At 43.8% G+C, this 144,179-nt stretch overlaps 1 protein-coding gene, 1 long non-coding RNA gene and 2 pseudogenes across 2 annotated transcripts in view; 3 read left to right on the top strand and 1 right to left on the bottom strand.

Annotated features, from left to right (window-relative positions):
- The first annotated feature begins 53,263 nt into the window (after nucleotides 1–53,263).
- Nucleotides 53,264–61,654, top strand: LOC135272020 (fibrous sheath-interacting protein 2-like; annotated as a pseudogene).
- On the bottom strand, nucleotides 53,776–90,475 carry LOC135272032 (electrogenic sodium bicarbonate cotransporter 4-like). Its single transcript, XM_064370162.1, has 5 exons — nucleotides 89,671–90,475; nucleotides 86,034–86,194; nucleotides 85,044–85,196; nucleotides 74,302–74,391; nucleotides 53,776–59,588 (listed from the first exon to the last, which is right to left on the bottom strand). Exons 1-4 carry the CDS (start codon nucleotides 89,676–89,678, stop codon nucleotides 74,384–74,386), a joined length of 330 nt encoding a protein of 109 aa, XP_064226232.1. The 5' UTR covers nucleotides 89,679–90,475; the 3' UTR covers nucleotides 53,776–59,588; nucleotides 74,302–74,383.
- A 43,885-nt stretch (nucleotides 90,476–134,360) lies between these two features.
- Nucleotides 134,361–139,943, top strand: LOC135272031 (uncharacterized protein C8orf90-like; annotated as a pseudogene).
- Nucleotides 139,944–140,031: 88 nt separating this feature from the next.
- The window catches only part of LOC135272001 (uncharacterized), a 9,652-nt gene continuing 5,504 nt past the window's right edge, over nucleotides 140,032–144,179 (top strand). The window contains exons 1-2 of the long non-coding RNA XR_010340123.1: nucleotides 140,032–140,111; nucleotides 141,908–144,179. The exon at nucleotides 141,908–144,179 is cut by the window's right edge and continues 5,504 nt beyond it. This is a non-coding gene — a long non-coding RNA (uncharacterized LOC135272001). The remainder of the gene's footprint in view (nucleotides 140,112–141,907) is intronic.

The raw sequence follows: 144,179 nt of genomic DNA, 5'->3' as shown, positions 1-144,179 counted from the left end.
TTAAAAAAAAAAAAAATTAGTCTGGTGTGGTGGCACATGCCTGTGGTTCTAGCTACTCAGGAGGCTGAGGCATGAGAATCGCTTGAACCTAGGAGGCTGGGGCTGCTGTGAGCCATGATCGTGCCATTGCATTCCAGCCTGGGCAACAGAGTGGGACTGACTCAAAAGAAAAAACACTCAAAAAAATTAGAAGAAGGAAGTCATGTCAGTACTAAGTGAAATTGTAGCACAACCAGGTAAAATCCAAAAGGTATTTTTTTGATTTTTCTGCTTTTTAGGTTGTTTTTTTTTTTTTCTCACACCATTCTCCATAACAATAATCCTAAAAGTGTGACTCCTAAAGGACCATTTCCTTTAGCTTGATGAAGGAAACTCCATTCTGCCTCAAGACATTCAACATAATTATAATTTATCTCTTTATTTCTCTGATCCCAGGAGAGTTAGATGACAGACCATTACAGTATGCAACCTATTAATGCGGTCATAAAATCAATTTAGGGGTCACAGCTGGTATTAGTTTTTAAAATGAATTAAGAAAGACAAAAACAAATATACCAGGATGTATTGCATGTGCTTTGCAAGAGTAAAGTATTATTTCATAAAACTTTAATGAACTTCTCTGAGTTTTCCATATATGTATACCAGGGTATAGTACAATATAATTTTCTTGCAGTGGGTCCTGGTACAGAAAATAAAAATATAAAAATATTTTTTTCTGTTGGTAAAAATATCTGAATCCCAGAGTTTCTGAATCTAGATCAGATTTCAGCACCAGAAAAACTGAAAATCGGAATCCATTTTTCTGGGCTGGTTAGAAGCCAGTCTTGTGTTATGACTTTAGATGCTTTTCTAGTAGAAATATCATAAAGTATGATGAATTGTCTTGCCTGGTGTGGTGGCTCACATCTGTAATACCAATCACTTTGGGAGGTTGAGGTGGGAGGATCATTTAAGGCCATGAGTTCGAGATCAGCCTGGGCAACATAGGGATACCCTCTCTCTCTCTCTCTCTCTCTCTTTTTTTTTGAGATGGAGTTTTGCCCAGGCTGGAGTGCAATGGCTTGATCTTGGCTCCCTGTAACCTCTGCCTCCTAGGTTCAAGCGATTTTCCTGCCTCAGCCTCCCAAATAGCTTGCATTACAGGCATGTGCCACTACGCCCGTCTAATTTTTTGTATTTAGTAGAGATGGGGTTTCACCATGTCAATCAGGCTGGTCACAAACTCCTGACCCCAGGTGATCCACCCACCTCCACCTCCTAAAGTGTTGGGATTACAGGCCTATGCCAATGTGTCCAGCCTGAGACCTTGTCTTTTTTTTTTTTTTAAAGCCAGGTGTGGTGGTTTGCCAGTTGTCCTAGCTACTCAGAAGTCTGAGGTGGAAGTATTGCTTGAGCTGGGAGTTCGAGGCTGAAGATAAGCTATGATGGCACCACTGTACTGCAGGCTGGGCAACAGAGTGAGACTCTATCTCAAAAAAGAAGAGGAAAAGAAAATATGTTAATATTTCTCTTAAGAGAACTTCATGAATACTAGATAAAGCATTTGTATGGTGATAGCTCTTGGAAAAGTTGGTTAAACTGAGGTGTATGCAGAAAAGCAGTACTCTGCCCTGAAATCCCAGAGACAGCTAGGATGCATTCTTTTTTTTTTTTTTTTTTTTTTTTTTGAGACAGAGTTTCACTTTTGTTACCCAGGCTGGAGTGCAATGGCATGATCTCAGCTCACCGCAATCTCCCCCTCCTGGGTTCAATTGATTCTCCTGCCTCAGCCTCCTGAGTAACTGGGACTATAGGCACACATCACCAATGCCAAGCTAATTTTTTGTATTTTTAGTAGAGATGGGGTTTCACCATGTTGTCCAGGCTGGTCTTGAACTCTTGACCTCAAGTGATTTGCATGCTTTGGCCTCCCAAAATGCTGGAATTACAGTTATGAGCCACCAAAGACTGGTCAAATCTGATGAATTTCTATCTGGAATTTAGAAAAAAAGGATGAAGTAAGCAAGAGAAACTCCTACAAAATGCTTTATGTATATTTTACTTTTTTTACAATTATCTGTAACAATGACATGCTGTACAAAAATGTATGTTCTCATCAGATGTACACCTGATACTTATTAATATAATCTGAAGTTGAAAAAAGAAGTCAGGCCGGGCATGGTGGCCCATGTCTGTAATCCCAGCACTTTGGGAGGCCAAGGTGATCGGATTACCTGAGGTCAGGAGTTCAAGATCAGCCTGACCAACATGGTAAAACCCCATCTCTACTAAAAATACAAAAACTAATTGGGCACAGTGGTGCACACCTGTACTCCCAGCTACTCAGGAGGGGCAGGAGAATTGCTTGAACCCAGGAGGCAGAGGTTGCAGTGAGCCGAGATCATGCCACCACCGTACTCCAGCCTGGGTGACAAGGCGAGAGTCAGCCTCAAAAAACAAGTTAAAGGAAACTATGTGAATTTGCTGACCCCTAGTGGATAGAATGGATTATGAATATAAACTATTTACATTGAAGGGTAATAGCCGATGGAATGTTTGCTTAATATTTATTTATTCTTTTATTATTCTATTTTATTTTATTCTATTTTATTTCATTTTATTTTTGAGACGGGGTTTCACTCTTGTTGCCCAAGCTGGAGTGCAATGGTGCAATCTTAGCTCACTGCAACCTCTGCCTCCCAGGTTCAAGTGATTCTCCTGTCTCAGCCTCCTGAGTAGCTGGGATTACAGGTGCATACCACCACACCTGGCTAATTTTTGTATTTTTAGTAGAGACAGGGTTTCACCATGTTGATCAGACTGGTCTTGAACTCCTGATCTCAGATAATCTGCCCACCTGGGCCTCCCAGAGTGCTAGAATTACAGGCACGAGCCACTGCACTGGGCCTGTTTGCTAAATATTTAAATATTATTTGCTAAGAGAGTAGATTTCAGGTGCTCTTTTTTTTTTTTTTTTTTGAGAAGGAGTTTCGCTCTTGTTACCCAGACTGGAGTGCAATGGCACGATCTCGGCTCACCGCAACCTCCACCTCCTGGGTTCAGGCAGTTCTCCTGCCTCAGCCTCCTGAGTAGCTGGGATTACATGCATGCGCCACCATGTCCAGCTAATTATTTGTATTTTTAGTAGAGACAGGGTTTCACCATGTTGACCAGGATGGTCTCTATCTCTTGACCTCATGATCCACCAGCCTTGGCCTCCCAAAGTGCTGCGATTACAGGCATGAGCCACCGCGCCCAGCCCAGGTGCTCTTATTATACACATACAAAAAAGAAGACTGGTGAGGATATGGATATGTTAATTTGCTTGACTGCAGTAACCATTTCACTTTATACACGTCTATCAAAATGTCATAGTGGATACCTTAATATAATTTATACATAAATTAAAAAATACAAGTAAATGTTAATGCTTTTTTGTTATTTTGCTTTTTAAAGTAGACACCATTGGTTTTAGGAAGTGCTGTTATTTGCAGTTTCAGAAATAGTTTTCTCAGTTTATCCTAATATAATAGATTCCACCTTATGACCTGGACCATTTTTATTTCTTTTCCTCCTGCCTTTACTTTCCAATGATCAAATGCAAACCATTCTCTACTTACACTGGCATTTTCCCTCTCCATTTTCACCTCACTTCTCAAAGAGCATCAGAAAACCATCAACATGGCCGGGCACGGTGACTCACGCCTGTAATCCCAGCACTTTGGGAAACCAAGGTGGCTGGATCACTTGAGGTCAGGAGTTTAAGACCAGCCTGGTCAACATGGTGAAACCCTGTATCTACTAAAAATACAAAAATTAGCCAGGTGTGGTAGCGTGCACCTGTAATCCCAGCTACTCGGGAAGCTGAGTCACAAGAATTGCTTGAACCTGCATGGAGGTTGCAGTGAGCCAGACTGGCCACTGTACTTCAGCCTGGGTGACAGAGTGAGGCTCTTAAAAAAAAAAAATTAATACTACCTTTTATGAATACTCAAAAGCATATCAGCAAATTTATACCCAATGATATCAGAATTATGAATGTCAACATTCATAATGTCTTTGGTATAGCCAATTTCATTTTAAATAAGTATTGCAAAGAAGTCATCAATGGATTGCGATTATAGTAAGCAATCAAGGAAAAACAATTGTGGGATACTCAACTCAGCTGGGCACTATGCTACACAATTTAACTTATCGGAAGTGCAAGGGTGGCGGGGGACAGAGATTCTCAGAAAATGCTTTCTAATTTTCTTTTCAGACGATGTGACTCCAGTGACTCCAGAAACGTTCACAGAAGATCCTAGCAAGCTACACTTTTTTAAAAAATTGCTGTTTTATTGGGATAGATGGATTGAGGGTCATTTCTATATAAAGAAAAATAAAGACTTTAAACGGGTTGGTGAATACTTTGAGCTCATGCAGAGCTCTGATGTCACCTTAGATGCCAGCATCTCTGTACCCATGCCCAATCTTTTTTTTCTTTTTATTTTTTGAGATAGAGTCTCACTCTGTCACCCAGGCTGGAGTGCAGTGGTGCCATCTTGGCTCACTACATCCTCCACTTCTGGGGTTCAAGCAATTCTTCTGCCTCAGTCTCCCAAATAGCTGGGACTACAGGCACATGCCACCATGCCTGGCTAATGTTTTTGGTATACTTAGTAGGGACAGGGTTTCACTGTGTTAGCCAGGATGGTCTCAATCTCCTGACCTTGTGATCTGCCTGCCTCAGCCTCCCAAAGTGCTGGGATTACAGGTGTGAGCCACAGTGCCCAGCCACACATGCCCAATCTTATTCTCTCTTCTATTTCTTGCTGTGATAGTCCCTCATCTGCCTAAGTCCACATGCTTTCACTTCAGCCTTTCCTGCATCTTTTGAGATTATCATCCCTTTATCCTGCTTTCCTTAGCTACTTTTCCTAAGTGAAATTGTTTTCATTCCTTGTCATGTGTCTTTGCAGATCTGGTGAATGATCCCGCTACAGATGAAACAGGGGAGATTTTTTTTTTTTTTGAGACGGAGTTTCACTCTTGTTACCCAAGCTGGAGTGCAATGGTGCAATCTTGGCTCACTGCAACCTCCGTCTCTTGGGTTCAGGCAATTCTCCTGCCTCAGCCTCCTGAGTAGCTGGGATTACAGGCACACACCACCATGCCCAGCTAATTTTTTGTATTCTTAGTAGAGACGGGCTTTCACCATGTTGACCAGAATGGTTTCGATCTCTTGACCTCATGATCCACCCACCTCGGCCTCCCAAAGTGCTGGGATTACAGGCATGAGCCACCGCACCCAGCGAAGCAGGTGAGATTTACTGTAGTTTTTTTAAAAAATGGCATAGTTCTTGTTAATATTCACAATATTTATCCCAGCTCTTGAATTTATTCTGCACTTTTATCTTCGTTGTTATTGTTGTTGTTGTTTGTTTTTGAGAAGGAGTCTCACTCTGTTGTCCAGACTGGAGTGCAGTGGTGCAATTTCAGCTCATGACAACCTCCACTTCCTGGGTTCAAGGGTTCAAGTACTTCTCCTTCCTTGGCCTTCTGAGTAGCTGGGATTACAGGCATCCACCACCATGCCCGACTAAGTTTTGTATTTTTAGTAGACACAGGGTTTCACCATGTTAGCCTAGCTAGTCTTGAACACTTGGCCTCGGCCCCCCAAAGCACTGGGATTACAGGTGCGCCACCGTGCCTGGCTAATTTTTTGTATTTTTAGTAGAGATGGGGTTTCACCATGTTAGCCAGACTGATCTCAAACTCCTGACCTTGTGATCTGCCCATCTCAGCTTCCCAAAGTGCTGAGATTACAGGCATGAGCCACCGCACCCGGCCTAGGACTAATATTCTTTAAAAAATTTCATAATTATGTCAATTAATTGTATCCCCTTATACACAAAACACAAACCCAGCCATAGCCTTGCCCTTGCCATAGTATCTGCATTCTTCCTTTTCTTACTCTGCCCTATGTTTGCAATTCGAAGCTCTCCTCACACCTGCTGTTTTGTGTCTTTTCATTTCTGGCTGATATTGCACCTTCCACAGATGACTTGGGTGAGTTCAGATCTGGGACCATCAGGGCTGTTCTAGGCTTTCTCCAGAGCCCATTCTGGATAATGTGCAGCTGCCAAAGGATCCTAAATAGACAGGATGACAGTTTATGTGGCACATTTTTCCAGTAGTTCAATTCAAATTGATGACATTGTTGAACACCCAACAAGCAGGAACTGTGCTAATCTTTCTCTCAAGTTTCAAGACTTGATAGGTAAAGGCAAGATAAAAGTATAAACACCTGTTCTGGAAGATAAGGGTTAGAAGTAACCCCTGCTTTGACCAAATTTTTTTTTTTTTTTTGAGACGGAGTCTTGCTCTTGTTCCCCAGACTGGAGTGCAATGGCCCTATCTCGGCTCACCACAACCTCTGCCTCCTGGGTTCAAGTAATTCTCCTGCCTCAGCCTCCTAAGTAGCTGGGATTACAGGCACCCACCACCATGCCTGGCTAGTTTTTAAATTTTCAATAGAGATGGAGTTTTGCCATGTTGGTCAGGCTGGTCTTGAACTCCTGACCTCAGATGATCCACCTGCCTCGGCTTCCCAAAGTGCTGGGATTACAGGCATAAGCCAGTGGGCCCAGCCTCAACTGAATTTTGAAAGAAGAATTGGAGAAAGCCTGGAGGTCAAGGAGGGGATGGACATTCCAGCCAGAGGGAACAGCATGTTTAGAGATCTGAAAGTGGCTGGGTACAGTGGCTTATGCCTGTCATCCCAGTACTTTGGGAGGCCAAGGCAGGCAGATCACCTGAGGTCGGGATTTCAAGACCAGCCTGACCAACATGGAGAAACTCCCATCTCTACTAAAAAAAAAATACAAAATTAGCTGGGCATGGTGGCACATGCCTGTAATATCAGCTACTCAGGAGGCTGAGGGAGGAGAGTTGCTTGAATTCAGGAGGCAGAGGTTGCAGTGAGCCAAGATCACGCCATTGCACTCCAGCCTGGGTAACAAGAGCAAAACTCTGTCTCAAAATAAAATAAAGCTTTAAAAGCAAAGGGAGTTTGGCCCATGAGGGAAACTGAGGTTTTGGAATTTTTTTTGGACGGCTAGAGAAAAAACTATACGAGCCAAGTGGTAGGAAGTAAGAAAAGGAGAGAGAAGCTACATTTTTGTTTGTTTGTTTGTTTTGAGACAGAGTACTCTATTGTTCATGCTGGAGTGCAATGGCATGATCCCAGCTCACTGCAACCTCAGCCTCACAGGTAGCTGGGATTATAGGCATGCACCACCATGCTCAGCTATTTTTCTGTATTTTAGTAAAGACAGGGTTTCTATTAAAATACAAGTTTCTACTAAAACTTGAGAACTGACCTCAAGTTATCTGCCACCTTGGCCTCCCAAAGTGCCGAGATTATAGGTAGCTAGATTTTTTTTTAACAAATCGTTATCAAAAACCTGCTACTGGGTGCCAAGGATATACAAGTGAACAAAACTGATTTTCTTCTACTAGACATCTTTTGTGTAATATACAAGATAGACAACTTTATTCAGTTTCAAAAAATTCTATAATTAGGGTAAGCAAAAGAAGCTATGGAAAACACCAAAAGAGTTTTTGGCTAGGTTCAGTGCTGGGGGTGAGAAAAGGCTTTTTCTGGAGGGCACATTTGACTAAGCTGCTTCCCGAAAGAGAAGTAGAAGTGAACCAAGTGGATAGAAGAGGGAAGAGCTTTTAGGTAAGGAAGACAATATAAATTAAAAAGTGTAGGGTAGACATGAAAACCAGCCAGAGAGACATTTATGCAAAGTAAGATTATAATTAGATTTGTGTATTGGAAAGATCATGCTCCACCTCCACAACCACTACTGTACTCCCAGGGCAGTGTGGAGAACTTTATTTGACAATGATAGCCCAGAAGAGGGAAAACCAGCAAGGCTACTGCTGCAGTGTTGCCAATAAAAGATTCTGGCACATGAATTAATTAGCAAGGTGTGGCAGCACACACCTGTAATCCCAGCTACTGAGGAGGCCGAGGCAGGAGAATTGCTTGAACCTGGGAGACAGAAGGTACAGTGAGCCGAGATCATGCCAATGTACTCCAGCCTGCAAGACAGAGCAAGACTCCATCTATCAATAAATAAATAAATAAATAAATAAATAAATAAATAAATAAATAAATAAAATCTGGCCTGAATCAAGATAGAGATAGTAAGAACCAAATGTGAGCTATAAGGGAGAGTGGATTGCTGAGATGACTAGACGTAGCTACTGGGTGGATGTTCGTCTCATTCACTGAAGAATGGAATTGGTGAAGGGAAAGATAATTAAGTCAGTTTGAGATACATTGAATATGAAGGATCTTTGAAAAATTCAAGAACTCTTCCATAAAATGGCAGTTGGATTTATAGGTCTGGAGCTTAGGAGAGAGATGGGATTGAAAATATAGGTTTGGTAATTATCAGCATATTGACTTGGCTTAAAACCATGAGATAGATGAGATATCATAACATACTTCCTAGTATTGTATTCGCAACACTTCCAGCGACATTTTCCCTGGTAACGCCCCTGACTAGTCGATTCATCTAACTCCTTGACTTGTTCTTCATTCTGTGAACAAGGCCCATGTTAAATTTGCTCCTAGGTTAGGATGACCATCAATATTCTTTTTTTTTTTTTTTGACATAAACTCTACCTCTGTCGCCTAGGCTGGAATGCAATGGCATAGTCTTGGCTCACTGCAGCCTCCGCCTCCTGGGTTCAAGCAATTCTCCTGCCTCAGCCTCCTAAGTAGCTGGGATTATAGGAGCACATCACCACACCCAACTAATTTTTGTATTTAAAAAAAATTTTATTTGTTTTTATTTATTTTTTTTGAGATGGAGTCATACTCTGTCACCCAGGCTGGAGTGCAATGGTGTGGTCTCGGCTCACTGCAACCTCTGCCGCTCAGATTCAAGTGATTCTCCTGCCTCAACCTCCCAGGTAGCTGGGACTACAGGTGCATGCAACCACACCCAGCTAATTTTTGCATTTTTAGTAGAGACAAAGTTTCACTATGTTGGCCAGGTTGGTCTTGAACTTCTGACATCATGATCCACCTGCCTTGGCCTCCCAAAGTGCTGGGATAACAGGTGTGAACCATCACGCCCAGCCAGTTTTTGTATTTTTAGTAGAGATGGGGTTTCACCATCTTGGCCAGCCTGGTCTTGAACTCCTGACCTCAAATGATCCACCCGCCTCGGCCTCCCAAAGTGCTGGGATTACAGGCGTGAGCCACCGTGCCCGGCCAACTCTCATTATTCTTTACCCAACAACTTTTATCAAAAGAATTCATGATGATGTATGTAATCTACAGAAAATAAAATTTCCCTTTTAAGGAAGAGCTTGTACAGGATAATAATCTTTTCTCTCCTAAGTTCTAAAAGGCACTCCTCTGGGCATACAGCTCTTTGGCTTGTGTTCCTACTAAATTTGCTTCTTGTCAACAGTACAGAGATACTCACAATACACTGTATTTCTCAACTCTTTAGAAAGGAAAGGAGAAAGGAAAAAAATCCCGTCCTACCTCCTAATCTCTTCAATTTTGTGGAGCAAATCAGCCCAATAAGATTTTCTTTTAGAAGTTGCTAAGAATTATACATTAATTTGCTCCCTATTTATGGGACTCCAGGCAGGACCCAAGTGAAGCAGCATGGCAATTACATGAGTAGTAACTTCTAGAATTGGTAATAATGGAATAAAATGTCTGCCTTTCAGCCTCCCCTGGTGATGAAAATACCACTGCAGGTATGATTGGTGCTTGCATGTCATCTTATGCCTTTTTTCTTCCTGTGGATTCCTTATCTCCTTGTTCTTTGGGGGGTACTTGGTACATCTTCTAGTTTACTTCCAATTATTTCTCAGAGTATTAGTATTCTTTGCTTTCTTACTCCTTTTTTTTTTTTTTTAAATGAGCGTCTTTCATAAAAATCATGAGGAAAGAATGGAATGAATGTTGCATGGTCCCCAGAGAGCCCTCTCCCTAAAATACCCTTGGACTTTATTTGGTGGTTAGTGGCTTGGGAAGTGAAATCAACTTAACTGCAAGGACTCCATATTACCATAGATGTCATGTTAAAATTGCTTTCCTAATGTACTGATAATCCTGATATATTGCTAGGGTTGAAAACTATTGGAACAGAGAAATAGCAACTTACCTAAGAAATTTTATTCTTTCAGAATGGGATTATCAGCATTTACATTTTATGTATAAATATATATATATAGTAATATATATATAAGATATATATAACATATAATATATAGATATAATTGTATATAATAGATATAAATGTACATAATATATATTATTGTGCTGATGCACAGAGTACATATATGTACTCTGTGCATCGGCCAATTCGACAATGCATTCATCATTTTATACATATATATATATATATATATATATATATATATATATATATATATAAATTTTTTTTTTGAGATGTAGTCTTGCTCTGTCACCCAGGCTGGAGTGCAGTGGCATAATCTCAGCTCACTGCAACCTCTGCCTCCCAGGTTCAAGCAATTCTCGTGCCTCAGCCTCGTGAGTAGCTGGGATTACAGGCGTGCATCACCACTCCTGGCTAATTTTTGTATTTTTAGTAGAGACAGTGTTTAACCATGTTGGCCAGGCTGGTCTCAAACTGCTGATCTCAAGTGATCCACCCACCTCGGCCTCCTAAAGTGCTGGAATTACAGGCATGAACCATTGTGCCCAGCCTATTTTGTATTGGATAATCCTAGAAAGACTTTATCCCTAGAAGTGCTCCCAGAGATTATTTTATCCACTTCTGCTTCCAAGTAGACTTCATTTAGTCAATTTCTTCTTGCTCTGTTTTTAGTGAGCAGAAAGGATGTAGCCCAATTTATAATGATTCTCTGCAGAGATTACTCTGTATTTTTTTCTACTCTATCTCTCTTTCCCAATTCCTTTAATGCTTTGTTTATGCTGCTTCTATTCCGACCTCCTTATTTTTTGTGTCGGGCTTCTTCAGAGTGCTGGGATGAGAAATTTACTTGCACAAAGGTCTAGTCTGCATCGGCCAATTCAACTATGCATTCGTCAGTCATGCTTCATCAGGTAAGGGATCCCAGAATGCCCAAAAAGCATCTTCCATGGTAGTGTTTTTGTGTTGGTAACTATTTAATGAGCACCCACTCTGAAACTGCAAACTTTAATGGGGCAAAAGTTGTTAGCACAACCCTCCTAGTTATTCCTGAATGTGCCAACTAGAACCTGGAGTCTGGACTGAGGTATACAAAGAATAGCCAAGTGGTAAGTGAAGGTGAGGGCTGGAGGGAGAAGTCACGAGGGAAACACTGGCATGCTCCATTAATTACCTGATAGAAGAGGCAGAAGCAACCCAACTCTAAGGTAGAAAATAGTGGGGAGGAATATTAAGCCTGACTCTAGGTGGAGTGGGCAAAGTGTCACTAAGAACAATAATGAAAACAATGGCCTTTGCAACAACTTGGATGGAGCTGGAAGCCATTATTCTAAATGAAGTAACTAAACAATGGAAAACCAAATATTGTCTCTTCTCACTTATAAGTGGGAGCTAAGCTATGAGAAGGCAAAAACATAAGAATGATATCATGGACTTTGGTGACTCAGGGGAAAGGGTGGGAGAAGATGAGGGATAAAAGACTACATATTGGGTACAGTGTACACTGCCAGGTAGGGGTGAACCAAAACCTCAGAAATCACCACTAAAGAACTCATCTATGTAAACAAAAACCAAAAACTATTGAAATGAAAATTTAAAAAATAAAAGAGTAATTAATACCATTCCCTCCCCTATTTTCCCCCAGTGTGTGTGGGGAAAATGTCTGAAATACTTAAGGAAATCCATTTGGGGAAGAACAGATAGGGGAAAGTGGGGAATACGAGAGTTGAAGAGGCATCCCAGACCCATGTTAGTGCTTCTCTCAAGGCTTTCTTCCATCTCCTTCCTTGCCTATGACATTGGGGCATCTGCAGGTTTCAATGTATGTACATTGCCAACAAGGAGATCTGCTCCCGTCTTGTCTGTAAGGAACACGAAGCTATGAAAGGTAAGATGTTGTCTGGATGTTTACTGGGGAGAGGCAGTTATGAGAGGGGTAAATAGGGAATGATACAAATGTATCCAAAGTCTGGTATTGGAGGAGGGGTTTAGGCTATTCCCTTAGATTCCATCAGCTCCTGCTGGAAGTTATCCCAAATAAACAATCTATGTAAAGCAGTATGCTTGATATAGAAACACAACCCTAAGAACAGTACCCCTAGATCCCTTTCCTACTAGATTGTAACCCCACAGTGTCTCTTATTTAGAGAGCTTTCTGACACTCCAGCTATTTTAAAGATCATTCACTGGGGTTCTAGGGAAAATTTCAAATCAGCCATTACAGATAATAAACTCTGCTAGTCCGCAGCCATGTTCATAATTAAAAATAAAACATATGCATGCCCATGCCCATGCACTAATTTGGAGACAACAAGGTTTGGATAGGGACTATAAATAAAAAATAGATGGGACATTTAGAAATCAGCTATGTTATAAATAGTTTACCAATTCCAGGAACAATGTACATTTCTTACTGTGACATTTCAGGTAGAAGAAGTTAGAAAGATGTTATAGAACCAATTACAAGGGCCCAAAATGTGTGGCTACAGACCTTATGTAGTGGGAACAAAGATACCTCTCACTTTCGCTGTGGCCAGCCCTGAACGATGGCTGTGCTTGGTGAAGACACCACAGACAAAGCCATTTCTGACTCAGTAGCCCACTTTGTGCTGAGCTCCTGAGTAAGAGCTGTAGTTAACTTCACAGAAGGAAACTTGCTGTATGCCCCCATTGGCTTTGTGCAAGCCACCTGCGAGGGAAGCACCTTGAGATTGAGGATGAGTATTTGGGACTCTAGGTACTTTCAAGTATCTCAGGGGATTTACTAAAGTTAGCTATTTGCCCATAGTAAGCATGTAAATGTATAACAAATGATTGGACCTCATTTTTCTATTTAATAGATCCATGATTAGAAGAATTGGCAGCTGGATATATAAAGGAAACTAGCATTTACTGGTCACCTGTGCTAGGTTCTTTGCATGCATGATTTCATTTTATTATTCAGAAATATACTGTTGAGGTAGGTATTTTAATTCTCATTTTACAGAAAGGGATAGTGAGGTTTACAAAATTTGAGAAACTTTCTAGGAAGTAGTAAATAGCTAGAGTAAGTAGCAGAGCTGGTTGAAACCCAGATCTTTTTCTCTCCAACCTTTACACTACACCACACTGCAAAGTCTTCTCTATTCCTTAAAACAAGAGCCTCTGTTATCTTCCTGCATTCTCTTCCCATGGTGTCCTTCTCTTCTAGGTGAACTTTGCCATCAGATGGTTGGTCTGCCCCTAGGAGACTCTGTCGCTCCAATTACTTCCTACTTAATCCCTGTGAAAATGTGGATTCGCAGAAACCCAATGGTCTGTGATCATCAAAAAAGAGGAAAAAAGAAAAAATATGTGGGTGAGAGGAAGGAGAATTTCCTTCTTCTTTAACCACTGACAGCTAACCTATAGACAGTATTTCTTAAACCAATCCTTTTGCAATGCCAAACTTTTACCCCTACTCTCTAATTTTTCACCCAAACTGATAACATTTATCCCATTTTTTAGCACTTAAAATACAAAGTCTATATTATTGCATAAATTTGCTGCTTCTCAATATCATAGACATAGTGAATGGATGATGACTATATATGGCTTACATACAAACATTCTATGTACAATTTCAAGGGAGAATAAACTTTAGGCTAATTATCTTTACTATTGAATCTGTCTGATATAGGTCTTAGGATTGAAGAAGTTATCCTTGTCTATTTCAGCTAACCATATAACTTCATTTATTTTCCTCACAAGCGTTTCCTATATTAACTCCTCATATTTACATGTTCCTCTTTACTCTTATTTTAACTATTTTGCTGGCTTGCCTGAAAATTTGGCTGGCAAGTATTCCTTATGAGGCAGATCTTAGTAATTCTTATAGTCCTGGAAGATTCTGCAACACGGCTAAGAATTATACAATCCTACTAGCAACATATAGGATCCAAAATGTCTTCTGTTAAGCTCAGAGGCTGAGGCTAAAGCATGAGGACTATGCCAGATATAAAACTTGGACTCATAATTCCCAATTCAATTGTTCATGCAGTTGTCCAGTTGGGAAGTAAGACTGGAAAGTAAGTCTCATTTACTGATTCATTTATGGTAGCACTGGGGTTAACCCACCTCCACAAAGTAAATTAGACAACTTCATGTGAAACCATACCATTGTTTGGCATTTCTTTGAGTTGCGACTTCATTCATCCTCACGACTTACCAAGTACACAGTAGAATTACTATGCAAATGGCTTCCAGAATATCCTAATTGGGGCTAAGAGGGGCATTCAGACTTGAATTTTAATAGGCAGACAGAAAGTGTGCCTAATGGTTAATATGAAAGAGTGAAAGAAACACAATATTCAGACAACCCACATTCTTATACTGGCTCTAGAAGTCACCATGTAACCTTGGATAAGTCATTTTCCTTCATTAGGTCCTGGTTTAATGTCATCTTTAAAACGAGAAGGTTAAATTTATATTAGTTCTTCCAGGCACAGTGGCTCACACCTGTAATCCCAGAACTTTGGGAAGCTGAGGCAGGTGGATCACTTGAGTTCAGGAGTTTGAGCCAGCCTGGCCAATATGGTGAAACCCCGTCTCTATTAAAATACAAGAATTAGCTGGGCATGGTGGTGGGAGCCTGTAATCCCAGCTACTTGGGAGGCTGAAGCAGGAGAATCACTTGAACCTGGGAGGCAGAAGTTGCAATGAGCCAAAATTGCACCATTGCACTGCAGCCTGGGTGACAAGAGTGAGAGTCCATCTCAAAAAAAATAAAATAAAAAAATATATATTCATAGTTCTGAGATTTCTTTTAATTCTATGATTCTCTGGATTTAATGCATTATTTGTATTTCTTGAAGCTTAGGTACAGTCTAATTCACACCAACCATATCTGCTTTATCCTAGGTAAGGATAGCAATCCACAATGTAACAGAACAAAACATCATTATAACAAATGACAAATTATATATTATGAATCCTCTGTCTGAAAAACTCCATAACTTTCTATAAAAACCAATGGAGTTCAAACAGGAACTAGGAGACAAGTTACATATGACAGTGGAGTTTGTGTTGCTTTTATATTGCTGAGAAAACTAGTTAAATGATCAGATTCTTGCTGTTAAGAAACAATTTAGTTTAACGGGATCTCTACAACTGATTAAAAAGAAATGCTAGAAAAAGCACCAAAGCATATAATCTCTACTCCTTACAGTCTCTAGAATTAAATGTACTCATTTAGACAGACACACTAAATGCATATTGTAGCCACTTTAGAGAAATCTTGTAGGCATAGTTTTCAAGAATCATATTAAGACTCTCTTCATGAACTTGACCCTCCTACTCCATATTGCAACATTTCCATCAGACAGCACAATTCCAGTATTATGTATGTTCCAAATTAAACATTTAAAAATATTTTTCCCTAATTTATTTCTCAGAATAAAATGTCTTTTGTTCTAGTTCTTTTCCTCTTTTCTTTTATGTTGACAAAAAAAAAGGCATGAATTTATGCACTTTTATTCCACTTTAAAAAATGAGTATTGACCTGGCACTGTGGCTCATGCCTGTAATCCCAGCACTTTTGGAGGCCGAGGTGGGAGGGTCACCTGAGGTCAGGAGTTTGAGATCAGCCTGGCCAAGATGGTGAAGCCCCGTGTCTACTAAAAATACAAAAATTAGCCAGACATGGTGGCAGGTGCCTGTAATCTCAGCTACTCAGGAGGCTAAGGTAGGAGAATCACTTGAACCTGGGAGGCAGAGGTTGCAGTGAGCCGAGATCATGCCACTGCATTTTAGCCTGGGCAACAACAGTAAGACTCCATCTCAAAAAAAAAAAAAAGATTTGGAAGAGAGATTTTACTCGTTAAGGTGTTAATATGTCGCTTTTCCTGGTAAGCCCAAATGACAACCTTGCTAAGCAATGGCTTTTAATGAAAAGCCATTTTTTTTTTTTTTTTAGAGACGGGGTTTCACCATGTCAGTCAGGATGGTCTCTATCTCTTGACCTCATGATCCACCCACCTTGGCCTCCCAAAGTGCTGGGATTACAGGCATGAGCCAACACACCCGGCCTGAAAAGCCATTTTTTAAACCAAAATAATGGATCTTCAATGTTAGAATTAATGAATTTGGTAAAAATATCATTAGGTATTGAATGCCTTCCCGGTATCCTGAAGATAGTAGCCTCATCTACCTACTCATAAAGATTTACCCTTATTTTCTCTTCTCGGATTGAGTTGATTCTACTCTGAGCCTTCTTCCATATTCCATGCTTATGATTCAAGAAAATTCTCTGTTCTCCTTAAATGAACACATTCTGGAAATTCAAGTGTGTGTCCTACTCACTAAATAGAGTTCTATGAACACTTCTTCTCAGTATTGTTTTGACTCACAGCAGAGAGTGCAAACCCCAGCTGGTCTCCCAACTTCTGAGTCTTACTTTGATGACATATACAGCAGTATATGTTGCTAGACACAAGCTCCTCCATTCTCTGCTTCGGGGTACTTGTGGCCAAAGCTGGATGTCTAACTAACCACTTTACCCCTGGTCAGAAGGCACAGGAAACCTCTAAGATCCCTCTCCCTTTTCTACTGAAGCTGCTGTAACACAGTGAAGAAGGAAAGGAAGAAGTGGGAAGAAAGATGGAACAGCACCAGACCGGGGGTTAGGGGGATGAGAGAGTGACAGCAGGCTGACACCAGGGTGGGAGAGCTGGAAAGCTAAAGGATGGGAATTGTCAAATTGCAAATTCAAAGGGAATCTGGGAAGTGTGGGAAACTTAGGGTAAACTGGAAAGACACCAGGAGCACAGTGGAGGAGAGGCCGGACTGTCCTTGTAGCTTTGTCAGCTCAGGGAGGCCTTGATTAAAACCACAATACTCTGATTTTAAAAAAAGGAAGCCCTTCTATCTTTGAGCATTTTCACCAACCAAACATCAGGGAAAGTGACTTAAGTGTCTCTGTGGTAAGGAGAGGAACAGGTGGCCACAGTTGTGTTTTTTCTTTCTTTCTTTCTTTTTCTCTAAAACCAGTCAAGCAGAGCCAGAAGCAGCAGTCACGACAAATTCTGGGCAGAACCCAAGATGGAAAAAGCAAACGTTTGTATAAATAGAGGCGCAGAGCCCACAGCTTCCTGTTGACAAATCAGACTTGACTTTACCTCAAACCCTCATTTTTTTTTTAATAGCTGATAATGATTTTGTGTTATTTTTCAACTTGTCCAATCGCTTAGAGTAAGGTTCTAGTTTATTCCTAACCCTTGGGTCTTGCAGTTCTTTTCTCTACCTCTGGTATTTTTCTCTTCTCCCTCCCTTTTTCTTTCTCCTGTCCTGACTGTACATGCCGGGCTACATTTATGTAATGATCTATAGAGATTCAAGATGATCTCACAAATTTGTAGGAGATTCACCTCTTCTTCCCTCCTTCACCAAAAAACAAACAAACAAAAAAAACAAATAAACAAACAAACCTCCAAACCAAACCAGAATAGATAAGTTTTGAGCATAAGTATAAGGAAATTCATTTTATGGAAAATAATCTGTATTATATTGAAAAGACTGATGGGTGTTAAGGTATCAACTGCATCTCTGTGTACCATTTCCTAATATGTGGAAACTATGGAAAGTACTTCTACTTTAATTATGAATTATTACGTTATGTGAGATCTATCTCAGTCTTTGTCAGATAATGGCAACATAATGAGCATAGTTGTTTGACTTTCTCAAGTTATAAATTAACTTCCAGCAAACTAGTTTCTCTTAAAAACCAATTAAGAAGCTGTCATTTAGGGCCAGGGGCAGCGGCTCACACCTATAATCCCAGCACTTTGGGAGGCCAAGGCAGGTGGATCACGAGGTCAAGAGATCGAGACCATCCTGGTCAACACGGTGAAACCCCGTCTCTACTGAAACAACAAAAATTAGCTGGGCATGGTGGTGCATGGCTGTAGTCCCAGCTACTCAGGAGGCTGAGGCAGGAGAACTGCTTGAACCTGGGAGGTGGAGGTTGCAGTGAGCTGAGATCGTGCCATTGCACTCCAGGCTGGGTAACAAGTGAAACTCCGTCTCAAAAAAAAAAAAAAAAAAAAAAAAAGAAGCCGTCATTTATTATCTTATGTGAGTATTTTGTCATTTTTGTTTTCAACAGGTACTGATTTTAATATAGTTTCTCTTAAAAACCAGTTTGCTGAAAGTTAACTTATAACTTGAGAAAGTCAAACAACTATGCTCAATGTGTGTAACATTAACATTAAGAATGCCAATATATTCTGAGATAGGGCAAGAATAATTTCTCTCTTGTCATGTAGAAACTAAAAGAAATGATCACATCATTGATACTTGGGTCATCTAGAACCCCAAATCAACATTGTTCTAGGTATAATAAAAGCAACACTTACATCATCCTGTTCATTTTAATTTCAAATAACTGGCATTTGTTTCAGTGCCAGTCCAGACTTGGCACTCACTACTTGTGTGATGCTAAGCAGATCGCTTCTTAACTGTAAACTTGTGGCAATATACCTGGCTTAGGGGTGGTTCTGAGAATTAACAAGATGATGTGTTCAAAGGTTTAGTAAGACTATTAAGGGGATAATAAGACTAGAGGATTTTTTTTCTGCTTAAGCTGATTGGTTTCTCTTAGACTGTTCTTGAGTAGGTTGGATCTTTCATTCTGTCCCTTGTAACAGAATGAGATGAACCTTGCTGGTTAGCAGTGAGTAGGAAACTTGCAAAAAGTGTGCAATACCACCAATACTAGTTTCTCTACTGTTTGTGTGTTTGAGATGGAGTTTTGGTCTTGTTGCCCAGGTTGGAGCGCAATGGCTCAATCTCGGCTCACTGCAATCTCTGCATCCCAGATTTAAGCAATTCTTCTGTCTCAGCCTCCTGAGTAGCTGGGATTATAGGCATCCACCACCACGCCTGATTAATTTTTGGTATTTTTAGTAGAGACAGTGCTTCACCATGTTGGCCAGGCTGGTCTTGAACTCCTGACCTCAGGTGATCTGCCCACCTTGGCCTCCCAAAGTGCTGGGATTACAGGTGTGAGGCACCATGCCTGACCTAAAGTGTGTTTAAATTTACTCCTCACCTTTTATTTTTTTCTCATACAGATGGGGGTCTGGCTATGTTGCCCAGACTGGTCTTGAACTCTTGGTCTCAAGCTATTTTCCTACCTTGGCCTCCCAAGGAGTTGAGATCACAAGCATAAGCCACTGTTCCTGGTCATAATTTAACTTCAATGAAAGAAATTTTTTTGGCCAGACTCTATATCTCACATCTGTAATCTCAACACTTTGGGAGACCAAGGCAGGAGTTCAAGATTAGCCTGAGCAACATAGCAAGACTATCTCTACAAAAAATTAAAGTACTAGCCTGGGCTGGGTGCGGTGGCTCACGCCTGTAATCCCAGCACTTTGGGAGGCTGAGGCAGGTGGATCACGAGGTGAGCACAGGTGTCTCTTTTGTTTTCACAGACCACATACACTACCCAGGAATTCTGTGGAGACTCACCCAGTGGCCGTTAGACCTGAATCTGACCAGAAACAAGAACCTGGGAAAGGCCAAAGAGGTTCCGATTATTCCTCTTCTCAGAAGGGTAGACAATCAGTGTGTTTACTGGCTCATCAGTCTTTCTCTTTATCCTGATTTCTTTGAGTCCGTGTCAGCACACACTCCGGAGCTAGACTATATGGGTGCACATCCTGACTCCACTGTTCTACAGTGAGCTGGTCTATGCAAACCTGCCCACAGAGCCTTAAGGAGCTGAAAGGCCAAATAAAGAGGCAGCCATGTCCAGTTTCTTAGCAAAGAAGCATTTAATAAGAACTTAAAAACAGAAGCCATGTCCCAGGCGTCTGCGAGATGGTGGATCCGCTCGCTGTTACCCTACCCGAGACCCAGGGCTTATATACTGTAGGGAGAGGGTATAGGTGCTTCAGAAGGGATGTGCAGGACAATTGCAGCTGACCCCTCAGGGAAAGGTAAGAGTGCTACCTGCATCACAGCCTGTAATTTGCTCAGGGGCAGGATTCATAGTAAATGCCTGTACATGATAACATCAAGGTTGTTTTGATCTAGGGGCTGGACTTATGGTGAATATGTGCTCTTAACAGTAGATAAAGTAGAAATCTTAGAGGTATTGCCAGAACTGGGGGTTAATCAGAAGTCAACATGGTGTTTCAGCATCCAAGATGGAGTTACTTTAGTCTCCACACTGCTGTTATGATTCGAACTGTTCTGTGCCTCACTTTTCTCATCTGTAAAAGAGATGATAATAGATAACCCTTAGGGCTCCTGCAGAATGAAATGAATTAAGTGGTTTAGAGTAACACCTGGTACATAGACTCTATGTAAGTGTGAGCCATTATCCTTCAGTCAACAAACAACTTTTGAACACCAAGTGCCTGGGGCAGTGCTGGGATCCCAAGTTAACTAAGACATGGTCTCTGCATTTGAAACATAGAGTCGCTTCTTTATTGCTCGAGTTGTTTCTTTCTGCTTTTAATAACACCTTTTGCCTCCTAGAATGACATTCATTTTCTTGTTTTCTTTTCAGCTTTTTATCATATTTGATAATAAATAATAAAGTAATGCCTTAAATTATACTATAAATTCATCGTGTGTTCTCCTGTTCAAGGAAAGTATACACCTGCTCGCGGACATTAGTTCCCCTCTACACACCTGCTGCCTAGCTTTTGGTCAAGTTAACTTTCCACTGATATCCTGGGCCCTTTCCTCCCATTCCCATATCTATTATTTATTCTCCTTGGTCCCAGAGCAGTTGTCACCTCTTATTTATGGACTTTCTCCTCTGATCATGCAAACTAATAGTATACCTAAAGAGAGAATAACCCAGTAACCCCTTGTTTCTTTTTCTGGCTCTTCAGTCCCTAGAAGTCTCTGAGTTTAATCAGGATTTTTCAAAATTGATGTGAAATTTATATGACACAGTATTAACCATTTTCAAGTGTACAATTCAGTGGTATTTAGTACATACAGAGTTGTATAACTACCACCTCTATTTTCAAAACTTTTTCCTATCTCCAAAAGAAAACCTCACATTCCTTAAGTAGGAAGGAATGTCTTAGTCTCCACTCTAGCCCCTGGGCAACTACCAGTTTGCTCTCTGCCTCTAGGGATTTACCTATCCTAGATATATTTTCAAATAAATACTTTTTTCTTTTTTTGAGATGGAGTCTTACTCTGTCACTCAGGCTGGAATGCAGTGGTGTGATCTTGGCTTAACCTCCACTCCTGGGTTTAAGTGATTCTCCTGCCTCAGCCTCCCAAATAGCTGAGACTACAGGTGTGTACCACCGCACCAAGCTAATTTTTGTATTTTTTTTTTAGAGATGGAGTTTTACCATGTTGGTCAGGATGGTCTCGAACTCCTGACCTTAGGTAATCTGCCTGCCTCCTCCTCTCAAAGTGCTGGGATTACAGATGTGAGCCACCGCATCTGGCCCCAAAATAGATACTTTCATAAAAATGAAATTATACACAATGTGACCATTCTTTTTTTTTTTTTTTTTTTTTTGAGACAGAGTCTTGCTCTGTCACCAGGCACGAGGCTGGAGTGCAATGGTGCGATCTCAGCTCACCGCAACCTCTGCCTCCTGGGTTCAGGCAATTCTCCTGCCTCAGCCTCCTGAGTAGCTGGGACTACAGGCATGCGCCACCGTGCCCAGATAATTTTTTGTATTTTTAGTAGAGACGGGGTTTCACCATGTTGACCAGGATGGTCTTGATCTCTTGACCTCGTGATCCACCCGCTTCAGCCTCCCAAAGTGCTGGGATTACAGGCGTGAGCCACCGCGCCCGGCCCTCTAGTCTGTCTTAATCAAGATTTTAGGATTATTTGCATGGGGCATAAATAACTAATTACACAGCATATCCAGGAAAATTGTCTCAATAGGAGAATTTTTATTTTACTTAATTTTTGCTGTAGCCATACCTCCTTTAGGGAACCTACGGATGGAGTTCTAAAGTAATCTGAATTCATGGAGGTAGGGGCAGGCTGAATAAATTACCCAAAGTGCTGGCGTGTACTGAGTGAGTTAGTAGTGTTGTTTTCTAACTGTGCTGAGTTGGTTGACTCTTCCTTTCCTCCTCTGGTAACAAAGTGAAAAGGCAGGCCCTCATTGATTGGTACTTTTAGCCAATGTGTGGATGGGTGAGGGGAGGGTGTGGATTGGTGATGGGTGGGAATAAAAGGGTGAGGGGTTGTGTGGAGGGGAAACCAGGCTGGATTGTGAATTAAAGAATTTGGAGGCCTGGCACGGTGGCTCACTCCTGTAATCCCAGCACTTTGGGAGGCCGAGGCGGGTGGATCATGAGGTCAAGAGACTGAGACCATCCTGGTCAACATGGTGAAACCCCGTCTCTATTAAAAATACAAAAAAATTAGCTGGGCATGGTGGCGAGTGCCTGTAATCCCAGCTACTCAGGAGGCTGAGGCAGGAGAATTGCCTGAACCCAGGAGGCGGAGGTTGCGGTGAGCCGAGATCGCGCCATTGCACTCCAGCCTGGGTAACAAGAGCGAAACTCCGTCTCAAAAAAAAAAAAAAGAATTTGGAGTTGCTGATGTCCATTAGTCTGCTTCTCAAACCTCATGAAGGACAGTGATTTTAATAAAATCCAGAGGGGTTGTGATTTGATTAGTAGTGACTAAATAGATTATCATAAAAGAAAGGCAATCATTAGTGCAGACCCTAAAAGAAAGAGAACCAAGGAGGAAGAATTTGCCAACATGGTTCCAGGACTTTGAGACTCTCTAGAAAGAAATATCTTTAGAGACAAGAATGGCAATTCTACAGATAATATGTTGTTTCTAATACACTGTACTTTCCTCAGGAGCCGTCCCTTGCCCATTTTAGAGCTATTTGGGTCAAGATGAACTCTACTAGTCTTTGGAATCATATCAGTCCTTATATTGCATCTCTGAGCAAACAACTAATACAGAATTTGGTCTTTGGAATGTATCTACCCACAAAGAGAAAAAACCACTGTAAAGAGTTCCATGTGACTTGGAGCACATCTAATTTTCTCTGGCATTCCAATTTGTTGAAAAATGCCCTCCTTCCCCTGTAACCCCATGACAGTTTAAAATATATATATATATGGAATAGTCATTTTAGAGTTACATGAGACTTTGGAGATCTTCTAGGCCAATATTTATCAAAGTTTGGCTCCAAACTGACCACCAGCTTTGGAATGAGTTATTGGCATGTTTTTTCAAATAGGCAGAGCCCTGGGCTGCATAGAATAAAAATTTGTGGAATCTGCACTGTTATGCACTCAATCACAACAAAATGTGAGAACTATAAATCTACTCATATTTCATTACTAATCAGAAAACTTTGAACCATGGTTGCAGATAACTTGCTGATAGTCACAATTTATATTTTTGAAGTATCTCATCTTTTTTTTTTCCAAAGGGAAGCTTTGAAGTAGAAAGAAGAAAATTTTAGTTATTCTTTTTTTTTTTTTAATTTTACTTTAGGTTCTGGGATACATGCGCACAATGTGCAGGTTTGTTGCATAGGTATACATGTGCCATGGTGGTTTGCTGCACCCATCAACCTGTCATCTAGGTTTTAAGCCCTGCATGCATTAGGTATTTCTCCTAATGCTCTCCTTCCCCTTGCTCCCCACCCTCTGACAGGCCCCAGTATGTGATGTTCCCCTCCCCGTGTCCATGTGCTCTCATTGTTCAACTCCCATTTATGAGTGAGAACATGCAGTGTTTCATTTTCTTTTCCTGTGTTAGTTTGCTGAGAATGATGGCTTCCAGCTTCATCCATGTCCCTGCAAAGGACATGAACTCATTCTTTTTTATGGCTGCATAGTATTTCATGGTGTATATGTGCCACATTTTCTATATCCAGTCTATCATTGATGGGCATTTGGGTTGGTTCAGTCTTTGCTATTATAAATAGTGCTGCAATAAACATACATGTGCATGTGTCTTTATAGTAGAATGATTTATAATCCTTTGGGTATATACCTAGTAATGGGATTGCTGGGTCAAATGGAATTTCTAGTTCTAGATCCTTGAGGAATCACCACACTGTCTTCCACAATGGTTGAACTAATTTACACTCCCACCAACAGTGTAAAAGTGTTCCTATTTCTCCACATCCTTGCCAGCATCTATTGTTTCCTGACTTTTTAATAATTGCCATTCCAACTGGTATAAGATGGTATCTCATTGTGGTTTTGATTTGCATTTCTCTAATGATCAGTGATGATGAGGTTTTTTCATATGTTTGTTTGATGCATAAATGACTTCTTTTGAGAAGTATCAGTTCATATTCTTTGCCCACTTTTTGATGTTTTTTTTTTCTTGTAAATTTAAGTTCCTTGTATTCTGGATATCAGACCTTTGTCAGATGGGTAGATTGCAAGAATTTTTTCTCATTCTGTAGGTTGCCTGTTCACTCTGATGATAGTTTCTTTTGCTGTGCAGAAGCTCTTTAGTTTGATTAGATCCTGTTTGTCAATTCTGGCTTTTGTTGCCGTTGCTTTTCGTGTTTTAGTCATGAACTCTTTGACCATGCCTAGGTCCTCAATGATATGCCTAGGTTTTCTTCTAGGGTTTTTATGATTTGGGGTTTTACTTTTAAAGTCTTTAATCCATCTTGAGTTCATTTTTGTATAAGATGTAAGGAAGGGGTTCAGTTTCTGTTTTCTGCATATGGCTAGCCAGTTTTCACAGCACCACTTATTAAATAGAGAATACTTTCCCCATTGCTTGTTTTTGTCAGGTTTGCCAAAGATCAGATGGTTGCAGATGTATGGTGTTGAAATATCTCATCTTCTAAATATACCAGTTATTGTAAGATAAGATTTTATAAAAACAGTTATTTATAGAGTAACTTCTGTGTACAAGGCAACATGCTGAGACACTTGTTTATGTTATTACTATTTTCAAGACAGGGTCTCACTATGTAGCCCAGGCTGGTCTCGAACTCCTGACCTCAAGTGATCCACCCTCCTCAGCCTCCCAGAGTGCTAGGATTCCAGGCATGAGACTCCATGACTGGCCTATGTTATCTTTAGCCATCCTGCAAAATAGTTGTTTCACCTCTGAGCCGCCCCAGTATTCATGCCTGAACATAGAAATAATAATAATTCCTACTTCTTGGATATAAATGAGATACTGTATGCAATGCACTTAGTACAAAACCTTCCATAAAGTAAATACACAATAAAGGTTAGCTATTATCACTATTATTTGTTCACAGTTTATACGTGGAGGAATTGAAACATATAACATTAGGTAATACAGTCACAGAAATGTGGAGGAGGATGGATAGGAAAGGGTAGAAACAGAATTCAAATCTCTATGTGTTAGACTGCGAAACCTAACTTTTCCAACTACTCTGTTCTATGTTTTACATGTGCATAACCAGTGAAGCTTCCTTATCTCATTTTCCCATTAAAAATTCTTTTGTTTCAGCCTTTTGCCCAGTCCTACATTTTTGATACATTCTTGTTTACTGTTTTCTCATCCTTGAAGAGTCCTGGGCAGCTGCACAGCAGAAGTTGAATGAATAATTCCTGTACATGCATAAAATCCTGTCACTCAACTTCTTCATACCCCAGAGAAGTTCTGTAATATGGCTGGCAGTAAACTGAGAAAAACAAAAATCGGGGAATGCAGAAGTAGAAGCACTCCAAAAATCACACTTTCACTCACACAGACTCCTTTTTGAGCTCTTTTAAAAACAGCACAGTATCATATTGAACAATCTAGCTGGGTGTCCAAAAATAGTGGCCTGAGGAGTCACTGCCGGAGCATGCTGGCCTCAGATACAGGAGTGCACACCCTGGAGACTCCCAGGGGAAGTCCCTATTTTGGCTTCACATAGTGGCCATAACGAAACCTCACCCTGTGATTCTCATGGTGAGGATTAATGGTGAAGTCCAGATGTGCAAAACTTAACTCAGCCACCAGCAGCACAATTTCCAAGTCATGTTATTTTTGTTAAAAATGAATTAGTCAGGTTGTGCTGTGGTTTTTCAATAGAAATTGGTGAGGGGAGAGAGTAGTAAGGAAAATAACTAATAGCTGAATGAAACCCCACAAAACTGTTTTTCTTTTCTTTCTTTTTTTTTTTTTTAATTGCATTTTAGGTTTTGTGGTACATGTGAAGAACATGCAAGATTGTTACATAGGTGCATACATGGCAGTGTGATTTGCTGCCTTCCTCCCCTTCACCTATATGTGGCATTTCTCCTCATGCTATCTCTCCCCAACTCCCCACTCCCCACTGTCCCTCCCCTATTTCCCCCCAACAGACCCCAGTGTGTAGTGCTCCCCTCCCTGTGTCCATGTGTTCTCATTGTTCAACACCTGCCTATGAGTGAGAACATGTGGTGTTTGATTTCCTGTTCTTGTGTCAGTTTGCTGAGAATGATGGTTTCCAGGTTTATCCATGTCCCTACAAAAGACGGGAACTCATCATTTTTGATGGCTGCATAATATTCCATGGTGTATATGTGCCACATTTTCACTGTCCAGTCTATCATTGATGGGCATTTGGGTTGGTTGCAGGTCTTTGCTATTGTAAACTGTGCTGCAATGAACATTCATGTGCATCTGTCCTTACAGTAGAAAGATTTATAATCCTTTGGATATATACCCAGTAATGGGATTGCTGGGTCAAATGTAATTTCTATTTCTAGGTCCTTGAGGAATCGCTACACTGTCTTCCACAATGGTTGAACTAATTTACACTCCCACCAACATTGTAAAAGTGTTCCTATTTCTCCACATCCTCTCCAGCATCTGTTGTCTCCAGCGGGAGGCATCACACTACCGGACATCAAACTATACTACAAGTCTACAGTAATCAAAAGAGCATGGTACTGGTACCAAAACAGAGATATAGGCCAATGGAACAGAACAGAGGCCTCAGAGGCAACACAACATATCTACAACCATCCGATATTTGACAAACCTGACAAAAACAAGCAATGGGGAAAGGATTCCTTGTTTAATAAGTGATGTTGGGAAAACTGGCTAGCCATATGCAGAAAGCAGAAACTGGAACCCTTCCTGACACCTTAGACTAAAATTAACTCCAGGTGGATTAAAGACTTAAACATAAGGCCGAACACCATAAAAACCCTAGAAGAAAACCTAGGCAAAACCATTCAGGACATAGGCTTAGGCAAGGACTTCATGACCAAAACACCAAAAGCATTGGCAACAAAAGCCAAAATAGACAAATGGGACCTAATCAAACTCCACAGCTTCTGCACGGCAAAAGAAACAGTCATTAGAGTGAATCAGCAACCAACAGAATGGGAAAAAATTTTTGCAGCTTACCCATCTGACAAAGGGCTGATATTCAGAATTTACAACGAACTAAAACAGATTTACAAGAAAAAAACAAACAAGCCCATTCAAAAGTGGGTGATGGATATGAACAGATACTTTACAAAAGAAGACATACATGAGGCCAACAAGCATATGAAAAAATGCTCATCATCACTGGTCATTAGAGAAATGCAAATCAAAACTATATTGAAAACTGTTTTTCAGTCTCACTAACTCCAAATCTCCCCAAATAGAAAATACTTCTGTAATTATAAGAGATATAATTTTCCTTCCTTTAGAAGAAGCAAGATGAATAAGGAATATTGCTTTCTAAGAAATAAAGTATTATCTTATGCTGGACAAATTATGTTTTCTTAGCAAATAATTTTATAGCTATATGTAAGTTAGTTAGCTCTGGATTTTATTATAATTTTCCTTAAGAAGCTTATTTGAAATATGAATAACATCCCAATTTTATGTCATCATAGCTTTACCATGAGCCTCCACTCAAACTGGACTGAGCTCAAACTGTTGAAAGCAAGTCCTTACAATCCTGCTGTTCCTGTCACCTGGAGAGAAGATGACAGGAACAGCAAGATTGTGAGGACAACAAGCTCATGCTATTCCTGTCACCTGGAAAGATGAGAAATTTTATTAAGCATATTTTACATATTCCAGAAGCTATGCTTTCATATTCACACACAATAGCTAAAAAATTTTCAGGATAACTTTGTGAGGAAAGAATTCTTTCCCAATGCCATGCATTTCCTAAATGAAAGTGTCAGATCTGCTGGGTGCGATGGCTCATGCCTGTAATCCCAGCACTTTGGGAGGCTAAGGCAGGTGGATCAATTAAGCCCAGGAGTTTGAGACTAGCTTGGGCAACATGGCAAAACCTTGTCTCTACAAAAAATACAAAAATTAGCTGGGTGTGGTGGCACATGTCAGTAGTCCCAGCTACTCAGGAGGTTGAGGTGGGAGGATTGGTTGAGCTGAGGAGCTGGAGGCTGTGGTGACCTATGATTGCACCAGAGAACTCCAGCCTAGGTGACAGAATGAGACATTGTCTCAAAGAAAAATAAAAAGGCCAGATCTTGGGCCCAAGTCTCTCTGTCTTCAAAGACCATGCTGGTTTCATTACACTATACTCCCTTCCCAGAATTCTCTTCCCCATCATCAATGAAGACAAATGAATAGTCAAATATTTTCTATTCATTATTATTCAAATGGTGAACAAATGTTCTAATTCTATCCATCAACATCTCAATCAAGCACTGCCTATCATGAAGCTTTCAATTATTTCAATTATCTTGATTATTACATCTTCTATCTATTGTGATTCCCTTCTTCCTCTGAACACATGCCACAAAGTGGAAGATGCATGTCCTGGTACAGCTGTCTCTTGGGAACCATGAGGGATTGATTGGTTCCAGGACCCCTCCTCAGATACCAAAATCTGAGGATGCTTAAGTCTTTTATATAAAATGGCATGGTATTTGCATATAACCTACACATATACTCCTGTATACTTTCAGTTATCTCTAGATTACTTATAATACCTAATACAATGTAAATGCTGTATAGTTGTTACACCACATTGTTTTTTAAATCCATATTATTTTTAATCATTATTTTGTTTCTTTGTTTTTCAAGTATTTTCAATCCAAGGCTGTGGAACTCATGGATATAGAGGACCAACTACACTGGGTTTGTACAAGAGAATAGGAGAGGCCGGGTGCAGTGGCTCATGCCTGTAATGCCAACATTTTGGGAGACTCAGGTAGGAGGATCATCTGAGCTCACAAATTCAAGACTAGCCTGGGCAACATAGTGAAATCCTGTCACTATAAAAAAATTAAAAAATTAGCCAATAGTGGTGGCACATGCTTGTAGTCTCAGCTGCTCGGGAGGCTGAGGTGGGAGGATCTTTTGAGCCCAGGAGGTAGAGGCTGCAGTGAGCTGAAATTGCGCCACTGCACTCCAGCCTGAGCAATAAATCAACAAAGCAAGAACCTCCCACATTAAACTGTCTATGAAGAAGAGTAAACTAAGCAATGCTGAGCATCTAAGGGTACAATTGCAAATCACTCAATTCACTTGGAATATGCTTTATCTTTAAAAGTTTCATGATGCTGTATTAGCAACCACACTGGTGGGCCTACTACATGTAGGTTTACTTTGCAGACAGGGGAAAATAAAAATTGTTGGTCTTCCCTATTTTTGTTTGTTTGCTTGCTTTTCTTTTGATTTTTGAAGTCTTCCATATCTTGAGGCCTTTTCCTTCTCACATGAGAGTAGAAAATAATACTGGGGAAAAAAAAGGCCAGGTGTGGTAGCTCACATCTGTAACCCCAACACTTTGGGAGGCCCAAGCACGCGAATGTGAGTCCAGGAGTTTGAGACCAGCCTGGAAAATATGGCATAACCCAGTCTCTACAAAAAATACCAAAAATTAGCCAGGTGTGGTGGCGGCTGCCTTTGGTCCCAGCTACTTGAAAAGCTAAAGTGGGAGAGCCCATAGAGGGAGGCCTGGGTGACAGGGTAAGACTCTGTCTCGGAACGACAACAGCAACAACAACAACGGCAACAAAATAAAAGGGCCGGGCGCGGTGGCTCATGCTTGTAATCCCAGCACTTTGGGAGGCCAAGACAGGTGGATCATGAGGTCAGGAGATAGAGATCAGCCTGACCAACATGGTGAAACTTCGTCTCTACAAAAAATTAAAAAATTAGCTAAGCGTGGTGGTGCCCACCTGTAATCCCAGCTATGCGGGAGGCTGAGGCAGGAGAATCGCTGGAACCCAGGAGACGGAGGTTGAAGTGAGCCGAGATCGTGCCACTGTACTCCAGCCTGGTGACAGAGCAAGACTCAGTCTTAGAAGAAAAAAAAAAGTGGGGAAAATACATAAGTATAAAGAAATTAATGTGCATATTATATTCTTCTCTAAATATTTTTTAAAATAAAAATAATGTTTTCCTCTAATTTTTGAAAAATGTTTCTGTTCCAGGAAAGCATGGCATATCCATCCTGTGGCTTCCACTTATCCTTGAGAGATTGCTCCACCCTCAAAAAATAGGCAGATCTCCAGATAGGCGTTTCCCATTTTGCAAAGCATAGGCCCAGACAAACACTAAAATTCCTTCAATTTTGAGAGGCCATGATTCAGTAATTTTAAAATTTGTCTCTTACAGCTATTTAATTCTTTTATATTGTCATTGAAGTATTTTGTCTGTTATTTTGGTAGGGGTTATGGAGTTTTGTCACCCAAGGTGAAGTGCTATGGGGCAATCTAGGCTGACTGCAACCTCGGCCTCCTGGGTTCAAAGGATTCTGCTGCCTCAACCTCCTGAGTAGCTGGGATTACAGGTGTGCCCCACCCCACTTGGCTAATTTTTGTTTTCTTAGTCGAAACAAGGTTTCACCAGGTTTGCCAGGCTGGTCTCAAACGGCTGACCTCAGGTAATCTGCCCGCCTTGGTCTCCCTAAGTGCTGGGATTATAGGTGTGAGCCACCGTGTCCACCTATTTTTAAAGCTTTTTTTTTTTTTTTTCAGACGGAGTTTTGCTCTTGTTACCCAGGCTGGAGTGCAATGGCGTGATCTCGGCTCACCACAACCTCCGCCTCCTGGGTTCAGGCAATTCTCCTGCCTCAGCCTCCCGAGTAGCTGGGACTACAGGCACGCGCCACCATGCCCAGCTAATTTTTGTATTTTTAGTAGAGACGGGGTTTCACCATGTTGACCAGGATGGTCTCGATCTCTTGACCTCGTGATCCACCCGCCTCAGCCTCCCAAAGTGCTGGGATTACAGGCGTGAGCCACAGCGCCCGGCTTAAAGCTTTTTTTTTTTAATTTTCTTTTTACTTTTCTTGTTTTTTCTTTTTTTCCATCCAAGTAGTGAAGGAATATTTTTAAAGCTTTAGCCCCCTTATAAACTGCTTGAAGACCTGTAATGCACACGAGTGCTCACTTTCAATGTACCCCTTATGTGGTCTCACAATATGCCTCTAATAAATATTAATCAGATGAATGAATTTCAGCTTTCAAAGATGGTCCTCATAAGTTTCTCATAAAATAACTTTTTTTGATTGCCCCCAAAGGAGTAGAACATCAAAACAAACAGTTTCCCTCCAGGAACTTCATTTTCAAATGCTGAATATCTAAAACTGATTGATATATGTTAGAGAGAATCTTCTTTATACAGTCTATACACTGAAAAGATTTTCAAAACAGAAGGAGATATTATACAGACATGTACACTGTATTTTCTGTTGTGCTTATTAGGTTTTGCCAACACCATATCAAATAACACCTCATAAAATGGAATATACAAATATCCACAGATAATTCTGCCAACAGAGTCTCTCGATGAAACAAGAAGCTCTAAAGAAGTACATGTCCATGTTCCAATTAGATTTAGACTTAATATTTGCTAGGTCAACTGTCTACATTTTTGGGTGGAAGACAAAGTCTTTTTTGCATAAGCCATTTGTTGAGTTTGCCTGACATATAGCAATTCTAAATGATACAACAATGTGGCGATGCGGGGAGATCTTTGTCTGTAGCCCTGATGAAGATTTCTAAACTGATATGGTCAAACAGATTAAGGTCTGTAGGGCTGATTTTACCAGCTTGATAGTATTTCTCAGTCCCAGCTTTTGTGCTTTCTAGTTGTTGGCTGAACTTGTTAGATAATGATTTTTTTTTTTGAGATGGAGTTTCACTCTTGCTGTCCAGACTGGAGTGCAATGGCACAATCTCAGCTCACTGCAACCTCCAACTCCCAGGTTCAAGCAATTCTCCTGCCTTAGCCTCCCGAGTAGCTGAGATTACAGGCATGAGCCACCATGCCCGGCATTTTTTGTGTTTAGTAGAAATGGGGTTTCACCATGTTGGTCAGGCTGGTCTCAAACTCCTGACCTCAGGTGATCCACCTGCCTCAGCCTCCCAAAGTGCTAGGATTACAGGTATGAACCACCACATCTGGCCGATAATAAATTTTTGTATAGAAAATAGGATTGCTACTCAGTCAGAGAGGCTGAGCAGAAAGAAAGAGGGCCCTTGTCAGGAAAGCTGGCTTTTAAAAATAATTTCATAGTTTCAGTAAGGGTGTTTGTGTGTGTGTATGGGGGGGACGGTTAAAGGAGCTGCCAATAGAAATATAATATAGGCCAGGCACAGTGGCTCAAGCATGTAATACCAGCCCTTGAGAGGCTGAGGTGGGCAGATCACCTGAGGTCAGGAGTTCAAGACCAGGCTGGCCAACTTGGTGAAACCCCGTCTTTACTGAAAATAGAAAAAAATTGGTCAGGCACAGCATCTCTTGCCTGTAATCCCAGCACTTTGGGAGGCCAAGACAGATCAATCACGGGAGCCCAGGAGTTCAAGACCAGCCTGAGTAACATGGCAAAACCCCATCTATACAAAAAATACAAAAATTAGCTGGGTGTGGTGGCACATACCTATAGTCCCAGCTACTCAGCAGGCTGAAGTAGGAGGATCACCTGAGTCCAGGAAATTGAGGCTGTAGTGAGCCACAATCATGCCACTGCACTCTACTCCTTAAAAAAAAAAAAAAGTCTATACTAACTAAGGGGATATAGAAATTGAATGATTAAACACAATTAGTATCAAAATTCCATTTTTCAAAGAAATAATTCTAAAATTTGTATGGAACATAAGACACTGAATACACAAATCAAAATCTTGAGAAAGAAGAACAAAGTTACAGGTAGCACACTTTCTGATTTCAAGTTATATTACAAAACTATGGTAGTCAAAACTGTATGGTACTGGCATAAAAACAGACACATAGACTAATGGAAGAGCATAGAAGTCTCCCTAATAAACCCCAGCATACAAAGTCAACTAATTTTCTTGTCTCTGTGTGTGTGTGTGTGTGTGTGTGTGTGCACATGTGCACATGTGCATGTGTGTTTGAGACAGAGTCTCACTCTATTGCCCAGCCTGGAGTGCAATGGCATGATCTCAGCTCACTACAAACTCTGCCTCCCAGGTTCAAGCGATTCTCCTGCCTCAGCCTCCCAAGTAGCTGGGATTACAGGAGTGAGCCACCACACCTGGCTAATTTTTGTACTTTGGTAGAGTTGGGGGAGTTGGGGTTTCACCATGTTGGCCAGGCTGGTCTTGAATTCCTGACCTCTAGTGATTCACCTGCCTCACCTTCCCAAACTGTTTGAAATATAGGTGTGATCCTGACAGCTGTGTTTATAGGGGAAAAGAAAACAAACAGGAAAAAAACAAAAAAAGATACAGGAGCCAAAACAAGAACCACCACACCCAGCAAGTCAACGAATCTTCAACAGGGGCACCAAGAATACTCAATGGGGAAAGGACAGTCTCTTCAATAAGTTGTGGTAAGAAAACTGGATATCCATAAGCAAAAAAAAGAAAGAAAGAAAGAAAGAAATTGGACCCTTATCTTACACCATATATGAAAGTCAACTAAAAATGAATTAAGGACTTAAATAAGACCTGAAACCATGAAATTAGTAGAAGAAAAAGGGGGTGGGGTTAGGCAGCTTCTTGACATTGACCTTGGCAATGATGTTTTTGGCTATGACATCAAAAGAATAGGCAACAAAAGCAAAAATAAAAAGCAGGAGTAAATCAAATGAAAAGCTTCTGTGCAGCAAAGGAAACAATCATCAAAATGAAAAGGTAACCTGTAGGTTAGAAGAAAATATTTGCAAATAACATAACTGGTAAAGGGGTTAATATCTGGCCAGGTGCAGTGGCTCATGCATATAATCCTAGCACTTTGGGAGGCTGAGGCAGGAGGATCACTTGAGCCAAGGAGTTTCAGAAGAGCCTGGGCAACAAAGTGAGACTACTATCTCTGCAAAAAAAAAAAGTACAAAAATCATTTGGGCATGGTGGCTTGTGTCTGTAGTCCCAGCTACTCAAGAGGCTGAGACAGGAGGATTGTTTGAGCCTGGGAGGTCAAGGCTGCCATGAGCTGTGATTGCAACATTGCACTCCAGCCTGGGTGACAGAGCAAGACGCTGTTTCAAAAAGGAACAAAAAAGGTGGACAGGGGTTTAATATCTAAACTAGGAATTCATACAACTTAATAGCAAAACAAAAAACACATGTCAATCTAAAATAATCAAAAGGATCAGAATCTAATTTAAATAAAGTTTATTCAAGGACAAAGTTTGCAGATAGTCCACTCAGAAACACCAACTCCAAGGAAATGGAGTCAGTATTCTGAACCAGGGAAGTTAAAGTTTCATTTATACAGGCAGACCCACAGGAGTTTCTGCACAATTACAACATTTTTCATACAAGGTTGGTGTATAATTGCAACATTTGATTGATGATAGGCAGTGTTTCTTGTTGGGAAGGGTACAGATAGCATCTTTTGCAGAGGGTATAATAGTCACAGGTTTTCTGTCATCTGGTCTAAGCAAAGCAAGATAACGAAGGAGAAATTAATCTATAATAAGGGTCATTAATTAACAAGGTGGGAGGTTTTTGTCCTTGATGTCATTTAATTTTCTCTAGTTATTATACAGGTCAAGAAAAATAAAAAAGTGAGTTAATGTATAATTTGAGAAGCAAATATTGCCACCATATGTGCCTCAGATCAGTCACATCTCTCTCAAGGCTTATGGTGTTTATGGGATTCCAACAGCTTTTTTTTTTTTTGAGATGGAGTTTTACTCCAGTCACCCAGACTGGAGTGCAGTGGTGTGATCTCGGCTCACTGCAACCGCTGCCTCATGAGTTCAAGCAATTTTCATTCCTCAGACTTGTGAGTAGCTTGGACTACAGGTGTGAGCCACCATGCCTGATGAATTTTTATATATATATTTTTTGGTAGAGATGGAGGTTTCGTCATATTGGTCAGCCTGGTCTCAAACTCCTGGCCTCAAGTGATTCACCCACCTTGGCCTCCCAGAGTGCTAGGATTACAGGTGTGAGCCACCACTCCCGGACTGTATGCTTTATTACATCCTTCATTAGCATAATAAACTGGTAAAAGTTAAGTAATTGTTTCCCCGAGTTTGTTAAGACAGCTTAGCAAATTAAATTTGAGATTGGCATCTGAAGTGGGGACCAGCTTGTGGAATTGACCCACAATCTGTGAGGTCTGATGCTATCTACAGGCAAATAGTGCCAGAATTGAATTAAGTTATAGAACATCCAGTTGGTGTCCACTGGAAAACTGCTTGGTGTATGGGAAAAGGCCGGCGCGCATCTGGTGTCAGAAGGGTTGGGCTGAGTGGTGTGTGAATGTGGAAGAAAAAATAGTCAGTTTTTCCTATTATATACTTTTGGTTTCACATTTTACATTTTGATTTTTTCCTATCTCAGAATCTCACACCTGTTAGGATGGCAATTATCAGAAAGACAAAAGAAAACAAGTGTTGGTGAGAATGTGGAGAAAAAGGAACCTTTGCACACTGTTGGTAGGAAGGTAAATTGGCACAGATGTTATAGAGAATAGCACAGAGGTTTCTCAAAAAAACTAAAAGTAGAACTACCATATGATCCTCAACAATTTTAATACAGAACTACCAAATTGAGCAATCCCTCTTCTGGGTATATACCCAAAGAAAATGAAATTGGTGCCTTGAAGAGCTATCTCTCGTTCACTGCTGCACTATTCACAATAGCCAAGATATGGAAACAAATAGTGTCTGTCAACAGATGAATGGATCAAGAAAATGTGGTATATATATAAAACAGAATAAGAACATTCTTCCTCCTTAAAAAAGGAGATCTTGCCATTTGCAGCAACATGGATAAATCTGCAGAACATTATGCTTAGTGAAATAAGTCAGACACAGAAAGAAAAATACTGCATAATTTCACTTATATGTGGAATCTTACACAATTTAATATATAGAAGCAGAAAGTAAAATGCTGGGCCAGGCACAGTGGCTCATGCCTGTAATCTCAGCACTTTGGGAGGCCGAGGTGGGCGGATCACGTGAGGCCAGGAGCTCGAGACCAGCCTGGTTAACATGGTGAAACCCCATCTCTACTAAAAACAGAAAAATTTGCTGGGCATGGTGGCATATGCTTGGAATTCCAGCTACTTGGGAGGCTGAGGCAGGAGAATCGCTTGAACTTGGGAGGCAGAGGTTGCAGTGAGCGGAGATCATGCCACTGCACTCCAGCCTGAGTGTCAGAGTGAGAGTCCATCTAAAAAAAAAGAAAGTAAAATGGTGGTTACCAGGCATGAGGAAGTAGGGAAAATGGGAAGATGTTGGTCAAACAGTACAAAGTTGCAGTTATACAGGATTAATCAATCTAGGGATCTATTATACAGCATGATGACTATAGTTAAAAAATATTCCAGCCTGGCCAACATGGTGAAACCCTGTCTCTAGTAAAAATACAAAATTAGCCAGCTGTGATGGCATGTGCCTACAGTTCCAGCTATTCAGGAGGCTGAGGCAGCAAAATCGCTTGAACCTGGGAGGCGGAGTTTGCAGTGAGACGAGATCACACCACTGCACTCCAGCCTGGGTGACAGAGTGAGACTCTGTCTCAAAAAAAACCCCCAAATATATATATATATTTTTTTGAGACAGTGTGTATATATGTATGTATATATATACACACACACACATATATATACATGTATATATACAGTATTGGGCCAAGTGCAGTGGCTCACACCTGTAATCACAGCCCTTTGGCTGAGATGGGAGGCTTGACTGAGCTGAGGAGTTCAACACCCAGCTGAGCAACATAGTAAGACCCTGCCTGTATAAAAAACTAAACAAAAATTAGCTAGGTGTGGTGGTGTGCACCTGTGGTCCCAGCTACTTGGGAGGCTGAGGTGGGAGGCTTGTTTGAGCCCAGGAGGTCAAGGCTGCAGTGAGCCAAGCTCATGTCACTGCACACCAGCCTGGGCAACACAGCAAGACTCTGTCTTAAAAAATAAAAAATTGTGTGCTGGAAATTTTCAAAGACAGTAGATTTCAGGTGCAGTCACCATACACACATACACATACAAAGTTACTATGTGAGGAGACTGGTAATTTAATTAGCTTGGCTGTAGTAACCATTTCATTATGGATATCAAAACACCATGTTGGGTACCTTAAATATATGCCATTTTTATATAAAACTATAAAACAACCCAATTGTGTGTATCTGTGTGTTATTCTTTTGAAAAATGGGTGAAAATATGATAAAAGCCCAACTCACATCTGAGGATACCACTTAAAGGGATGAGATTTCAAACGCCTGCACCTTCTGGTGGACACTGCAGATGACTTTGGAGTCTCCATTCTGCTCCGTCCTAGAAAACTTAGAGTGCCAAAAGCAACTACTGTTTATGATCTTTCTGGTGCCCTGAGGAATTTTCTCAGCAATAATACTTTAGACAAGTCCAGGTGCAGTGGCTCATGCCTGTAATACCAGCACTTTGGAAGGCTGAGGTGGGCAGATCACTTGAGCCCAGGAGTTCAAGACCAACCTGGTCAACATGGCAAGGCTCCATCTCTAACAAAAAATACAAAAATGAGCTGAGTATGGTGGCACATGCCTGTAGTCTCAGCTACTCAGGAGGCTGAGGCCGGAGTGTCGCTTGAGCCCAGGAGGTCAAGGCCTGCAGTCAGCCATGTTCATGCCACTGTACTGCAGCCTGGGTGACAGAGAGAGACCCTCAAAATAATAATTATCATATAATTATTAGAAATAATTACAATTATTATTTTGAATCTCATGGCTAATCAAAAAATAGTAATTTAGACAGACTATTTTACTTGTCTTTAGTTTACTTAAGAGAGTATTTGAAGTGATAAGTGCTAAAGAGAAAAATAATTTAGAGGATGGAGGCAAGAGAGTGTCAGAATGGTGAGATTTTGTTGACATTTTAGATATGGTGACTAGGACAAGTCTCAAATACTACAGAGTGTTTGAATAAGACATAAAATATATGACGGTGTAAGCCACAACCATACACAAAAAAAGAACATTTCAGCAGAGGGACCCTCAAGGGCAGAGGCAGGAGTGTGTGCTCTTTCCATGGTCAAGGGACAGAATGGAGGGAGATGCAGCCAGAGGGGTGAAGCAGGGCAGATGGGAGCAGGGTTTGTGGGCTGTCTCAGGCTGCTGGCCTATACTGAGAGAATGGGAAGCCATGGAGGGTTATAACAGGGGAGTGACATGAGCTTAAATGTACCAGAATGAATACTCTAGTTGCTGTGTGGAGAACAGACTGTAATAGAAGAAGGGAGAGGCAGGAAGGCCAGCTGGGAGGCAAAATGCAATAACCCAGGTTGCTTGACCTGGAAGCGGTGAGGAGTGGTCAGTTTGTGGAAATATTCTGGAAGCAGAGACAACAGGATTTATTAATGGAGTGTGCATGGAATTTAAAAAGAAAGAGAGGAGTTGAGAGACACTCTGCCCAGGTTTTGCCGAGCAATTAAAAGAATACTGCTGTTTATTGAGATGGGGAAGATGGCAAGAGGCACAGGTAAGGCAGAGTACAGGGTCTCTGTGTTAGACATGTTTGAGATGCTCAAACATCCAAATGGAGATTCTGAGAGGGAAGTTGGACACACTTGTCATGAGTTTAAGGAAGAGGTCTGATACGTTTGACTGTGTCCCCACCCAAATCTCATCTTGAATTGTAGCTCCCACAATTCCCACATGTCATGGGAGGGATCCAGTGGAAGGTAGTTGAATCATGGGAGTGGGTCTTTCCCATGCTGTTCTTGTGAACAAATCTCATAAGATCTGATGGTTTTATAAAGGAGAATTCCCTTGTATGAGCTCTTTCTTGCCTGCCACCATGTAAGATGTCCCTTGCTTTTCTACCATGGTTGTGAGGCCTCCCCAGCCATGTGGAACTGTGAGTCAATTAAACCTCTTTCCTGGCCAGGCATGGTAGCTCAAGTCTGTAATCCCAGCACTTTGGGAGGCCAAGGCGGGCGGATCATGAGGTCAAGAGATCGAGACCATCCTGGCCAACATGGTGAATCCCCGTCTCTACTAAAAATACAAAAAATATTAGCTGGGTGTGGTGGCATGCACCTGTAGTCCCAGCTAACCAGGAGGCTGAGGCAGGAGAATTGCTTGAACCCGGGAGGAAGGGGTTGCAGTGAGCTGAGATCATGCCGCTGTACTCCAGCCTGGCGCCTGGCGACAGAGAGAGATTCTGTCTCAAAACAACAACAACAACAACAACAACAAACAACAACAAAACCTCTTCCCTTTAAAAATTACCCTGGCTCAGGCATGTCTTTATTAGCAGTGTAAGAAAAGACAAATAGATGGTCCAAGCTAGGGCTATTGATTTGGGAATTATCAGGGTATAGATGCTATCGAAACCTTGAGGCAGGAAGAGAACAAGGACCCTAGCTGCACTGCTCGCCATTGCATCCCTAGCGCTTGGCATAGTTTCCATTACGCTGTAGGCATGAAGTGTCTACTGAGTGAATAAACAGAATGCCTATGGTCTACAGTAGGAGAGAAATAAAATATTTAGTAGACCAACTTCTGTAAGAGCACAAAATTAAAGTCTTTTATTTGAGGATCTTAGCCTGTTTTCCAAATTCAATGCAGTCAATTAGATACTGATTCTGTCTGGTGAAATAAGCATTTTTGTATTTTGGAGGACTGCTGCTGATTCTGACTCCAAATTAAGGATTTTTTTTCTAAAAAGGATGGCTCATGCAAAAATCACTCTTTGGTGTAAATATCTAGTCTTCAAACAATTCTTGTAATGCAATCAGAAAGAAAAAAATTCATGGTTTAGGAGGCAAAATTTTTGCGTTCTAAATTCTATATAACTGAGTTCATTTGCTTAACTGCAAAGTAAGAACCGTTAGTGCCTGTCTCTACTGAGATTCAGAGATATTGGGGGAATATGGGGAATAGAGGCTTTTTAAGTGCTCTTTAACACAACACCACAAGAAGCTAGTTAAATGATCTTTAATGTTATTTACACAGATATTGCTATTTTCACTGTGCTTTTAAAGATATTTTGTGTTACCATGATTATAATTTAAGTGTCTACTGTTACTGCCTCCTGATCTTTGCTAGCTATGGAGCATGGACTGGACTTTCAGAGCAGGAGCCCTAAAGGAACTTAAACAAGCAGAGCTGCCCTCAATCATTTAACCCATGTGACTCTGCCTATGACAGCCCCACCCATCTTCACAGGATCCAAATCAGGAGCGAGGCCATTGGGGTACCTGGTGGGGGTGATGCTGTCAAGGGAGAAGCCCAAAAGGCAAGCTCAAATTTGAATGTGAAGGGCCAATGCACTGTCAGACAGAGGCAGAGAAGCATCATTAATTGAGGCAAGATTTTTCTGGTCTGACACTTTCAGGGAGCCAAGAAAGACAGTCTGGACACTGCTATGGATAGGTAAAGAGGCAGTCTCCTCATGGGTGGTTGCACTGGCTTTCCTTTCAGAGCAAATCTGAGTAATGAGACTGGTAGCTATCCCTTTCTCTCATATAACTGTCTGCCTCATAAGATCAGCTTGGTCAATATGCATATTTACTTTTTGGATCCATCCCGTTTTCTTCTATTCAGACCTTAAATGCTGTCAGCCCAATTCTTTCTGTTTCTGACTTCTATTTTTTTCATTTTGCAAAAGAAATAGTGTGTACAATGTACTGATTTGTCCTGAGATTTGCACCATGGTTGAAACTAATTTATGGTAATAATCTTAACATAGCGAATCTTTAGAGACTCAAATCACGAAAAGGTAATAGCAATACTGTACTAAAAACAGTAGTGGTAATTTTCATAATAATTTTGTAGATATTCAACGATAAAACAACTTGAAGACACACTTTCCTAGGGAGATGTTAAAAATAATTTAGCTATAGTAACAAAATTTGTACTTTTTAGAAATGCCGAATGTTCTAAATTAATTGCTTGAAAGTCACTATGATTGTGTCCATTATAATGAGAAAAATTCATTCAAGCAAGTTATTTCATGTTGAAGACCCAATTGTTAGGCAGCTAATGGCACTTCTACTGTTAACTAACCTTTCCATTTGTTCAGACATAGCTTAACTTACCTCTGAAGTGTGACTTTGGTTAAGCTCCTCACAAAGTCTTTATGTGCAGCTTTTAATAAGTTGTTGTCATAGATGTTATTCTATTCCTACATTTATGATTCCTATGAATGTATGAGAATAATACCTAATCCATATACTTTACCTCCATTTAATTCCTTTATAAAGAACTTATGGGCCGGGCGTGGTGGCTCACACCTGTAATCCCAGCACTATGGGAGGCTGAGGCGGGTGAATCACGAGGTCAAGAGATCGAAACCATCCTGGTCAACATGGTGAAACCCTGTCTCTACTAAAAATACAAAAATTAGCTGGGCATGGTGGCACGTGCCTGTAATCCCAGCTACTCAGGAGGCTGAGGCAGGAGAATTGCCTGAACCCAGGAGGCGGAGGTTGCAGTGAGCCGAGATTGTGCCATTGCACTCCAGCCTGGGTAACAAGAGCAAAACGCCATCTCCAAAAAGAAAAAAAAGAACTTACATTACAAAAGAAAGATTTTAAAAAATATATTTTTCTTGTAAAGACAGAGTCTCACTCTCTTGCCCAGGCTGGTCTCTAACTCCTGGCCTCAAGCAATCCTCCCTGCTGGGCCTCCTAATGTGCTGGAATTACAGGCATAAGCCATCACACCTAGTGTACAGAAAAATATATATATTTTTTGTTCTGAGATGGAGTCTCCCTCTGTTGCCCAGGCTGAAGTTCAGCGGTGCAATCTCGGCTCACTGCAACCTCTGCCTGCATGGTTCAAGTGATTCTCCTGCCTCAGCCTTCCAAGTAGCTGGGATCACAGGTGCACGCCACCCTGCCCGGCTAATTTTTTGTATTTTTAGTAGAGACAGGGTTTCACCATGCTGGCCAGGCTGGTCTCAAACTCCTGACCTTGTGGTCCGCCTGCCTCAGTCTTCCAAAGTGCTGGGCTTATAGATGTGAACCACTGCGCCTGGCCAGAATAAAGATTTTTAATGGAGGATTTAATGTTCTTCAGAAAATTTTCTTGAGGATAAACAATGTCAAATGTCTCCTCAGTTTACAGTGAGATTTTGAAAACAAGTCCGAGGTATAGGTCCTGGTGAAAGGTCCATTGGAAATGTTTGTTTTATCAAAGTAAAATGCAAAGCAAAGTTAAAACCAGCAGTTGAAATTCAGAGAAAGACAGAAAAGGAGAAAAGATGAAATTCAACAAGACAAAAGGGAAAAATATCATCATTAAGGAGGAGACTATCCATAGAGCTCATTAGTGATGGCAAAATGACTTCGTCAGGATTATTTTTAACCTAGTTATTTCTGATTTGCCCAGCTGGGGATGCAGCTAGGGTTCTGCCTCAGGGAGCACAGCTGTCCAGAGCAGCTGTCAGCCTGAAGGTCTGAAACACTCCGTCAGCAAGTCCTTCCTACCCAGGGGAGAAATTGTGAGAACAGGGTGCTGGAAACAGGCCTCTAACCAGAGAAGGGAAGTAATGGATCAATGAAGTTAACTAGCAGGTTAGGATCATGTAATTCATTTCACTCCGACGGGTACCATGTGCAGAAACAGTGCAGGCCTATTGTATTTTCATGTAGAGTAGGACCCAAAAGTCCACTGAAGTCCTTTATCTATGCCATATACTTCTGTTTGTTTTTTTTTTGTTTTTTTTTTTTTTGAGACGGAGTTTCGCTCTTGTTACCCAGGCTGGAGTGCAATGGCGCGATCTCGGCTCACCGCAACCTCCATCTCCTGGGTTCAGGCAATTCTCCTGTCTCAGCCTCCTGAGTAGCTGGGACTACAGGTGTGCGCCACCATGTCCAGCTAATTTTTGTATTTTTAGTAGAGACGGGGTTTCACCATGTTGACCAGGATGGTCTCGATCTCTTGACCTCGTGATCCACCCATCTCGGCCTCCCAAAGTGCTGGTATTATAGGTGTGAGCCACCGCGCCCAGCCTGCCATATACTTATCTATACTTCCAGGACACTTTTCCTTCCTTATGGTAACAGTCTCTCGCTCTCTCTCTCCACACACACACACACACACACACACACACACCAAGGTGCAGGTAAAAACATGTAGTTTCCTCTGCCTTTCTCATCTATATGGCCCAGGAGAGTAGATTAAATATAAAAGGGATTTATTGGTAAGAGATGATGCATAATCTGTTTAACTTTGGGCCTCAAAGAGTGAATTTATTTTCTTTTTCTTCTGTACTTATTAAGCACCTATTATGTGTTGAGCTTATATATACACAAAGGGTTATTATATGCTAATATAGTAATAGTAATGGTGGTTGGTACTATGGTAATTAACATAAAAAATTATCATTTTAAAATAAAGCTAATTATTATTGGATCTTTGTTAGTATTCATTTTGTTTTTTATATTTTTTATTTTTTTAGAGACAATCTCACCCTGCTGCCCAGGCTGGAGTGCAGTGGTTCGATCATAGCTCGTCTGCAGTCTTGAACTCCTGGGCTCAAGGAATCCTCCCACCTTGGCCTCCCAAAGTGTTGGGATTACAGTCGTGAGCCCTTGCATCTGGTCTAGTATCCATTTTGGATTCCAGCCAAATATGCATTTTTAATTTTAAAATAATATGGCTAATTTTTACCTTATGTAATGTGTATACTGGTAATAAATCTAGTATGCTGCCTAAGGTTTAAAGTGCTTTCCAATAAGCTTCATGTATGATGAGATATTTAAATTGAAACAGATGGCTGGATGTGGTGGCTCATGCTTGTAATCCCAGCACTTTGGGAGGCTGAGGTGGGTGGATCGCTTGAGCCCAGGAGTTCAAGACCAGCATGAGCAACATGGCAAAACTCTGTTTTTACAAAAAAATTCAAGAATTAGCCAGGTGTGGTGGCATGTGCCTGTGGTCCCAGCTACTAGGGAGCTGAGGCAGGAGAACTGTTGGCACCCAGGAGGTCAAGACTGCACTGAGTCATACTTGCACCACTGCACTCCAGCCTGGGTGACTGAGCAAGATCTTGCCTCAAAGGAATAATAAGAAAAACTAAAAAAATTAATTGAGGCAGCTACAAAGAGCTGCTGTCCTAGATGATCGACTTAATTTGGTTGATACTTTGGTAGTTAACTTTTAAAGTTAGAGTCTATCACCTGTATTACATTATTAAAATATCAATTCTCAATGTATATCCACACAAAGACTGGTACATGAATGTTCATAGTACCTTTATTCACAAAAGCCCTAAAGTAGAAGCTATCCAAACATCCATCAATAGGTGAATGAATAAACAAAATGTGCTATATCCATGCAATAGAATACTACCCTTCAGTACCAAGGAACAGGTTGCTTTGGGATGAATCCCAAAGTCATTATGCTAAATGAAAGAAGTCAGACATGAAGGAGGAGATAAATGTATGCTATACAAAATTCTAGAAAATGAAAGTAACTTACAGAAAGCAAATCGGGGCAGGCATAGTGGCTCACACTTAATCTCACCACTTTGAGAGGCCAAAGTGGGAGGATTTCTAGAACTTATGAGTTCAAGACCCGCCTGGTCAACACAGTGAAACCCCATTCTCCACAAAAAAAGGGAAAAAAGAAAGCAAATCAGTGGTTGCCTTGTGGGGAGGGGAAGGACTGCAAAGGGGGAGGAATAAACTCTGGTGGGGTGAGGGTGGTGATTCAGGTTCTGTATTCTGACTGTGGTAGCAATTTGGGGTGTTTGCACCCAACAATATTCATAGAATTGTGCATCTTAAATGGGTGAAGTTTACTGTATGTAAATTATACCTCAATGTAAGAAAAAAATAATGAGTAAGAAATGTTTCAATTCTCTTGCTAGCAAACGTTATTCAAATTCCTGATCCCTTTACTCGCAAATTCTCTGCACTTCTGCCCCATCCCATTAGGTGACAGCCCTACCTCCACAAATTGGATAAATGCATTTCTGGAAAAGTCTAGGGACAAAAACCAGGCACCACTTGTGCTTTCCTATCAACCATGCTGTACAGCTTGTGTTGCTGTTTGCAGCTGCAATGGGGACTCTTGATTTCTTTAAAGAAGCTTGGGTTACCAGAGTATTTCCACAAATACTATTCAAGTTAGTGCTTCTGATATGCAAGACACTCTGCTAGGAGCCAGAAAATGGAGGAGGAGAAATCAGTCACTATGCAGGAACAACACAGCAAGATATTTAGATTATTTTGCTTAGTTGAAAAGGCAGCAGAGTGCAAAATCACACATGCAATCGGTATAATCCAAATCATGTAAATATGTACCATAGAAAGACAAGAGGAATAAACACAAGAATCTTAGCAGTCATTTTCATTAGACACTATGTCTAATTATGATTATTAGACACTGATATTCTAGATTAAAAACATCTTTAATATTTTAAAATTTAGAGCTCTTCTATTTTTCCATGGTATTCACGTTTGACAACAATGAAGTATTATTATTATTTTTTTTTTTTTGAGATGGAGTTTTGGTCCTTTTGCCCATGCTAGAGTGCAATGCATTCAGCAGAGGAATCCAGAGAATCTTCTCTGGTTCAGCCCAAGTAATGATTTCTTTAAAAAGTTGAAGGAAAATACAGAGTGACCAGATAAGGAACTGTTCTCTTGCATTTCCTCTCCCTCCTCTCACCCACAGCCTCTTGATGAACCAGAAGAAGTTCCTTTACCATTTCAAAAATGTCCGCTGGGCTAAGGTTCGGCATGAGACCTACCTGTGCTACGTAGTGAAGAGGCGGGACAGTGCTACTTCCTTTTCACTGGACTTTGGTCATCTTCGCAATAAGGTATCAGTTAAACTCGGCTTTGCAAGCAGTTTAATGGTCAACTGTGAGTGCTTTTAGAGGCACCTGTTGATGTTATTACTTCCACCCTTTTTTCATTTGTGTCTCATTACATTCCTCAAATCCCTTTTTTCTTTCTTTTTCCATGTCCATGCACCCATATTAGACAGGGCCCAAAATATGTGATTTAATTCCTCCCCAGTAATGCTGGGCACCCTAATGCCACACCTTCCTTCAATACCAGGAACAACTGCTCCCAAACTTCCCACCTGCTTTCCTCAGCATCTGAATTGCCTTTGAGATTAATCAAACTGAAAGCATTTTGATTTGGGACAGTATTATCAGCTTGTTCAAGCAAACATTTTAAATGTGAAAAACAAATTGTGTCTTAAGCATTTTTGAAAATTAAGGAAGAATAATTTGGGAAAAAATTAACAGTGACTCAATTCTGTTTTCCAAATGATTTCCCCCTCCTCACATGAATTGTAGGCCAGTGAATATTCAACATGGTGATCCCCAGAAAACTCAGAGAAGCCTCTGCTGATTGATTAATTAAATTGATCTTTCAGCTACCTGAGAGAATTACATTTCCAAGAGGCTTCTTCACCAAAATCCAGATGGGTTTACATAAACTTCTGCCCATGGGTATCTCCTCTCTCCTAACATGCTGTGTCATCGAGTCTTGGTGAACTCTCAGTGAAGCATCCATGGGGTGGAAGGTCAACATCTGGCTCATTGTCTGGTAGTCACATTACCATGCAATTTTATTTGCCTACATTTGTATGAGTATATCCCAATCTCCTTCCTATTTGATGACATGACACATTCTATTTCAGAAGGCGTTGATTTTACCAAGCGCTTTCTTTTTTTTTTAATTGTAAAATGTAAATAAAACATTTATTCTAATCATCATCTAAACAGATAAGTATGCAATTTTAAGATTCATTTCAATATAATAAGAACAGTACATTATGAAATACAGGTGACATACACATCCTTGAATAATATCTGCATATTTTAAAATAGCATTTTAAGTATTTACAATTGATATAATTTCTATTTATAATTAAATAGGCTCTTTAAAATATCAACACTGGTAAAAGTGGCATAATCAAAAGGCCTTTCAGGTTGTTCATTAACATAATCAGCTTGTAGAAATTTGAATTTGGAATGAAAATATCACCTAAGTTAATCTAACATACATAGCATATCATGTGCAGCACTTTACTGGAAACCATTGTATGATTATGAGTGGGCAAGCAACTTAGGAATATATGATAAAGATATTTTATATAAAAATGTGTTTATATAATGACAGTAGCATATTGAAACAAATTTTCTTTTAAGTAGAGCATAGAATTGGATGACTTTTATAACAATAAGAATAAGGAATGCCACATTTATATGTTCCTTGGCATGAGGCATTCTATATCTTATATTAAATATTAATGATGATATGGGCATGTAACAGAGTATGACAAATGGACAGATGGAACAGAATGACTCCTTCCTTTTATATTTTGATTATTTCAATATTTTATATAATTTTGTTCGGTTTTGCTTTTGTAACTCTGGGAAGTCAAACTTGACCCCTGAACCTTACCTTCAAGCCCGGGTTAGATGCCTCCTATATGTCTTCCCCTATCATACGATTCTTCTCTCTGTTGTATTTAGCATATTGCATTGCTGCTGCCTGTTTAAGTACCGGAAGCCTCACTAACTAAATGTAAGCTCCATGAGAGCAATGACTATGCTGTGTTCATATCATATTGCTGTGGTAGTATCACCCTAGCACAGAGCCAAAATACAAAAAAGAATGTTGCTGGAAATTCTCTCTCCTTCCAACTTCAACAGTCCAAGGTTATGACAGTAGACAAATGCCTGATTAAATACCTACTGGGAAATCCCAACCTGGTTGCCAAGAAGTGAAGCATTTCCTGCTATGATAGAAAGAGACAGAGATAGAAACCAGGACAGAGAGATGAGCAGGGGGGAACCACTGAGCACTGGCTTTGTTTCTCAGAGGGAAAAGCTTACTACCACTAGAAAGTCATCTACCAAGCGCTTTCATTTACTTCTCATGGCAGTGCCCATTACTTCTCTTACAACACCCAATCTGTCTGCTTTACCAAAATCGACTTCCTGTTTTCAGATCCTCCCAACTGGTCCTCATAAACTGTCCTACCTCCACCTAGTGGTCCAGGTATATTTTCACAATGTCACATCAACGGGTGATTCCAGTCATTTTTCTTCTCAAATGGTGCAAAAGGTAACTTCATAAACACAAATCTTCACTTAGGTAGTGTCATGCCACTTCCAACTCAGCGCACTTCATCTTCCTCATTACACCAAAACACATAGCCTTCCTTCACTCTGTAGGACTAGGGCCGCCAAGGGTTCAGCTCCACATAATGGTGTATTCTTTTTTATTTTTTATTTTTTGAGACGGAGTTTCGCTCTTGTTACCCAGCCTGGAGTGCAACGGCGCGATCTCGGCTCACCGCAACCTCCACCTCCTGGGTTCAGGCAATTCTGCTGCCTCAGCCTCCTGAGTAGCTGGGATTACAGCATAGTCATGTGTTCATACATGCCCAGCTAATTTTTTGTATTTTTAGTAGAGATGGGGGTTTCACCATGTTGACCAGGATGGTCTCAATCTCTTGACCTCGTGATCCACCCACCTCGGCCTCCCAAACTACTGGGATTTCAGGCGCGAGTCACTGCACCCGACCGTGTATAGAATACTTAGTGGAAAATCTGAATAAATCAATATGTGTAAGCATTTTTCCCATTTTGGTAATATTTTTTTAATTACAATGACTAAAATGAATTTTGAAAACAATATAATTTAAAAAAATACCTTTTAAAATGAAACCTATATCTAAAATATCTGTAGAAAGCTATATGCTTGGTTATGCTTAGGATTATCCCTTTAGATTTAATCTAAATCTAAAGGGATTAGATTTAGATTAGCCTTGCTGAAGATCATTTCTGGGTGTTAACTAGATTATGGCTCATCTTCATTTGTCATTCTCTGACTATGTTGTGACCTATTCAAAGACATCATGTAAACCTTATTTACTGCTTTGCTATAGATCACTCATGGGCTTAAGAGCTACATCAGGGGTTGTAAAACATGTCTGTGTCAGTGCCATATGCTAATGGCATCATTTAACCCAAGCTTAACATTTGCACACCCCATCAACTGCAGGAAAAGATTAAATAATTCTTTTGATACAAAGAGATTACAAGTTTCTGGGACAACATATCTCATTAATAAATCAACGCCCCACCATTCCCCAACAACTGTGTGAAGGAAATGTAAAGGCCATGTACAGAGGCCACAATTGAAGGACAATTTTTAATATCATATAACTGTGCCTATGACTTGTTTGATGATCTGTTACTGCAGATATATGAGGTTGAGACAACACTGTACCATGATTCATGGGAAAGTCTTCATGCTGCTGACTCTTAAGCAAAAACCATTGATTTAATTCTTCTATAGAGAAGGGTCTCTCAATGACTACTTTTCTGTTCTTTAGTGCTTGAGAAGAGTATGCATTACATGAGTATCAAAGAAAAGAATCTAGCCTTATATTTTCCTATCCTAACAACCCAGGACTCTTAACTAGATGGAAAGTTGGGCCAGGGTGCCCTCTGTTGTCTTTTCCATTTGTTACTAAAGTGCTGTCCAATATTTAAACTCAAAAGCATGAAAAGTCTTCTGGTTTCTGAATTGGAAAGATTTCCAACACAGCAATAAAGACTAACTTACAGCTACCATTTATTTGTTTATTTCTGAAAAGGGAATTTTCACAATTTCTGAGTAGGTTTCGATATAGAGGTTGTAAGTGTTAGATAGGAGGAACATGGAGAACAGAAATGGAGGAGGCATAGTGTTTTTATTTTTTCAATGTATAAGTAGTGTCATTATGAAGAGATTCATGTAGGTAGCTTTGGCAGCTTGGCTCAGGGCTAAGTAAAATCTCTACTGGTAATTAGTGAGAAACTGAGCCAGCCTTGCAGGCCTAATTTCATATATATATATGTGTGTGTGTGTGTGTGTGTGTGTGTGTGTGTCTATGTGTATATATATGTGTGTGTATATATATAGGTATATGTATGCATATAATAGTTATATAGTTTTGTATTACAGAAAAAAAAAATCAGTGCCCCTGTAGTATTCTTCTCTAAAATGAAGATCTATGAAAACTCAAGCTAGGAAATATCACACCCTGTTCTTTTTCCATTCTTCTCTGGATTTTGAATTCATTTCAATTAAATTTCTTCTTTCTTATTGTATTAGCCTAACTATGAATACTATTCTCTGACTAGAACTTCAATGTCATAGCACCATAGATTTATGCATTTAGGATGGTCCAGGAGCTAGGGGAAAAATTTTGAGAGGCTCAGATTTAGAATAAAATTGTCATGTCTCATAAAGAATTCATCCAAATTATTGAGGCATCAACTAAAGAGTAAGATTAAAAATCAAATCCAACATGAGGCAATCAATCATATGGCCAGAATCTTTGTTAGACATTTTATTTTTCTAGATAATTGAGTTTATGAGGAAAGGAATGTGCACTGGAAGATATCATCATCTTGCAGAGCTTTAAGCTCCAGTAACTTAACTAATATACATTTAATGGTCTATTTCTTTGCAGGGAAGAGGAATAGCTAATTCTCAAAACCTAGAAATGGTGAAAAGGTAGTGATGGTAGAGAGGGTCTTTGTAAATTGAGAAAGAAATAATAGTCCAAAATGTCAAAGCGAGAGAATATACAGAATACATAGACAGTTCAATTCAGAAACTCTTATACTTTCACTGGGAGAGCATACCAGGAGATTATTAGCTGAGAAAAACTCAACTGAATTAACTTTTGAATAAGAATGTAAATATATAAAACCAAAAACTATTAGAAATGTATATTCAGCCCCCTGTATCTGTGATTTACATATCCATGGACTCAATCAATGGGGGATTAAAAATATGCAAGTCAAGGAGCACCCAGATACATAAGGCAAGTTCTTAAAGACTTACAAAGAGACATAGACTCCCACACATTAATATTGGGAGACTTCAACACACCATTGTCAATATTAGACAGATCAACGAGACAGAAAATTAATAAGGATATCCAGGATTTGAACTCAGACCTGGAACAAGCAAACCTAATAGACATTTACAGAACTCTCCAGACCAAATCCACAGAATATACATTCTTCTCAGCACCACATCACACCTACTCTAAAATTGACCACATAATTGGAAGTAAATCACTCCTCAGCAAATGCAAAAGAACAGAAACCATAACAAACAGTCTCTCAGACCACAGTGCAATCAAGTTAGATCTCAGAATTCAGAAGCCAACCCAGAACCGCACATCCTCATGGAAATTGAACAACTTTCTCCTGAATGTTGACTGGATAAACACTGAAATGAAGGCAGAAATAAAGATGTTCTTCGAAACCAACGAGAATGAAGACACCACATACCAGAATCTCTGGGACACATTTAAAGCAGTCTCTAGAGGAAAATTGATAGCAATAAGTGCCCACATGAGAAGCAAGGAGAGATCTAAAATTGACACCCTATTGTCAAAATTGAAAGAGCTAGAGGAGAAAGATCAAAAAAAACTCAAAACCTAGCAGAAGACAAGAAATAACTAAGATCAGAGCAGAACTGAAGGAGATAGAGACACGAAAAACCCTTCAAAAAATTAATAAATCCGGGAGCTGGTTTTTTGAAAATATCAACAAAATAGACCATTAGCCAGATTAATAAAAAAGAAAAGAGAGAATAACCAAATAGATGCAATAAAAAATGATAAAGTGGGTATCACCACAGATCCCACAGAAATTCAAACCATCATCAGAGATTATTACAAACAATTCTATGCACATAAACTAGAAAACCTGGAAGAAATGGATAAATTCCTGGACAGTTGCCTCCTCCCAAGCCCAAACCAGGAAGAAGTCGAAACCCTGAATAGACCAATAACAAGGTCTGAAGTTGAGGCAGCAATTAAGAGCCTACCACCCAAAAAAGCCCACGTCCAGATGGCTTCACAGCCGAATTCTACCAGACATACAAAGAGGAACTAGTATCATTCCTTCTAAAACTATTCCAAATAATCCAAAAAGAGGGAATCCTTCCCAAATCATTTTATGAGACGAACATCATCCTGATACCAAAACCCAGCAGAGACTCAACAAGAACAGAAAACTACAGGCCAATATCCATGATGAACGTAGATGCAAAAATCTTCAATAAAATACTGACAAGCCGATTGCAACAGCACATCAAAATGCTTATCCACCATGATCAAGTAGGATTCATCCCGGGGATGCAAGGCTGGTTCAACATATGCAAGTTTATAAATGTAATTCACCACACAAACAGAACCAAAGACCAAAACCACATGATTATCTTAATTGACGCAGAGAAGGCCTTCGACAAAATTCAACAGCCCTTTATGCTAAAAACCCTGAATAAACTAGGTATTGATGGAACCGTATCTCAAAATAATAAAAGCTATTTATGACAAACCAACAGCCAATATCATACTGAATGGGCAAAAATTGGAAGCATTCCCTTTGAAATCTGGCACTAGACAAGGATGCCCTCTCACACCACTCCTATTCAACATAGTACTGGAAGTTCTAGCCAGAGCAATCAGGCAAGAAAAAGAAATAAAGCGTCTTCAATTAGGAAAGGAGGAAGTCAAACTGTCTCTATTTGCAGACGATGTGACTGTGTATCTAGAAGACCCCATCGTCTCAGCCCAAAATCTCCTGAAACTGATAAGCAACTTCAGCAAAGTCTCAGGATACAAAATCAATGTGCAAAAATCACAAGCATTCCTATACACCAAGAACAGACTTAAAGAGAGCCAAATTAACTTCAGCATTTTATACTCTAAATAAAAAATACTGATGGTTTGCGCTGGGTGCCCTCACTGCCGGTGTCTGCGAGCTGCGGTTGGGCCGGCCGGGCTCTTTGCATCACTTGGCACCCGGCACAATGAGTGCTTGCCACGGCCCCCGCACGGCCCTCCCGACAAAGAGCCGCAGAGCTGTGTGGCTGCTGCCGCCGGCTGTGGCTTGCGTTCACAGGCGTGGGAATTTGTTGCACTTATTGGGGCTTTGTTTTTCCCTTGGGTTTTTAATTTTTTTCGTTATTTTGAACAAAATGTCGGCCTGTGATGTAAAAATTGAGCGAGGAACCTTGGTGGCATTGGGAGCTTTGCAGAAGTTTTCCAAGAGATAACTTCACCAAGATGTCCAGTGATAGGCAAAGGTCTGATGATGAGAGCCCCAGCACCAGCAGTGGCAGTTCAGATGAGGACCAGTGAGACCCAGCCGCTCCAGAGCCTGAAGAACAAGAAGAAAACCTTCTGCCATCCAGCAGAAGAAAAACACCAAACTTGTTGTGGTCCGTGAGATCGGCACGTCTGCCGGGGTTCTCTTGACCAGCAAGAGGGTCCCAATACCTGGAAGAGAGAGTGCATGCAAGAAAAGAGAGATAGAACAGTATGGGGTCTGGAGGACTGACGAGGATTGCCCAAGTCAGCAATTTATTTTGTTCACAGGGTCTCATTATATACCATTTAGCCTGCAGTGGCTGATGTCAGGTTACTTAGTGAGGTTACTACAACAAAGGAGAAAAGAAAGTTACAACATCGCAAGCCTGGGGTTCAAGTAAAAACTAGTAAAAGGAGAAGCATACAATCAACTGTCATAAAGATTGATCAAGAAGTCATAAAACAAACAGGTGACCTTTTCTACTTATCCGATAATCAAATACACAGAAACAAGATCACATTTTACAACGGTAAAACCAAGGTATAAATCTTAAAGGTAACAATTTCAAATGTCATATGAATAGTCACAAGCTTCAGTGAGTACCTGGTAAGAGTCATAAAAACTAGCCCAGAACAGAAACTTCAAGAAATACAATGCGTGGTGAAACCACACAGCCTTCACCCAGCCAAACTGTTAGATCAGTGAACCAAAAATAAACTTCTGCAATATCAAACTTCTTGCACTTCCTTCTTTCCCTTAGCTCGACTGCATCCAGGAGGGGAGAAATGTGTCTGGGCTCAAACTCCATTATGGCGGAGACACTTAGGGGTCTCTACGCTCGAGCAATCCCCACATCTACCCCTGATTTATTTTTTAAATGAAGCTCAAATATTTTGAGCTGCGTACGCTGGAGGGAGGAGAACACAGGGCGAAAGAGAAAGGGCAAAAGGATGACAAGCAGAAGGACACAGCAAGCAATGGCCAGAATGGTGGAAAAAGATGGCAGGTGGAAACCACGGTTCCAGGAAAACAAAGTATTAACAATATCACAGGCGATAGTGTCATCCCACGGAAGATCCTGGCATGAAAAATCAATAGCATGAATTTGTTGTTGAAGCTTGAGAACATCAAGGGACAAGTTATTATGACTCCAAATAGCTTGTAAGTCGGCCTTGACTAAAGGCGAACACCATTCAGTGTCATTATAAGGTGTATTGGTAACACAGATATATTTAAAATCAACATGGCAGTGTAGTAGCAGGCGAGATTGCATATTGTACACTTTATCTCCCAAAACGGTAACAGTTTGCTTCAAAGCATTAAGTTTGACTTCTAATTTTTTAACAATATCAATTTGAGTACCTATGGAAACAGAAATAGTTTGAGCCAAATGGTTAACATAGGTAGCAGTTTGAACACTGTGAGCTAGACTAACTGCAGCTGTAGCAGCAGTAGCTACAATAGAAATAATAGCCAAAATACTAGCAATGAGAAGACCAATAAAACGTTTGGGATGGACAATGAGGTCCCAAATTTGATGGAGGATGTGCATGCTGTGTTCATCATACCAATAACCAGAGATGTTAATGGGAAGCATAACATAAGGAGCTTGATGTACAATCATAATAACAGAAGTAGGAAATACAGTTGAATCAATACAGTTAGTAAGAACACAGTTGGGACAAGTTATAAAATAATGTCCACTTCTCTCATCTATAGATGTATTCCCAAATAGAATAGCATAAGGAGAGGCTACACAAGCCTGTTTATAAATGATTTGTAGGTCAAAATAGCCAACATGGCTATGAACATTATAGTCGGAGTTTTTGAAATTACCTTTGAGTTCACAAGTTGGGATGTTTCAATGCAAAAATGCTTCATCTGGCCCCAGGTAGGCAAGGGAAGACATTGGGTGTTCTGTGACACTTTCTTCGGCGGTGTCGAGGTGGAGGTGGTGGTGTTAGACGCAGCCGTCTGAAGCTCGGGATCAAGGTTCTGGTTTTTCCCATTGACAGGAGGTTCATGTTTCACCAACCGCTCCGGTACCCACAACAGGCTTTCAGCAGATCTAGGGAAAACACAAACATGTCCTCGTCCCCATATTAGGACGGGATCAGGTCCATTCCACTTGTTAGTTAAGACATCCTTCCACAGCACCTCAGCTTGTGCTCTGGGACTAGAATGCCAAAAACGCTCAGCAGCAGAATGTCTTTCTGGATCAAAAGTCAAAAAATTTAAAATATATAGAGCATGTCTAAGCCAAGTATGAGGAGTCTTATGTAAATCAGCTCCTGACTCACCCTGTTTTATTTCTTGAAAAGTTAATTTTAAAGTTGCAAGAGCACGTTCTACAATTTCTTGTTTTTGTGGATTGTAGGGTATACCTGTATGATGTTGAATATGAAACTGAAAGCAAAAATGATTAAATCGTTTGCTGGTGTAAGCAGGAGCATTATTTGTTTTAAGGATTTTAGGAGGGTCTGAAATAGAAAAGATCAATAAGCAATGGGATATAACACCTTTAACAGCTTCACCTTTATGAGCAGAAGCCACTAAAAAATGAGAAAAAGTATCAATAGTTACATGAATATATTGAAATTTACCAAAAAGTGTAAAATGAGTGACATCCATTTGATATACATGGCCACTCGGTAGTCTTCAAGGATTAACTCCATAATGAAAAGGAACTGGCAAGTGAGGAAGACATGCAGGGCATTGTTTAACAATTTGTCAAGTCTGTTCTCGAGTAATTTTAAATTGTAAATGAAGACTGTGAGCATTTTGATGATGCAAAGCATGAGATGCCTGTGCCTGTTGAAGAGGAGTTAACACTGGAAAAAATAGAATGAGCAAGAAGATCAGCCTGTTGATTTCCTTCACTAAGAGGTCCTGGCAGATTAGAATGAGCTCGAATGTGACCTATAAAAAAGGGATGAGAGTGCTGTTGAAGAGATTCCTGCAGAGGGATTAAAAGGTGAATGATAGAGGAGGAATCAGTTGAGCACAAGGGAGCAGTCTCTAAGTGCTGAACAAGTTGAACAATGTATTGGCTATAAGAGTAAATGTTAAGAGGAACATTCCAATGAGATAAATTGCACTGCAAGGAGTTAAACTCATTGGGCTGAGGTTTCCTGAGTCTGAAAAGAAAAAGGTTATTAACTGAGCCAGCAGCAATGTCAGATGAAGATTCATCCGTGAAAGCCAGGTGTGCTTGTGTTAAAGGTGTCTTGACAAAGATCTGAGGAAAAATGAGCAAATTAAGAGTATAAAATTGCAAACTTTTATCACTGGGAAGATGACAACTAATGTTTCTGGGAAATCCAGTAAAAGTAATTTGCCAAGTTTTTGAGAATTGCCAAAGCCAAGTTTGTTGAGGGCCTGAATAAGGAACAATTTTTGGAGGCTCGTATCCAAACAGAGTAAGGGCACGAGTCCTGCATTTAGCAACCAAAGCTGCAACTAAATCATAATAAGGAGTTACTACCTTTCCATGACTAGCAGGGAGGTGTAGCCATTTTAATATCCCCTGCTGCTGAAAACACCTGTGGGTGTGTACTGTGTACGTAGCACACAAAAGTTCCAGTGTGTCTTGTCTTGAATTCAATTTAATTTTTGTTCTGCCAAGGCTTTTTGAACAATCTGGAGTGTTTGTATGGCTTCAGGAGTAAGCTGGCATGGGGAAGCAGGGTTGGAAGGTCCCTTTAAAATATCAAATAAGGGTTTTAAGTCTCCGGTGGTAAGTTTGAGACTAGGTCTGATCCAATGTAAATCACCTAAAAATTTTTGAAAATCATTGAGAGTTTTTAATTGAGAGGTATTTAATTTTGGAATTTCATAAGATATTTTTTGTGACTCAGTTACTCATCCTAAATAGTGATAAAGAACAGAAGATTGGATTTTCTCTGGAGCAACCACAAGGCCAACACTAGTCAAACATTTCTGCAATTGCACAAAAGGGGACGGCAGAAGAACATCAGTCGAAGTAGCAATTAAAATATCATCCATATAGTGAATAAGAAGAATGTCAGGATATTGTTGTCAGACTGGAAGAATAGCCTTTGCAACAAAAGTCTGACAAAGGGTAGGGCAGTTAACCATGCCCTGAGGCAACACTACCCATACATATCTATCCCAAGGTTGTTCATAATTAGTAGATGGAATACTAAAAGCAGACCTTTTACAGTCTTGTGGGGCAAGAGGTATGATAAAAAAGCAGTGTTTAAAATCAATAACAATAAATTTCCATTTTGGAGGTATTACCACATTGAAAACATTTTTGGTTGCTGCGCTGATAGTGAGCATTGCTCATTTGATCTTTAACATAAGCAGTTACAGACATACCGGCTTGAGCTGTGGACATAGCCAGCCCCTGCTGATAGGCAGACCCTATATCGGCACACAAATGAATGTAATCAGCAAGAGTGCGTTTTTTCTTCCATGGCCGAATGGCTGCTTGACAGGCTGGATTAACATTTTCAAATGCCAATTGTTTAACTAGCAAAGTGCCAGCCTTTCCATCCTGAACCAACCTGCCTACTGCCTGTATAAGGTGGGACACAAAATCTTGATATGGCTCATCAGGTTCCTGCTTAATTTTTGCCAACTACTCCGTTTTAACCCTGGTTGCCGGGAGCTGCCTCCAAGCCTGCAAGGCTAACGTGTTAATCTGCCCATAGGCTATTTCGAGGAGTTGTGCTTGTAAATGAAGATCTTCAAACTGACCCTTCCCAGTAAGTATATTAAAAGAAACTGGCATTTGATGAGTATGATTTCTTTGTGCCTGATTAAAGCACGATTATCATAATTAGTTCTCCAAAGGAGATAATCTCCACCTGAGAGACAAGCTTTTGTAAGGTGGCCCCAATCATGCGGGGGTAAGGCTTTTTTAGCCAAATCTTCTAATAAAGAAATAGTATAAGGGGCAGTAGGGCCATATTGAGCAACAGTCTCTCTTAATTCTTTCAAAGTTTCAGGTGGGATAGACTGATATTTACAGACTATTTGTCCCTGAGCATTTTGAACTTCTATAATAGGGAAAAGTGAAGGGAATATACTATTTACATTAGCAAATTCTTTCTGATTAAACAATAAAGCATGAGTTAGGGGAGTCATTGAAACAGCATCTGTGGCTTGTTAAGTTATAGGCACACTCCCAGTAGAATAGCTTCCCGCACCCATTTCATTTCCTTGTACTACAGGAAAGCACTGATGATTAGAGATAGCACGGGAGCACAGTGAAAGTAAATCCTGAAACTGACGAGCAAGATCAGGAGGCGAAGTAAATGTAAACGGACCAGGGACCCACTGAGTGGCAGTCTTGGTTACAGGCTGTTGAACAATGACTTCTGTTAAGGGAGACAAATCATCTGTATGTTGGCACTCACTGTGGGAGCTGAGAGAGCGTTGGTCAGAAGCGTCATCTTGCTGCGCTGGATGAGGCTCTCGGCATACAAATGTAACACAGTAGGAGATAAGGCAGGAGCAGGATGTGAAATGGATGTGGTAGAAGTATAAGGTGGCACAGAAGGGAGAGAAGTCTGAGAAGGACAAACGCAACCCTGGAGTTTACTCCAAACAGAAAGTAAAATTTCAGACTGAGGTAAAGACTTAGTATAGAAACAAAACTGATCAATCTTTTCATCAATGACAAGCCAAGCGGCTTCATCTAGAAATCCACCCTCAGGTACCCACGGACAAATTTCATGAATAATGTGCACAAATTCCTCCAGTTTTCTGTTTAACATTATGACCATGAGACTTAATCATAGACTGTAACAACTGAATAAATATGTTATGCTCCTTTGACTCAATATTCCCCATGTTTTTACTCCAGATTGAAGACTTGAATTAAAAACCAAAACTTACATATACAAGATTAAAAATTAACCAAAAACTCGCTTATTGAACACCGGCACCACATAATTGAATTGAGCATCACTTTGATATCCCGTGTCCAGGCCACACATCGTGGTCGCCAGATGTTGTGGTCCGTGAAATCGGCATGTCTACCAGGGGTCTCTTGACCAGCAAGATGGTCCCAATACCTGGAAGAGAGACTGCATGGAAAAGAGAGATAGAACAGAATGGGGTCTGGAGGACTGACGAGGACTGCCCAAGTCAGCAATTAATTTTGTGCACAGGGTCTCATTATATACCCTTTAGCCTGCAGTGGCTGACGTCAAGTATCTTAGTGAGGTTACTACAACAAAGGAGAAGGGAAAGTTACAACATCGCAAGCCTGAGGTTTAAGACAAAACTAGAAAAAGGAGAAGCATACAATCAAAAGGAGAAGCATAAAGGTTGATCAAGAAGTCATAAAACAAACAGGTGACCTTTTCTACTTATCCGATAATCAAAAACACAGAAACAAGATCACATTTTACAACGGTCAAACCAAGGTATAAATCTTAAAGGTAACAATTTCAAATGTCATATGAATAGTTACAAGCTTCAGTGAGTACCTGATAAGAGTCATAAAAACTAGCCCAGAACAGAAACTTCAAGAAATACAATGCGCGGTAAAACCACACAGCCTTTACCCAGCCAAACTGTTAGATCAGTAAACCAGACATAAACTTCTGCAAAATCAAACTTCTTGCACTTCCTTCTTTCCCTTAGCTCGACTGCGTCCAGGAGGGGAGAACTGTGTCTGGGCCCAAACTCCTTTATGGTGGAGACATTTGGGGTCTCTACAATGGAGTGATCCAAATTTTGTTTTACGTGTCTGTGTCTTTAATGGATTCAAAATAGACGTAAATGCAATTAAACAGAATTAAGCATTTATAAAATATAGGAATTTATATGATTTTATTTCTGGTAATTGTAAAAAACATTATATATAGGTAATATACACATTTCTTAAATAGAAAATACTTGCAAAACAACTACATAACATACCAGAAAACAATCAAATCCCTCAATATTCTGATGTTGCCCAAGTCCAGAACTGGTTGTTAAAGGAGGGCACTGAATCTATCAAGCACCAGGAACGGTTAATAAGGCACAGTTATTTGGGTATGATAGGTAGAAAACTAGAACATTTTGAATGCACAGCAGAACAACGCCTATAGATGATGAATAGAGAAGAAAGACAACAACGGGAATACACAAAAAGAAAACTTACTCTTCGTAGAAAAACAGAAGAGGAATGGAAGACAAAAGAGATGGTACTTCTGACAAAGATGGTAGAAGATGTTAAAAGGGAAGAGAGGATAGAAGAACTGTCTGACCCGCCCGGACCCTCATAACTTGGACCCCAAGGCGCGACCGAGTTCGACCAGATGAAAGAGGAGTTCAGGCTTTATTGGAGAGTCTCCGGGCGGACTGGACTCGTGCAGAGGGAAGAGTCAGCAGTCTCGCACTGGATTTCTTTGTTCTGCGGCTTTTATAGAGGTAGAGTGACTGGGGGAGTGGGAAAGCTGGCGTGTCGGGTGGCTATTGGGCAGGTGGGATGTCGCGTGGGAAGTTTGCTGGGCAGGAGTTAGTTGGGCGAGAAGCTGCTGGAGAGCTGACGGGTCAGGCCTGTTGCTGGGCAGAAAAGGAAGAGGGGCCTTTTAAGTGGAGAAGCCGAGAGTACTCTCTACGTGGCTGGGACCTGGGTGGGGTGAGAGGGGGGCCCGAGGGTCTCCTGCCAGACAAGAACAACGGCACAGAAACAGAGCTCTGAGAGTGACAGGTAGAAACAACACCTTCTAGTGAAAAAAATGGCCCATCATTTACCACAAATGCAAGATAATGGCGTTAAAAGAAACGATACGGGGGGAAATACATTGAAGTACAAAGGTCAAGATGGAACACATGGTGAATCTTCTCTAAAGAATAGAAGGAAGACTTCTGAAGATATCATATTAGTTTATCCTGCTGGAGACCAGAATACATATGAAGAGATATCTGGAAATACAGCAGCTGCTGCTCATCAGAATCAAAATAGTCCAGAGAATTTTATGGAAAAAACCTCAACTTCTGCTGTTCAGGCAAAGGAACAGGATAATGGTATAAATCAAAAGAGAGACGGGATATCTAAACACTCAAGTACTGTCGATGATAGAGGAGTAACATTTCAGGCCAAGGTTCAATTATTTCAGCCCAGGTGTCACCCACAAGAAATTAATGCAGACTTTCACCGGCATTTTTGGATCCTTCAAAATAAGAGGGGACAAATGCTAATTGTAATGGAAAACCAACCAAGAGATCAAGCTATCTCTACAAATCAGGACCTCAGGCTCAGGCTACAGACCCGGGTGTATTTTTTCTTCTCCTGTTAACACAAATACGCAACAGAACTCACCGCAAAATTGCTTGCAAGAAAACCAACCAAGAGATCAAGAAGAAAACTTGCTCTTCGTAGAAAAACTGAAGAGGAATGGAAGACAAAAGAGATGGTACTTCTGACAAAGATGGTAGAAGATGTTAAAAGGGAAGAGAGGATAGAAGAACTGTCTGACCCGCCCGGACCCTCATAACTTGGACCCCAAGGCGCGACCGAGTTCGACCAGATGAAAGAGGAGTTCAGGCACTGGACTCGTGCCGGGGGAAGAGTCAGCAGTCTCGCACCGGCTTTCTTTGTTCTGCGGCTTTTATAAAGGTAGAGTGACTGGGGGAGTGGGAAAGCTGGCGTGTCGGGTGGCGATTGGGTAGGTGGGATGTCGCGCGAAAGTTTGCTGGGCAGGAGTTAGTTGGGCGGGAAGCTGCTGGAGAGCTGACGGGTCAGGCCTGTTGCTGGGCAGAAAAGGAAGAGGGGCCTTTTAAGTGGAGAAGCCGAGAGTACTCTCTACGTGGCTGGGACCTGGGTGGGGTGAGAGGGGGGCCCGAGGGTCTCCTGCCAGACAAGAACGGCACAGAAACAGAGAAGAGTCTACGGCCATACCACCCTGAACGCGCCCGATCTCGTCAGAAACAGAGAAGAGAGTGACAGGTAGAAACAACACCTTCTAGCGAAAAAAATGGCCCATCATTTACCACAAATGCAAGATAATGGTGTCGAAAGAAACGATACGGGGGGAAATACATTGAAGTACAAAGGTCAAGATGGAACACATGGTGAATCTTCTCTAAAGAATAGAAGGAAGACTTCTGAAGATATCATATTAGTTTATCCTGCTGGAGACCAGAATACATATGAAGAGATATCTGGAAATACAGCAGCTGCTGCTCATCAGAATCAAAATAGTCCAGAGAATTTTATGGAAAAAACCTCAACTTCTGCTGTTCAGGCAAAGGAACAGGATAATGGTATAAATCAAAAGAGAGACGGGATATCTAAACACTCAAGTATTGTCGATGATAGAGGAGTAACATTTCAGGCCAAGGTTCAATTATTTCAGCCCAGGTGTCACCCACAAGAAATTAATGCAGACTTTCACCGGCATTTTTGGATCCTTCAAAAGAAGAGGGGACAAATGCTAATTGTAATGGAAAACCAACCAAGAGATCAAGCTATCTCTACAAATCAGGACCTCAGGCTCAGGCTACAGACTCGAGTGTGTTTTCTTGTCCTGTTAACACAAATATACAGCAGAACTCACTGCAAAATTGCTTGCAAGAAATAGTAACTTCTGAAGAACTGAATATTATAACGCAGAATATAATGACCTGGGTGGGAGATGTTTGTGTCAGAGGGACGGATCTCTCATTGTTTAATGCTGTCTTCATGATAGTGAGTGAGTTCTCACGCTACTTGGTCATTGAAAATTGTGTGGCAACTGCCCCCAACTCTCTCTTGCCCCTGCTATCTCCATGTGACGTGCCTGCTCCCCTTTTGCCTTCTGCCATGATTGGAAGCTTCCTGCGGCTTTCTTAGAAGCTGATGCCACTATGTTTTCTGTAAAACCTGCAGAACTGAGAGACAATTAAATGTGTTTTCTAATAAATTACCCAGTCTCAGGTAATTATAGCAGTGCAAGAGTGACCTAACACACACCAAAATTCTTAGTTTATCATGGTCTAAAACTTCTTTAATCTTCTTTACTCTTGCTTTTTTGGAAGAAATGATGGTCTCTTCCAACTCTGAAATTTTATTTTTAATCTGGGTTCTCATCGTTATATTAGCATATACTTGGTAGTCTTCATTCATATATAAATTATTGCCTGGGAAAAAAATTAAGTGAACAGACTAAAATAACATTAACTAAACTCAGTTAATTATCTATAGAATTATCTGCCACAAATCTTACTCTTAGTTACAAGCTTTCTTTACTTGAGTCATTTATAACCACAGAGTGCAAGAAAGGAATATTTAAACTAAAATACCACTGTCCTGTTCAAGGAAGGAAAAGCCATCCTAAAAACAAAACAATAAAGCAGCAGACACGGGCAACTCAGTTAAGGCATGTTATTTGCCCCAGTCTGGCTACCAATATTATCTATCTTCAACAAAGGGCACAGCAGAGAAGAGAAAGAAAGACCAGCTTGGCCAATGTGATGAAACCCTGTCTCTACAAAAAAACACAAAAATTAGCCAGACATAGTGGCACTCCTGTAGTCCTAGCTACTCGGGAGGCCAAGATAGGAGAATCACTGGAGCGTGGGAGTCAGAGGTTGCAGTGAGCCGAGACTGCATCACTGCACTCCAGCCTGGGTAACAGGGAGAGACTCTATCTAAAAAAAAAAAAAAAAGAAAGAAAAGAAAGTATGTATATTTAGATTTTTCTATAATTCCTCTCCTAGGATTTTTGGAAAATAGGTTACCCTGTCTCCTTCTGTCACAAAACATTCAAGATAAATGACAAAGAAGTCGTCATTTAATTATGTTAGATCTTGCTCTGACTTTTGGAGTAAGTTAGATTAGATTAATGTATATAAATGTAAAAAAGTGATGCACACCAACAAATTTTTTTTATTTGACTTTATTTCTTTTAAAAATATTGCTAATATATAATTGATAATTGAAGATATTACTGAAATCAAAATTAGAAATCACAAGAAAATAGCTACATTATAATCAAACTACAGGAAAAGTGATTTAGACATTTGTTTTTAATATTTGCTATACCTTTATTTTCAGGCTGTTGGCAGAAATTCATTTCAGAATATAAGAAAGCCTGATATTACAAGGGTGGAGCTCTTAAAAGATGTGCAAAGCAAAGATCTTATTGTTCAATTAGTGGCTCATGATATTGATCGAGTGGATTTGAAAAATTACATAAATGAAGAACTCGATTCTGATGAAGATGAAGTTGTTTTAAGAGAGACTGTGGCAGAAGAAGGCTTCAAAGTATTTAAAGATCAAGTAAAAGAAGTCAAGAAGCCAGAAGAAAACAAAGCTTCTCCTAAGTCAACACGAAGCACTAGCAGACTGAAAAAGCTTTTGTCACTATTTAACTGTTGTCAGACCACAGCCAGTGCAAATATTGAAAGTACTGAAGCAACCTCAAATCAGGTAATAGAATCTAAGGAGACACATGTTAAAAGAGCTGTTGCTGAGCTTGACATGGCCATAAAAAAAGCCATGTCTGAAACAGCCTCTTCATTTTGGGAGGAAAAGCCACTGTGTGAGGTAAGTGAGAAACATGACAGTTAGTGACAAGAAAGGGGAGATAGCTTCACAAATATGGCCCAATAATTTATCTTAGTCAGTCAGAAAAGAATGAATTCATTCTCAAGCCTGGTGATGTTTACAGAATGAGGGAAATAATTACCAGGCACAGCTGTGAATCTCAACTGTAGGAAAGCAGATAATAGGGGAAATACTAGATTAATTAGAATCTCAAAGAAAAGAGAAAATGAAACCGTTAAGAAAAATGTAAACTGATTATTAAAAACAATTGGTTTCCACGGAAGAAAAAAAGATCCACAGAGATTCAGACTGCTTAGGTTTGAATCCTGACTCTTAGTAGCTAGGTGACCTTTTGGTAAGCTATATAACCAACTTACCCAACCTTAACAAGATAATTTATATATTTTAAATATCACCCTTACAATTAGCCCATAATCTCTGCTATCAGCATGGTTAACATCTCTTGTTGCTGGCTCCAAACCCTCAAATGATGGTCTGAGTCTCAATGACCTTTTGAGTTTAGTCCTGTCCAAAAATCTATACCGTAACATGTTTTTGGAGAATATATTATTTTTAATATTCTGATGAGGACATTCTCTTGATTATCCATTTGATGTGATTCTAAGGTAAAAAGAAAGCTTAGATGAACTACAGAAAATAACAGAAATATAACACTGCTCAATTCAGAAGTACACATGACTTTGCAACAAATAGATCAAAATATGTGTTAAGGTGACTGATCTGGCAAGATACCTAATTGATCAGAGTTGTATCTGCGTTCTTCCTCTTTTTGAACCCCATAATATATGATTTTAAATGTTTTTAAAGTTTAGAGGTAGATTTCAACATTGTTCTAGATTTATGTTTAAAATTTGTTCAAAATCCAGTATCACAATTTGGGTAATCTTCACTGAACTATTTCAAATTAATTATATTCAAAGACACTTTTTAATTAGAATTATAGGGTTCATCCATCTTTTAAGCAATTTCTAAAACTTTGTCCTGTTAAATATACTGAATGGGCAAAAACTGGAAGCATTCCCTTTGAAATCTGGCACTAGACAAGGATGCCTTCTCACACCACTCCTATTCAATATAGTACTGGAAGTTCTAGCCAGAGCAATCAGGCAAGAAAAAGAAATAAAGGGTATTCAATTAGGAAAGGAGGAAGTCAAACTGTCTCTACTTGCAGACGACATGACTGAATATCTAGAAGACCCCATCGAATCAGTCCAAAATCTCCTGAAACTGATAAGCAACTTCAGCAAAGTCTCAGGATACAAAATCAATGTGCAAAAATCACAAGCATTCCTATACACCAAGAACAGACTTAAAGAGAGCCAAATTAACTTCAGCATTTTATACTCTTAATAAAAAATACTGTTGGTTCGTGCCGGGCGCCCGTGCCGCCGGTGTCCGCGAGCCGCGGCATGGCCGGCCGGGCTGCTCACATCAATTGGCGCCCGGTGCAGCGAGCACTGCCCACGGCCCCCGCATGGCCCTCCTGACAAAGGGAATCATTTCTGTCTGCTTTATACATGCCTGCAAAGAAGGTATCCAGTGCTATCTTGAAAGCTATTCAAACAATTAAAACGTGACCTCATCAGACTTGAAGACAAGTGTAAAAAGCCATATCTCTACTAAAAATATAAAAATTAGCTGGGTGTTTGGCACGCATCTCTAGTCCCAGCTACTCAGGTGGGTAAGGTGGAAGAATTGCTTGAACCCGGGAGGGAGAGGTTGCAGTGAGCCAAGACTGAGCCACTGTGCTCCAGCCTGGCGACAGAGCAAGACTCCATCTCAAGAAAACAAGAAAAAATACAAGTATCACAGGTTCTCACAAGTCGGAGCTAAAACATTTCGTCACGTCAGGGGAGGTAGAGAGTGGAAAGAGATAACAGATATTGGGACAGGTACATGAGAGAAAAGGGGAAGATGAGAATTGGGTTAAGGTGTACAGACATATAGTTAAATGGAAGGAATAAATTTAATGCTTGATAGCAGAATATGGCTACTATAGTTGACAGAACTGTATTGTCCTCAGGTGATGGACACCCTAAATATCCTTGAATGACTTATACATTATATACATGTAATAAAATTTCACATGTACCTCATAAATTTGTACAAATTTTTAAAAATTTTGTTAAATAAAAATATGTATAATCACAAAGTAGGTAACTTAAAACAATAAAAATTTACTCTCCCAAAATTCTAGAGCCTAAAAGTCCGAGAATCAAAGTGCTAGCAGGTTTGTTTACTCTGGAGGTTTTGAGGGATAATCTGTTCCATACCTCTCTTTATATATATCCAGTGTTTGCCATTAATCCTTGGTGTTTCTTGGCTTATAAGCACATCACTGCAATCCCTGCCAATGTCTTTACATGGCATTCTCTCTATACCTCCATGAATCTGTGTGTCCTCTTCTCTTCCTGTAGGAGCCCATTCTAATCTAGTATGACAATCTTAACCTAACTAGTCATATCCATAAGGACCCTCTTTCCAAATAAAGTCACATTCTGATATTCTTAGTGTGGACATAAGAATGTTTTTTTGGGGTTGCTGGAAGCCAAGGTGGGAGAATTGTTTGAGCACAAGATTTTGAGACCAGCCTGGGTAATATAGTGAGACCTATCTCTATAATGAATTTTTAATTAGCCAGGTGCAGTGGCTCATGCATGCAGTCCCAGCTACTCAAGAGGCTGAGGTGAGAGGATTGCTTGAGCCCAGGAGTTCAAGGATGTAGTGAGCTATGATTATACCACTGCACTCCAGCCTCGGCAATAGAATGAGAACCCATCTCTAACAAAAAACATAAAACAAATTCCAAACGTGAATACACTAAAAATACTAAAACTAACACAGTTTGTCCTGCAACTATGAATACTTCATGGATTTTTTTCCCCTATTTCAAACATATACATCATACATTGGTCCCTGGAAACCCATTCCCAAAAGGCCATGTTCTCCACTGTCACAACATTAACAACCATTAGCTGCAATGATCTCTCATTAACAAGCTTTATTCTCTCAATAGCTCTTTCAAGTTGCAAAGCACTTTAACAACACAATTGTAACCCAGTAAGAGCCCACAGGGCGATTTTGAAATCCCTTCTACTGACACAGACCTTATATGTTCACCCAAATCCCATATCTACCATGAACTCATAATTATATGTCTGTGTTTACTAGGTTATTAGTAAAATAATATCACAATCATGTTGCATATATATAACCTGAAATACTGCTTTTTTCAGTGAGTGATGTGGATGTCCTAAGAAAACAAAGGAAGTGGTCCATAAAGTCCATCTCAGAACATGATCTTGGCCTATTTCTGAATTTTTGAGGCCATATGATCAGCTATGGTCAGACATACTAAGGACCACTTGATCCAATCATTAAATTTCTCCTATGCAAATACACTCTCTGCTCCACTGTTCTGTTTTCATTCATCCTCTTTCTTAGCTCTCTTCTTATCCAGTAGGCCTCTTTTATACTCAGAGTGTTTTTATTTGCATGAATCTAGTTCATACATCTGAACACTCCAAGCAATAATTATCAAATATGAATATGGAAGGTATTATATGGTAGGAGGAAAGAAGTGTATTTGATCATCAGGCAACCTAAGGGTCTAATACAGCCTACCTATATCACTAAGTGAAACACATTTGCTCTTGATTTCTTTCAAAACCAAAGTTGACATTCTTAGAATATACATCCTGAAGTGTTTAAAAATGAAATTTTATTGCAACCGCAAGTTATTTTTAAATGGTTCAGTCAAAAAGATAGACAGACATAGATAAAACTAATATGACAAAATGAAAACTGTTGAATCTAGATGTATTGGGTATATAAAAGTTTACTAGTCTTTTTTCTTTTTTTTGAGACAGAAGAGAACTTTATTTCGGATGCCTGGGCACGCAGGATGGCAACAGGCTCATGCCTAAAATGGTCGGGGAGCCTAACAAAGAAGGAAGTTCAGCTTATATGTTGCTTGAGAATGGAAATTGAGACAGGAAGTGGGTTTCAGACAAAGACAGTCAATCATGTTTTACAAAATTCAGCTTCCTGGTCATTTGACTCTATAACCTTGCAATTGAGGTAGGGGGTAAAAACGTGTGGGGGTGATCCATGGAGATCAGAAGAACAGGAAATGCAGGAATATGCTGGTTGCAGACCTAAAGATGTGCTCTGGTGCGCTTATCTATGTAAAGAGGGGGGTTCCCAGTCTGCTTTGCTTTTACTTTTATTTAACTACCACTTCTATGCTTATTATTTAAACCAGATTCTATTCTATTTCATTTTAGTTTCCTTCCACATTTTCGCCCTTTAAAAGCTTTCTTTTAAAATCTAGATACTATTATCAGAAAGCTTTTACATCCTTTTTTATGCACAGAATGCAGAGTCCAAGTCTCCTCGCAGGTTATTTGCTTATCTGGGAATTACCTTGCCTGTGTATTTACTCCTAACGCTGCTCATATTCTTCATGGGAGCAGACCAGCTTTTGCTGTGACTTTAGCCTTTGCTGGCCTCCCCGCGGCTGTGCCTGTCTTAGGTTGCTCTCATCTTTCAGAGAGTCTTACCCATCATTGGCTAACCAGCCATCCACCTGGGGGGCACACAGGCAGCAGACTGGCTTTTGCTGTGACTTTAGTCTTTGCTGGCCCGCCCGTGGCTGTGCCTGTCTTAGGTTGCTCTCATCTTTCAGAGAGTCTTACCCGTCATTGGCTAACCAGCCATCCACCTCGGGGGCTCATTTTTGGCTTTTCTCTTGGAGAGAAGCATGAGTAAGCCAGTTCGGAGTTAAAACTAGAGTTTTTTCCTGCACCATTTGCTTTTGCCTCGGTAGGAGTTATGTATTACACCCTAGCATGTTATTTTACAAGTGATATTTAAGGCTTAGCCTCTTTACTCCATCCTCACACATCTGTGTCTTGTAAGTCACATAGAAGGTGAGGAAGGAGAGAGATAGGAAAGGAAAATATCCTATAAAGTACTTTTGTCAATTTAATAGCCTTCTGCCTTTTCATGAGATAAGCTTTTTTCTGTGGGTAATGGCCGATATCTACTTAGTGCCATTATATGTGGTGTGTTTTGTCACCACTGCCTCTACCGTTGACTGTATACTCCTAAAAAGGAGTGGCAATAAACAAAGGAATACGAGACAGCACCTAACATAAGTACTATGCTCCCTATGAGAGTCTTGAATTTGTCCAAAGGATGAGAACCATCAACCAAAAAGAGAGTCTGAAGTTCAACCTTTTCCAGGTTCAGACTGGAATGTGGCCATAACTTTCTCATCTTGGCAGTGACTTCCATAACTACCTGTCCATTGTTGTTAGCTTCTAAACAACAGTTAAATTTACCACAGACTCTTCCTTCTGAGGCCAGCAGATAATCTAATGCTAATCTCTTTTGATAGAGTGCATTTCTTATTTGTGTAGATTGTACAGCTGACAAATCTAAAGCTTTAGGTGTTTCATTAGTTATAATTTCTAAGACTGCTTGTAATCTGATAATACAATTAATCATGTAGATGGGAGTATGATATCCCCACATCCCATCTTGTGCCCAAGAAGCCAAACTGTAATTATTCTCTCTGGAGGCCAATCTGTATCTCTCCAATCACCGATTTGACATAAGCCTCAGGCTAGGTCAGAATATGAGGTGTGAAAGTTTTTTTTGTGTGTACACTTATCTGCATGTGCTCATGCACACACACACACACACACATGTACGTGCATGTGCATACAAATATAATGACAGAGAATAAGGAAGGCAGGGGAGAACAGACACACATGAGTAATATTGTTTAATCCACCAAACAAGGCCACTAGGATTTCAGTATTTGTGGCCTGGACTTTCAGGCACTGGGATGGTTGTTAAACTTAATCCTAACTTTTTTCTATTAGACTGAGCTTTCTTTTGACCATTTTAACGTCTGAAATCAAGATATATAAAGAGAATCTAGGCGAGCTGGGAGAACAGACAGAAACAACTTTTCTGGGAAGTGAGTAAGAGTAAGCGTGGGACCCGTACTGAAAATATCTTGATTTTGGATCAGTGAATTCTTCAAGTAGCAATTCTCATGTGCCTAGTTCTCTGCGGTGGGATGGGTCCAAGAGTCAAAATTTATGATGAGCCTAAAAACAGGAGCAAATGAACAGTGGTCCTAAAAAAGGGATATACAAATTGTCAAAATTGAAAGAGCTAGAGGAGCAAATTTAAAAAAACTCAAAACCCAGAAGACAAGAAATAACTAAGATCAGAGCAGAACTGAAAGAGACAGACACAAAAAAAAAACCTTCAAAAAAATCAGTAAATCCAGGAGCTGGTTTTTCAAAAAGATCAACATAGACAGACCATTAGCCAGATTAATAAAAAAGAAATCAAGGCATGTGTGAACTGATGCAGATGGCTTTTGAGAGTCTCAGTGATGAAGGTGAGATGTAGGGGTAAAGGTGAGGAAATATTGGGTTCATTGTCATAATCATAAACAGTTATTACAAGGTCCCCCTGGACCTTGTCTTTAAGGTACTAACAATTGGACTTTCTCCATATGTATTAACTTACTACCATCTATATATGTGTCTGCATTTTGGCTGGGTTCCCTAAGAGTTTGCTTTTTTAGGGGAGGATCTACAGTATCTCTCATATCTCAAACATGTATTCTGTCTGATACTCTTTCCTGACAATTGTGGATGTTAGAAAATATTTCATCCTTTTGTTGAGGGGAAAGAATCATACGAGCATATGTGGAAAATATCACAACGTAAAATGTAAAAAGAAAGTGAGAATTTCCTGGAGCACACTATTAATTTATTCCCAAAATAATACATATTTCCTCTGTGCTGGAGCTAAGTCAGTGATCAAGGCAGGCAAGATTTCTGCACTCCTGGAGGTTATATTCTTAAGCAATCTCTGAGTATAATGAGGACCAACACTATAGATCTATAGTTATGAGATGATGTCTGTATGTAAAAACAACAACAATAATAGGTTTAGTATGTATTAAGTGCCAGCTGCTAGAGCTTGAATAGTTACAAAGGGAAGGGAGAAATTATTTCAGGCAGCACAGTTGTATGATTAAAGCATGACTGCAAGAATGCAAGGAGAAATGGACGGGCTTGCCTGAAGTCCAGGGGTTGTATATAGGAATAGCTGGGGACAACATTTGAGAGATAGGTAAGGAACCACTGAAAACTTGTGAGCAGGGAAGTGACACGGTAAAATTGATGACACAGTAAACATGGAATCTGTGGTCATATCCCTTTTATCGTTTTTTATTGCATCTATTTGATTATTCTCTTTTCTTTTTTATTAATCTGGCTAGTGGTCTATTTTGTTGATCTTTTTGACATTTTGTAGCCTGGCCCAGAAAAACAATACCCAAACCTGCTTCCATATTTAGTCACTCATTATTACTAGAAACCTGATTATTTCTTTCTTAGTAATCATGCTTGTACTATATTTACTAAATCCTCTTCTTCCCACTCCTCAAATAATGCTTTCATTGAATGAGTCTTTCTTCCACCTTTTACAGAAAGGACACATAAAAATCATCTCATTAAATAGAATTTCTGCCTCAGTCCTATAAAATAGCAATTCAAGACACCGGTTATAGGTTGACTTAATGTCATTTCTACACATTAGGTTTCTGCATGTCCTTTATGTCCTGTTTTAAAAGAGAGCTAATTTTGCTTAGGGAAAAATTTCATCTCTGTAGATTTGTATGTGGGCACTGGGCTGCCAGAAAAAAAACTATCAAATAATTATTTCGTTTGGAGCCTTCAATTTGAGAAACTTGTGAAACACACTTTTTCCCATACTATAATCAACTCATTTCTGTTGCATATTATTTATCTCTTCTGCTTTCTTTGGTTAGATTCTGTTCTGTGTTCTATCTTTCATGGTGTTCTGATTTCTAAACTACATCAAGTAGATGGGAGTGTAAATATTAAAAACAGGATGTCATGTTAGCCTGTTAAATTAACAAACAGAAAAGTGATTCTAATTACAGATTTATCATTGCAGCGATGTTAAGAGATCAAGGTGAAGTTAAATATGCACATGCAATATCAACCCCAAACTGCCAATTACAAAGAATATCTAGGCAAGAAAGATCATGTATGTTTCATGGCATCATGAAATTTACTTCGAGAAAAAAGCTGAATAATTCAGGATAAATGTAGTCGGAAATGTCTTTAAAATACCTCCATAAAATTCAACATAACTAAACAATAGTACCTTCCATAACTTACTGGAAGATACTGAAAATGTAACTCAGACCAGCATGAGATGCATGTTTTAATAACACATTTTAAAACAAGGAGTGTGTGTCAGCTTTATCTTAAATTCAGCAAGACAGAGATACAAAATAAATCATATAAATCTTGAAAAATCTAAAGAAAAAAATTCAAGTCACAATTTAGTGCTAGCCATGATACTTTCTATAGTCAATGGCACCAGTGATACTTGTATTACGCTTTCAATCCAAAGCCCAAAATTGTTACGCTCATTGGAACCTACCTATTTCTTCAATGAGTACACTTGTAGCTACTTGAAAAAGAGGCCTCATACATTGCTTTATATAAAATATAATTCATTGATGGGAAAATGGTTTCTATAAGCATAGCCACTTACATTTCTACCTTCATTCCCAACATTTTCAAAATATTTGCCACCCACTAGGCCTCCCAATTTTTTCAGTGTTGATTTTAAAACAGTTCAATAGTTTTAAAGTAGGTGACCATTAAAAAGGAGAAAAGGAAGGCTAAAGATTGATAAAGGTTGTCTAAGATTGCCCTTGAGTCATGTTTAGATAGAACCCAAAGCAAGATTTAAGAGTTTAGAATTTCTGCCTTTTATCTGCATTATACCTAGAAAACAATCCAGAAAAAGCGGGAGGCAGGTTTTCTGCTAAGCTTCAAATCACACATCTCGGAGATGACAGTTGACATGGGCTTGTTTGGAATCAGAAAAACTTGTGGCATGTAGAACTATCAAAGAAAAATATTTCATTTTCAAATGACAGGTTGAGTATCCTTATCCAAAATGCTTGGGCCAAGAAGTGTTTTGGATTTCTAATTTTTTCAGATTTGGGAATATTTACATATACATGAGATATCATAGGAATGGAACCCCCAACAAACACAAAATTCAGTTATGTTTCATATATACTTTATACATATAGCCTGAAGTTAATTTTACAAACTATTTTAAGTAATTTTGCACATGAAACAAAGTTTGTGTTAAGTACTCACACTGCAAGTTCCTACATGTGGTGTCACATTGGTGCTCAAAAAGTTTCAGATTTCGGAGCACTATGGATTTCAGATTTTCAGATTAGGAATCTGTAATAACAAAAACAACAATTTTATCTTTATATATATTAAAATATTCCTTATATTTCAGTTACATTATCTTTACATTTGTTGAGGTTGCTTATCATCACATAGTTTAAAGCATCCAATAGTTTATAAAATTATATTACAAAGAAACAGTAGTCCTATGCTCCCACTACATTTCACAAGTCTTACAGAAATGCACTCTCAACAATTGTAGCTTTCTCTTAAATAAACTCTGAGAAAATAAAGAAAAAAACACTTATCTGAAGAATATAAAGTGCTTTTAATTACCAGGCCCAGAGAGACATTAAAATGAGACAGCAATCATGCCCTACTTCCTTCTTTGAGCTATGTAGTCCTTTCCTGAAACTGCCTGTATAGCCAATCATGAATCAATGTTATTTTTGTAAACTGAGACTTCCTGACAAATAACTTTGCATCAATCCACACCCTGCCCCCTTTTAATGCCTTTGAAAATCCACTTGCAACTGTTTCTAATCAGTGTAATCAGTGTATATTCAGGACAACTTGAATCTATGCTCTTGGGTTGCAATCCTCAAGCTTGGCCCAAATGAACTCTCTTACTTATGTTAATTGTGCCTTGGCTTCTTCCTTTTAGGTCAACAACTTCATAAACCCAAATAAGGTTCATTTTGCTACTTCTATACTTTTTAATTTTAAACAACGTTTATTGATATCCCACTAGAAAAGCTAAGAAGTTAGCTAAGGATGTGGTGTGATCTCGGCTCACTGCAACCTCCACCTCCTGGGTTCAAGTGATTCTTCTGCCTCATCCTCACAAGTTGCTGGGACTACAGGTGTGTGTCACCACACTCAGCTAATTTTTGCATTTTTACTAGTGACGGGGTTTCACTGTGCTAACCAGGATGGTCTCGGTCTCCTAGCTTCATGATCTGCCCATCTCAGACTCTCAATGTGCTAGGATTAGAGGCCTGAACAACCTCACACAGCCAAGAAGTAATTATTATCATACCCAGGCTATCTGAAAATATCTTGATTTTAGACACATTTAATTAACAGCTTGACATGGCACTGAATTTTAGACTTATTTCCATTTTCTCCCCGAAGTTTGAAGGTATGACATCTAACTTCCAGTACTGCTGTGAAAAGTCTGGGGACATGATATGCTTACCAATCCTTGTGAGTAATTTGATATTTTTTTAATTTTGCATCCTTCAAAAGATCTCTCTTTGTCTCTGGTATTCGGAAATGTCCTCATGATTTTCTTTGATGTGGATCTAATTTCAACCATTGACCTAGGTACTAAGTGAACTGTTTCAAACTGGAAACTTATGCCTTGGCACATTTTCTTGAGTTAATTATCTCATGTATATCCTCTCAATTTCCATTTTCTCTTTCTTAAACTCCTATTGTTTGAATAATAGGAGTTATTATCCTCTTTGATTTGACCTGAAGTTTTCCCATCTTATTTCCTAATTTCTTTCACTTAATCTTTTCATCTTGCTTCCCTAGAAAATTTCTAAACTTTATATTACAATCCTTTTATTTATATATCAGAAACTGTTGAGCAATTCTTATATACCAGGCACTGTAAAATATTTGTTTCCTGTAAAAAGACAATTCATTGCATATATCTACTATATTTGGTTTTGGTTTTCTGAATCTTTCCATTAATTTGATTTTCATTTTTTCTTCTTTCATCTGTACCCACTTGCTAGGCCCACACTCATTCCCACTTTTCTTCTACTAATGCATTTAATAATTTATGAATCTGTTACTTCGGCACTACTGGTCCTCTCCTATTAGCCCCCTATTCCAACCTGCTATAGGTTTCCCATCAGGTGGTAACCCCACTTCATTCTTTGAGACTTCTTTCCTAATTTTCACTGGGTCTGAATCAGAACTTCATCAGTAATTTTTCAGCCCTCAACCTTCACTTTCCTTACGGTTAATTTCGCACTGAAGTTCATTATTGTTACCTTTTTTTTGCATGGTTGCCATCAAGAAGCATGCTTTTCTTTGTTATTAACAAAAGCCAGTAATTAGCAACCATTTAACTTGTATGTTTTGAAGGAAATAAACAATTTCACATCATAATTTTTCTGACATTTGATAAATCAAGGAGACTTCTTAGAGCCCTTCCAATTCTTAAGGTGATTTTGAGATTTCTGCTCTAGATTTCTACCCACTGGCTCATGGATCTGATCATTTGAGTTCTGTGATTGAAGCATCACTTTCTAATCTGGCCACTTCTGCAGAGTCAGAAACTGGCATCAAAATAACACATAGCCTTCCAGATTCATGCAGGTTTCTCATTACATAAATTTTTACAACTTTCTCTGCAGGAGCAAATTATTGCACACTATATTTTATTTTCTACCTATTCAAATATGTTTCCAATTATTCATTTATATTCATTCATGTATTCCAATTATTCATTCAGTAGGGGTGTGTGTGTGTGTGTGTGTGTGTGTGTGTGTGATGTTAAATGACTGAAAAGTAATGCATACAAAGTTTAGCCTTAAAATGTTGTTTTATATCTGTTATACATCTGAAATGAGCTGTCAGCCTTAATTTTCCATGACTAACCAGTTTAGAAACCCTTCCATCCCTGTGTTTTATTTACCCTTTCATTGATGGGTTCTTATATGTATTTTTTCCGTCCAACTGCTAGTTTGGACTTGTCTCAACAGCTCCTAAACTGGATGCTACTGAAAGTAACTTTCATTGAAAACTTTGAGATCTATTTCTCACAGGTCAGAAGCTGAATTCTACATAGTAGAATGATATGCTAAAGTGACAGGTCAGCGACTTGGTTCTCTCCTAAGCAGACCTTGTTCTTTTGCTTTTGATCTAGAAGGCATTCATTTTACTATAAATACTCATGAGCAGATATAAAACAATATTGAGTGGCTATTTTTATTCTTTTTTCTATTTATTTTATCCAAATCTGTAACACTTTGAGTAAAACGGGGAAATAAAAATGCAATGTCTTAGTATTTTTTACTTTTGGTTTCCTTTCCTTTGCTATTTGAGGATAAAATAAAATCATCTATGTGAAATAACTTTGTAAACTTGAAAAATTCTACATAAATGTAAGAAACTGTTAACTTGTCAGATATTAAATGTAAAGTTAATATCTGGTATTTTCCCAACCAACTTGTAGTCTGACAAATAATGTCCTCCAGAGAAGTAAAAATAATCGAGTCCAAACTTACTGTGTTTGGAGAAAGAGAAAACATTGCAATCTTAATAAATGTTTAAAAAGATCTAACTCTATGCTCCCTACAAGAAACTCGCATTAGCTATAAGGAAACATATAGGCTAAATATGAAAGTATAGAATAAGATTTTCCATTAAAAAGGTAACCAAAGAAGAGCATAGGTGTCTATACACATATCAAACAAAATTACAGAACAGAGGCCTTGGAGGCAACACCACACATCTACAACCATCTGATCTTTAACAATCTGACAAAAACAAGCAATGGGAAAAGGATTCCCTATTTAATAAATGGTTTTGGAAAAACTGGCTAGCAGTTTGCAGAAAGCAGAAACCAGGCCACTTCCTGACACCTTACACTAAAATCAACTCCAGATGGATTAAAGACTTAAACATAATACCTAACACCATGAAAACCCTAGAAGAAAACCTAGGCAAAACCATTCAGGACATAGGAATAGGCAAGGACTTCATGACCGAAACACCAAAAGCATTGGCAATAAAAGCCAAAATAGACAAATGGGACCTAATTAAACTCCAGAGCTTCTGTACAGCAAAAGAAACAATCATTAGAGTGAACCCACAACCAACAGAATGGGAAAAAATTTTTGCAATCTACCCATCTGACAAAGAGCTAATATCCAGAATCTACAAAGAACTAAAACAGATTTACAAGAAACAAACAAACCCATCTAAAAGTAGAAGACATGAAGAGACATTTTTCAAAAGAAGGCATATATGAGGCCAACAAACATATCAAAAATGCTCATTATCACTGATTATTAGAGAAATGCAAATGAAAACCATATTGAGATACCACCTCATGCCAGTTAGAATGGTGATCATTAAAAAATCTGGAGACAACAGATGTTGGAGAGGATGCGGAGAAATAGGAACACTTTTACACTGTTGGTGAGAGTATAAACTAGTTCAACCATTGTGGAAGACAGTGTGGCGATTCCTGAAGTACCTAGAAATAGAAATTCCATTTGACGCAGCAATCCCATTACTGGGTATATACCCAAAGGATTATGAAGCATTCTATTATAAAGACACATGCACATGTATGTTCATAGTGGCACTGTTTACAACAGCAAAGACCTGGAACCAACCCAAATGCCCATCGACGATAGACTGGACAAGGAAAATGTGGCACATGTACACCATGGAATACTACGTGGCCATAAAAAATGATGAGTTCGTTTCCTTTGTAGGAATATGGATGAATTTGGAAACCATCCTTCTCAGCAAACTGACACAAGAACAGAAAATTACACACCACATATTTCTCATAGGCAGGTATTAAACAATGAGAACACGTGGACACAGGGAGGGGAGCATCACACACTGGGGTCTGTTGTGGGGGGCCAAGGAAGGTCAGCAGGGGGTTGGAGAGGTCGGGGAGGGATAACATGGGGAGAAATGCCAGATGTGGGTGACAGGGAGATGGAGGCAGCAAATCATATTGCCATGTGTGTACCTACACAACAATCCTGCATGATCTGTACATGTACCCCAGAACCTAAAGTACAATTAAAAAAGACAAAACACAAAAACATAGACTTTAAGTCAAAAATTGTCACAAGAGATAAAGAAGGCCATTACATAATTACAAAGGTTTCAATTCATCAAGAGGATATAACTATTATAATGTATATGCAGCCAACACTGAAGCACCTAAGTACATAAGGCAAATATTACCAGATCTGCAGGGAGACAGATGGCAATACAGTAATAGTAGACAGAAAACTAAGACCCAGTCGACTTAAACAACACTATAGACCAAATGAACCTATCAAATATAAACCTAACATTTCAATGAACTGCAACAGAATATATGCTCTTTTCAAATGGACATAAAATATTTTCTAGGATAGATCCTATGTTAGACTACAAAACAAGTCTTAACAAATTTAAGAAGACTGAAATAATATTAAACATCCTTTCCACTCACAATATTAAATTTAAATTAGAATTCAGTAACAGGAGGAAATTCAGAAATTTACAAATATGTAGAAATTAAACAACACACTCCTGAATACTGAATCAGAGAAGGAACCCAAAACAGAAAATGAAAAAGCATCTTTTTTTTTTTTTGAGATGGAGTTTATTTTAAGGATATCACAAATAATACAGAAGAAAAAATGCAGAGGATGAGGTATAGAAGGAGTACACAGCTTCCATGCCCTCCCCAGGTGCATCCTCCTCCCCAGGTGCATCCTCCTCCCCAGGTGCACCCTCCTCCCCACATGCACCCTCCTTCCCACGTGCACACTCCTCCCCACATGCACACTCCCCCCCACGTGCAACCTCTTTCCCACATGCACACTCCTCCCCACGTGCACCCTCCTCCTGGAACCTCCATATGTTCCACTACCTGGAAGCTCTCTGAACCAGGTTCTTGAGTTTTTATGGAGGCTTCACATGAGCATGACTGATTAAGTCACTGGCTATTGGTGATCAACTTAACCTTCAGTCCCCTCTCCTCTTCCCAGATGTGAGGAGGAAAGGAGTGGGAGGCCGAGGTGGGCGTATCACCTGAGGTCAGGAGTTTAAGACTAGCCTGGACAACATGGTGAAACCCATCTCTACTAAAAATACACAAATTAGCCAGGTGTGGCAGTGTGCACCTGTAATCCCAGCTACTCAGGAGGCTGAGCAGAGAATCACTTGAACCCAGGAGGCAGAGGTTGCAGTTAGCCGAGATGGCACCACTGCACTCCAGCCTGAGGGACAAGAGCAAAACTTTATCTCAAAAAAAAAAAAAAAAATCTTAGGAACAACATATCTATTAAATTCAACACAACATTCCCCACTAAATGTACCAGAAGTGAGAGTTCCAAGTTGCTAAATATATCAGTTACATTTTATGGAGATTGAAAGATGGACACCTCTTACCGACGGGAGAATGCCACCAAACTGTACAAGTGATTAGCTTTGATTTCTAAGGGGCAAATAAACAGATGTATAGAGTTTTCTTGCCTAGATCACTTGTCTTAGAGCACAAGACTTTCCAGAATCCTGATTTTCAGAATGTGGCTGAGACATGTCAGCGCCATTTTTATCAGAAGTGAGTTCTTAGCAGAGATAAAAATTGTTCCTTTTCTTCTTTTTAGAGACGGGGTCTCGCTATGTTGCCCAGGCTGGAGTGCAGTGGCTGTTCACAGTCATGATCCCACTACTGATCAGCACGGGAGTTTTGACCTGCTCCATTTCTGACCTGGGCCAGTTCACCCCCGCTTAGGCAACCTGGTGGTCCCCTGCTCCTGGGAGGTCACCATATTGATGCCGCACTTAGTGCGGACACCCGATAGGCATAGTGCACTGCAGCCCAGAACTCCTGGACTCAAGCGATCCTCCCACCTCAGCCTCCCAAGTAGCTGGGACTATAGGCACCTGCCACCGCACCTGGCAAAATTGTTTCTTTTCTATTTTTATTTCTAAGAGGAATTAGAGTTAGAGCCAGAGAGAGCTATTTAAAGAAAAGGATGGGGAGCCAGTCCAAGGAATGTTAAACTGAAGTCCATAGACAGAATCTAGGAAGTTTGTAAACACTTGGAAATCATTTGAAAAATGTTTATTTGAGTGTGCTTTTTCTCTGGAAAAAGAGTTCATAAATCTCTTCAACTATTTGGAAGAGTTTTGGCATTGACAAAACTAACCCTAACCACCACCACCACGCAATCAAGCCACAACACTGAGGCCCTGATAGAGAAATTATGTGACTGAGGCCATGCAGGTAGTCAGTGGCAGAGACCAGGGTAAAGACAGCCAGATGGTGTGCTTGGTAAAGAAGTTAGAAGTTTTTAACTCTCAGGCTAGGGGTCTTCCTGTTACATGAAGCCAGAGTAGAATAATTACATGCAGGAATAGAAATTACATTTACATACATATACATATGTATTTTGAGACAGAATCTTGCTCTGTCACCCAGAGTGGAATGCAGTGGCATAATCTCGCTCACTGCAATCTCCACCTCCTGGTTTCAAGTGATTCTCCTACCTCAACTTCCCCAGTAGCTGGGACTACAGGCACCCACAACCATGCCCAGCTAATTTTTGTATTTTTAGTAGAGAAGGGGTTTCTCCATGTTGGTCAGGCTGATCTCGAACTCTTGACCTCAGGTGATTTGCCCGCCTTGGTCTCCCAAAGTGCTGGGATTACAGGAGTGAGCCACCATGCCCCACTAGAATCTGGGTTCTTTTGCTGAGTGTACAAGGCCCTCTTTTCTCTGACCTTCTCTTCCCCTTAACTCCTGCACTTCCTGTAAACTGAACTGATGTTCTTTACCTCCAGCTCCTTCTCTTCCCTCCGCCAACCTGCTATTTGTTTCCTTTGTTTAGAACCCCCTCTTCCTCCTCCTTGCTCCTGGAAAACTTCTGTTTATGCTCCAAGACTCAGTCAGCATCTCCTCTTCTCTGATCCTTCTCCTGTCCCCTGTGTTCTGCATGCTGGGCCACCTCAGGGCAGGTGACCACCTTGAATATGACCTGGTTCACACAAAGCTGTAACCATCCACTCATGCCTCTTGTCCCAGTGGTTCCCCACCCCCGAGCAGTGTCGGTAGGGAGGCAACCTCATATACAATGACAACTGAGTAGAAGGTCTTCCCGAAGCCACTGTCTACCCACTGAACATTCACTGGGCATCCCTATGTGGAATAACCAGGCCAGGGGAGACTAAGTGGACTTGGGCCATCAGGACAGACAGAGAAGACTGCAGAAAACACCTGCTATGGCCAAGGCCATGGGCAGGGGCTGCACTGCCCCCCAAGTCACTCCTCGGGCATGGATGGGGCACAGCACTGGGCTGCACTTGTTAACATCTTGACATTTTAGCAAAAGTACCAGAAGGAAAATAGTCCTTCACTGCTTTTTCTTTTTCTCTTCATTTTCTAAGTTGGCTCCTTTCTTTCCTCCAGCTTGCCTGTCTGTGTATCCCTGAAAAGCTGTGTAAAAAGCCTGTCTGTGACCTCTCACCTCAAACCACCACCCCACACCATCCATGCCCAGCAAAAAGGGGCCATGACTCTGCCCACATTTCTTCTTCATGTGGTGGTATGAGACTGCCACCCAGTGATGGGAATGCTGCCTGACTGAACTGAAGGAAAGGACCTTGCTTTTTTTTTTTTTAATTCTGTTTCCGGGAAAGTTTTTCACCAAAAAAACAGGGTTAATGTCAGTTTGGTGAAGATGAAGATAAAAACTGAGATAAAAATGCCTAGAACATGGAAGTGGGTATTGATTACATCAGGATGTGACTGAGAGCCTCATTTTTCAGAGGAATGACTTGAATACTAAGGTAGTAAATGAGGCCCTGACAGCAGCCCGGGTTTAGAGTGAAAGTTAGGCTTCTCCTGATACATGCCCTGAGAATTCTTGGCAGATCCTGGGCTTTGTCTCCCCCACCTATGGCAATGTGGCCATGTCACAGATGCCACAGCCTAAACAAAGCTGCCACAGAGGGGCAGAGCACACACTCTGCTGCATCCACAGGTCCTCCGTGGAGTGGTGTAGACTCAGACCAGCACCAGGACTCTGGCCAGGACTGAGAGGAGAATCAGAATGGACTTGGCTTCAACAGTCTTTCTGGTATAGCAAAGTCTCAACTAAATAAAACTGGGCTACGAGACATGTCTCTTCCCCTTTCAGGAAGAATTTTTTTTTTTTTTTTTCATTTAAGCAAGTCAATAGTCTGAACAAGATTATAGGCTGGGTGCAGTAGCTCATGTCTGTAATTCCAGCACTTTGGGAGGCTGAGGCAGGTGGATCACCTGAGGTCAGGAGTTCGAGATCAGCCTGACCAACATGGTGAAACCCTGTTTCTACTAAAAATACAAAAATTAGCCAGGTGTGGTGGTGGGCACCTGTAGTCCCAGCTACTTGGGTGGCTGACGCAGGAGAATCGCTTGAATCCAGGAGGCAGAAAATGCAGTGAGCCAAGATTGTGCCACTGCACTCCAGCCTGGGTGACAGAGTGAGACTCCATTTAAAAAAACAAAAAAAAATTACAGAGAGAATATCTGTACTGTTGAAAGTGAGATAGTTACACAATTGATTAAATGGGTACAAAGTGTAGTAGACTGCTTGGGTTCATCCCTGATTCTACCACTTACTGGCTGTGTGACCTTAGGCAAGCTACTTAAATTCTCTGTGCCTCAGGTGTCTCATCTGTAAAATGGGGACAAGAACTGTACCTACACACCACAGTGTTTTTGTGAGGATGAAGTGAGTTAAAACAGGAAGAGCACTCAGAATAGTGCCCAGAATGTGGTAAGTGCTGAGTATGTAACTATTGTTATTATGGTATGTTAAACACTTCCCATTGTTTATTGGGGGATTTTTTGAGACAAGGTCTTGCTCGCTCACCCAGGCTGGAGTGCTATGGCATGATCTCAGCACACTGCAACCTCTGTCTCCTGGGTTCAAGTGATCCTCCCCACTCAGCCTCCTGATTAGCTGAGACTACAGGTGTGTGGCACCACACCTGGCTAATTTTTTGTAGAGGTGGAGTTTATGCCATGGGGTTTTGTAAAGATGGGGTTAAACCATAGAGTTTATGTATTTCTTGTAGAGATTGTGTGTATGCCATGTTGCCCAGGCTGGTCACAAACTCCTGAGCTCAAGCCATCCACCCACCTTGGACTCTCAAAGTACTGGGATTACAGGTGTATGCCACCATGCCCAGGTCACTTCCCATTTTTAAGTAATTCATTTAAAGAGGTTCCTCAGTGTTTTTAATTTAGCAACTTAGCTCTGGTTACTGTGTTTGTCTGACAGGCTCAGCAGGGCTAATGTCTCTGGGCATCTAGGCTCAAATAGGATAGTGGAGTGTTGGATATTTCAGATGTGTGCATGGAACAATCCACCCTCTCTAAATGGTCCCAGATCCTGTTAATCAGAGTGACATCAGCCACCTGGTCTACAAGCCCTGGCACTCTTGAGATAAGCCCAGCCCCTTCTATCACCCTGTTGTGTTCCATTTTCTGCTGAGGCTCTTGACCTCTCCAGGGGGTTTGATGTGAAACTTTTGGGTCTTTTGAATAAGCAAGCCATCTCTACCAGCATTTCCCAATGCTGTGTGACATGGGAATCTCCTGGGGTATGTTCTAACCTCTCTCTCCTTTCCTAGGCCATACCCCAGACCAACCGACTCCAATTCTCCAGGATGGGGCCAAGGCATTAGGACACATCTCAAGCCCCAAAATGATTTACAATGTGCAGCCCTGGCTGAGAACCAACTCTCTTCCTAGAAAGTGTTCTGCTCTGGTGGTGGGAACAACATGGGAGTGTGGCTGGGATCCCTGCAGGCCTGCCAGAGAAGGAGGCTGAGGGATCCCCAAACATCAGAATTTCTCCAGAAACTCCCAGCCCCTAAAGTGGGCTCACATGGATAACAGGGCCTGATACTTGGCCCTGCATGTCCCATGCCCAGCAGCGTAAACCCCAACTCACTTGTGGTGGAGACTGACTTCCCAGTGTCGACTAAGGAGCAGTGGATGGGCTTCTTGGTTTGGTGACGGTGCCTCCTCAGGAGGACGTAACTGACCCTCTCCCAGAGCTCTGGCCACAGGAGACCATCCTCAATCTGCTTCTCAATGACATCATCTGCATGGAAAACAAACATACTTCGTCCCTGTGGACAGAACATCCCCAGGGTGTGGGGGTGTTCAGTTTCACCTGTTATGAGTGGAATTAAATGTGAGTTGGAGGTGTCAGTGGGAGTGTGGAAATACTTCTGGCTTTGCCACTAACTGTGGAAAACTGGGTGCATCACCAACTCTTGGCCTCCTGTTCAAGGGCGCATGCATGTCTGTGTGTGTGTGTGTGTGTGTGTCTGTGTGTGTGTGTATGTATGTAAGACTCTGCTCTGTCAATGTTCTTATGAAAAGTAAAATAAACAGTCCATACGAAATTGCCCTAGGAAGCATAAAGGTATTGTGTTCAATGATTTTAGTCCTAAAATGAATTCTTTTTAGAAAAGCATTTTGGGTAAAATACTTCTGGAAAAACCCAATGTGCTGGAACAAAACTGACAAAAATTTTTAGAGGTGTTAAGGCAAGCTACCTCCTCCCTTTGACACACCACTAAATGATAGCTAATTTCCTAAAGAAGATAATGACCCATTTTACCCTGAAAAGAAACAGGTTGTCATGGTAAGAGGTGTCTCTGACCATGCCAAGAGGCCCTCTCCCCTTTTGCTACATTTCTGGATAGCATTTTGGAGGATGGTCTTTTCCTCTCTGCTGGAGGTCTCTGTGGAACTGAAACTTGGGGCAGCTTTGATTCTGCCCTGGGAGCAACAGAGTCAAAGCTGGTCTCTGCAGAATCAGGTGTCAGAGATGGGCCAGTCACACAGGCTTGAGGGCAGGCACGAGGTCAGGGGAGCTGCCCTGGTTTGCAAGGAACCACAGGAGAGATGCACACAGTGGCCCCTGCCTCACCTATGATCTGTGGTAAGGAGCCACTGTCCAAATCCAGCAGCACCGTCCCCGTCTGCAGGCAGGTACAGAGCTCAAAGAGGCTGTGCAGGGAGAGCGTGGACACATGGGGCTTGCTCCAGCATTCGCCGCCTTCCTCTACCGTTTCTTCAAACTTTATCCACCTAGAAGGGTAAGGATGGGGCTCAGTGTGACCAGGGCCCTCAGGAGGAAGCCCCACCTGGGTCTCCCCAAGAGAGTGGTATCATGTGGGGTCATGCTATGTATGTGGTTATGGTGTTGGTCCTAGACTCACAGGCAGAGGATCTCTTGGGGATGCCCTCATTTGTCCCCCACTTCTGATGCTGTCATGTTAAGGACAGAGTGGCATCCAGAGAATGACTATACAAGGGCACAAGGGATCTTCTGGGAGTGATGGAAATATTCTAAAATTGGATTATGGTGACGGTTGCATAATTCCATACATTTACTAAAAATCATTTACCAGTACACTTAACAATGAGAGAATTTTAAGTTATTCTAGAACAATAAAGCTGTTTTTTAAAAAAAGCCTCAACTGGAACCTGATTACCCCAGGCTGTTCACACATGAGTGTTCAGTGTGGTCTGCCAGGAGCAGAAAAAATATTCCCTGATGAAAAGTATTTCTCTCTGAGTTTCTCTGCAAGGTCTGAGGTTTCCATGCTTTTCACTCTTTTCCCTCTGAAAGTTCATGTAAAAATCCACAGGCCATCCGGGGAAGGAAAGAAATTAAATCAATGATGTGTAGTGATCTGTCCTTTCTAGAAGCCTTGGAATCATAGGCTGGAGTGGAGGTGTGCAAGAAGAAAGACCTCAGAGAGTTCCCCTTTGTAAGATGTCAACCAACCACAAATGCATGAGTAGCTCCAATCTATTTTAACTGAAATCCCAAGGGAGGACTTTTATACCATGACTATCTAACTCTAAAGATCCTCTTAAAAAAGAAAAGTATCAGAATGGTTGAGGTACATTCAAAAATGAAGAGAAATGGGGATGGCTTAGCACATGAAAAAACTTGTGGAGAAGCTTCAATAATTAAAGCAGTGTGATTACAGGTCAGATATAGACAAGGGACCAATGGCGCAACAGTCCAGAAACAGACCTGCATATCTATGGGAATTCAGGTTTTTTTTGAGACAGAGTCTCACCCAAGTTGGAGTGCAGTGGCATGATTTCAGCTCACTGCAACCTCGACCACCTGGGCTCAGGCAATCTACCTACCTCAGCCTCCCAAGTAGCTGGGACTACATGCACATGCCCTCACGCCTGGCTAATTTTTGTATTTTTTGTAGAGACGGGGTTTCTTCATGTTGCCCAGGCTGGTCTTGAACTCTTGGGCTTAAGTCATCAGCCCACCTTGGCCTCCCAAAGTGCTAGGATTACAGGCATGTATCACCATGCCCATCACGGAATTTGGGTTTTGATGAAGGAGTTGCTTAAAGACAACCAACCTAAAAATAGAAAGTTAAATCTCTACTTTTCACCAAACACAATACTAAGTTCTTCATGGATTAAAGTCTAAACATAAAAATAAATCTATAAGCAAAAATGCAAATGTACTAGAAGAGACTATAGGAGAGTATTCTTATATTCTTGGAGAATATTGTAGAGAAAGACTTCCTAAACAAGGTATAAAACCATAAAGAAAAAAAAAAGGGACAGATTTGATTACCCAAAACTAAAATAAATGAAAACTTCTGTATAGTAAATAACATATAAATCAAGTTCAAAGAAAAGTAATGTACTGAGAAAAATATCTGCAACACAAGAAAGCATCAAAAGACTACTATTTATAATACAACAATGCTCCTTTGAATTCATAAGATTATCCAATTAACTCAAATTATCCTATAGAAAGTAAACAATTCTGAGAAGAAATGAAGATGGCCAATACACATGTGAAAATATGCTCAACTTTACCAGTAATCACGAACTTTTAAATTACTACAAATGAAATAATATTCTTCATTTCTTATACTAGCATCAGTTAAAAAGATCAACAACTTCCTGTGTCAGTGAAAATGTGGGAGATGGCCTCTCATCTCCTGCAGGTGTAATGACACAGCCTTCCTGGTGTGGGCAGCCTCTTTCAACATTCAGTGTGCATGCCTTTTGACCCGTGGTTCCATTTCTAGGAAATGATCACAGGAATATAATTACACTGCCACACCCTGAAATATGTATATGAGAATGCTCGATGAAGCTTTGTCTGTTAGGCTGAAGAACTGGAAATGACCAGGTTTTCAGTAGAAGTATGATTACATCAATTCTGTATGGTCATGCTGTGGAGTATTCCCCAGAGATAAATAAAAAATATGACGGTGAACTTACATACTGACAGGGCGGACACTACCATCCCATTTTATAAAAAAGAAAAACACACTTGTGTGTGTGTGCACAAGTGTCTGGAGAAAGCAAAAGTTTTGGAGGAATCCATGTCAAATGGTAAACAATGACTACTTTGAGCAGAGGAGTAGGATTGTTGTTTGGGCGGGATTTAAGACTTTCACTCTACTGAAACTAATTAGTGTAGCAAGAGTGCAGTCTGTTAGGCTGGGTGAGGTGGCTCATGACTGTGATTCCAGCACTTTGGGAGGTCCAGGTGGGTGGATTGCCTGAGTTCAGCAGCTCGAGACCAGCCTGGGCAACATGTTGAAACACTGACCCTACCAAAAAATACATAAAAATTAGCTGGGCATGGTGACACACAGCTATGGTCCCAGTTTCTTGGGAGGCTGAGGCAGGAGGATCACTTGAGCCTGGAAGGCAGAGGTTGCAGCAAGCCGATATTGCACCACTGCACTCCAGCCTGGGTGACAGAGTAAGACTCTAACTGAATTTTTTTTTTTTTTAAGAGTGCAGTCTATGAAGCAACACTATCAGGTTTTGAATACTAGCTCTATCATTTACTAGCTGAGAATCTCATGTAAGTTACTTAATCTCTCATCACCTTTGATTTCTTCAGTAATAATAATAGTGTACAGGAATTAGAGCAGTGACCAGCACATAAGATATACTCTGCTAATGTTAGCTATTAAGTTAAAAATAAAATTTTCAATGTTAGGAACAATAAAAAAGAAGAAAGTAAAGTCATTCAAAGCTCCTCCAAGCAGGAGGGGTTGATGTTTTGGTAACTGCCATTCTAGATGTCCCTGTGCATACATGCACACATGCCCAAGCTTGCATTAACTTTACATTAATGGCACCACAAGGACCATAAGGGCATAATATCTAATGGACATCTTTTCATGTCTATTAGTACTAACATCATTCTGAAGTCTTTCTAGTATTCCACTGTCTGAACATACCATAATTGATATGAACACTTCTCAATTGGTGGACATTTAGATTATTTCTAATTATTCTTTATTATCAATTAAGGCTGTTCTGAACATCCTTGGTCCCTGCTCAACAATTTTTCCAGGATAAACTCTCAGAAGTGGAATTGCTATGTCTGCACATTTTTACATTTATAACAAACATTACCAAACTGTTTTCCAGAAAGTTGGTGTCACTGACCACTGCTACCAATGAGATACTCCATTTCCCTAGTCTCCCAGACTCTGGTATTTTCATTCTTTTTCACCTTTGTTCATTTGGTGATTGAAAAATTATCTCACATTTGCATTTTTCTGATTGCTAGTGAGATTGAACATCTTTTCCTTTGTCAGATTTCCTCTTCACATAACTGTATATTTTGCATTATCGATGGTTAATATCTTCATTCCATACATTTATTTGAGACAAGTTAACCAGGCACCTGGTGCGACCCTGGGGGATCAGACAGACACAGGATGGGGAGGTTTAATTAGAGAAGGACTGGGAGGTAAAGAACTAAAACATTGGGGCTGGAGCCAGAGACCAGGCAGACAAGTCATAGCTGACCTTTCCATGGGAAAATCTGTTTGGGAAACATCATTTAAATTATGGCAGATCCAAGACTATGTGATGTCGAGAGTAAGATGTGTCTAAAGGGTATATTAACATAAGAGTTTACAAGGAATATACCAAAGGATAAGTCCAATTTTTTTGTCTGTTTGTTTGTTTTTGAGACAGAGTTTCACTCTCATCGCCCAGGCTGTAGTGCAATGGTGTGATCTTCGCTCTGCAACCTCTGCCTCCTGGGTTCAAGTGATTCTCCTGTCTCAGCCTCCTGAGTAGCTGGGATTACAGGCAGGCACCTGCCCCCAGACCCAGTTAATTTGTGTGTGTGTGTGTGTGTGTGTGTGTATTTTTAGTAAAGATGGGGTTTCACCGTGTTTGTCAGGCTGGTCTCGAACTCCTGATCTCAGATGATCCACCCACCTCGGCCTCTCAAAGTGCTGGGATTACAGACGTGAGCCACTGTGCCAGCCAGTCCAAATGTTTTAGTTGAGAGGATGCTCAACCTTTCTCCATGAGGACTGACTTCCTATTCAGATTGCCTTTTTTTTTTTTTTTTTTTTTTTGCTCAAAAATAATACACAAGATAAACTGAATTGTCACCCTGCTCTCAAAGACTCTTTTGCTACTCCATGGCCTTACCCCATCTACCTAAAGGTGTGATGTGGCCCATGCACAGGGCCACCTGGGTGAGTTTCTCTCTTCACTGTCTCACAAACACCCTAGGCTGGACATTCTCAGGCAGCTCTCTCCCCTGACATCCCATTCTTCAGTCTTCCGCCTATACAAATGTAACTCCACCTGAAGGAGTGATAAGAGCATGCTTTCTCTTTGAAACATCCTCTACTAACTCCAGATAGCAGGTAGCAAAGACAAGCAGTCCTCTCCACCTCTCAGGACTTCAACTATTTGTACTGTGTTAGGCACACACCAAACATTAACCTCATACACACACAGACAAGGGCACTAACCCACATGAGAACAGCCTGCAGAGACACTAAATTACTTGTCTCCAGGTTTAAGCCAATGCCAGAACTACACTCAGAATCCAGAGAATTTAAGAAATTCCAGAATACAAAACCACTTAACTGGGAACACCTCTCTAGTCCCCTCTATACCTATTTTGGGAATCCAGATGTTGAACCATTAAGCCTGCCACCTGGAACTTAATTTTGTGTTTTTAATGGCTACAGCTAGAAATTTAGCTCACTTTTACCTTGAATGAAACAAGGAAACGTGGAGGACCAAAGATCCATAGCAGTGGTTTTCAACCTTGGCTGTCCATTAGAATAACTTGGAGAGATTTATAAAAATACCAAGGCCTGGATGGTTACCCCACCAGGAGGGTGGCCCTGCCATGGAAACTCCCAGGTTATTTGACTGCACCTGAACCTCTGCTCTGTAGGCACATAGGAAGGTGTGACTAAGGGATAGTTCAACTTTTTTTTTTTTTTTTTTTTTTTTTGAGATGGAGTCTTGCTCTGTCACCCAGGCTGGAGTGCAGTGGTGTGATCTTGGCTCACTACAACCTCCGCCTCCCAGATTCAAGCAGTTGCCTGGCTAATGTTTATATTTTTGGTAGAGATGAGGTTTCACCATATTGGCCAAGCTGGTCTCGAACTCCTGACATCCTGATCCACCTGCCTCGGCCTCCCAAAGTGCTGGGATTACAGGCATGAGCCACCGCACCCAGCTGGGATAGTTCAACTTACATGGGGTCTCAATGCAGGCAAACATAGCTCACATGGGTCTGATTCTCATTATACAAAGGAATATGGCCCCTTTCCCTTAGAATGGCTCCAAGAACACCAGCTGAAAGGCTCTCCTTTCTAGCACAGTCAGGCTATATTTTATTTTCTCTGATTTTATAATGGAAGTCCATTTATGGTATATACTACTACATCAGTGTGTCTCAAACTCTAATGTGCATGGGGATCTTGTCAAAATGCAGATCCTCATTCAGCAGGTCTGGAATGAGGTCAAAGATTCTACATTTCTAATAAGCTCCTAGGTGTGCTCATGCTGCTGGTCTGCAGATCACCTCTGACATCTTGTAGAATGTCTTATTTTCCTCTCTGTTTTTCACTGCCCCTTCCTCCACAAAGCCTCTGCCAGTTATTCTGCTTATTTCTCCTATAACACACTAGGATGGTTCTCAAACTGAAGCATGCATTAGAATTACATGCCTTTAGGACCACACTTTAGGAAACACTGTTCTAGGACAGTGATTCTTAAGCTCGGTTGCATACAGAAATACCCTAGATGCCTTTAAAATCTTCATGTCTCAGTCATATCCTAGACCAGTTGACATTAGAATAAAAATGGGTGGGATCCAGGCAACTCTGTGCTCCAGACTATTCTAGGTAAAATTTCTAACTTCTCAGGCTCAGAGCCTAAAATAATTAATTAATCCAGGCTCAGTGCCTCAATTAATAATTATAGTCAATCTTGTTTTATGATTGGTTTGGTATATAACAAATGCCAAATATACATTAAGCTTCTTGAGGACAGGTGCCATTACTTCCTCTCTGCTGCCCCTTTATGGTCTCCTGCCCAGATCAACCTCATTAAATGCTTGCTCCCTCCTGCTTGAGGGTAGCAAGACCTCGCTGATCACTTTGGGTGAGATCTCCCTATGAGGAAATGACTTGGGGAAAAAAAGCTTGAAGCTCATTTTGTTTAAATATATTTTTAAATATTCAGAAGCTGGGCATGGTGGCTCACACCTGTAATCCCAGCACTTTGGGAGCTGAGGTGGAAGGATTGCTGGAGACCTGCCTGGGAAACAAAGCAAGACTCCATTATACAAAAAATAAAATAATTAACCAGGTGTGGTGGCATATGCCTGTAGTCCCAGCTACTCAGGAGGCTGAGGTAGGAGGATTAAGTCCGGGAGTTTGAGGCTGCAGTGAGCTGTGATTGCACCACTGCATTGAAGCTTAAGTGACAGAGCAAGACCCTATCTTTAAAAAGAAAGAAAGAGGCCTTATATTTTACAGATAGAATGATGTGGTGTCTGGGATTTGTGTCAACATGATCTAATGTGTGTGTCTGGGGTAGTAGGTGGGGGACAGAGAAACAAGATTTGCTATGAGTTAGCTGGTAACTGTTGAATCTGGGTGATGGGCATGTGAGGGTTCATTACACTACATACTACTTTTGTATAAATTTGAATTTTCCACAATCAAACATTTTCCAGAATGAAAAAAGGAATGGCCTCTGTAAAAAGCCTCTGGACAAAGACAGGTTTAAAAACTTGTGGAAGCCTGATAAAAAGGTTCATGTGTAATCCCAAATGACTCATTGCAAAGTTAACTTTATACTGTGGTTGGCTTCAAAAAGTAGAAATTAGAGCTGGAGAAGCAGGTCAAGTGGAAAGAAAATCTCCACGTTCTCCTTCATTATCCAGCAAAGCTTTAATTTTAGGGATTTTGCACAAGCCTGAGTGTAGACTCCCAATTCTGTGCATGCCAGGGTAGGTGCCAGGTGCCCCCCTCCTGACTGGAATGGAGCTAAAAGGAACCTCAAAATATCACATGTCACAGAAAGCAACTCTCTGTCACACAAAGCAGTGCCAGAACTGAGGCCTTTTCTGTGCCTAGTAACTTGGTCAGAGATATGATTAGAGGACACTGCTGTTCAATTAATAACAAGAGCAGGAGAAAGCATGATGGGGCTAGCTACCAGGTGCAGCCAAGGCTTCCAATGCTCAAACCACAGGATGGGAGAAGAGGAGGTTCTCCTTCAAGGAGGATCTAGAAAGGGCTGAAAACCAAGAGACCTGAATTCTAGTTCTCTCCTCAGATGGAAACTTAAATTAACTCCCACTGATCTTGCTGGGGCAGGGTAAGTATCAGCAGTTTCCAACAGCTGCATTAGGATCATCTGGGAGTGTTTTACAAATTCTAAAACCCAGGCTGAATCTCAGACTAATTACATCAGAATCTCAGGGGACTGAGAATCAGACGTCAATATCTTTGTGGGTATTTTTTTGTTTTAAATTTATCAGAACTCTTGAGACAAGATGTCAATATTTTTTAAAAGGAAGACACAGATCTTTGAGATGATAAAACAACAGGCTGCCCATTATTGTGTGTTTAGATAAGAATAAATCTGGAGGATATATATAAAAACATTGTGATTGAAGAGAAGCTTCTTTCTACCTATACTTATTTTGAATATCGTCATAATTAAATTGTATCCTGGTTCATTTGTTTGCAAAATCCCCCTTAGGACATTCTAATTTTAAAGATGTTTTTAAAAGTGTAATCTTCCATTGTATGCAACCTTTAATGCTAAGGCTACCTTGCCTCTAAACATTTGTTTTAAGAATTACATTTGTGTGAATTCATTTCTTACATAAAGTTAAGTTTACTCAGCTAAAATCTGTAAAGTATATATTCACACTGTGGTGATTCTATGTGGCCTCACTGACTTTATTCTGTAACTCTCCCATGCCACCCCATTACCCAAAAGCTTGACTTCTGTGTATTAGTTACAAAGCATCAAGACATGTTTGTGCTTTCTGCCTAAGGCCTGTCTGTAATACATTTTGTGACTCTAACAAATTTATTTCTTAAAAGTAAGAAATGTTAAGTTTTTCTTCATTATCCAGCAAAGCTTTTTAACTTCATATGAGTCATATCAGGACACTGAATTTTCCAACAGAAACTGAAGACCAGTATTAATTCACTTACAAGCCCATTACGAATTTTCCTAGAGATGTCTGAGGAATCATCAGATGCTCCCGTGCATCTGTCTTTGACAGAGTCACCAAGAAATGATCTGTGGGAGGAAGGTTTTTCAAAAGGGGAACACCTGAGGCTGGAACTGGTGGCTCACACCTGTGAACACTTTGGGAAGCTGAGGTGGGCAGATCCCTTGAGGTCAGTTTTGAGACCAGCCTGATCAACATGGTGAAAACCCTTCTCTACTAAAAATACAAAGATTAGCTGGGTGTGGTTGCATGTGCCTTTAATCCCAGCTACTCAGGTGGCTGAGGAAGGAGAATCACTTCAGCCCAGGAGGTGGAGGTTGCAGTGAGCCAAGATTGTGCCACTACACTATAGCCTGGGCAACAGAGCAAGAATTCACCTCAAAAAAATGGGGGGAACACCTAAGCAAATTTTGGCCCATTCTTACAATTTATTTGTTGAATTCATGCTACATAAAATCACATTCATGAAAATATGTATGTGAGATAGTACAAGTTTTTTCTACAACTGATTAAGACTTTGCATCCAGTATATATGTTTATAAACCAAATTTGGCAGTGAATTTGAAAGATTATGGTAGGCATGGGTCAAGGGTCAGCCCACATATGGAGAAGTTCAGAAGGTACCAGAAGGGGCTGATGAGTACCAGAAAGGCCTCACAGGCCTCTTGGGGCACCCACCCCAGTCCAGGCTCAGACATTATATCTTTTTGTGTCCCAAAGATGATTAGGTTCAGTGACACTGTCTAATGCTAACCCAGATCATGAAGGCTGATGCATAAACCTGAAGGCCAAATTATTTAATTTACAATGAGATTTACAATAGTTATAGGAGTTAGTTACACTCATCCTCTAGCCTTTGCATTCTCTCCGTATGGGCACATATACAGGATAAGCCAAATTATCACCAAAAAATTGCTGAATATAGAATCAGAATGAGTTAATCATTAGCTAAGTTATTCCAGGGTTTTTAGACTCAGGATGAGAGGCCTGGAATCTTTCATATCTACAGATGAGATATGCCTGGGACTGGGACCAGATAGATGAGGCCTTCTATCTTAGATTGTTCTGTAATGAACCCCACTTCCTCCCATGGTTGACTGACTCCCTCTGAATGAAAGTCTTTCCTTTTGCTGGCCTAGGAACCTCTGCTGAGGACCTTTGGTGATGCAGTGCAGTTTGGGCATTACAGGAGAACCACTCCTTCCCAGACAGTGTTGAACTGCAGTGGCACAGCTAGTGGTGATGGGAGAGAGGTGTGGCATTCCAGGGAGCTCTTGTGAACAGAATGGGGGTGGCCTCTGCTCCCAAGCTCATGCATTTGGTAAAGGGTCCATCCTCCTGCACATCATGTCCTTACATTCAGAGTTGAAGGGGAGCTCACAGCTAAGTGAATGCTATCAGACAAAGTTACTGGCAAATTCTGAACAGGCTCCTTCAGAGAGAGAGGCTTCTGAAGCCAAAATCTCTCTGAGGGCCACCTGACTGTGTATGCAGAAGTCCCTGTAATTGTCCTATGGGACTGTCATCTACAGACTTGTCTGCCTCCCTCAGAGTCTGCTGGTACCTCCTTTCAGTGGCTCCCAGGAGAGGCCTTCTCCTCACCTAGGCCCTCTCCTCACCTCTGCTATTCTGGGCCAAGCTCAAAGCCCACCTCTCCCATGACAATGTCTTCCCAAGGGGCCCAGTTGAGGAGACCTCTCCTTCCTCTGACTCTCATTACATGTTTTTTTAATCATTTATCACAGAACACTTCCTAATCACTACAACAGCTAAAGCTTACTGAGTACTCTCTATGTGCCAGGCACTATGCTAAGCACTTAACATGTATTATCTCATTTAATCCTTAAATCTATCTCATGAGGTACATCTGTGACTATTCTCATTGTACAGGTGATGAGACTGAGATCCTTACAGGATAAGGAGCCTGCCCAAGGTCATGTAGCTTATAAGAGACAGGGTTTGAAGGGACGTCTTTAGACTATATAGCCTGTGTTCCCACCACTTTGTCTCTGTACATCCACCTAGGTTTTAGTTACCTGTGTGTATAAGCATATGCCTGCTTTATACCAGATTGGGGTTGAAATATCATGCCTCATAGGCTCCAAGCACCCCACAGCCTGTTTTTGTTGGCAAGCTAGCTAAACATGGTTTCTATATATTTAAAGAGTTGTAAAGAAGGAGAAAGAGGCCGGGCACAATGGCTCATGCCTGTAATCCCAGCACTTTGGGAGGCTGAGGTGGGTGGATCCACGAGGTCAAGAGATCGAGACCATCCTGGTCAAAATGGTGAAACCTCGTCTCTACTAAAAATACAAAAAATCAGCTGGACACGGTGGTGCATGCCTGTAAGCCCAGCTACTCAGGAGGCTGAGGCAGGAGAATTGCCTGAACCCAGGAGGTGGAGGTTGTGGTGAGCCGAGATCGTGTCATTGCACTCCAGCCTGGGTAACAAGAGCGAAACTCCATCTCAAAAAAAAAAGAAGGAGAAAGAAAAGGCAGAGGAGACAAAGGAGCAGAGAAAGGGAGAAAAAGGAAGAGGAGAAAAAGAGTGGGAGAGAGGAGGGAAAATAAAAGGGCAGGGAAAGAGATCATTTGTGCACAAAAAGCCTAAAATATTTTCTGTCTGGCCCTTAACAGAACACATTTACTGATACCTGTACTAGATCATAAGCATTTTAAGAACAGATTCAGGCCGAGCATGGTGGCTCACACCTGTAATCCCAGCACTTTGGGAGGCCAAGGCAGGTAGATCGCGAGGTCAGGAGTTCAAGACAAGCCTGGCCAAGACAGTGAAACCCTGTCTCTACTAAAAATACAAAAAAAATTAGCTGGGTGTGGTGGTGGGCACCTGTAATCACAGCTACTCAGGAGGCTGAAGGAGAGAATTGCTTGAACCTGGGAGGCGGAGGTTGCAGTGAGCTAAGATTGTGACATTGCACTCCAGCCTGGGCAACAGAGTGAGACTCCGTCTCAAAAAAAAAAAAAAAGAAAACAGATTCATAATTTACTCATTTTAATTCTCCCGCAGGACCTAACACAACATTTTCTCAACTGTTTTTGAAATGAAAGAAGAGAGGTGTGGGTAAAACAACCTTTCCAAAGTTCTCCTAGACTCAGAGGCTAGAACTTCCACCTTTCCACTGCTCTAGGGATTGATGTAGTGCTGCAGTGACATCGGCAGATCTCCATGGACAAAGATAGGGAGTGGTCTCTCTCTTCTCCAAGAGGAGGATGAGTTTGTAAAATCGCACTACCTATACTCTCATAGGCAACTTGAAGAATTCTGAAAGTTCTGGTTGGTATTAGAGGCAGAACCATGGCCAAAGGATTGCTTACATTAAGGAAGTTCATTACTATCAATGTATGAAAGACATATTTGGGGTGTCTGCTCTGCCTGTATTCCATGGGGATGTGCTCTCCAGGATGTAGCAAGGCCTCCCCATACCTCCTCAGTCCTCTGATCTGGGTCCCAGTGATAGAACAATCAAAGTTGGACAGATCAGATTCTCCATGAAGAATTTGGAATTGGGATTGGGAGACAGCCACCTGCTGTGGGATGGTCCCTCGAGTAGGGTGAATGTAAACATGGAAGCTTAGGATTGGCCACAGGCAGGGAGAATCAGAAGAAGCTGGTTGCACAAGAGTAAAGAAGATGCCCTAAGAGAAGCAGAGACCAGAAGCAGAGAGAGAGAGAGAGAGAGAGGACAAGCCAGCTTCCCAGGCCCAGCCCTTGAGAGATCATGCCCCTGGGGACCATGAAGTCACTCCAGTGTCCCAGTGATGCTCCCTCCATTTGTAAGAGTTAGCCTGAGTGGGCTTCTGTAACTGGCATTTCTCTCCCCTTGGGCATTGCACACAGGTCCCAAGAGCTCACTTAAGATTAGGTTATGGGAGCCAGAGGTCGACATGCTGGGTGGGGGCTCTTGACTCTAGCATAAAGTACTGTTGCTGGCTGGAGGCAGTGGCTCACACCTGTAATCCTGGCACTTTAGGAGGCTGAGGTGGGTGGAGCACCTGTGGTCAGGAGTTTGAGACCAGTCTGACAAACATGGTGAGACCCTGTCTCTATCAAAAATACAAAAATTAGCCAGTGTGGTGGCAGGTACCTGTAATCCCAGCAATTCAGGAGGCTGAGGCAGGAGAATCACTTGAACTCAGGAAATGGAGGTTGCAGTGAGCTGAGATCACACCACTGCACTCCAGGATGGGCAACTGAGTGGGACCCTATCTCAAAACAGAAAGTACTGTTGCCAAAGGATTTTTAGGCAGGACTCTTCCATTGGCACCTCTGGAGTCTGACAAAAAAATCCCTAAAAGCACACACAAAAAGTGTTGAAAATAGATAAATATGAATCTTTCATGAAGCTCGGTGATGGGGACCATTCTCTCTACTTTTGATGTTTAAAAGTTTTCATAATAAAAAGTTTAAATATATACTTGTGTATATAAATATATATATATGACTAGGTAAATCAAGTAGGGGTTTTGACATGAAGGTGGTTAATGGTGGAGTTATTCCCCTCCTGACAGCTGCAACTGAGCGAGCTATCCAGGGATGACTTGGGTGGGGGAGGTATTTGCTCCTGCAGACCACCTCCAAGGGTTCTAAGGAGCTGCCAGCCAGTTTTGCCCTATCTGGGAAGAGCTCCCTGAGTGCTCAAGCCCCTGCCATCTCTCGCCACTTAATTAGCCTTCCAATCACACTCACTGGCCAACTAATCTGATCGTTCTATCCTGGGTCAACCATGTGATGGCCTTTAATTACTGCCTGGCTGTCCCCATGAGTGTGAACTTGTGCTTCCCCAGTCCAACTGCAGGACTTTGATGGTCTCTCATGCAGCCCCACCCTGGGCTGTGCTAACTGTAAGTTATCCTAAGTCCCTGAGGGATGAAAACCCCTAGCATAGCCCCCATTCTGTGTTTACACTGCCAGCCATGAGAGCACTGGTTGGAACCCAGGGTCTCTGAGGCTTCAGGGAGCCTTTTATCTGGGGCTTGATCCAGGTTCTGATTCATATAAAAATCCCTTTTCCTACTTGGCCAACATAAGCCTCAAGTATCAGTGTTGGACTAGTGTTGAGAGAGAGAAGGACCAAGTTAGATACTGTACATAAAAGCAGCTTGATAAAGACAAAGAGTATCATTATTCAGAATGGTAGATCAGCAGAAGGTGGAAGTCAAACAACCTTAACAACCTTCATCTGACCACAAATTTCCATGTGTGACTCCACTGCAATAAAACAGGAGAGTGATGGCTGCTAGGCCTGAGCTGCTTGGCTGGCTCATGTATACCAGCCATCCACAGCTCCTACAATTGCTTTTCCACCCCACCTGTCTCCTCAAACCAGAGACCGGCCTGGAATTCTCTCAACTCCCTGCTAGGAGCCTCTCCACCTGCGCCCAGGGCCACCTTGCTCCATCCAGCAGCCTCCTTGAGCTGCTTTTCCCTTTAAATCATTCTCTTTCCCCGGCCCCTTTTTGTAAGCCTACAGTATGTTCTGATTTTGCTGACCTTCAAAAACAAAAGGATCTCCCTTGGCCTATGTTTCCCTTAAGAGGCTTCTTTCACTCCTGTCATTCACAGACAAGCATCTTGGAACAACTGCCAAGTGAACCCAGTTTTTTACTTTTGACTCTTCTCAACTTACTGCCTTCTAGCTTCTGCCCTACCCCTCCCCAGACTGTGATGCCCATCCTGCAGAAGCGGGTCCATCTTGACTATCTCTCTGCCCTTTGTTTCCAGAATGAAGCCCTCCTTCCATTCCCCTCCTAACCTCCTGGTTGCCCCTTCTGAGTCTCCTCTGTGGGTTCCTCTTCCTCTGCCCATCCTGTAAACACTGAAGCTCCTGGGGACTCTGTCTGGGCTCTCTTCTCACTTCACAGACCCAAAGGCAACCTTATCCTTTTCTGTGGGCTTGATTTCCATGTAGATTCTGATGCCTCACAAATTTATGCTTCTCTACTCAACTCCAGACATGGTGGCTGCATGATGGCCTCTGGACATCTCCACTTGGAGTTTCTCCTCAAATAGAACGTATCCAAAGTGGAATTCATTATCAACTACCCCCAACACAAAACAAAAAATACCCAATGTAACAAAACTACTACTACGTTTGTGTTTCCTAAGCTGCTACCATGAGGCATCCACTAGCTCAGGCTGGAAATCTGGGAGTCTCCCTGACTATCTGCCCCCACATGTCATCTGTTATCAAGTCCTGTCAATTCTACCTTTTACATTTTGTCTCAAGTCCACCCTTCTCTTTATTGCCAATGCCAGCATCTCTCCCTTGGACCAGCCTCCTAACTGGCCATGTCTTGCCCGCTTTTATCCATTCTCCACACCAAACCCAGATGATCTCTCTCAAGCATACACATGATTCTGTCCTTTTCCCACCTAGAACCCTTCAGTGGTCCTCTGAAGCTCTCAGCACCAAGTTCAAACACTACAACATGGCTGGCATAGAACCTGCATCACCAGCCCTGCCATTCCCAGCCTCTTGGTCTATAGTCCAGCCACAGAGAACTTATGCCTCTTCCTCTATGTGTCTGTTTGCCCTGCTCCAGGGACTTCTTTCCATTTCCCTACCCTCTCCTGGCTAACTCTGACCCATGCTTCAGGTCTCAATGTGAACATCTCTTCCTCCTGGAAGCCTTCCTGGACCCCTCCTGTCTGGATTAGATGCCCCTATGCTCTGCTTTCACAGTGCCCCCATTACCAAATGCCCCCTTATTTGCCTCTGTGTCCAATGAGACTGAGAGCCCAAGAGAGCAGGGGCAGCATTTGCCATGTTCCATTTTTATATCTCTAGCAGGCTCAGGGCTTGCAGATAATAAATGTTAATTGAATGAATGAACAAACTGTTGATTTCTGCACTGGGAGCTCTCAGCTTCCTACTCCCCTTTAAATTAAGCAGGCAGCTCTGGCTCCAGCAAAAGGTTGATTCCAGATGGGTGTGAGACAAAGGGCTGGGGATGCCTACTGCCACACATTAAGATGGGAAATGATGCTAAGAGGACATTATATAGACTTTTTTTTAAAGACAGAGTTTCACTCTTGTTGCTCAGGCTAGAGTGCAATGGCACTATCTTGGCTCACTCCAACCTCTGCCTCCCAGGTTCAAGCAATTCTCCTGCCTCAGCCTCCTGAGTAGCTGGGATTACGGGCACCTGCCACCATGCCCAGCTAATTTTTTTGTATTTTTAATACAGACAGGGTTTCACCATATTGGCCAGGTTGGTCTTGAACTCCTGACCTCCGATGATCCATCCACCTTGGCCTCCCAAAATGCTGGGATTACAAGCATGAGCCACTGCACCTGGTCTATACAGGATCTCAATGAGGGTGAGTTCAGGGTTGACACAGAAAGTTCAGCTTTCTCCATCCTGTATGGAGTGAGAAAGCATCCCTGCCTATGTGCATAGAACTATTCTGGGCTTTCAAAAATGTACTGATCTGGTTTGACCCAACAAACTGACCCACTTCTCCTGCCCCACTTCCTGCCCCTTCCTGGTCATTGCAAGAATGTTCTCAAAGCATGTATCTCTTAAGAATCTTCTGGCAAGTTTGTGTTTGTGGTCTGCTCTGAGACCCAAAGCAGCTTGGATTTGGAATTTGCTTTCACAGTTCTTGGGAGGCGCTAAGCTCTGGTTATTTCTGAGTAACCAGAAGGAGCCCTCCATACTTGGGTAGGTTCCAAGCCAGGTCATTCTCCTTCCCACCTCTCCACTTGCAGTCAGGCAGAGGTGGGCATGAGAGAGGATGGAATTCTGGGTAAATAGTTTGCTCACAGTCAGATGGTCGCCCCCACCCAACCTGATCTAGCCCTCCCTTCAGGCAAGGTCATTATCAGCAAACAGCCAGCTGCATTTCCCTCATGGGAATGTCAGAGACAGAGTTAATAAAAATCTATCTTATTAACAGCCTGACCTACCAGCATTGATCACATTAGAAATGATGCCGCACACACAGTCCCCATTATGTGCATGGTGCAAGGCTCAGCAGAGCTCAAAAAGCCATTTAAATCCCTCCAGGAGTGACTCCCACAAGGGCCTGAAACATCCCCCAAACTAATAACTTCCGACAAAGCACCGACTGGAAAAATTCCTTGTGGATTTGAGATTTTCACTCTGTTACTCTCCTAACTCAATAAAGTAAACACTCCCTGCAGCAAATTAAATACTTTTATTAAAGGGTTCCCTCCTTGATTCCCTTTGACATGGGTATTGCGGGACCCATAATGCTCTCGGAGCTTGAGTGTCTGTGTGAGGGGCTGTATCCTACTCCCCATCATTTTCTCCTGTTATTCCAAGGAGGCCCAGAACCTTTTATGATTTGCTGATTCTTAGATTCCTCGAAATGTCTGAGATCTCTGGCTTCCCTGAGTGGAACCACTAGCCTGTCAACTGAGGAAACTGGTTTCTGGGTTTTTTGTGGGAGTGACAGGCCTCAAATGGCTCTGACCCAAGCACCTCTAAACTTGCAGTTTGCCTGGAGAAGGACCCAGCAAAACTGTCCAGGCCATGGTGGGCTTCTTGGCCAATGGTCAGACCCCTCTTCTGACTTCACTAGGGGCTTGCTGGTCATACCTTGGACAGTTATCTGGAAATCAGATGAGGTTAGCTATAGAGAGTAGAAGAGGGTAGAGCAGAAGTCAGGAAATCTCTCCTCCCACATTTTCCTGTCCCCAAACTGGCCTTCAAGCTACTCCTCTCTGGGATCTGCCTAGAATTGGGTTCAGCCACTTTCCTAACTTCTAGTCATTGCTTTCTTCTCACTGCTGGTTGCAGCCATGTTATCCTAAGGTCCTGATGGCCTTTCTTCCAGGACCTCCTCAGATGCCATCTTCAGAAAGTCTGCTTTGCAGGTAAACCCACCACTTTGCAGACGGTAACTGCTAGACACTACCACCAAACACTACAACATGGCTGGCATAGAACCCACATCATCATCAGCCCTGCCATTCCCAGCCTCTTGGTCTATAGTCCAGCCACAAGGAACTTGTGCCGGTTCCTCATTTATATTTTAGGAGAAGCCTCCTTCTAGAAACATCCTCATCTACAGTTTCTCAGTTCCATCACAGGGTCTGTAGTGCAGAGGTCTTTGTGGATCCACATGCTAAGAGAATAGAGACGGAGACAATGTGTTTTGCCTTTGGTGACAGTCAGGTCTCTGGAGGCCATAAAGCTTTCTTGGCAAGGGCTCCACAGGTGTGTGTGATAGGCCCTCGTGGAGGGTCTGGTCCTAGCAACCATTGGTAGGGGTTCTGGATGTAGACCCTGTCCAGGGTGTGGAGAAGACAGCCTCTTCCTTCTGGGCCTCTGAGAAGACCCTGCCCAGCTTTCCTCCTGTCTATTTGCCTACCCTGGGCAGGTGAGGCCCTCATTCAGGGTAGGCAGTGGCTTCAGGCCCTGGCCCCTCAGAGGTGTTAAGACATAATAACCCAGGGTGGGTCCTTGTCATTTGAAATGTCCTCCTTCCCCGTCAATCTTGGATAGGCATCCTGGGCTCTGCAGTTATCCCCATATATCTCCGACCCTAACAGAATTGCATCCAGACCTATGTCCTCCCCTAGAAGTCAAAATAGTCACTGGCAGTTAGAGACTGAAAGAGAAAGGGCTGAGAAAATGAGGAAGGGAAGACAAAGTCCATTAGCCCACAAGTGGGGAGTCAGACAGGCCTGAACTGTAATCCAGATTCAGCCACCCACATGCTTTGACCCCTGGCAAGCTACTTGCTCCCCTTCACCTCAGTTTCCTCTCTATAAAACAGGGATAATGAAAGTTCTGCCCACTCAGGGTCACTGTGCAACTTGCAGGGGGCAAGCCTGTGGAACGATCAGCACAGATATCAAGAAATTTTTCAACAATGAGAGAGGAAGGCAATGGGCCCTCATATATCTACTTGCCAGTGAGATGCAGATGGGCACATCCTTGATGAGGCCAGTTTGGCAGTATTTATATAACTTTAAAATGGACATACCTGGCCTGGCATGGTGGCTCACATCTGTAATCCCAGCACTTTGGGGAGTGGAAGCAGATAGATCACTTGAGGCCAGGAGTTCGTGACCAGCCTGGCCAACATGGTAAAACTCATATCTACCAAAAAAATACAAAAATTAGCCAGGCATGGTGACTGTAGTCCTAGCTACTCGGGAAGCTGAGGCATGAGAATCACTTGAACCTGGTAGGCAGAGGTTGTGGTAAGTCGAGATTGCGCCACTGCACTCCAGCCTGGGCAACACAGCAAGACTCCATCTCAAAAATAAAAATAAATAAATAAATAAAATGGACATACCTTTTGGTAGCAGCAATCTTTATCTGGAAAGTTATCTTACGGACACATTCCCAGCTGTGGATAAAAACAGATGTGGTTTGAGACATTCACCTCCCTGTGCTTTTGTCACAGTTATAGTGAGAATTAAATATGATATATAGGAAGGATTTTAACAAGGGCCTGGCACACGGTAAGCATACAGGACATGCTGGCTGTTATTATCACAGCATTGTTCGTGGTGGCAAAACATTGGAAACAACCTGAATGTCCATGAATAAAGGACTGGTTTTAAAAGAAAAGAAAAGGCTGGGCGCAGTGGCTCATGCCTGTAATTCCAGCACTTCGGGAGGCTGAGGTGGGCGGATCACCTGAAGTCAAAAGTAAGCGGCTGGCTGCTTTTTTTTTTTTGACATGTTTACTTGTGTTTATTCTTATTTTTGTTTTTTGTTTTTTTTTAAAAAAAAAAGATGAGGGACGGAGAGGGAAATAACCCATAAACAATGCAAACAGGAACCAAGACTCCAAGACTTGAGCATACTACCTCTACCCTCAGCCTCAGTTCTCCAAGAGATTCTCACCCACCTGATTTTCTTTTAAACAAGACACCCAAATCAGCAGCAAAGGTACTTTGGGTAGTCACTGAGATTTTGAACACCGGGAAAAAGAGGGGGAACGTCCAAAAAGTAGAAGTTGGGAAGACAAGGGAAGGATCGAGGGAGATGCTAGGCTCTGGAGGACAGAGCTGGGCTACAAGAAGTGGAAGTAAGGCAGTATGGGGGTCCCCCTCCTGACTGCTGTTGCCCATATTCCCCCGGACCCCAGATGGCCCCATGGTTTGTTCTGCAGTCCATTCCCTATTACCTAAAAGCCTCAGAGACCTAATTCCAAGTCCTCTAACTCCTCTTCTAGTGCCCTCCTCCTTGCTAGCTTTTCCAGCTGCTCTTTGCTGGGCTGGCTGACTTCCCCAGCCTGGATCCGCTGCTGCAGCTCTTCCACCTGCCGGAGCTTTTTCTTTAGGTTCTTTATCTTCTTGGCTTTCTCAGTGATGGCAGCTGAGTCAGGCTGGTCAGATGCAGCTGTGGGGGCTGCTCTGGAGCCCTGTGGAGCACTGGGGAATTGGGCTGTCTCTTCCAGGGACACCTTGTCAAGAGTCCATTCTTGTCTATTGGCTTCTGTCATTCTGTCAGAACAGTTGTCAATGTTTAAGATAATGTGCTTTCCCCTATCTCTGGCTGCTTTTAATTATTTGATTGCCCAGGCTGGAGTGCAGTGGCACGATCATGCAACATCACAGCCTCAACCTCCTAGGCTCAAGCAGTCCTCCCACCTAAGCCTCCCAAGTAGCTAGGACTACAGGCATGCACCACCATGGCTGGTTACTTTTTTAAAAATTTTTTGTCGAGATGGGGTCTCACTATGTACCTGGGCTGGTCTTGAACTCCTGGGCTCAAACCATCTACCTGTCTTGGCCTCACAAAGGGCTGGGATTACAGGTGTGAGTCACTGCACCTGGCCCCTCAGAGCTTCTGCCCGCAACCTTCCACTCTCCCAACTTGGCAGGGGGTAGGGGGGGCTCCTTTGCTGAGCACAGTGGCCCCTGTCATATCACCCAGGATGGCTACATAACTACTCTAGCAGGACAGAGTGTGCGGTCCCCTATCCTGGATTCAAATCCTGCTCCTGCTGCTGCGTGACTTGGAACAGGTTTTTTTCAAACTTCCCTAAGCCTCATTCTCAGGATCTAGAGAAAGGAGGTGAGAGCACCAGTCCCAGGGTCCCCAGCCTGTGGACACTCTCAGCACAATCCCAGCACATGGTGGGGCTCAGGGTTGGGTGGGGATTGAGTGCTGGTGCCCCGGGGGGATCCAGAACTCAGCATCTCTGTAACCTTAGCAAATCATGTGACTTCCTTGGGCCTCAAGTTCCCCAGCAATGGAAACCTCCACTGCATGTGGTAGGGTCAAATGAGACTCCTGGCACAGGGATTAGCTGGACTTGGTGTCCAGCAGGTGCACAGGAAACAGCCATCACCAGAGCCTCTCCTGACACCACTGCAGCAATGGCACCCAGGTGTGGGCAGAGGCAACCTCCACAGCAGAGGGTGAGGCTGCTGGGAAGTTGTGGAAGTGGCCACAGCTCCTGCCAGGTTGGGGACTTGCAAGCGACAAGGCACATGTGGTGGGGCTGGGAGGTTGCCAGTGCCCAGCTGCCCCACCCTCCATGCCCAGCAGGCCCCAGCCTGGCCCTCACCCAGCATGTTGGATGACTCGATCATGTTGGTGTCCAGGTCAGTCCAGTAGAGGCGCTGGTCAGTGTAGTCAATGGTGAGGTCGTTGGCCTGGCCCACCTTGTCCACCAGCATCAAGCAGTTGGTCCCGTCCATGAAAGCCCCCACAATCCTTGGCTTGCCGCCTCACTTGATCCAGTAGATGTAGCTGGAAGGCATGAGGGAGAAGGGCAGGCTCAGTGAGTCCACTCTCACCACAGAACAGAGAGTGGGGAGGGGCTGCACCTTCCCTGTCACCTCAGCTCGGCCCTTCCCATCCTGGAGAAAGCCACGTGCAGGAAGCAGGGAAGGGCGAGACCCTTTCCCCCTGCCACACAAACATCCCTCCAGGGCAGTCACTGTACCACCTCCCTGAATTCCCACAGTGGCTCACTCGTAAGGTGAGGAAACACCCATTTACAGACACAAAAACAGGCACACAGCCAGGCCAAGTGTGTGCTAGAATACCCCCCTAAGCTTTGCCGGATGCCGGGGACACGGCAGAAACCAGGATGAACACAAGCGTAGAAGAAAACAAGACATCAGAGCAGGGGAGGCCTTGCAGGATCAGGATATAAACTCAGCTCTGGGCTCCTCCCCAGCAGCCCCTGTGTCCCTTCCTTCAGCAGATCCACAAGAGGAAATGCAGATCCTCATTCCAGATTCTAAGTTTGACCTGCCCTTGCTCTAAAACCAGACCTCTTTCTGATGTCCTGCCATCCTGACATCTTCTTTCCTTCCCTGATAGAATGTGCAGCAGGTAGGGATTGGGCTGCCACACACACACAGATGCTTCCTGGGGTGGGCACTGGGTCCACTGCACAGAAAACAAAACTCAAGTCCAGAGAGACACCCCACACTCACACACATCTGGGGCCTGTCTGACCCCAGTGCCCAAGGCAGGGCCCCTAGGATGCCCGGCAGCTAAAAGCACACTTACTTCTCAATGTTGGTCCTAAGCTGTGGCTCAGCAGCCTCCAGGAGGCCATTTCAGAGTGGCCTGAAGTCCAGGGACCTCAAAGCCAGTTCTGGATCCTGGTTTTGGCAAAACGGTGCAAAGCCACGAGGCCTGGTTGGGAGCCTGAGATAGCACTTCCTGGCCCAGCTCCACTCTAACTGGGTATGTGTCTTAGATATGCCCCTCAGTTTCTCTGAGCCTGTTTCTGCATCTGTAAAATCGACACAGATGCTGCCCGATGCAGGCCCCGTGGATGCTTTGGTGAGATGGCCCAGGTGAAAGCAGCCAGCACTGTGCCTGACACAGCCTCAGCACCTGCCCCATGAAGGAACTCCATGACTTCCGAGGGGCCTACTAGTCCTGGCCACCATCAGGGTGAATGACATTGGTACAGCTGTGATCACCGAGGGCCACATGGGCAGCCTGCCACCTTCCCAGCTGGCACTCCTACACCGTCTCACACAGAGAGGCAGACACGAGGACGCCCCAGACAGGCAAACTCTTACCCCTCGGCGGGATCCAGGGCCAGCGACCGCAGGTTGTCCAGGTCCCTCCACATGAGGACCTGCTGGAACTGCCTGTCCAGCCAAGCCATTTCGATCCTGTTGGTCCCAGTGTCGGCTGAATAGAGGTTCTTGCCATCCAGTCAATGGCCATGCCCTCGGGGTAGTCAAGGCCAAACTCCACCACATGTTCCACCGAGCTCCTGTTCAGGAAGGCACGACTGATAGTCTGGCAGCAGGGGAGCATGAAAAGGGCATTTTAGGAATGAGTGTCGTTTGTAGACATCTCACTGAGATGCCTGGCCACCTGGAGCAGCTACTGACCACATTCTGGACCAGATCACCAACATTCAAGTTTTTTTTGAGACGGCATCTTGTTCTGTCACCCAGGCTAGAGTGCAGTGGCACAATTTTGGCTCACTGGAACCTACACCTCCTGGGTTCAAGTGATTCTCCTGCCTCAGCCTCCTGAGTAGCTGGGATTACAGGCGTTAATTTTTGTTATTTTTAGTAGAGATGGGGTTTCAACATATTGGCCAGGAGGGTCTCGAACTCTTGACCTCTTGATACACCTGCCTTGGCCTCCCAAAGTGCTGGGATTACACTGTGCATGAGCCACTGCACCCAGCCACATTCAAGTTTTTAAATGCAGTAAGATATCTTTTTGGAAAAAGCAACTTGGAGATTATATATACCATTTTTTCCCCCCAGACAGGTCTCACTCTATTGCCCAGGTCAGAGTGGAGTGGTGTAATCTCAGCTCACTGCAGCATCAGCCTCCTGGGGCTCAAGTGATCCTCCCAACTCAGCCTCCTTAGCAGCTGGGACTACAGCTGTGCACCACTACATCCAACTTTTAAAAAGTTTTTTGTAGAGATGGGGTCTCACTATGTTGCCCAGGCTGGTCTCAAACTCCTGGGCTCAAGTGATCCTCCTGCCTCAGCCTCCCAAAGTGTTGGGATTACAGGCATGAGCCATTGTGCCCGGCTGTAACCAGCACATGTGTAATAAAAGAACAGTTAAGCCTAAAGGGAGCATCTGTGCAGTGGAGTATTTCATGCATTTAAAAGATTGTGCCAAAGAGTCTGTCACAGCATCATCAAATACCTATTGTAATGTCAAGTAAAAAAATCAGGATACAGAATGCTCTGTAGCATATAATTGTGACTATGAGAAATGCTATCTTACAGAAAAAAGACTTGAAGGAAACATGCTAAGGTATCAGCAGTGGTCTCTAGCTGGTGAGGCTATGGGCAATTTCCATTTTCTTTTTATACTTTTTTTTCTTTTTGTTTTGATTTGTTTTTTTGAGATGGAGTCTCACTCTGTTGCCCAGGCTGGAGTGGAGTGGCATGATCTTGGCTCACTGCAACCTCCACATACCAGGTTCAAGCAATTCTCTGCTTCAGCCTCCCAAGTAGCTGGGATTACAGGCATATGCCACCATGTCTAGCTAATTTCTGTATTTTTAGTAAAGATGGGGTTTCACCATCTTGACCACTCTGGTCTCAAACTCCTGACCTAGTGGTCCACCTGCCTCAGCCTCCCTAAGTGCTGGGATTACAGGCGTGAGCCACCGTGTCCGGCCTCTTTTTTATACTTTTCCATGTATTTTCCTTTTTCTGCAAAGAACACTTGTGACTTAAAGTCTTAAAAAATCTTTTAAAGATACGTAATACAAATACCAGAATAGGATGGGTCTGGTGGCTCCCACCTGTAATCCCAGCACTTTGGGAGGCCAAGGCAGGAGCTTGAGCCTAGGTGTTTGAAACCAGTCTGGGCAACATGGGGAAACTCTGTCTCCACAAAAAAAAAAAAAAGAAAAGAAAAGAGGAAAAAAACCCACAAAAATCAGCCAGATGTGGTGGTGTGCACCTGTAGTCCTAGGTACTCCGGAGGCTGAGGTGGGAGGATCACTAGAGCCCAGGAGGTCGAGGCTGCAGTGAGCTGAGATTACACCACTGCACTCCAGCCTGATGACAGAGAAGACCCTGTCTCAAAACAAACAAACTTAACAGAAAACCCCCAGAAAACAAATAGTAGAATAACAAATGAGTAAACAGTGTAGTTGTCCAACACTTCAGAACAGAGGTCAACACGTTTTTTCTGTAAAGAGGCAGATGGCACATATTTTAGGCTTAACAGCCCATGCGGATCTGTCACAACTCAACTCAGCAGCACAAAAGCTGCCACAGACAATCCATAAACAAATGGGCTTTTCTGTACACCAATCAAACTTGCTTTTCTCGCTAACATGGCGAAAACCCATCTCTACTAAAAATACAAAAATTAGCCAGGCATAGTGGCAGGCATCTGTAATCCCGGCTACTTGGGAGGCTGAGGCAGGGAGAATTGCTTGAACCCGGGAAGTGGAGGTTGCCATGAGCTGAAAATGTGCCACTGCACTCCAGCCTGGCAACAGAGCAAGACTCCGTTTCAAAAAAAAAAAAAAATCTTTGAAAGTCAAAAGTTGTATTGTTACTGAAACACTGTTAAAATATGTTGTCACTCTGCTAGTTGCACTTAAGTACAGTTCCACTTAGTGAATACTTAATACTGCATGCCAGAAATTACATTAAATATCTATTATTTAATTCTCACAATAATCTTTACAAAGTAGGCACTATAATCTCATTTTACAGCGAGATATGAAACTCACAGATGCTCTAAATGAATTTGGGGAGAAAGGAGGTGAACTCCTTTCATATGAGTTTCATATCTCGCTGTAAAATGAGATTATAATACCTACCTTGCAGATTTATTGAAGTTGCTTCCTGCAAAGCTAAATAGTAATAACTTTATTTTTCCAGAAGCATATTTCAAAAATATTTCGGGCCAGGTGTTACGGTTCACGCCTGTAATTCCTAGCCCTTTGGGAGGCCGAGGCAGGCAGATCATCTGAAATCAGGAGTTGGAGCCCGGCCTGACCAACATGAAGAAACTCAGTCTCTATAAAAATAAAAATAAATAAATAAATATTTCTTGTTTTCTTGTTAGAGCTTTATTTTCTACACATCACAGGAATTTTTTTTTTTTTTTTTTTTTTTTTTTTTTTTTTTTTGAGATAGAGTCTCACTCTGTGTCGCCAGGCTGGAGTGCAGTGGCACAATCCCGGCTCACTGCAACTTCCTTTTTCCGGTTTCAAGCAATTCTCCTGCCTCAGCCTCCCGAGTAGCTGGGACAACAGGTACGCACCACCACGCCCGGCTAATTTTTTTTGTACTTTAGTAGAGACGGGGTTTCACCGTGTTGCCCAGGCTGGTCTCGAGCTCCTGAGCTCAGGCAATCAGCCCATCTCAGCCTACCAAAGTGCTGGGATTACAGCACCGTGCATAGCCAATTTTTTTTTTGTTGTTGTTAGAAATAGGTGGTGGGGGCCGGGCGCGGTGGCTCACGCCTATAATCCCAGCACTTTGGGAGGCCGAAGCGGGTGGATCACGAGATCAAGAGATCGAAACCATCCTGGTCAACATGGTGAAACGGTCTCTAATAAAAATAAAATTCAGCGTTACCCGTCCAAAGCAGCGGCGTCAGAACAAGTTACTAAACGTCACCCGCAATCTCCCGCTCCGACTCCCCGGAAGGGCTGGGTACCCCTCTCGGCTGTGACACCATTGGGCGTATAAGTGGAGTGGGGCCAGCGCGTCTCCTCCGAGAGAAACCCGAGGCCCAGAGGGGCCGAGGGAGCCCGACACGAAAACTACAGAACTTCCTGAGTAGGGACCTGAACCAAGATCTCTGCCCACGGCGCGAGATGTAGAGATGCGGCTCCACTGAAGAAAGGGGTCCCCACATGCGAGTGGGGCGAGGGGTCAGTTGAACCCAGTCCCTCCCTGGGTCGCCAAGTCCCGAGTCCCGCCCTCTCCCCGCAGGACTCCCGGAGAGGACCTCAGCCTTCTGGCTTCGCCCCTCCGCCTTCTGGCTTCACCCCTCTGCCTCACTCAGGAGGAGACCTGCCACGGCCCTATCTGACCTGTCGTCGCTGGAAGACTCCATGCCTGCCTTGAAGAAGCGCCCACCACGACCTACACACTCTTCGGCGCCATCGCTAGAGTGGCGAGGCTGGCTCGCCGCGGCGTCCCGTCTCCTGGCAACCTCATTCCGCACTGTCGCCGCCGCCGATTGGCCCGTGTGCTCGCGGCTCCTGTCTCATTGGCTATTGCCGGGCCCAACGATGCCGGAGGGTTGCTAAGGGGCGGGAGGCGCGCAGGAGTTAAACGCGCCTGCGCGGGGGCGACTTGACGCGCGTGAGGGCTTGGTCCGCTGGAGCGCCTCGGGAGGCGCGACTGAAGGCGGAAGGATGTGTTTGCCATGGCTGCGCCCGCCGACCGGTCAGCGGGCGAGTCTGGTCAGTGGAGTCGCCCATACCCCACCAACCGCCACGCACGCAATGGCTCCCCGCAACCCCACCATTTTTACTGAGCCCACCCAGAGCTCTTCCCGAGGTCTGCCTTGTGAGGATGTCCAGACCTCTGCTGCCTCCCATTCCGGCCCCTGCCCTGATACCAGCGGCCTTCGTGGACCCACTCTGGTACCCTCTGCAGCAGTCACTCCCAGTGATTCCACTGCCTCAGCCTCCCAAGCAGCTGAGATTACAGGTGCACACCACCACGCCTGGCTGTATTTTTAGTAGAGACGGGGTTTTGCCATGTTGGCCAGGCTGGTCTCAAACTCCTGATCTCAGGTAATCCACCTGCCTCGCGTCCCAAAATTCTGGGATTACAGGAGTGAGCCACCGCACCCAGTCATATGGTCCTTTTTTAAAAATTGTTGTACGGGCATGGTGGCTCACGCCTATAATCCCAGCACTTTGGGAGGCCAAGGCGGGTGGATCATGAGGTCAAGAGATCAAGACCATCCTGGTCAACGTGGTGAAACCCCGTCTCTACTAAAAGTACAAAAATTAGCTGGGCATGGTGGTACACACCTGTGGTCCCAGCTACTCGAGAGGCTGAGGCAGGAGACTTGCTGGAACCCAGGAGGTGGAGGTTACGGTGAGCTGAGATCGCGCCATTGCACTCCAGCCTGGGTAACAAGAGCGAAACTCTGTCTCAAAAAAAAAAAGAAAAGAAAAGAAAAGAAAGAAATGCTTGATGACTCCAGTTAGTGAATTCAGTGAGCTAGTGCGTTGGAAGACAGATGGCAGTGGAATGATAATCTATGAATGGCAATAGCAAAATTAAAACTTCTGAATTAGTCTATTTTCACACTGTTATATAGAAATACCTGAGAATGGATCATTTATAAGAACAAGTGGTTTAACTGGCTAATGGCTTCACAGGTTGTACAGCAAGAACGCCTAGGAAGGCCTCAGGAAACTTACAATCATAGTGGAAGATAAAGTAAAAGCAGGCACATCTTCACATAGCCAGAGCAGGAGGAAGAGAGAGAGAGGCCAGGTGCTACATGCTTTTAAGCAACAAGCTCTGATAAGCACTCACTCACTATTAGGAGAGCAGAACTGAGGGGGAATCGCCCTATGATTCAATCAACTCCCACCGGCCTCCACCTTTGATATTGGTGGTTACAATTTGACATGAGAGTTGGGTGAGGACACAGATCTAAACCATATCAACCTCTGTTTTCACATTGGGAGCTTTATCATGAAGGGAAACAGATCGCTTTAGCTCTATGGAACATAGATAAGAATCTCTGTCAATATTGCAGTGATTTGATCATGTTTATATTAGATCCTGTTGATGGGTGGACTGATAAACTAGATGATGGAAGACAGTATTGGGACAAATGGTAAGGACAGGAAAGTAGAGCACAAGTAGGAGACTTGGCCTTGGAGAAAATGACCACCTTCTCTTGAGATACTAAGGGGTCATGTGAGACTGATTAATTGATATAGACTCCTTTTTTTTTACATGAGATAATGAAGGTGATGTTATTCATATTGTCATATTGCATGGTAATCTTTGCTATCACTGCCAATTAGGAATGTTTGGCAGAGTGTAATAAGAATAGTAGGCTTGATGAAATATTACGTTTTCAGATGGACACAATCAGAAAAGCAGAAGAAGCTATCAATAATATGTAGATGATGTTTAGCACAACACATTTTCCAACCATGGTAAACAAGGTAAACAGTTGTTGCTTCTCTGATCCTATAGCATTAATTATTAATTCAATGTAAATTTACTGATGACCAGGAAGGTGAAAATGAGTAGTTCTTGTAGATTTCATCAAAATTAAAAACCAAGGTAAATGGCACCTTGTGTGCCCTCTGTAGTTTTTTCCGTAATTGACTCACCATTTAATCTGGCTCTCCGTGTGATGTTTAAAACTATAAATTTGAAATTTGTTGAACTTTCACAAGTTCTTTTGATTTAATGAGGAAGGAATACTTCATAAGTTCTAATTGGGGAATTAATGATTCCTATAGTTTTATACTATATCATTTGTGAGTTAAGCAGACTTTAATCCGTCCAATAACTTTCTAATTTCCACAGAGAAAAACTCAGAACCTTTAATGAACTAGAAGCCTCTATATTATCTCATCCCCATCTGGCCCTTACATCCTTGAATTCAAATCCTATTACTCTATTCCAGTGGCATGCTCAAGCCACTGGAACAAGCTCTCATTCCAACTGTGTACATCTCATTCCAACTCCAAATTCTGAAGTATTACGTCAGTAGCTTGAAAATTATTTGTGGTGTGAATATTTACACAATAGAAATTATCAATCACCAAGAAGCATGGCTTTTTAATCTTTTAGAGTCTCTTTACCATCACACTGCTGTCTTCTAAAATTAGGATTTTGCATTTGCTTTCTCTTTTTTAGGAATGCTCATTCCCAGAAATCTACAAAGCTCATCCTCATACAAAGTTTAGGTCTTACACCTATGTCAGGAACTCAAGAAAGCTTTCACCATTTATAATTATAATGTTTTAAGGTTTCTCTGCATCCAACCCCATAAAACACACACACACATATACACACACACACACTCACACACATGCGTGTGCATGCACACACACACACTCCATATCCCAATTTTTTGACCATCCATGTTCCATTTTTTGCTTTATTTCTCATCCTCTCCATGTATACATCATCCTATGTTTTACTATACTTTTTTCTTATTTGCTTTATTGCTTGCCCCAACCAATGTGAAATGTATATGTAACAATAAAACTGATGCACTAAAGTCATTTAACAAACATTAAACATATGATGTTTAATTGATTTTTAAAAATATATCTTAAAACCAACAATCTATTGTATATTTTCTCTGGTTTTTGTTGTTTCTGTTATGATGATGCAGTAAAATAGGTATAATAGTTCATGTACTATAAAATACACTAGAAAAAGAGAAAGGCTTTTTTAATTTATGTAAAATACAATAACTCAAAGCTATCTATTTCAAGTCATGTAGGTATTTAAAAATTCAGTATTTCATTAAAAATCAATTATTCCCTTGCTTATTCTTATTGAGGTGGTATGCAGTTTTATCAATAGCATATGGAACAAGGCCAGCATGTTGTGACTGTGTTTGTTGGTGCACGTTTGTGAAAGCTGTCTGAGATCAGCAGTGATGAGTTTGCAATACTATGATGCAATTACAAAATAAATTCATGGCAGGATGGTTATTGTCATGGATCCATATAAAGTAATATCCTTGAAGTACTATTTTAACTGTGAACATACAAACAGATTTTTAAAGTATGCTTTTTTAACTAGCATCCATTTTCCTGAACTGTATTATTTTTTCTTCCCATGACCATGAATTGTAAACACAAATTCACCTGATGACAATTTTTTGCTTTCATCAGTAATAATGAATTGAATCAATATCATTTAATACTTGAATAAATTTTTGATACTGAAATAATAAGGAAAAATATCTGTGCATAATTGAATTATCGTCCAAAATTTGACACTAACATAAGTAAATGCATAGAATAAAAATTAAAATATGAAAGCAGTAAATATGCCCAACCAACATGAGCAAAGAAAATGAAAAAGCAGCATGAAGATAAAGAAGCCACTCTGATTCCAAAGTAAAATCTCTGTCCGAAGAATCAGTTGAATTCTGCTTTAACCTATATTTATATTTGTGACATTCACAGATAAAAATGAGTTGAACTACATTAGCTATGAAGTTTACCATGGGGTGTTCTATTTATTAAATACCTAAATTATTTCCTTATTTTGTTTTCTAGTCTGTTAGCATTATGCCCCCTTATGCAGTCTATATTGCACTAAACTGCCACAGCTATTTTAAATACACACACACACACACACACACACAGACACACACACACACTTGGTTTTCTAGATTTTTAGCTCCATTACGTTCTTAGGACATAATCTTGGAAGCAGATTTATCTTCAGAGCATAGAAAGAAACACAATCCCAATGATGGTTTAATTTTAGCCTTTTGAGACCTTTGTCGGAATTCCAACTTACAGAACTGTGAGATAATAAATAACATTGTGGTAACTTATCATAGCAATGGTGGAGAATGTATATGAAAACTATAAATTATATTCTCTCTTTAGGGGAAAAAAGCATTTATTCAGTGTTTGGTTAAGACTCCTTAAGCTTTGGGCTAAATATAACGATAGTGAACAAGAAAAAGTCACTGCCCTCATTGAGCTAATTCTGCTTTATTTACCTCCACATTATGCCGTTAGCATAAACCTTTTCATCCCCAATAATTTGCATGTCTGCAAGCAGCTCAGTGATTAATCAATCAGTACACATTATGATTTGTGCAGAGATTAACATTACATTTGTTACAACAGATTGACTATTTCCTAGTAGTTTTAGGATTCATGTTCATAACCTACCCCATTAGCGTGTTCTCTGAAATTGTTTCCTGTAATTGGATTGATAGTACAATGTTTTTACTAAAATGGCTATGGGACATTAAATATTATTTTGAGAAATTAGATTATCTAATGGAAAGAAGTTACAAGTTAATCTAAATTGAGTTTTTCTCTTAATATTTATTTTCCTAAGTGACAGCAAAAAAAAAAAAAATGCAGCATGTATAAATGATATTTGGTTTTCTTAAAGTTTTCTCAAATTACATATTATTTCAGCTTTTTAATGCAAAATTATATCCATATTCTTTGTCAATAGTATGCATAATGACTAAGGAGGAAGTTCTCTGTAAGAAGGTGTTTTAAACATTTTTAAGATAGTTTTCTTGCTAGCCTTTCTCCTAATGAAAGTTTCTTTCTGGTGGGCCCTAGATGTCTGTGTTTGTTTTTTCTTTCTTGGATTAAGAAGACAGGAGGAGGCTGAAGATTATGACATTGCCAAATTAGTTTGTATATAAAAAAAGAGACTGTGCTCTTGCTTATATAAGGGCAAGGATTGGAAATATTTTTGAAATAAATGCAAAGGGTTTTGAGGTAACAAAATGTGAAAGACCATCAAGTTGTTTTGATAAAATATTTTCTATAATAATTTTCCTTCATTTAGTGTGTCAAAAAGGTCTCGGTTCATAGCATTTTTCCTACTATTGAGAGGCATCCTCTCATCTATAACATCATAGCCTGGATATTTGTGCTTTGTCGTAGATAGAGGCTGTTTAAAAGGAGAATGAAAAAGGAATCACTCATAGACAGTTGTGAAAAAATAAACAAAAAGAAATCACAGGAGCGAAATGTCATACTTTTGTTCAAATTTTTCCCTTTCCATGCCATGGTAGAGATGATAAGTTTTCTTAGATAAGGGAAGTGAGGTGGAATCTTGCTTGGGATTCTCATTTAGTATTCTTGGAGGGAACCACTATGCAGAGCTACTTTGTAGACAAGGCTTAATAAAGTAGAAAAAGTGAAAGGGTGGGAAGATGAAGAGAGGACCATGCCGCATGGTACTAAGATGCAGCATGGTACCAAGTCGAACAAGGTTATGCGCCCCAAACTTGAGTTATGTCTTCCCAGGTAAGAGGCTGGATAAACTGAGGGCATAACACAAATTCAAGCAAGCAACATTCCTGAGAGCAACTGAATCTTCAAGGAGATAGAGTTGATCCTCAAATACAGATTGTTTAATGGTCACATTGTATGTTTTAGAAGATCCTCTCTTTCATGAGCTTGGGATTTACTACAACTATGTTCCTTTTTTTTTAATTTTTTTTAATTGCATTTTAGGTTTTGGGGTACATGTGAAGAACATGCAAGGTTGTTGCATAGGTACACACATGGCAGTGTGATTCGCTCTCTTCCTCCCCATCACCTATATCTGGCATTTCTTCCCATGCTATCTCTCCCCAACTCCCCACCACCTGCTGTCTCTCCCCTATTTTCCCCCTACAGACCCCAGTGTGTGATGCTCCCCTCCCTGTGTCTGTGTGTTCTCATTGTTCAACACTCGCCTATGAGTGAGAACATGCGGTATTTGATTTTCTGTTCTTGTGTCAGTTTGCTGAGAATGATGGTTTCCAGGTTCATCCATGTCCCTGCAAAGGACACGAACTCATTGTTTTTGACGCCTGCATAATATTCCATGGTGTATATGTGCCACATTCTCCCTGTCCAGTCTATCATCAATGGGCATTTGGGTTGGTTCCAGGTCTTTGCTATTGTAAACTGTGCTGCAGTGAACATTCGTGTTCATGTGTCCTTATAGTAGAACGATTTCTAATCCTTTGGATATATACCCAGTAATGGGATTGCTGGGTCAAATGGAATTTCTATTTCTAGGTCCTTGAGGAATCACCACACTGTCTTCCACAATGGTTGAACTAATTTACACTCCCACCAACAGTGTAGAAGTGTTCCTATTTCTCCACATCCTCTGCAGCATCTGTTGTCTCCAGATTTTTTTTTTTTTTTTTTTTTTTTTTTTTTTTTTTTTTTTTTTTGAGACGGAGTTTCACTCTTGTTACCCAGGCTGGAGTGCAATGGCATGATCTCGGCTCACTGAAACCTCTGCCTCCTGGGTTCAGGCAATTCTCCTGCCTCAGCCTCCTGAGTAGCTGGGATTACAGTCATGCGCCACCATGCCCAGCTAATTTTTTTTTGTATTTTTAGTAGAGATGGGGTTTCACCATGTTGACCAGGATGGTCTCGATCTCTTGACCTCGTGATCCACCCACCTCGGCATCCCAAAGTGCTGGGATTACAGGCTTGTCTCCAGATTTTTTAATGATCACCATTCTAACTGGCGAGAGATGGTATCTCAATGTGGTTTTGATTTGCATTTCTCTAATGACCAGTGATAATGAGCATTTTTTCATATGTTTGTTGGTGTCACGTATGTCTTCTTTTTTTTTTTTTTTTTTTTTTTTTTTTCTGTTTGTATTCAATATTATGCATCTCCACTTTTCTCTTTAATTATCCCATGTCTTTTATTTCAACCTTTTCCTCACTTATTAAGTTGAATAGAGAGTTCACTTATTTTTAGTTTGCTTTTTAATAGTGAAAGAATTTAAAGCCACATATTCATTCTAAGTATAACTTTCAGCCCTATCCTTAGGTTTTCTTTTTTTTTTCTCTGACTTTTCTTTTTTTTTTTTTTTTAGAGAAAGAGAGAGAGAGAATAGGAAGGAGAAAAAAGGAAGAGAAAGAGAGAGAGAGAATAGGAAGGAGAAAAAAGGAAGAGAAAGAGAGAGAGAGAATGGGGAGGAGGGAGAAGGAAAAGAAAGAGGGAGAGAGAATGGGAGTATTGCTTTCTTGCCCAGGCTAGAATGCAATTTAGTAATGGGTATTGAAAACCTCTTTTATACTGATAATTATACTTAATGATGTAATCAGGAAGGAGTAAGGGAAGAAGATAACAAACAAACAGCCAACCAATATTTAATTTAAACCTATGAAATGCTATGCGATTACTGAGGAGTGATTTACTTCCAATTATATAGTCACCTTTGGAATAGGTGTGAGGTGGTAATGTATGTTTTGTGTATTTGAAGTGGAGAGTACTATAAATATTTATTAAGTTTACTTGTTCCGGGTCTGAGTTCAAGTTCTGAATATCCTTGTTAATTTTCTATCTCGTTGATCTATAGAATCGTTAGCTCTTCTTGTTGCATTGATCCTTTTGCCATTATGTAATGTCATTCCTCGCCTCTTTTGATCTTTGTTGCTTTAAAGTCTACTTTATCAGAGGTGAGAATTGCATCTGCTGCTTTTTGTTTATTAGTTTATTTTTACTCTCTGTTCAATTGGTAAATCTTCCTCCTTCTCTCTGAGTCTTTGTGTATTGTTTCATGTAAGATGGGCCCGGATGCAGCATACCGATGGGTTTTGGCTTTTTATCCAATTAAAATATATGTAAGTTTAATACCAGCATTTGATGCTAGCTGGCTGTTTTGCCCATTAGTTGATGTGAATTTTTTATTGTGTTAAAGTTCTTTGCTTTTTGATATATTTTTGGAAAGGCTGATATTGGTTGTTCCTTTATATGTATAGTGCTTCTTTCAGAAGCTCTTGTAAAGCAGGCCTGGTGGTGGTGAACTCTCTAAGTACTTGTTTGTTCGCAAAAGATTTAATTTTTCCTTCGCACATAAAGCTTAGTTTGGCTGGATAGGAAATTCTGGGTTGAAAGTTCTTTTCTTTAAGGATGTTAAATATTGGTCCCCACTCTTTTCTGGCTTGTAGGGTTTCTGCTGAGAGATCTGCTGTAAGTCTGATAGGTTTCCCTTTATGGGTAACCTGAACTTTCTCTCTAGCTGCCCTTAGTATTTTCTCCTTCATTTCAACCCTAATAAATCTGGCAATTATGTGCCTTGGGGTTGGTCTTCTTGAAGAATATCTTTGTGGTGTTCTCTGTATTACCTGGAGTTGAATATTACCCTGCCTTGCCAGGTTGGGAAAATTTTCCTGAATGATATCCTGAAGAGTATTTTCCAACTTGGATTCATTCTCTTCGTCACATTCAGGTACACCTATCAAACGTAAATTAGGTCTTTTCACATAGTCCCATATTTCCTGGAGACTTTGCTCATTCCTTTTCATCCTTTTTTCTGCATTTTTGTCTTCTCGTTTCATTTCACTGAGCTGGTCCTCGACTTCTGATATCCTTCCTTCCGCTTGATCAATTCGACTGTTTAAACTTGTGCATGCTTCGCGAAGTTCTCGTGTTGTGTTTTTCAGCTCCATCAATTCACTTATATTCTTCTCTAAATTGTCCATTCTCATTAACATTTCGTTAAACCTTTCTTCAAGGTTCTTAGTTTCTTTGCATTGGGTTAGAATAAGTTCTTTTAATTCACAGAAGTTTCTTATCACCCACGTTTGGAAACCTGCTTCTGTTATTGGAATACCGGTGTAATCTATTAAGCCTTGTTCCGTTACTGATGAGGAATTGCAATCCCCTGTAGAGGGAGAGACATTCTGATTTTGAGTATTCTCTACCTTTTTACGCTGGTTTCTTCCCTTCATTATATATTTGTCCGTCTGTCGTCTTTATAATTACCGACTTTCTAACTGGGTCTCTGACGTCCAACTTGTTGATTCCCTGCGCCGAAATCTGAGCAATCCACTGAGCCGGCCAAAACAGCGGTGTTAAGATTGATGGTGCTTTTCTGCCCGGGAATATCCGGACTCTGCACCAAGAACTGGCGTGCTAAGGCACCAGCAAAACCGCCACGCCGGCCACAAGAGTCGCCCTGGCGACCCGTGGAGCTCCTCCACTGGGAATCTCGTGGTCCGTGAGCAACTAATATTCGTCTGAAAGTGTGGCGTCCTCTCGTTCTTTGCGCTTTCACTGGGAGGTACGTGCCCGAGCTGCTAATCATCAGCCATCTTGGATCTCTCTCCTCTTCTTTTGTAAAGTGTCTGTTCATATCCTTCACCCACCTTTGAAGGGGCTTGTTTGTTTTTTTCTTGTAAATCTGTTTTAGTTCTTTGTAAATTCTGGATATCAGCCCTTTGTCAGATGGGTAAACTGCAAAATTTTTTTCCCATTCTGTTGGTTGCTGATTCACTCTAATGACTGTTTCTTTTGCTGTGCAGAAGCTGTGGCGTTTGATTAGGTCCCATTTATCTATTTTGTCTTTTGTTGCCAATGCTTTTGGTGTTTTGGTCATGAAGTCCTTGCCTACGCCTATGTCCTGAATGGTTTTGCCTAGATTTTCTTCTAGGGTTTTTATGGTGTTAGGTCTTATGTTTAAGTCTTTAATCCATCTGGAGTTAATTTTAGTGTAAGGTGTCAGGAAGGGGTCCAGTTTCTGCTTTCTGCACATGGCTAGCCAGTTTTCCCAACACAATTTATTAAACAGGGACTCCTTTCCCCATTGCTTGTTTTTGTCAGGTTTGTCAAAGATCAGATGGTTGTAGATGTGTTGTGTTGCCTCCAAGGCCTCTGTTCTGTTCCATTGGTCTATATCTGTGTTTTGGTACCAGTACCATGTTGTTTTGATTACTGTAGCCTTGTAGTACAGTTTGAAGTCCAGTAGTGTGATGCCTCCCGCTTTGTTCTTTTTGCTTAGAATTGACTTGGCTATGCGGTCCCTCTTTTGGTGCCATATGAAGTTTAAGGTGTTTTTTTCCAGTTCTATGAAGATGGTCATTGGTAGCTTGATGGGGATAGTGTTGAATCTGTAAATTACTTTGGGCAGTATGGCCATTTTCACGATACTGATTCTTCCTAACCATGAACATGGAATGTTTCTCCATCTGTTTGTGTCCTCTCTTACTTCGTTGAGCAGTGGTTTGTAGTTCTCCTTGAAGAGGTCCTTTACGTTCCTTGTTAGTTGTATTCCTAGGTATTTTATTCTCTTTGTAGCAATTGTGAATGGCAGTTCGTTCTTGATTTGGCTCTCTTTAAGTCTGTTATTGGTGTATAGGAATGCTTGTGATTTTTGCACGTTGATTTTGTATCCTGAGACTTTGCTGAAGTTGCTTATCAGTTTCAGGAGATTTTGGGCTGAGATGATGGGGTCTTCTAGATATACAATCATGTTGTCTGCAAATAGAGACAATTTGAATTCCTCCTTTCCTATTTGAATACCCTTTATTTCTTTTTCTTGCCGATTTCTCTGGCTAAAACTTCCAGTACTATATTGAATAGGAGTGGTGAGAGAGGGCATCCTTGTCTAGTGCCAGATTTCAAAGGGAATGCTCATTCTTCCTATTTTTTTGTAGCCATGAATCATCTCCGCTTCCCCCAACCACACCCTGGCAGATATTTTATTTGCACTTTATTAGATGAATCGGTTAATGTTTTGTTCAAGTTTTCTCTGTCCTCAGTGAGTTTTGTCTTCTTGTTCTGAGTTGCTTGTATTGCTGTGGTGCTGTTTCTACTGGATACCATTCCAATACGACTATTCTCCTGTTGCCACAGCTGCTCCTGTCACTACCACTACAGCTCTCACCAAAGGACAATGATGCCATCAACCAGGGTTTCCTGTGCCACCGGCACGGTGCCCGACACTACATGGATTACTTCCTGTCCTTGTCACAACCACCCTCTGAGTGAAGTGCTTGGATTCCCATTTGACAGAGAGGAAACTAAGGTGCTGAGAGGTGAAGTGGGTCCACCAGGTCACAGAGTGGTGACTGGTTGAATATGGACTTGGACCCAGGCGGCAGGGGTGTCGTGTCCCTTCTCTCAGCCATGTCAGTCCCTCACTCACTTGGGTGTGTTCAGAGAAGGGCCTGCACAGCCTGATTCTTGGCTGGGGCACCCTCTGTCCACCTGCCTGCTTCCTTCTTTCCATGGCCACAGCTCTGGCCAAGGTGTGAATCCCAATGCCTCAGTGACCAGCCCTGTGACTGGTCCTCTCCCTTTCCCAGACTTGTGTGCTCATCTGCAGAGTGGGGATCCTCCCTCCCTCCCTCCCTGCTCCCTCTTGCTCCCCCATCTTCCTCCCTGCCTTCTGCTTCTCTCCTTCCTTCTACCTTCTCTTCCTCCTCCCTCCTTCTCCCTTCCTCTCCTCCCAGGCACCCATCCTGCCACCTCTCCCTTGCTGGCCCCATCGAAGGCCAGGTGGCCCGGAGCTGGGCCCCTTCCCTACCTGGCTCAGTTGCTCTTCCCAGCAGGCCTTGTCTTCCCGGCTGAAGACCTCCTCCGTGGGGGGAGGGAAGGGTCACGGGCCTGTCTGACACCGTCACCTCCACGCGTTAGTGCTGGCTTGAGCTGACACTGCTGGCCTCTGCCCACCCTGGCTCTGTGGGTAGGGCATGGGAGCTGGAGGGACGTGAGCCGGGTTGGCTCTGGGTTCAGAGAGCTGGGCTGGGCTTGCGGCCCTGCTGCCCTTACTGTGTGGCCTCAGGTGGGCTGGACTCCCTCTCTGGGCATTGGGCTCACTCATGGTGAATGGAGGGGAATTGCCAAGCATGGACCCACAAGAGTGGGAAAATAAGGCTTTGGGAGGGAGGCATTGTGAGAGTGGAGAGCTTTTTGGGAACTTTGGAACCCACCTCAGAGGGAGAGTCTGCTTTGGGGAGAGATCCTGTAGTTCTCAGCAGTACCCCCAGGTGCAGAGGGACCTCCACCCAGCCTGCCAATCCTGGGGCGGAGTGGGGGGCAAGGCCAAGCCAAGCAGGGTCCTGCTTCTCCCCAGCCTTAGGGTCTAAATGCCCCTGCTGGACCTGGGCCTCCCTACAGGTCACAGGCCCTGCCACACCCCAACCCCACCCCTCACTGTGGCTGCCCACCAACTCCTCTTGAAGGCTCTTGGCAGAGGGAGCTTCCCTCCTCACCCTCCTATGCATATCTCTAGATGTGGCCTACACTGGCTGCCTCCTCCAGGAAGCCTTCCTTGTTGGCTCCTGGGCAGCTGGTCCCTCTCCTCTCTGGGCTCCCCCAGCTGCTCTCAAGGCAGTCCTGGACCTCTCAGTGGAAAACACAGCAGCATGTGCTTGTGAATGAGTGAGTGAATTCATGAAGGTTGGCCCTCACCTCTGTATGGCTGGGGGCCTGGCACTGGGTGGGTGCTCAGTCAGCGTGCTCTTTTGTGTCAGCACCTCCCTGTATGTCCTTCCTCTGGGGTCCTCAGAGGCCCCACTGTCCAGGCCGGCCCTTCTCGTAGCTTGGAGGCCATGGCTACGGTGGATGAAGGGCCCAGACACTGCAGGCGGCAAAGGCTGGGGGTGGCCCTGGCCCACCATGCTGCCTCTCTGAGCTCCGTCTCTTCCTCCGAGTGGCTTGTTTCAAGCCCTCGCATTTTCACATGCCAGGGCTCATTTGAGTGCCCACCTGCCATGTGTGGCCAAGGGAGGAGACAGAGGCAGCAGCTGGTCGTGAAGTTGCTCAGCCGTGTGCCAGCGTCACACCTGGCCTAGCCCACCGACCCACCCTCCTCTGTCATCCTGGCTTCACCCAGGCCCAGCTGTTGCAATACTGACAGCAGGAGTGGGTGAGCCATCGGAGAGGCTGGCATGGCTAGGCCTGGGTTGCTCTTTCCAGGGAGGTCCTGAGCACGGCCTGGGCCCTCTGAGGGGTGGGGGACAGTGGGGATCCTTGGGGCAGCAGCCTGTTCCCGCTCGGCATGAAGCTACCTGACGTTGCACAAGTGACATGCAGCCACTGTGCCCTGCCCATGTGGGGCCTCAAAGCCCCCCTCTTGGGCCACTCTATGACCTGCCCCATCCTGTCCGCAACCTCGCACCCACATACCATGGGAGGACAGGATGCCCATCACATAGAGGAGGCTGCAGTGCGGGAAGACACCCATCAAGAGCTCCATCTCCAGATGCTGCACCACCACCCTCCTCCCCCTCCTCCTCCCTGCCTCTGAGCCCCTCCTCCCTCCTCCTCCCTGCCTCTGAGCCCCTCCTCCCTCCTCCTCCCTGCCTCTGAGCCCCTCCTCCTCCTCCCTGCCTCTGTGCCCCTCCTCTCCCTGCCTCTGAGTCCCTCCTCCCCCTCCTCCTCCTCCCTGCCTCTGTGCCCCTCCTCTCCCTGCCTCTGAGCCCCTCCTCCCCCCCCTCCTCCTCCTCCCTGCCTCTGCGCCCTGGCTCATGCTGTGTGCCTGCCTGCACCTCCACTCCCCTTAGAGCGTGCTCCAAGGCCTGGGTTCAGGCACTCATCCTGAACCTCTAGCCCACAACACCTCTCCTCTTCCTGAGCTCCTGGTGGCCCAGGATAAGGTCACCTCCTTTAATTCTTTCACAATGAATTCAGAACCAGAGGCCATGTTCCCGTCCAGGAGACCCAGGGCATCAGCTGCTCAAGGGCAGAGCCCCGCTACCTGGGACCCTGGCCTCCCTGACCCTGGCCAAGCCCCCATTGTCCAGGGGAGGGGCTTCTTCAACAGGAGGACCTGAGTGGGCCCCAAGGCTCTATGTGATCACACCCAGGCCCTTTCTTAACAAGTGTGTGGTTCCCTCTGGATCTTGATACAGTTTTGAATTCCACTTTCCTCGGTCTTCATGGGAGCCATAGGCAGCTTCTGTGGCTCTGAGGCAGGTGAGCAGGAGGCTTGCCTGCACTTGGGGGGCGTCTGAAAGTGGGGGTTTCTGAGCCCTGCCATGCAGCTTGAATCATCACATGAAATGGATATATCATTTTTAATTTATGCTAAGTATGGCTATGGGGGCTTTTCGTGAAGATGGTGATTGAGTCTGATTTTGTTATTTCAAAAAACCCACGTCAGCTAACACTCCATTTAGGAGATTTTTTAAAAACGACAATAGCAACCACACTGTGGAAGCGGGGAGCAGGCAGACGAGGGGCCTGACCTAGGTGCCAGAGTGCCTGATGCCCCTCTGTGTCCCAGGTGGCGGGTAGGACTCACAGAAGTGTGCACTTCCTCTGGCGGCTGGAGCGGGGCTGCGGTATGTTCAGAAGCAGAAAATGTAGACCGGTCTCAGCCTCGTTCATGTGGGACTCCGTGCAGGGGCCCCTCCTCATGAAGCCCCAGGAGGGCCTTGTCCACCCTTGGGGAGGCTGAGGCCACACCACACCCCTGAGAGTGTCCTGAAGCCCTCGCCTTCCCGGGGGCACTGCTTCCTGACCCCAGCTCCCCAGGATCCTCAATCTGTAAACTGCAGAGGTGCCTGATGGTCTTGACAACAGTGAGTGTGAGAAACACACGCATGATTCCAAAGCAACAAGAAACGAGGTAGAAAAACCAGGTGGACGTGGCCCATGCTCCCTGTTCCCCGTCCTTCACACCTAGGGTGGCCTCACTCACTTCTCTAGGGGAGCTCAGGGGCTTGACCCACCTGCTGTCCACAAGCTGGGTGGTGACTACAGGCCAGTCCCTAAGGTTCTGAACCCCAGCCTCTCTATCTATAAATGGGGCCACAGATCCCTGTGTGGAGGGTGTGTTGGCCATGCTTGCAGGCCCTGTGCTGTTTGATGTCTTATTCCTAATACCCTCTCCCTGAGTTTGCTGAATTGTAGGGCTAGATGAGCAGCCAAAGCTGCGTACATCTCTGCAGGAGCATGGAAGTCCCGTTACAATGCCCTGACCTGCCACTGTCCCGTAGCTCCTAGGGGATGTCTCTACTTGCTTACTTCCCACCACCATGGCCCTGAAGGCATGTCCAGATTGGCCTCTGTCTGCTTCCTGACCCCTGTGTGGGGCAGGCCTGCGTGGCCCAGTGTGGTGTGCTGTGCCTCTCATTTCAGGGGGAGCTGTGAGTATGAAGAAATTCTTGCAGTGGCGTTTGCCTCTGCATGACCTCAGGAGTGAAGACTCAGCACCACACAAAGGGTAAATGGTGCCTACTCCTGCTTCGTGAGGCACCCCAGTGTGTGTGTGTATTGAGGCATCCCCTGGGGCCACCCTGGCCTAGTCAGTCTAAGCCACCTGCTCCCAAGCTTCTAGAGTGGAGACTGTTGGTGGCCAGGGCCAGATCTCAGACTGCAAGCTGGGGGCAGGGTGGGGTGGGTGAGGCAGTTCAGTTCCAGACCCCCAAGTGTCCATCGGCCAGGAAGCTGGAAGGTGGAGGCCAAGGGCAGAGGTACAGCCTGTGGACTGGGTTAGACTTGCAGAGGCCTCTCAGAAGCTGGGCTGCAGGCAGAACCACAGCCTGCTGTCGGGATAGACCTCCTGGTGGGAGAGAGCTACCCCACTTATGAGCCCTCTTTTGAGCCTCACCTTCCTGAAATGGGAAAGTGAGATGGAAAAGTGTGCTTGTCCGCTGAAGTGGCTGGGGTCAAGAATGTGAGTCATTGGACGGAATTGCTTGGTAAGCCACAAGTCTGGGCACACCTGGCAACACTTGTGTCCCTGGGGCAGCCACTGGCATTCCCAAAACCTGTGAGGGGTTGGCCCACTTGCTGGGGGAGAGGAGGCCTACCATGGTCTTGGTCATGTTATCCAGGGCCAGCTGTGTGAAGGTTTTCTCCCAGGATGTCACTGGCCCCGAAGACCATCTCCAGCATCTGGAACAGCTGGAACTTGTGCCTGCTGGAGATCTGTGGGTGGCAGAGCAATGGTGCATTGGGGACAGATCAGGTCAGATGGTTCGGGAGATGTGGGCAGAGGTGTGGATGGGGAGGGTCCAAAGGAGCCATTTCTCTCTGCCACTTCATGGTCTGTGACTCCAGGCAAATCCTTGACTTCCCTAAGCCTTAGGTTCCCCCAAGTGAGGGTCAGGATATCCACCTCATGAGTGCATTCCAAGGGCAGTCAATGCATGTGGGTCCACTTTTCTCCCTCCCCACTCGGCCCATTTCACATATGAGGAAATTGAGGCTTGCCCCAAGTCATGTGGTTGTTCTATGCAGGACCCTGGCTTAGAGCCCACCTCTGGGTCCCACCCTCCCTTTTGCCCCCTGTGACTGCCCCAGTGGCCCAAGCTACCCCCACCTCCCAGTTGTCTATGAAGTAGTGGTGGATGGTTTCCATCACCAGGCTCGGGGAGCCATGAGCCATGTTCTTGACCTTCTTGATGATGTACTTCAGGCGGAAGGGATCTGCACTGCTTATGTCCTGCAGCATCTTGAAGCAGACAGCTAAGATGGGCAGGAAGGCATAAGCGTGAGCAGGCTGTGGGTAGGTCACATTGTGACAGCAAGGCTGGGTGGGCAGGAGAGTGGGTCTGGGGATGGAAGGAGTGCTCTGAAAATGAGAACTAGGGAACGGATGCACGAGAAGTCTGGGACCTCCTTTCGGTCCAAATGGACTTTCTGGGGTTCAACCTAGGTAAGGAGCAGGAGCACAGGTGTGTGAGCACGTCCTCACTCACCATTCATACTCCCATCTGCCCATTACCCACTCCTCCCTCATCCACCTGTCCATCCAGCCATCCGTCCATCCGCCCACATGCTCCGTCTGTCCATCCTTCCATCTACTAATCCACCTGTTCATCCATCTTTCCATTCATCTACCTGCCCATCCACCCAACATCCATCTATTCATAAATGTGTTCACCCGCCCACTCATGCATTCTTCCCTCCCTCCCCACATCCATTCTTCCTATATCCTTTCACCATCTATCCAGTCATCCAGCAGTCAATGGTGTTTGAATAACGGAGGGGCCAGGCTTGGACTGAGGTCCAAGGTGTGAAAGGGAATGGGAGGATGGCAGAGGGTGGGGTGTAGGGTGAGCTGGGCATTGCTTGGGCTTTGGATGGTGCCTCAGGAGGCAAGAAGAGGCCAAGCCGGGTGTGCAGGACTCTCTGCTGAAAGCTTCACTATGTCCACACTGCTTGACACCCTCAAGGTCCTGGAGTGGAGACTCCTTCTGGCTGTCACCCTCAGGACTGCTTTTGTTGGAGGGACAGGGTGGGATCTGCTGGAGCCTGACTCCATCTAGGGCCAACCCATGCCTGTCTTGTCTGAGCTGGGGCTGACAGTCACCTGCACTGCAGGCCTCCTTCATGAACACCTGGTGCTCCTGCAGCAGGAGTGCGGTCTGGCTGCTCTGTGACTTGTGGAGCAGGATGGCAGTGGGGTGTGGCTGTCTGTCCCTGCAGGCAGAGTCCTGGGGTACCTCCATGCAAGATGAGTCCTTCGGGGATGTGAAGACAGTGGGGGAGATTCTGAAATGGAGGAGGGGTCCTGGGAGTCGGCATCTGGGTGCGCATATTTCCGCATTAGTGTGGGGTGCAAAGTGCTGCACTGGCTTCCATTGGGCTCAGCTACATCCTTCCATGTGTCTGTCCTTCCATTCAAGGGACTGGCTGGGTTCTGGGAGGAGGGTGGGGTCTCAAGGCCTCAGGGACACTGTTGAGTAGGTAGTATCACCTGCAGGCCTGGTGGGACCTGGCCTCCAAGCAGGCGTCTCGTTCTGAGGTTGGGTTTGAGACAGACATGGCTGATGGGACATGGCAGGGCTCAGGGTATGGCATCCCTCATTCAGACCACATGTGAGACTGCCCTGGTCAGCCAGACATCACTGGAGGAGTCCCCAAGGGAAGTGGGGAGAGCTGTGGAAGCAGTGAGAACAGAGCAAGGGAGATCCAGCCCCTCCAAGCTGGCCTCTGCCTTCTCCTCCTCTTCTCCCTCCAGGCTGGCCTCTGCTTTCTCCTCTGCTTCCTCCAAGCTGGCCTCTGCCTTCTCCTCTCCTCCCTCCAAGCTGGTCTCTGCCTTCTCCTCCTCTTCTCCCTCCAGGCTGGCCTCTGCTTTCTCCTCTCTTCCCTCCAAACTGGCCTTTGTCTTCTCCTCCTCCTCCTTCCTCTGAGCTGATTTCTGCCTTCTCCTCCTCTCCTTCCTCTAAACTGGCCTCTGCCTTCTCCTCCTCTCCTTCCTCTAAACTGGCCTCTGCCTTCTCCTCCTCTCCTTCCTCTAAACTGGCCTCTGCCTTCTCCTCCTCTCCTTCCTCTTCTCTTGCAAATGTGAGGAAAGCACTGCCTCAGACCGTTTTAGGGGCCATAAAGGGCCAAAAGAGACCATATCATTTTTTTGGGGGATGCTGCCCAAGCCTGGTCCCCTGTCACAACTCCTGCCAATGGGCCGCTGGGGCAGGAACAGCCTCCTGCTCCACCCACTTCCTGACCTTATTCATTTGTTCACTCTCAGTACCCACTTCCTAGGTGCCTGCAATGGGTGGGGCATGTTCTGGCATTCTCCTGGAATACCTCAATGAATGAGATAAACAAAGTCAGCAAATTAAATCAGTGAATTCTGTGGTGCATTAGAAGCCAGTTCATCTTTCAATATTTTACCCATTCATTTGTCCCACCATAGGAGGGATGCATATCAGATTATGCCACTCAGAATCTGCCCTGTCTCCCATTTCACTCAGAGTAAAACTCAAAGTCCTGAAAATGACATGTAAGACACTGATACCCTCCATTCATGAGCGAGTAACAAGGACCAGCTTCACCTTCCTGTCTTAAACAACTCAAAAATTGGAAAAAACATACAAAACCATGATTATCAGACATCAGACAACACCAGCACAGGACAAGGATCCGTGAAACTGGAAAAGCAAGAAGTTGAGCCTAGCGTGGAAACAGCCAGCTGCCTGGGAAGTTTCCAGTTTGCAGCACAGGGAGAGGGAGCCCAATAAAGCCCAGTAGTCTCTCTGAGTTGAGGAAGTGGACATGAAAGTCTGGGGGAGCCAAAGTGGTTGGAGTTAAATGTGTTTTTAAAAATAGAAAAATGATGTGAATGCACTATTAGCAAACATCTGCAGAGGAGTGCTCTCAGCTTAGCAGCAACAGAAGCTATGGCAAAGGAGGCAGGCCTGGGGACATTCAGACGGGGAACTGCAAGGGCCCCGAGATTCCTGAGTTCACAGGCAGGTACCGAGACACTCCCAGAATAGCCACTGTGTCAGGGATTGCAACCAGGAATCCTGCTCTGAACCCAGGGCCTGGCTGTGGGCCCCAGTCCCGGTGGACGAGTGTCTGGACAGCGGAGCCTGCTTTGGGTCCCCATAGAGGGGGCAGGCGGGGCTCTGAGATGGGGCCAGACAGGTCTGACCTGCCTGTTGGACACAGGAAGGTGGAGATACCCTTCATGTCTGCCAGGGTCCTGGGACATTGGGGAACCCTGGGGACCCTGGAAAGCTGTGGTGGAACCTTCCGTTACTCATGCCCCTGAAATCTCTGCAGAAACACTGGCGTGGTATCATCTCCGTCCTGCCGAATAGAAGCCAAGGCTGAGAGAAGCAGGTGGATGGTCTGTCCATCCGTTCACTTGCCCATTCACACAGCAGGCCTGCAGGTGCTGTTGGCAACACAGGCCATGGTCTCACTCACCGTCACACAGGTGCAGGCTATGCAGGCAGGGCCCTCACTCTGGTTTATGCTTCTGCCTTCCCGGCCTCCTCTCCTCCAACCTGGTGCCCACTCCAACTGCCCCAGGCTGCTCCTGGGGGCAGGACACTTCTTCCTCAGCACAGGGGACCCTGGATGGTGTACAGGGAGGCTCCCCTGACAGGTGAGGAGGCTGATTACCGGTTGGGGGGCGGGGGTCCCTGGTGGGGCTGAGCTGACCTGGGGTTTGGGGAAACGGCTGACGACGTCCTACCCACCAGGATGCGGCTATGTGGCCTTTTAGAACACTGCTTGTCCATGGTTGGGGCACTGTGCGGACCCCCACCCACCACTAGTTCCGGCCTCACGACCGTGGGCTGGCCGTGTCCCCAGCACTGGCCCTCCCCCGCTCTGGCCGGCCTGACCTCACCCCTGAGGTCACAAGGGTTCCAGCATCCAGCAACCCTAGGGGCTGTTTGTGTTCTGGGGCATGGCCAGCAGATGGGGCCCAGGCGGGAGGGCAGCGGCCCGGACTAGAGGGCCTGTGAGCGGCACACGTGCCACCCGCTCATGCGCCCGCGGTGATAGGACCCGCCCTCCCCGCTGCACCCTCCCTCCAGCCGGGGACCCACAGAAGGGGCGTCGTGGGTAGGGGTGCGTGGCATCCCACCGCCCACTGGGGGCAGGAAGCGCAGGAGGGGCCACGTGGGTCCCACCGCCAAGCCTTTGCATAGGCCATTCCCCCTCCTGCTGTTCGCCGGCAGTGAGGAAGGGACCAGACTCAAGGGTGGGACAGCCCCCTGGCCTCCTCTCAGGCTCCTTCTCTCTGTCCCTGCACGACTCCCTGGGGTTCCCAGGCTGCAGCCGGGTTTGAGGCTGTGGGCAGTGCCTTCCTTCTGGAATGCACCCTGCCCCCAACTTTCCTAAAGAAACTCCTTTGTGCATGTTCCCATTTGTCCTTGGAGACCCCCCGCCCAGGCCACCTCCCTTGCTGGGATGTGTCTTCCCAGGCTTCGTTCTCTTCTCTGTCTCATGTCCCCATCCCCACCAGCGCTTGATCCCACTTTGGGGGAACTGAAACCTGCATGAGCTCTTTGTGGCCGGGGCCAGCTCTGACCCGCTTCACAGGGTCTTCTGGAGTTGCTGAAGATGGGACTGCTGAACTGGGCTCTGAGGGTCCCGGGAATGCATATGGGAGCTCTGTGGTCTGGAGGGACAGGCCAGCCTGAGGCTGGATCAAGGCCTCGGTTGCCCTGAGAGCACTCACAGGCTGCAGGTGTGGACACCAGACTGACCCGAGGTGAGTCAGGAGGAAGAGTGCTGGTGGTGACAGGCTGGCGGTCTCTGGCTGCCAGGTTCTCATGGTCCCTGAGCAGGGCAGGCGAGCAGATGTGACTGGGGATTGATCTTGGAGGGTTGCTGAGTGCAATGGGAAGGGTTAAGGATGGGAGGCTGGCCCAGAGGGTGCCCCTGCAGGGACCAGGTGAGAGGCAGGGTGCTGAGTGAGGGTTGCAGGGGTGCGCATGGAGAGGCCAGTGCACAAGAGGCCACCAAGCCCACAGGTCCCCACTCAGCCTCTCCCGCAACCCCAGCCTGCTCCTGAGAGGAGGCCCTTTAAATGTAACATTCTGTCCTCCACTGGGAGGCCCCTCCCCGTTTCCTGGGCAGCCAAGTAAACAGAAGCTTGCCCCCAGGCTGCTGGCATGGCTTCCCCCTGTCCTGGGGCCCCGAGCCCGGCAGGTCTGACCCCTCCTTCTCTAGCTACTCCAGGTGAGACACTTGGTGAGGGAGAGGAGTAGAGGGGAAGGGAGACAGGGGCACCTGTGCTACTGAAAATGTGGGAGCAGGAAGCAGCCCTCTCACCCATCTTCCAGAAGAAGATGCTCTGCCAAGGTCGTGAAGGAGAGTGGCAGTGGGACCAGGCCACGATGGAGGCATCAAAGCCTCCCCCTAAAGGTCCTTCTCCTCCCTACTCTCCTCAATGCTCCGATGCTCTGAAGTTAACAGGGAAGGGGTTGGCTCTCTTCCTGAAGCCTTTGGATCTAAGGAGTTGAAGGTGTGCAGGGTCTTTCTTACTTTTTAGGGTCTCTTCCAGATCATTCTCTTGCCCTTGCCTCTTCTAAAACCTAGCTCTGGAACTCAGAGGCAGCAGTACGGGTAACCAGACATCCATTCATTCACCTACCCACCCACCCATCCATCCACGCAACCACTCACCTATTCATCCACCCATCCACCCACCCATTCATCCACCCATCCACTCACCCATCCACCTACTCCTCCACCCCTCTATCCCTCGACCCACCCGTTCACCCACCCACCCACACATTCATCCACACGTCCACCCACCCAATTACCCATTTACCCACCCATCCATCCATCCATACACCCACCCGCCCATTCACCCATTCATCCACCCACCCACACATTCATCTACCCACTCACCCATCCATCCATCCACCCATCCATTCACCCACCCACCCATCTACCCACCCATCCATCCACCCAACCACCCACCCATTCATTCACACATCCACCCCTCCACCCACCCATTCACTCCCCCACCCACACATCCATCCACACACACACCCATTTACCCACCCATCCATCCACCCACCCACTCACCCACTCACCTATCCACCCATTCATCCACCCACCCCACATCCATCCACCCACCCATTCACCCACTTACCCATCTACCCACCCATCCAACCAACCATTCACCCACCCACCCACCCATCCACTCATTTCCCCGTCCGTCTACCCACCCACCCACCCATCCATCCACCCATCCACCCAACCATCCATCCATCCACCCACCCGCCCATCCATCCATCCACCCCCCACCCACCTACACATCCATCCACAAATCTATCTACCCACCCACCTACCCACTCACCTATCTACCTACCTATCCATCCACTCAACTCACCCACCCATTCAGCTACCCATTCACCCATCCACCCACCCACCCACATATCCATTCACCCATCCACCCACCCATTCATCCACCCACCCATCCATCTATTCACCTATCCATCCACCCACCCATCCACCTACTCATCCACCCATCCACCCATCCACCCATACATCCACCCACCCTTCCACAACTCGTCTGCCCACCCATCCATGTACCTTGCCCACAATCACTGCCCTCTCTCTTGAAGACCCTGGCCCCTGCCCTTCCCTCCACAGCTCTCCTGTCATCACATTGGTGATTTCTGTCAGCCCCCTGGCCTCCTCCAAGGATTTTGTTCTCCCATCCAGCCACCCAGTACCCCAAACTGTACCCAAACTGTAGTCCCCCTGTCCCCACCACACTCTAGGGATTCTTGCCCCAGATCCTGCCCTCGAGGGCCAGCTCCAGCACTCCTTTAGTGAGACAGAAGCCCACACGTCTTCAACGTGTCCGGCCTCCTCACTCTTTAGGGCCCCTTCCATCCACCCCTGTTCACAGCTCTGCTGTGGCCAGCACTCCCTCCACTCTCTTGCTGGCTCCTCCTCTGTTTTCCTGTACTAGTCTGGTAGCTCCAACTCCCTGCTACCCTTGCCTGTGCCCTTGCAGCAGGCTGCAGCTGGGTGAGCTCCACCTTGCTAATGCCTGCACTTGACTGGGCCTGCAGCAGCAAGGAGGACGGCTCCACTGCCCTCCCTGGTCTGCCCAGCCTCTCCTTGCCTAGCAACCACCTCACACCTTCTCTCCCTCTAAGCCCCCATCCTGTCTCTCCTCACATTGTGCTGCTGGCCTTGTGCCCTCCTTCCCTAAGAAGCTGAAGCCATTGGAAGAGGACTCTGCAGGTGCCCACCCATCTGCCCTTGTGCTCCTGGGCACTGTTCACCCCGGCCTGCTCCTGTGAATGCCCCGACCCTCCTCTCAGCCAAAGCCAGCATTCAGCTTCTCCCATTCCCTCTCTCCCACTCACGCTGTCACTCCAGCAACTCTTCATCCTCTCTCTCCTGCATCATGACACCACTCTTTCCCAGATCCTTCCCGCTGGCATGAAAGCATGCTGCGATTTATCATGTCCCTTGACCCCACTTCCCTTCTAGCTCCTGCCCTACATCTCTGCTCCTCATTCAGAGCCAAACCTCAGGAAGGTCGTTTGTCTTTGCTGCCTCCACGTTCTCCACTCCCATTTGCTCTTGAACCCCCTCTCACCAGCTTTTAATTTCCAGTGCTTCACTAAAGCAGCTCTGGCAAAGGTCACCAATGACCTCTGTGCTGGGGAGTCCGTGGTCACTTGCAGGGCCTCATTCGATGTACTGTATTGGCAGCAGGTGGCTTGGGTCACTGCCCCCCCCACACTTGGCTTCCGGAGGCCCGACTTTCATCACTGCCCATTCCTTCTCGGTGCCCTAACTGGCTCCTCATCTCCTTGACCTTGTCAGGAGGGAAGACCCTAGGCTCTGTGCTTGGGCATCTTCCCTTTCTAACCACACCCCCTCAGTGATTCATCCAGTTTTGTGGCTTTAAACATCATCTCCCAATGTCTATCTCCAGCCTCAACCCCTCCCCAACTCCAGACTCATACAGCCACCTGACCACTGCACTTCCCCGCAGCCCCTTCCCCTGCCCATCCAGAGGTCCACCTGCCCAAGATTAAACCCTTGACCTTCTAGTCCAGCTTGCCCCTCTCCCAGCCATCCCTGCCTCAGTTAGCACCTCCTTGCTTCCTGTTGCTCAGGCCCAAACCCTCTTCCCCATGGTCCCGCCCTACATCCCTCATCAAATCCTGCCCGTTCTATCTTCAAGTCATATTCAGAATCTGAGCATTTCTCACCCCTGCTCTGGCCCAAGCTACCAGCTTCTCCCCAACAATGACTGTCCTGGTGACCTCATGGTTCCCTTGCCCCCTTCCACCTGTCTGCAAGACAGTGATCAGATCCACCTGGTGAAATGCAGATCTTAGAAGGTCACTCTTCCCATGCCCTGGGGCCATAATGGGGAGTGAAACAGTGGCCTTCTCCTCTCTTTGGGGTTCCATGGACAATCCCTTCTTCTCCAAAGCTTTTCCTTACTGCCCTACCTACGGCAACACCCCACAGCCTCTCTTCTGACTACCTGCCCCGCCAGCTGGGACTGAGGGGAAGCCAGGCCAATGGGTGGGATGTCAGGGTAGCCTCCAGTAGGGGAAGTCGGCCAGGTGGTCAGGACAGGCTGGCTGCCTCAGCAGGTCAGAGGCTACACGCCAAACAGTCCAGGCTCCCTGTGAGCCAGACCCTTTCCAGGCTGGGGCTCCACTCCTATCCCCAACATGGCGCTGTCCACGGTGCTGATTTTGGAAGGTACTTCCCGTTGCTCGAACAGGCTGGTCAATGTCATCTTATTTGCAAGGTTGGTTGGCCCCATTTTCAGAGGCTCATGGAAAGTGAAAGACTAGCCCAGTCTCTGACAGGTAGAAGGAAGGACCCCCGCCCCCGAGTCTGTGCTGCTCACGACTGTAGCTGATGGCTCAAACAGAGCCTGCCTAGCACACAGTAGGTGCTCAGTGAGTATTTGTGTGGAGGGAGGAGACTCTTAACCAGAAGGCCCTTGATCCAGGAGGATGGCATACTGGAAAGTGATTGCCCAGCCCAGGGGCTTTGGCTTGGCATCTGTGTATGACTTCTCTGGGTCTGTATCTTCACCACTAAACCAGACTGAATATTGTTACCCCTCCCAGGGGTGCTGGGAGGAGGAGCTGAGGATTCATGCTCCTCCATTCCCATCTCCAAGCCTCCTAGTGTGGCCATTCCCCAGGGAGCTGCCTGTTCTGTCTCCTGCATCCACCTGGGGCCTGACTACATTCCTCTCTGGACTGTGTGCCCAAGTGAGGTCCCATGGCTGCTTTGCTCACTTCAGGATCCCCAGAGCTAAGCACATTTGCTGAATGAATGAAATAAAGAATGAAGCGGTCTCTCCACAGTGGAGGGCCTAGACGTGGGCACAGCAGCCCGGGCAGGGTGTGGACCATGGGCCAGCAACCTGGTTGCCTTCTGGGGACCATGGATAGGCTGCAAGGGGAGCATGACTGAGCCAAAACCAAACTCCCCTTCCACCTCCTCTTCCCCTTGGGGCTGCACCTCCCTCTGGATCCCAGGGTAGCTGTGTCCAGGCAGGGAACTAGGCTGTCCCCGCACACTCCTGCCTGCCTTGGTCCACAAGTCCTGTCGATTTGGCCCTGCAGCCTCTCCCCAGGTGGTGTTTCCCATCCTCATGTTCGTCTTTCCCTCCCCTGGATCTGACCAGATCTGGACGCTGGGCTCCCAAAGTCCATTTTCTGCACAGCGGCCAGGATACACTTTCAACTGAGAGTGACTGCTTCACCACCTGCCCCAAGCTGGCCAGTCTTCAGGGTGAAGGAACCTCAACATCCTAGGCTCGCTCAGAGTCCCCACAGGGTCAGGCTGGTCAGACTTTCCAGCCTCCTCCCCATGGGAACGCTCTGCCCAGAGTACTCAGTGACCATCCCCTTCTGTGCGCCCAGGACCTCCCACTCTTCCTGGTTTGCTGGCGCTGCTCCTTCAGAACTGCGGGGCCTGACCTCGCCTTATCACCAGGTGGCCCTGGCCGTCCGCAGCTCTGCTTTTCCAGCTCATTTCCCAGCTACTTCCAGACTTGCCACCGCTCTGCGCGCCCGGCCTCCTTGCCTCGGCCTGTCGCACGGTGGCCCCCTCCCGACTCTCCCCGCCCTCCCTGCCTTGCCGGGAGTTCACTGTCCCCTCCGCCCGCAGGCCCCGCGGTGCCTCCGGAGCCCGCTTTCCCTGACATCTACTGCGGGGACGCGCAGCTCTGGGAGGCGCATTTCTGCGGCATCGGGCGCGCCTACCGCGCGCTGTGCAAGCAGGCTGACTTCTTCATCTGCTCACTGAGGACCTCACGCTGCCCTTCGCGTTCGCCTGGCCGCCCGGACCCGACCCTGCCCGCGGGCCGCTCTTCTACGACCCCCGCGACTGCTTGGGCTTTGACTTTCTGCTGCGCGGCCCAGGCGCTTCGCCCCCAGCGCTGCTGCGGCCCCTGCACGCCGCGGCACAGGCAGCCCTGCGCAAGCGGCGCCTGGAGCGCTTCGCCCTCAGAGCTGCTGCGGCCCCTGCACGCCGCACACAGGCAGCCCTGCGCAAGCGGCGCCTGGAGTGGCTGGCCCTGAGCTATGTCCGCGCGCGTGGCCCCGGGCCCAGCTTAGTCCTGCTGCCGCCCGGCCCCGCCGCCGCCGCCTTCCCGGAGCCCGAGGCCAGTGCACCCCACGATGGCACCCCCAGACTGGCCCAGGCCCCGCCGCTGCCTCGAGAATGCACAGAATAAGTAAGAAGTTATCCGCTCTCCCGAGCCCGGCGCGTTGCTGCGCACACCCAGGCAGGCCTGGCCGGCTGGGCCTGGCAGGGACTGAGAAACCGCGTGGGTCCGAAGGCGCGGTGAGCACATTCGCAATGGGAACCGCGAGGGAAGCAGACCCTCCAGAGGGAAGAGGACCCGGGTAAGCTGGGTGGGGGCCCGGGCTCCATCCTCAGTGCCCACGCCCTGGGATCTTCCCCACAGCTCTTCAGTGGGGACTAGTGTCCCCATCCCAAAGACCTGCAGATCAAGGCCCGACTCCTCCAGGAAACAGCTGGGATTTAGTTCCCCATGTGCAGACTCCAAGTCCAGCAGCTTTCCCATTTCCCACGATAGAGGGGCAGCAGGATGGGGAGGGGGCCGGGAGAAGGGGCGAGGCTGCAGAGCAGTGTCGATAATCTGTTTTCTCAGCACGTGTTCTGTGCTGTGCCCGGTGCTGAGGCTGGGTATTCATGGAGGGAAGATGCTTCCTGCTGCCAGAAGCTGGCAGATGGAGGGCTGGTAGGGTATTAAGACAAGACACTGACTGCATTGCCCCTTGGATGAGAACCTGGGTAATGCCTCCTGGGACTCAGTTTCCCTGCTCCCCTCCATCACAGAGAGAGAGCCAGATAGCCCTCACATTGCCCTTTTTGCTATGGCTGCTGGGATGCTCAAAGCACATTTGTGCCCTGTTGTTCAGACTTTCCTAAACATGCCATTTTGGGGAGATTGCACCTTCACTCTGGCTTTGTGGTCCCCTCCAGCTGCCTGGCTTTCCATATGTGGGAATATCATGGCTATTTCCTCAGGAGCCAGCCGCTGTGAGCACAGGCTCTGCGAGATGACAGAACTTGGCTTCAATTCCAGTCTCACACAGTGAGAGCCCCACAGAGAGAGGGCGGTTGTTTCCCCGTGATGGGCCACGCTCCCTGCCCCACATGCAGGCTGGCACGGACACCTTCCCCAGGGCTAAGGGGGCCATGGGCTTCTCCCCATCACCAGCTGGCCCTTGTATTTAGAGAGCTCTGGAGTCAGAAGCACACAGGTTCTCTCCCTTGGCGGCTGTGTGGCTTTGGACAAGCCTCTTGACATCTCTTAGGTACCATGTCCTCGCCTGTAAAACGGGAGTCAGAAGCAGGTCTGGTGTATGGCCATGATGAGCTGGTGTGACCAGACGGGCACCTGCCCATGCCATGTTCAGTAAATGTGGCTATTACTTGTCCCCTTTTCTTTACCCACACTGGCTACCCCCTCTGCCCAGAGAACAGAGCTGCCCTGCAGGGTGCCTCTTATCCTCCCTGGAGCCAGGGCTGCTTGCTGTCTCTTTGGCTCAGTCCAGAACACACCAGCCTTGACAGGGAGCTGGAGTCGCCAAGGGCACAGCAGCCCACAAGTCATGGTGTTGGACCTCTTCCATTCCCTGGAAGGCCTTGCTCCGAGAACCATGACCGTGCACAGGAGTCGCTCAGTCAGTATTTTCTGAATATGCCAACGTGACCTGGGATATAAGCTTGCTGAACAGAGGGGCTAGGGCATCCTGGGGTCCCGCCCATTTTGTGCACAGGTGGAGCCCCAGAGGGAGGGCAGGAGTCTGGGGTGTTGGCTGGAATTGAGAGGCCAGGTTCTTTCCACCTCCCCAGCTGCCCTAGGAGACTGCGTGCCCTTCGATATTCAAAGGAGACAGATTCCCCCTTTGATTCTGGGGCCACTGGAGACAAGGGTTGGGCACCCCCTCTCCCTGCCCCTGCTCCAGTTTCCTGGGAATGGACTCTGAGGTGCAGCGAGGATGTTTAATTAATTGCAATTACAATCTTCAAAGGAAGCCCAGAGTTTAAAAGTTGTTCCTAATTACTGAGTTATGATGTCGGCCAGCTCCTCAAATTGATTGTGTGAGAATTTTTGATGGAGGATTAACTGAGTTGCTGTGAGGACCCACTCTGTGTCCCTCCCCTTTAGATGTTCAGCCTTGGCAAAGGTGTGAGGGGCTGACATGACAACGAGGGCCAGGAGCCGGGAGGCAGCTGCCTGGATGAAGACCTCAACGCCAAGGCCGGGGCCGCGGGCTCAGTGTGACAGCCCATGCAGTTCATCGCGTGCTTTCTGTGCTGGCTCCTGGCACTTCACAGGGCACACCGCTCCTCCTGGCCCCTGTGGTGGGGGAAGTCGGCAGGTGACCAGTGCTGGCCGATGAGTTGTGGGCACAATGACATCTGTCACTTCACTTCTGGGCTAAAGCATTTATGGCCAGTGTGAGACCCTCTGAGCCCTCTTTCTGTCTGCCACTGGTTGTGCTGGAGACAGTGGCTCCTGCACAACCTGAGTCCTGGGCTGGCCCAAGGCAAGGGACCTGCTGTGTGGGTGAGAGGCAAGCTGTCGTGGCTCCAGCCCCTGAGAGTTTGGGAAGGCTTTCTCACAGTGTAATCTAGCCTCTTCTGAGCAGCAAAGGATCCAGCAAGCAGGACTGACTGTGAAGCGTGCAGGCCCTCTGTGAAATGCAATGCAAGGCCATTGTGGAAAAATGAGCAAGATTTGGCTTGGCAGTATCTGTGCATCAAAGCTGGCTGGGCCCTTCTGAGCATGGGCCCTCTGTGCCCACTTAGGTTGCCACCTGCCCCGTCAGTTCTGCTGCAAACCCAGGTGTCTTTTGGAGTCATGGATGTGTGGCTTTAGCTGAGTGGCTTTCTTCCTCTGTGTCTCAGTTTCCTCATCTGTGAAATGGGAGGCTGTGAGGCCCAGATGGGATGGAGCGGGGGTGTGACTCCGCATCAGGGGCCACAGGGAGGGTGGGTCATGTGGCTCACTTTCCTCCTGCCTCTCTGCCTACAAGGAAGCGTCCTCTTTTAGCACATGATCAGCTGCTGCATTTCAGACACTGGTCTCTGGCCTGGGGCCCAGCAGGAGCCCTGGCCCTCCCAAAGATGGAGCACAGGGTATGAGGGAGTGCATGCCATCTTAGCAAGAAAAGTTCTTCTGAGGGCATCAAGCAGGCCTGAGGGTGGGGGAGAGGGCATCCTTTCCCACTAGATGGCAGGGAGGCCTTCCTGAGAAGGGGCACTGAGCAAAAGCCCCAGGGAAAGGAGGGCTCTGTGGAGACAGAGACAGCTGCTGGCAGGGAGCCCGGGAGGATGGAACACACATGCAGGCATCTGGAAGTCAGAGGGAGACCTGAGCCTCCAGCCCATGAGGTCAGAATTGGAGGACTCAGCAGCTCCCAGGGCCCAGGCCTGATGGAGGGAACTTAGACTTGTCCATTGGGTGGATCTGGAGCCAAGAAGTGCCATGATCTCATTCGTCAATTAGAACAAGCATTCCCAAGGGGGTGGCTTCAGCCCCAAGGGGAGTGTTTGGTTCTTGTGGCATGAAGAAATCTTACTCTTTATGTAGAGAGCCCAGATACTCACACGGCACATAAACAGATGCATAATTGTCTGTGGTTTGAAAATTCCATGGAGCGGCACAAATTAAAATAACAGTCTATGAAGGTTCCTCAGGTTAGAGGGCAGTGATAAAGAAAGTAAGTCTGAGACACGCTGCTCTGTAGGGATCGCTTCACTGCCGTGGGCTGGAAGGTTTGGGGGCAGAGGTGGGAGGCACTCAGGGCTGTGCTGAGGAGCTCCAGGGGCTCTCTTGCTGGGTGGGGATGGTGGTGTCAGAGGCTGTGGAGATTCAGGGGTCCTCTGGTAGTGGAGCCAGTAGGGGTTCCTAAAGGGCAGACACAAACTCGGAGACAGGGTCAGGATGGCAAGGCTAGGGCTGGGGCAGTGGAGGGGAGGGATTTCTGTGCACTGAGATGGGGGTTCTGGGGGCTGTCTGGGGAGTCCCAGGTGTCCAGGGGCAGGTGGTGGGCTCAGCACATAAATTCGGTGGGCAAACGGCACTCGGGGACACAGGCGAGAGGAGGAGGGAGGACTTGCCTGCCGGTGCCTGAGGTGCTTGAAAGTCCCCTGGGGAGGTGCACCTAGTGCCCCTGATCATGGCAGGCCCTTGGGCTTCTCATCTGCGAAATGGGACGGCTGACTTTTGGCCCAGGGTGGGCTCCTGTCGCTGGGGTGGGGCTGTCCTTGGCAGAAGTTGCTGAGGCCCGTTTCAGGCCCTAGGGCTGGGCTGTTGCCGGGGGGTGATGAGTGCCCCATAGCTCTTGATTATCGAGCCCTACCCAGCCCTGAAATGCAATCAAGAAGGGGTCCCTGACAGCTGGGGCACCCTGTCTTCTCTCTGAGCCCAAGAG

The sequence above is a fragment of the Aotus nancymaae genome, unplaced genomic scaffold (genome assembly GCF_030222135.1).
Source record: "Aotus nancymaae isolate 86718 unplaced genomic scaffold, 86718_ANA_hifiasm-v0.15.2.pri h1tg000102l, whole genome shotgun sequence".
NCBI lineage: Eukaryota > Metazoa > Chordata > Mammalia > Primates > Aotidae > Aotus > Aotus nancymaae.
Note: the sequence above shows the minus strand (reverse complement) of the source record. Positions and strands in the feature narration are given on the sequence as shown.

Coding starts and splice junctions, on each gene's coding strand:
- LOC135272032 (XM_064370162.1), bottom strand. Junction 85,197..86,033: donor CTCCTTACCACAGATCATAG/GTGAGGCAGGGG, acceptor TTTTCCATGCAG/ATGATGTCATTGAGAAGCAG.